The following is a 108452-nucleotide window of genomic DNA, read 5'->3' as shown; positions in this document are numbered from 1 at the left end:
AGAGCCGTGTCGCAATGCAACAGACTCTTGATAGGATCAAACTCCTCTTTTATGGCTACAGGAATGTGTGGAAGCCTCCTACCCTCATTACACAAATGACTTCTTAGCAGCCTTTTTTTTTTTAAGAAACTACTCACAATCGGTAACAAAATGGCATTTTATCCATCACTGAGGGGAATCTGAGACTGTCCTCAGCAACCATAAACCCACACGTATAGGGCAGGCTCTAATGCACATCTAAGCAATTGCAGGAACTCGCGCTCCCTGTGCTCCACACGCACTGCAGTCCTGCTCCTGCTTACAACCTTGCTTGCTAACCAGGCGTTTAATACTATTTATGCGTAGGGAGGAAATATATAATTCCTTTATTGGGATAAAAAATGGTACTAAAGAGCAGGTCAAGTTCCAAATCCAAAACCAGAGTAGGCTGTAACTGATGTTGTTCCCTTTCTTTTTCTCTCTCTCTCTTTTTTTTTTTTTTAACAGCTGTAGCTGTGCACAGATGGAAAAACATTTGGTCAGAAAGCAGCAAATTAGTGTTTTCAGGCTAGAATTCTGCTCCCACCGCTCCTCCATTCCACGCAGCTCAGAGCGCTTTATTTCTTCTTTGCATTGACATTTTTGCACACCCAGTTCATGCCGTCCTTCAGACAGAAAAAGGCAGTGTTAGTGCCGCACAGCGCAGCGCAATCCCCGCGCCCACGCGACGGCCGTGCCGCGGGCTCCGTGCTCTGCCCCCCGCCTGCCCCACACCGGCCATTTGAGCCCCAAAACTCCGTGTCACAAACAGGTGTTTTGCCGCTCAGTGGATGCTGTCACGGAGAGGTTGTTAAATCCTTCTCGCAGCCATAAAAAGCATCATTGTCCCGTCCCATCACAGGGCCTGGGTCCTTTGAGGAGGGATCACTTTGCTGTTCACTTATGCTCAGTTCCAGCTCCAGGTACCCTTGGGCGAGTCACCCTGTGTGAGCCTGTGCATGCAGGGAACCGCTGAGCAGAGAGCCAGCTCCCTGCTGGGAACGTGGCTCCGAGGCCCTGCTCTGCTGCAAGCTCCTGGGCGACCCTGGTCAAATCCCCCCTGCTCTGACCCACAAAACCCACCGCATAACTCAATCCGGACTGTGTTCCCTGGGCCTCGGGCAATCCCAGGAAATGGGCCCTCCAATGGGCCTGTTTCACAAGGTTCAGCGAGGGTAGATGTAGTCAGGTTTTAAGAGGCTGAGATACTCTTAGGGGTATTTCTGTAAAAACACGTGAGCAGCATCTCTGTCTCTGCAAGCAGTACGGTAACGGTAACACTTCCGCCGTGGATGAGCAAGCCACGAGTTTCCTGCTGGGATCCGGAATGGGAAATGTTCCTACGGAAGGGCACAGCAGCACTTTAGCTGCTCCCATCACTTGTCTCTTGTGCAACCCACAAATGGGTGCAGGATACGCGGTCTGCTCACATTTGTGTCCTGGCAAAGCCACTGCTCCAAATCCCTCACGTCTGCACGGACAGGGATGACGTCTGCACGGAGAGGGATGCTCGGGGCAGAGGGAAGGCAAGCAGGCTTTGCAAACAAGGGCAGCAACCCACAGTCACGCTCTTAAACTAGCCAGAAGTCACCCTGCAGCCCTGGAGGGCCGTTCCACGGCATCACACTTAGTGATCTTCCTGGGATTACTATTGCAGGACAGCGCAACCCCAGCACAGAGCAGAGACTCGGGGCCAGCCCTGCTCCCGGCCCTGGGAGCCGCGGCGCTGCCGCCCGGTGCTGCGTTCCCAGCCTACCAAGAGGCCACCAAGGAGGACAGGCGGCCTTGGCCCCTCGACGTCCCCGCGCTGCCGCGAGCGCCGCGGCCAGGGCTGGGGGCAGCCGGAGAGCTGGGGGAGGAGAGGGGAGGCCGCGAGCAGAGAGGGTCTCTCTTGAAAATACCAATTGGCCTCGATAACTGCGTTATGCGACACGTCTTATCTGAAGGGGAGCAGCAACTTCTAAAACCAGCCCTCGCTGCTGTGTTAAATAAAGAACAAGCAAGCCCAGCTTGCAGCAGGGTGCACAGGAGGCCCTCTGCTAATAACACCTCTAAATCTAACCTTGGGGAGGGCTCATGTCTCCACTTTCGTTTATTTATCTCCAAGGCAGAGATCAGCGTAAAACAAATTGTCTGAAATCCTCAGAGCAAATGGGAAAAGACGAGAGGTAGATTCATTTTAAGGCCCAGTAGCTTTGTGTCTTCCCCTTTCAATAACGCTGATAACCTAGGTGTAAAACATGCAGTGCCTTAAGCCATCGATAGCGTGGTTTAAAGCTTATCGCTTCTGAGAGAGGGGGAGCGGGCGATTCCCAGAGCGTGGGACATGGGGCTGGGAGAGGGGCCGAGGTTTGGGCTCCGTCACCTGCTTTAGAAATCGGCGTGATTGCTCGCAAAGAGTGGAAATAAATAAAGAACGGAAAACGCTCCCACAATGATTTCAGCTTCCCCTGCCTCGGAAGCAATAATCACATTTGCACACATCATGGCATACAAGGCAAGCAGCGCTCCTCATTCATTTTGAATGTAGGTTTATTTGCTGAACCAGAACAGCTGAGACAGCTTAAAGTAATAAATATCAGCTGACGCCCTCTGCTATTCAGCACAGTAATCCCAGAAACAATACATCACTGCAAAACAACAAACATGCATCCTATCTCCTGCATAATCTGACCACAACCTGAATTCGCAGTGATTAAAACTCTGCCTGCTGCCACGAGGGAGCCCAGGAAGGGGAGAGCCGGCCCATCGCAGCCCCAGCGCGGCGAGGGCCATAAAGGAGAGTTTATGATGAGATTTAGCACGGCTGCGAGCCTGGCTGCATCCAGCATATAATGAGGGCAAAAGAATGACATAGCTAAACGCAAGAGGAAAGGTGAACTCAAACAGGCTTGAAATACATAAGTAGGTCACCGAACTTTTAAAGCAGGAAGAGATTTTAGTGGCATGAGGTAATTGACAGGAAAATCATATTTAATTGTAAATATCCACCTCCCTGGCGATGATAAAGAGAAAAGGAACATTCCCAGCTGTGTGCTTGATGCATTAAAGAGGGATGTGTGAGACATCTTCCTCATTTACAGCCACATCCACAGCTTTCAGGGTGAGAGCACTTTGCAGAAGGGCAAATGCAAAGGAACGAAGCAAAGGAAACTGAAAGATAATGCCCAAAGTTTTTCCAGCTAAAATTTCACATGTGACAGAGGGCTGGCAAGACAGAAAAATCCAGGGAAGCTGCTCCAAGCAGAAAGAGCTGCTACAGGGGAGGCACAGGGGAAGGAGGAGAAATGATGCTTGAAGGAGCCAACTCCTCACGGAGCGGCTGTTGTCATCCTTTGTCCCTACACACTCTGCCCCTAGATCCGCATGTTTAAAAGATGGCTCTGTGCAGAAAGCACAATCCCTACAGGAACATTCGGATCTTGATGGATGTCCTTGTGCCTCTTTGTTGAGACACAGAGACATCGGCAGGTATTCCGCGGACGGAGATGGATGCAATATTAGTATTCCAGCCTCAAGTCAACCACGGGAAAACTAAGCCAGGGAAAAATTTCAGATCTTTCCGGCGCGGCATTCTCAGCTCCTTGAGGAGCAGCTGGGAAACTTTACTGTGCAAAGGGAGAGCGCCCCAGGGAAGGGCAATGCCCCTTGCAGAGCAAGGCTGCTCTGACGCCCTTTGCTGGGAAATCCTGCTGGAGATTAGGAGCTCCACTTGCTTCCTGCCTTATCAGCTCTGTGTCTATGGGAGCAAAGCACCCAGCTTCAAATGCCCCCAAACGAGTCCCTTCGGCCCCATAAAAAGCCTCTCCTTTCTGTCCCCTGCAAGCCAGGGATCAGGCAAGGCCACAAACTTGTGACCCCTGGTGCGACCTTAAGGACAGCAAAGCTTAATCCTTTCATGTAATCCTCTGTCTAACACAACAGATTGGGTCAGGCAAGTGCAAAATTCCCCAACTCAAGCATTTTTGGTGCATGTTATTTTAACTGTCACTCTTTTTTCCCTCTGCAAACCCAGGACTTTGCCTTCATTATCCTTCGTTTCTTTGCACATCCAGTCATCACACACACAGGCTTTTTCAGGCTCCTGCAAGTACACCATCCACTGCTTTTTTTTTTCCTGGGTGCAAATTTTTCTCATGTCCTCCGAGACCTGATGCTGCATTGCATCCTCCTTTCTCACCTGCTTAAAAATCACAAGATTTTGCCCTACAATTTGGAAACACAGTTACTTTTTCTCAGCAAGCGCTGGCTCTGCCTTCCTCAGGAGAGCTGCAGTCATCAAAATCGGTTTTAAATCACATTTACGGGTAGCCACAAAACCTTGTTAAAGTGTGGAAGATGCCCATCTAGCCCGCCCTGGTTAAACCACCTTTAAGACGAAACCAAGCCCTGGGGATAGAGCACACAAGATCGCTGGGGGACTGCTCTGAATCTTATGGAAATTTGGAATTGCAGCGTCAGCACAGCAAGGTCTCAGCCTCCAGTCTCAGTTGGGCTGAAACAGCCGAGGAGAGGAGGCTCAGCCCTTCCAAGAGTCCTTTGGGCCTGACTAGCCCTGGCATAAATTAGGGAAGTTTAGCAGCTACTCTCATTTCCACTGGCTTTTAGTGGCCTCCGGGGGATGGTTATGCGTGGGAGATGCTGGACACAATTCTCCGCGGCAGCGTCGCTCTGGAGGGCGATTCGTCGGGGCGGGCTGAGCTCCTGCTGCTACATCTGAGCCTCTTGCTTCAAACAAGCAGCGAGCTCCAGAGCACAGACCACAGAGACAGGTCCAAAGCCTTGAGTCATGTTTAATACATACCCCAGCCCCTAAAAATCACCTCCAGCAAGAGGATGGGCAGCAAAGCAGGGGAGTCCTGCCTGCTTTCATCCCACGCTGGCCAGCCAGGGCAGAGCACCAATAGCTTTTGCCTGCCCAAGTACTACAGCAGGCCATCGGGTCAGAAAATGTGATGCCAAGAGAGCCTATGTGGCAACCAAGAGTCGTTGTGAGGCAACAGCTCCCTTGTGTTTCTCCTTCTGTCACTGCCGGCGCTGGCAGTCGCCTCCCTGGTCTGCCACACCGCGCGCGAGGGTCTGCGCGTAGCTGCAGCTTTGCAAACTAGCTCACACGGACAAAACCAGAGCCAGGCAGACTGCCTGCTCCTACAGCCTGCAAGCACGGGGGTGTCGCCCCTCTCAGCAGCACCGGGAAGCCCGATGAACAAAACAAGAGCTGGCCACGGTTTCAGCTGGGAGGTGACAGAGTCTCCAGGAGGAGTATGTGGGATATGAGCCGGCTTCCAGAGGATGCAGAGGGTTTCCTGCTAACCCAGTCACCTCTCTCCGAGCCTGCCCAGGACTTTGCTGGGACCCTCCTCCAGAGCCCCAGCAGTTAATTTTAAAAGAGAAGATGATAATATGGATTCCCTCCTTAATTAACAGTTTTATTAAATAACCCATTTCAAATAATAGTTAAATTCTCTAAATTTATATCATTCTATTATCCATAATCTAATCTCATTAACCTTGAAATCCCCAGTCTTAACTACCCAATTCTATACACCATGGTACTAGCAGCTAAACTAATTAAATGACCTTCAAACTATTTCTCCTTCATTTATTGGCATTATTTATCTTTGCACATTGCTCTTCCTTGGAGCTATCGCAAAAATCTTCTCCTACAAACTCTGTTCTTGTATCTGCTCAGTTCTAGATATGTCACCACTTTTCCTTGCAAAATCCATCAGTGATATCTACAATTTCACTCTAGCTAATATATTCCATCAGCAGCAATGGTTAGCTTGCTTGCTCCTTGGCTTTCATTCTGAATACCTGATGCTTCCACATCTTCATTTATTTTTCTGTCACTCAGTGTCATTTCTCAAAAAAAGTTCTTAAATCAGTGAGCTGAGATTTAACTAAAGCACGAGCTCCCTTTCGGAGCCCTTGCTGTGCAGACAGGGTACCATGATCCTCAAAACCATCTTAATCTCACTCCTTGAACAAGTTCCCCTTTGATACCGCTAAACTGAGCGTGTTGACCTCTCCTCAGGTTCTTAGGGATGAGGACACCGTTTCTCCCTGTGCTGATCCAGTTGTGACTAAAATCCTCGATAGTGTTTAGTTTAAAAATTCAGCTCCCAAAATATTTTGTTCAATGCATTTTGAAACAAAGGGAGAGGTTTGACGTTGTTGCCATCTCACCTGACCATGCTGGAGTTATGAGAGAAGAGAAATGCTCATCTTTTTCTACAAGCTGCATAGAGTTTGGTGCTTCCCTGACCTTTCTGCAATAATCATTTATGGAATAAGCTGCAATATTTAGGGCAATGGGACTGGGGACAACAAAGAGGGGCATTATCTGGCCTGCCTCTACATTAATTCCTCTAGATTAGCATGATGAACACAATACATAGCCCTCCACAAACTTTAACAGTTTAGTTCTTGCCTTCTATTTTCTGAGAAATAAGTGCAGAAGTGGATTTCATTTTCCTGGTAGAACGTATTAGGCTATATATTTTACTCTTAAATATATACAGACACTGTTCATCAAGGAGCAGGCACAAAGAAGGAGCAAACAGCAAGGAAGAGGGGCAGGCCATTCTACAGAGCCTCTAGGTGAGCTTCAGAAGGAAGCTTTTTTCCAAAGCTCATCAACAGAAAGTGTCATTTTCTGTCATTTAATTCTTCCACATCCAACGTAGCTCCCTCAATTTCATCTGTTATTTTACTGCCCTTTCACAACTGGAGAGCTAATTTGGGCTAGTATAAAGCAGGGGAGGGCCTGCAGGAGGGAGAAGGTGACTTGAGCCTGCTTGCATCCATGTGACCTGTAATGTTGCATTCTTGATCTCAGTCACATTTCTCTGGGAGGATTTTGCACTTGAATATACGCAGCAATTGTGGAATGTATTTCCTTCTAACAGCACCACTTCAAAATAAAGAACACAGAGTGGAAGCCTCTCACGAAGTTGGTTGCAACACAGCTTAATTTGTATCTTAGCTAACTAAATAAAGGCCCCTTGAAGGACACCATCTGCTACGCGTAGGTCTAAATGTTAGGTTAATAATTTTAAAACACAAAAACTGCTCTACTGGTTCAGTCTCTGCAGGCCAGCATCCCTTTTCTAGATGCCAAAAGACTAAGTGCAAGAACCTGTATGAGAAAGGGCCCCTCTTTCTCTGTTCTCCCCCCGCCCAGTCCATGGCCCTGGTTATGCACTGCTCAAAAGCCTCCACATCTTGCCGGTTAGTGGTTTCCTGAGGATGTCTTCTTCCAAAATTTCCCTAATCCTTTTCTGAACCTATCGATACCCTTGGTCTCCACAACATCATGTGCCAAAGAAAGCCACAGTTTGACTACGCAGTTGGCAAAAAAGCTTTTTATATCTTTTAAAACCATTGCCTCATTATTTCATAAGGAACCCCCTTCCTCTACCAATGTGAAAAATAGCACATAGTCTATTTGCCTTTTTTGTACATTACTTTATAAACCCTGAAGATGCTCCCACTCTCTGTCCCCTCTCTTCCAAACTGCAAGTCTTATTCTATTTATCCTCCCTATGCACAGATGCCACTCAGTACTCATAATTGTTCTTGACAGAGGATCCAGAAATCTCTCCCATTTCTGAGTAGATAAGGACAACATTCTTCAGGATGAGGGTGGTTAAGCACTGAACAGGTTACCTAAAGAGGCTGCGGAATCTCCATCCTTGGAGATGGTTATAACTTGACTGGACAAGACCCTATATATTTCTAGCTAGCCTTGCCTTAAGCAAGATGCTAGATCAGAGATCTCCCAAGCACCCTTCAACCTAAATTATTGTTGGGGACCGTGATTCTACCTCTATTAGAATCTTTATAGATGAAAGCAGGGACAAAAAACAAATGTCATGTTCAAGGTGTGGGTCCTTGTGGAACCCACCACGTCTTTGTCTTGTGACAAAGTGTTTTCTGGAATGTTGATCATTCTCTTTCTAATAATTCTCCAACACTGATTTGCTTTTTTGGTCTCTGCTGAGCACTAAGCTTCTGTTCCCAATGATCTGCTCTCTGAATAACAGCAGCTAATTTTGAGTCCATCACTGTACGTGCATAGTTAGGGTTGTTCCTCATGTGCATTATTTTGCACTTGTCAACATTAAATTTCATCTGCCATTTTACTGCCCACTCAGTATCGCGAGCTGCTTCTGCGATTCTTCATACACAGCTTGAGATCTGACTGCGCTGAACAGCCCTGTGGCATCTGCAAACAAGGCTTTGGAGAATCTGCAGTGAGGATAAATGCCTTCACGATCCTATTTCTTTAAATATCAGTGAAGGGAGTTCTGACTGCTGGGACTGCAAGCGCTGCAAATATTTCATTAATTCAGGAAAGCCTAAACGTGAAATAAACAAACCTAGGGCCCATTTACATTACAAAGAGCTACTATACTGCAGGAGCCAGCTACAGCAAGGAGCACAAGACAGCTATTACTGCTCAGGGCAGGAACACAGCTCAGCCCCCTCTGCGGGTGTCTGCAGCCCCCAACGCGGCCGTCAGAAGCGGTCTCGTGCCACACGTGAGGATCTTGTGTTTCTCTGGGTCAGAAAAAATTGATCGGTTTCTCTCTGGCGCCTGAGCCGAGCAAAATGCCAAATGACATTAGTAGTGAAGGTAAATCAGATTTCTAAAGTGCACACTTGTAACAGTCAAAGGGGTTAATAGTAAAAGGCGATTTGTTTTGTGAAAATGATTAACCTGACAGCAGTCTCTTTAAAATAAATCAATGTCTTCATCTGGCCTGACCAAGGGATTCAGGGTGGGGAGGTGAATCTATGAGAGCTCTCCCAGGGAAGCAGCGATCCCGAGGCCCTGCAGCCCCCGTCCCCTCCGCAGGCGCCCCGCGTGCTCGGCCTCGCACCCTTCTGTGTGACGCCGCCGGCCACCCCACCGTGCGGCCCAGCAGCCACGGCTGCCCCGCAGAGCCTCTCCAGAGCCTCACCTGGACCCCCTCTCCTGAAAGCGCCGAGCAGGACTGGATCTGCCAGACTCTGTCACGGATTGTGTGTAGGTTCAGTCCCTCGGCAATCTCCGAAGCAGGGGCGGCCGTCAGCAAATCCTGCTTGTTAGCAAAGATGAGCACGGGGACTCCACTAAGCTTTTCTTCATCCAAAAGCTCAGCCAGCTCCTATATCATTTACAAGAGAGGCGAGGGGGGAGAAAAGGGAGAGATGGAAGGGAAGAAAACCTTCAACCACCAGTGGTTGTCTCTAATTAGAAATATATTTAGGGCAAGTGCTGGAAGACCGTTTCCAGTGAAACCTAGATCTTAGTATAAGAGAGCAAAAAAGTATACAATCATCTGTGCCCAAGGTTCAAAAGCAATTTCTTCCAATTACAGGTTACAAAAATCTTCATCTTAGTCTGAAATTAGCAGTTGCCTTAGAGGCTACAAGTCTGTGTTTTACCAGTCCCTGCTCCCTGGAGACCAAAATTGATGAAACAGCAAAAATGATGTAAATTGGCAGTATGAGGAACCTGTCTTAAGTTATCGCCTGACTGGCATTTGTACCCGAGCTGCCACTGACAACCAGACTCGGCATCTTTGCTAATAGCAAGTTTCAGGGTTTTGTTCTGAGTTTTATAAACAGCAATTTGAGCAGGAGAAGTTTTTTATTTCCCCCCACCAGAAATGGAATCCCTTCCACAAGAAAACATTGATGCTTTTGAAGGCACTGACTAACCAAAGACAAGCTAAATCAGTTTTCCTGGATGGATTTTGGCGCTCTCTGCACAGCACATGTTGGGTGGCATCTTAAGAAATGGGTTAGTTCATTCAAAAGTGGGTGACTCAGTCTTAATAGCTCAAATCTGACTCTGGAGTACATCAGCCATGGCTGTAATACTTCATATCCAGGATTGTGCAATGGCCTCATGTGAAACAAGCACACGGTCTCAAGTCACTTCCCTATGTGGACATATGGCAAACCCAGCAGAATTTGAACCTGTAGGGAGTGCTAGCATTGCGGACAGATGAGCAAATGAGATTTTTGTGGGCTCCTTGTTTAGGATTTCACGCTCTCTGTACTGTTCTAACATCTTTCTAGCACTGACTAAAAAACTTGTATTCAATGAATGCAGTCGGGGAGATGCTAAACTGCAGCGGAAATATGACTCCCTCCCCCCCAAAAGCAATGTTTGGTTTGGAAACCAGAATGAGAGAATGGAGTTATAAACAGAGTTGGCTGGGAATTTTTCAGCAAAATAGGTCTTTCATCTGACATGGCTGATTTACTGAAACCAAAACTGTTTGCGGAAATGTGAGGGGTCCAGGCTGACTCCGCCTGACTCAGGCGAGCTCTGCAAGCTTCTGCTTCCTCTCCAATGTATATTTAATTACTGATACAAAGTGAAACAGATCCGACAGGAGAGAGATTCCGGCCCCACACCCCAACAACAACCCACAGTCCTGCTGTTAGGCTGTTCCCACAAGGCTTGAGACAAAAGAGCAAGTGCCTCCTTCAAAAGAGGCAGGATAGAGGCCTTTAACCCAAGTCTCCCATTTCTGGGGGATAAATCTGCTGCTGGTTATTTTGGGACACTGTCACTTTCTGAATTTTACAACAGAAAAGTCAAAAGTCCTATTTTGGTTCTATCCTAAAATACAAAATGTTACAAAACATCAAGACTTTGCAAAATGGAAATCTTATTTTTCTGGCCAGTCCTAGTTACTTTTTTTTCCCAATTATATCCAAAAGACAATCAAGTCAATATGATTTCCATTCCAACTTTGTAAATAAGAAAATAGGATTCCTCGGGGTCTTGGTTTGGCAAAGTTTAAAGGACTCACAAAAGTTCTTGCTTTCTGTCTCAGGCCCCATCTGCTATTATTGTATAACTTTAATGAAAACCGTTCTATTTAAGTGAAATTAGGCTACCTATTTTCCTTGTTTCACATCTACCAAAATAATCTGCATTGATGTTGAAAAGCAAGTCTCTCTTGAAATGCAAATTTCCCTCATAAACAACAAAAGCATCTTCCTAACTTTTGTGTACAGGGGGCACTCAGAAGCACTCCCTTACTTCAAAGGAAGGTGGGCATAAGTAACTTACCTGACCCGTTTCTTCAAACCTCTTCCTATCTGCGCTGTCAATGACATAGATCTGAAAAGGAAATAGGGGAGAAGTTACCCTCCCCAGAAGACATTCTTCCATAGCATCATGTGCTTACATGGACAGAGCCTAATAACAAGGCTTTTGGGACAAAGACTAGGGTATTATTTATAGCAAATGTTGACAAAACTTCATGATATTCTGAAGAGAGAGGAACCGCTTCTTTGACAGGCAGAGAGACCGGCCAGAAAGTAGCTGGTGGCAGTACCAGGAAAGCTCTCACCACCTCCACAGCATCTGTCACTTGGAGAGCAGAAAGCCTGTCTTCACAGCTGACCAGTTTCCAGGCTGCAGCCAGCCTCTGCAAGGCAAAAGCCTCAGAGCCAAACGTTTGTCCCAGCAAACACGGTGTCCAGATGCTGCACTCATGTGCCTAGGCCATGCTGCCCTCTAGCAGGACACGTCACCTCCTGAGAAGCCACCAAGAAGCATGATGGCACTCAGGGGCCAGCAGAGGCAGGAATACACTGGAAACACTGACTCATCTCCACCAAGTGATCCTACCACTCCTTCCTGGACTGAGCGGTGAGGGAGGGGGGCTGGATCCAACCTGTAAAACTGTCTTTGGCTGCCAGCCTCTCCACCAGGACCTGGGAGGGGACAGGGAGCAGCTGGCTCACAAGGTGGTTCACAATGCAGAGCAGCATCGCCTGGGGCTGGGTACCACATGCCACGGCCCAGCAGAGAGTCCCAAACAGCCACCTCTTCCCTGGTACAGAGAAGGGAGGCCGGTGGCCTGCAGGGCCCCCTCGGGAGGAGGCTGCCACCCCCCTAAGCAGCACAGTATGTGCTAATGAACTGTAATGAACCCCCCTTGGGGCAAATGCAAATGAACCTTTCCAGCAGGGGCAGTTTTAGGTCTGCACAGGCTGAAAGGCTCCTGAAAGATCCCCCTAGATGTGTGATTAGTAATTCCAGCTGCCTCCCCTCCCCCAGCAGTGCTACTGCAGCTCAGAGCACACAGGCCTCAACCTACATGTGAAGATATGGGGAACCTCAAAACAAAACTCAGACACAAGTCATCTGAGGCCCTGTTTTCATTGCTGGGGTATGAGCAGGTTTTTAAAGAAGGAGGATGCTGGGGCAGTGGACAGGGGGACAGGACTGGTGACAAACCCTGAGCCTTTTGCTTCCAGTCCCTGCCATTCCCCATCAGCAGTGATTGAAGTTGCTGGCACGTCATCTGCATGCTCTCCAGTGGCTTACAGGGAGCAAGTGTCAGCCTGGTTTTCAGGGAATAGATGAGCACAGCACCCCGCCATCAAGATAAATGGCAGCCTTGCAGGCAGTCTCTGCAAAAGATTCCACACTTCCAAGATAATTTTGACCAAAGAGTAGGGGGAGGGAAGATCTCCAGCAGCAACATCTATTGAACTGTACGCACTCTCTTAATGAGCAGTGCTAGAGCTGTTTAAAATTGGACGAAACACGCACCATGAGGACCTGTATGGTTGTGACCCAGCATCCCTGTGGACCTCTTTGCTGATCTCCTGTGGTCTGTGGTCCCTCCTAGGTGCTCACTGATGGAGACTGAGCAGGGGGTAAGCAGCAGGGCTCGACACAGCTGCACGGGGATGTGTTAGTGGAGGATGTGCCTATGGGCACTGCGCGACACAGCCTCTCCCCGCCACGTCGCCTCAAACACGTGCACCTCTACCATCAGCTAGACCGTCCTCTCTGCCCTCCCTGAGCACCCACTCTGGGGTAGGAAGCACAGTCCAAAAGAAAGGAATAAGCCACAGAGCTGGCAGCTGCGCTCCAAGGTAAAACTGGACCAGCTACTGTCCTCTTGCCGGATGTCTCAGGGAAGCATTAGCATCGCACCAGCGCGATGGCCACGCGCTGCTTCTCGATGGCAAAGCAGCACCCCCGTATTCCAGTGCTCCTCCGACCAGAGCAGCTCCTGCAGGCAGTTGCAGGCAGCCCTGCTTTCTCCTGCACCACTTCGCTTCTCGCTAGGGAGCTACCTCACAAGACTAGATTTGGAGACAACAGTGCTCAGGGCAAAAGCCACAAAAACACTGCACAGAGAAGGTGAAGTATGCATGTAGTGCCTGCTTCCAAACCATAAAGCACTGTGCCAAATAGCTGCAGGTGCCTGTCTGAATATGCAATCAGCCAAATATCCACACCTTATTTGCCTGGGTTGAGCTTCCAAATATCACAGGTGTATGATGCAAGGCATGCCTCTCATTCAAAGGCACCTGCATGGATTTGAATTCGCAATCACTTCCTGCTTTTTAAAACCCTTTAGAGGGTCTTCTCTCCTCCCTGTGTAATCCAGTTTAGGAGCAGACAGAGCATGGGTGCTGGGAACCGTAGCATAACTTATCTCCATCTTCCCTCTATAGCCAGGCCCGCTCAAGAGCTGCTTCTAGCAACAGGGTTTGGCTGTTCTCTGGTTTAACAGCCATTGAGTATATGGTGCTGGAGGAAGAGAGCTTACAAAAGCAGTTTCCCAGAACTGGCTGCCTCATTGGAGCAACAGGCCAAAACAAAACCTGGAGTTGAGAGGGTTACGAGAGACTGGGGCTGGGTGAAGAAATATGAGGAATAAGTTGGTTCAGTTTACAGAGGCATGACCTGCTCCAGGCTTGTGAGACAGATAAATTACTGTCCACAACAGGGTGAGGACTGGCCACAGAAAGGGAGTCACCAGCACATACCTAATCCCATCATTTTAGCTGCTATCCCCATATTGAGGAGCATGAACATACCAGCCATGGCAAAGCACTGTGCTAACATGCAGACAGCTCCCATCTGAGGCTGGCTGCCATGTGGCCAGCAGAGAATGCAGGCCAGAGAGCTCAAGCCCATGTGCACACCAGTTGCTCCGTTACTGAATTCAGACCACTGCTTCCCCCAAACTGATTCCTCTTCCATCTGTTTTCTTATTCGTATGAAAAGAAAGGTTTTCTCTGTACATCATTTTAGCTGGGGCAGGATGAAGGCAGGGAACTGTCTTATCTCCTTCAGTTTTTAAATTCACCTTTATTTCTCCACCTCCACTGGGAACAGGTTGGTTGCTAAGCCTGCTAACGGAGTTCCTCAGATCGCTGTAGCTCATTGCCTTTGTCAGCAGAGTCTCCCAGTTACAGTTTCCTGATGCACAGTCTCTGCAGTCTCAGCATCTGATGTAGCAAAGATCCCTGAGCTGCTGCTTTGCGGTGTTGACTTTGATCTGCTTCCCTAGTGCCTCCCTATAACGCAGGGCTCAGACTCAACGGGGACAGCCTCCTCACGGCCATGCCATGCTCCCCTTGCTGACTGCCACAGAAGACCACGTCAGTCTGCTCTGCCAGGACAAAGAAAAATCCTCTCTCCCTTCTCCTCCTAGGAAGATCTCATCATTACTTTTTGCAAAATCCGCCAATTGGGTTTTTCCAATTGTGGTTTTCCTTAAGCATCAGATTCCAAATCAGAGGGCTTCGCACAGAAGACAGTTAAGGACTTCTTAGGCCTTCATTTTGAATAATGTTTTCTAAGCCTCCAGGTACAGTCTGGCTCTTCAGGACCTTGACATAAGCCTTAGAGCAAAGAGTCTTATTTCGAGCTGCACTGATCCTTCTGTGGAAATGCACAGAAGTTCCCAACACACAAGCAAGTCCATGCCTATGATAGAAGGGAAGGGCATCTCTGAGTGAGAGCTTCCCACTTTCCCATAGGGAGGCCCTGCAAACCTTGCTTGGAACAGCTTTTTCTCTGCTTCTGCTGGCAATATCGCCTGGGAGAGACTCCTGGAGCCCCTGTCTGCCTCCATCCTGGCACATGTGCTGCATGTTAGAAGTGCTCTTTGAAACTAGTCTGGGCAGCACTCAGAGGGTCCCAGGACTAACGTGCTCTGGCACGGAAATGTAGAGGTCCTGCACCATAACTATAATTGTAGCTAATTGTAAGGTAATTGCTGTTAAGATGTTAAAACACATTAAAGGAGAGTTCTGTGATTAAAAAACCAAGGGAAGAGACAAGGGGTCTCTCTGTCCCTCAGCCAGAAGCTTTTTTGACCTCAAGCATGACATTTAACTCTTTTGTGCCTCGGTCTCCCCAGCTATGAAAGAAAGGCACCATACTGACCTACCTCTATACATGAGGTTTAAATCACTAATGCCCTTGATAGGCCCTTAGAGTCTCCAGTGAAAGGAGCTACAGATGGGCAAACTACACGTTATTCACATTCTTACATTTGAAAGGGACTGAGAAGAGAGGGAAGGAACTGGCAGTAACCAGCACCATCATGTAAAAGTAAAAACAAACAACTGAATTTCTCCAAATATCACTCTATTTTTCTTACTGCACCCAACCAATCTTACAGTTTCACTCAGAATAACTCTGTTACAATGGCAATGGTGTTGCTGAGGGCTGGGACATTACATTACTTGTTCTTGAATTTCTGGCTGAGACCTTGGAAAGCCATTGCATGAACACAGCATTCAAACCCAGCCAATACTCACAAGAATATCAGTGTTTTCAAAATAGTTCCTCCAGTATGGCCTGATCTTCCTCTGTCCGCCTATGTCCCATACGTTCAGCTTGAAGCCTTGAGACTGTACACTTTTGATGTTAAAGCCCTAGAAAGAGCAAAAACAAAGGCACATAGAACATAAACCTGAATGGCTGGATCACATTCACAGGCAGATATTAACACTTTATATATCCCATGTCTGCAACGTGCAGCAAGATGGGCTGGGCAGCCAGAAAGATGGATCGGCTGTGGTAGAGGCGCTGGCAAAAGTGAGCACAGCCACCAACCCGTCAGTTTTTTGCCTGTGCCGTTGGGTCAAGGGTTGACACTGTCATGGCTAAAGAGACATACAGCGCAGTCAGTGACTTGGGAGGGCTCAGCAGGGTTGGTGCAGGAAGAGGTGGGAGAGCTGTAGACAAGGAGAAAGAAAAAGGGCGCTGTGAGAAGCAGGCTTGAGCTTGTGGAAGCCGCGTAGAGAGTCCCAGCTAACGTGAAGCCAGAGGTCTCGGCTTGATTTGACATAACACAACTAGTGCTGGGCTTAAAAGAGCACCAGCTGCCCATCTTAAGGGTCCATTTCACCAGCCAGAGCACCAAACGAAAGGCTGTTCAAGTAGAAAAGCAGCGTGTGGGGCAGGCTGGCAATGTGCTGCCACCCCAGCCAGGGGACAGGGGCTTGGGAGCTCTGCAAGGCAGCTCCAGCGCAGGGGCAGCATCTCCCACAGCTCTCTAGCAACCTCAGCTGGCGAATGCAGGCGCGCGGCTGCGGAGATAGGACGCAGCCTTCTCCCCAGCCCCTCCGAGCTGGCTGGGAGAAAGAGGGGACAGGGATGTGCCCGATGCTGCAGCATTCTCTGCACATGCCAAAGGGGAGCAGGTGTAACACCAGCCTGACTCAAAAGCCTCCTGCAGAACTCCGGGGCACACAGCCACATGCCCACTACCTGACAGATCTGGCCTGATGCTCTCCTACTCCTTCAGAGAGCTCCCTCTGCACAGACAACATCAAGACTTAATGGAGCACCAGTCTCCAATTCTCCCCACTTTACTGAAAATCTGTTCTGAACCGTTAGGGCTTCATGTAAATTTATAAGGCAAGAGGGACCACGACAGCTCCCTTGAGCAGGGCTTCCTCACCTGTGTTGGTGTGATGTGGCTGATGTCCTCAGATGCCAGCTGTTTCAGGAGTGTGGTCTTGCCAGCATTATCCAGTCCCAAGAGGAGGATTCTCACCTCCTGGTCTGGGGTGCTTTTCAGTTTACGCAGGATTGACAGTAAACCCTAAATCAGCCAGAGAGATCAGAGCTGTTACTTCCCCCTCTCTCTCCCCTACCACATGATGCCTTCCTTCCTTAGCACGGGTTCTGTAAGGTGGTTGCTCCCTAACAGGTTAGTTAGGAAACTAACCCGTTTCCTGGAGCCCCTCTTCCCATTTTCCTCTCCTACTTGCTCCCCCTAATTTTCCTTCATCCCAGGTAGTATCAACCAGGTCTCAGAAAGCACAAGTGCCACTTGCTGGGGCACATCCTGACTGTATCGCTCATGACGCAGCCATTCGACATTCCCTGGCCAGGAAGCCAGCGCCTAAGGATAGCAACTGTGTAGAAGCCACAACCTACTTCCTCGCAAGCTCTTCATTATCTTTATCAGTGGGAAAACCCCATTAATTTAATCTCCCTCCTAGTTAGCTGTAGGTTACTGTGTACCTGACATCAGTCCTTTTCACAGGAACTCCCTGATCATCTCAAACCCCATTTATCTGTCTAAAACACGCCGGACCCATGGGGCACGTGCAGCTCTGCTTCTCAGGATGCAGCATTAACTATCTCAGATCACCACACGTCCTCGCTAAGAAAAGCACAGTGGATTTCAGTCATTAACCAGGCTCAGCTCTCTGAGCTGACAGTATCACTCAGGACTAGGAAATAGAATATGCAGGTCAGCTCATTTACAACCATGCATGTTACAGCCACGCACCCAAGTCTTTGCCAATGCCACCACTCGGAGACCTGCACCTCTCTAAAATGGTTGGAAAACGTTCTGGATGCTGGCATATTGCCAAGAAATAAAAAGCACCCTGCTGCAATCTCAATCTTGCTGCCCAGCCCAGCTTGGCAAGATGAGGACACGGAGCAGGCAGCTTGGGTGTCCTTGAGCACATTGCTGTGCTGCTCTGCACCTTTCTCCCTTGCCTTGGGTATATGGTTTTTAGCATTTGTGTGGCATCTACCACAGTGGAGACTGGAGGTAGACAGAGAATCTGACAACTAACAACAGTCCAGGTAAATCCAGGGGCCTATGGTTTTTTTGAGCTCTCAAAATTTCATCTCAGCCTCTAAGGGATGAATCCAAAGACTATGAGTCCTGCAGGGCAATCAAAGAGTTTCTTTTCAGCCCACTAAGACTCAGAGCCAGCAAGAGAATTCAAATAACAAGACAAACCTGGGCCCTGGGGGCCCAGCTCTCAGGCTTTGCCTTATCCCATTTGCAAAATGGAGACAATTCACCCTGCAAGGGTGAATTAGTTAATGTCATGAAATGCTTTGTTGCTAAAAGCAACTACACACTTTAATTATTCCTTCGGGGAGCCAAGGACTATTTTAGCCATGAAGGTTGCTCCCAGTCCCCTCCAGATCACGGCAATCAGAACCTTGTCCTGAAGACAGAGAACTGCAGGATGCAGTACAAGCATCACAGCTGCAAAGGGCCCTCAGTTTGCAGCACAGCCCTCCCACCAGCTGGAGAATCCACCTCGGCCACTTGGAAAGCTGCTTCTGACTGTGATGGAGCTCTGCACGGCAGTAGGGTGGAGACTTTGGAAACCACACCATGCATCGTGACACCAAAGCTTTCCATAGGAAAAACAACAGAGATTCAAGCACAAGTTAGTTTGATCAACCCCTCTGAGCACTCCTGCTTTGGAAATAACTTATTGGTTATTCATTTAATTACTAGCACGGCTCAAAACATGTGCGTGACGTGTGTGAGGGAAATGGGGGAGAAGAGGAACTTATTTTAAAAAGGGATGGAAGGATGTTTGTAGAAAGTTATGATTGCAATTGTGACTGTGCTTTAGAAGCACCATTGAAAGCCAAGGTTCAGACAGTCACGGCTCACGCAGAGAACCACAACAGATTTGAAATCTTACCCTGCTGCTTGGGCTTTTGCCTTTATATTAGTTATGCCATAAACAGGCTGGGACAAAACCTGGAAAACCAGGCCCAGCTCAAGAGATGCTAATCAGGAATGGGCTCTGCGTGGCCGAAGATGTCCTGTCCACATGGCGCAGGCACAGTAAATCCCTAACTGCTCTTGGTGAAGAGCACAGGCCTGTGACATTTCCCGCTGAGGCCCGAGGGCCAGATGTTTGCAGCTGCCCTCGCCGATGGGCCCACAGTTGATGAATTTGAAGCACTGTGTTTGGTATAGCCAAATGCTGCAGCCCCTTGCCACCCAGCAGCTCCTTTCCCTGGCCACGGTGCTCGGCTCGCACCCAGCCCCAGAGACGGGTCGTACATCCACGGACCTGAGGGCACGGGAAAGGCACGGGGACAGAAATACACCTCATTTTGCCTATTTATATTAATGTCCTACTGCCCTTGATATCACTAAAAAACAAAACAAGTTTTTAACTACACAATTAACAAACATTTTCTTTTCACCTCCAGCGAAATTTACAGTTGTTTAGTTAGCCTGTAAATGCATGGATATAAATTCAGTAAGGAAAGACCCCACAGGAACTCTCTAGAATTCACATATTGTCTCTCCTTTCCAGAGAAAGGCTGCAAAATTTCCCAGTCCTGTATTCTTACGGGCCTCACCCAACAGCAACAAACGCCTTTCCCAAAACTACTGCCGACTTCAGAGAGCTCCAAATCAGGCCCTATTATTTTAGTTTATTGCTCAGAGTTAAAAAAAGAAGTTGTCGAAATGCTAATCCTATTCACAGCACCACTAGCTAAGAGCAGAGCAGCATATCCCAGAGCAGATCAGGATTAGGAGCCTTTGTATTTCAGACTCAACTCCAAAATACAGAGCGCAAGGAAACATATTATGAAGTTTTGCTTATCTACCACCGAGCGGTTCTCCAGAGTCGGAAAGAGGAATAGTTGTAAATGTTAATAGAGTTTCTCCCATTGAGATGGATGCTATTTCTGGGCTAGCATGACAGCCCACGAGAAAGCGATCAGCATCGCTCCATATTCTACTCAAGTGACACTGCTGCATGGCTGATCACAGGATTATCTGGGGAAGCCAATAGAAGGGAGGATATATTTAGAAATAAAAGTATTCTCTAAGGTATAAAGTAAGCTGATTTAAAAGGTAGAAGACAAGCAAGCCAACAGAGAGAAATGGACTTTATTTCAGTAACTGCCAGTATAGGTTATATGGCCTGTACACACAGCTTAAATCAAGAATCACACTGTTTGGGCTACTGTAATTGTTGCTATTCTGTAGATATCGCAATTTAAAACTTACACTCAGCATTCTCCCTCTAGTTAGTGGATATTTAAGAATAAGGAAAGCTATGCATAGATACATTGTTACGGTTTCTAAATTTTTTTTTTTGTGATGTTCTTAGGAACAGAGTAGCCAGGAAGATAGACCATATTTCCTGACAGCAAACTGGAAAAAGAATAACTCAGCTGAGTTTTGCTGCATGCCACCACCGTGTGGGATAAGCAGCCTTCACTGCACACCCGCAGACCGGGGTGCAAACCCAACACAAACTAGCTTGGGCTGACGAGAGTCAGGAAGCGACCTCTTGATGCTGATGGGAGATGCCCAATAGAGAAGCCACAAAAACAGAAAAAATCAGTGCAAAAAGAAAGCTCAAAACCCATGGAAGAGGAGGCCTTTGCAGCTGTCCAGCCAATGGGCACAGGTTGAGATGGAGGAGAGGGGATGCCCAGGTTGGAAGCCTGCCTGGCAGTGCCCATGGGTGCCCAGCATGAGGAGCAGGATAGTGGAGAGGAGGAGAGAGTTTGGTGGAGGAACCACCAAAATGACTCACGGGAGCCCATCTGGGCAGCATGTCATGTGCACAAAACTAGGCAGGCTGTGGCATCTGCAGACGCTGTTCAAATAAGGAGCAGCACCGCGTGGCAGCGCTGCTTCAGAGCAGGGCAGGGACATGGAGCAGTTCGAGACTGGGGACAGTCCAGCAGCAAGCATTCTTCGTCACCTCCGAGTGATGCAAACTGTATGTTTTAGATCATACTGGCTTATTTAAAAACCTCTTTGTCCTTGGCAGAAAGAGTTTTCTTTATGAGCACCACGAGGCAACAGACTGATGGGGTCAGCAATGAGAAAACTGCCTTTTCCAGACAGTGAGCGGGGATGTGCAAAAAAGGAAAAAAGCTTCCTGGCAATTACTAAGAAATCAGAGTGGGCATTAAAGTCAGAGATGCAGCTAAATGGGAAAAGCACTCAAACACATTGAGCATGAAAGAAAAGCCAACTGTCTTATTAACATCCTCAGAAAAACAGGGATGTGTGGTTTTATAAAAGTATATCATTGCTAGGTTCAAAATACCCATTGAATTATCAAAAGGCTTTCAGTTATAGCTGCATGCAGTAATCTTATTCTCTCTCAAAAAAATACACATACATAAAAATACAGTGACATTTATAGTACTAGCTAAGGGTTTTGTGGGTTTATTCAGCTTTAAATCCATGCTGTCTATGGGTCTTTTGAACTAGTTGATGCATGTAACTACATCCTGTACCACAGAAGCCGCTGAAAGGAAGATTCACTTTATAGGCCAAAGCAAAAATTGGTTTGGGACAAATAGAGCATTGAGATAATCTGTTTAAATATTGTATCAGATTGGCAATATAAGGCCGTAATGGAAAGAACAATTTCCCTTGCGCTGAGGGCTGGATACACTGGGCACGGATAAAGGAGAGCCTACAACCCACTGAGGAGCATGGCGGCTTCCTTTTAGGAAAGAAGTGAGGGTCTTCTCTTTGACTTCATTAGCCACAAAGCTCAGATAATGAATTTAGAATAAAACCACCTTCTGTCACCAGCCATTGCTTATCTAGTTGAGGTGGATACTTAGCTAGAATCAAATCAATTCACCGAGATGCAGCATAGCCACAAAGCTCAGCCTCTCAGCCTGCCACTGCAGCTGCATCTCCCCATCCGTCCACCCCTGCATGACTCCTGTCTTCACCCTCCGGCCCCAGCCCTGCCAGGTGCGTCCAGGGGAGAGGATGGCTCTGGCTGCGAATGGCTCGTGATGCCAGCCCCATCGCTGCCCCTGGCTCTAGCCTCAAACTGGCCCTTTTGTGCCTTTCCTTGGGAGAAACCTCACAGTATCTATCTGTAAAACCATCCCGGGATGCTCTGGCTCATTCCTCCTCCTCCACACCTGCAGGCCTGGATGGGTTAAGAAGCCAGCGGGCCAAGTTCAAACCTGCCCCAGACTCTCCTCACCCACATCACTCACTTATCGCTCACCTCAAGCAGCCCGCATTTCCATGGCACATCTCCTGTTTGCAGAGCACCTAGCACATTCTGGCTCAGGAATTTCTTTAATTAAGCAATGTGGTAGCTCATTTTTAAATACCGAGTTACTCCAGCACACAGAAGAAGACGTAGGTGATGGTTTCACAGTCATGCAGGAGTAGCTGAAGTGAGAAAGGACAAGTAACCTAATATGCAGCCCTCGGTGGCAGATAACATTTGGGACTATGTTCTCAGTCCTGCATACAATTCCAAGCACCAGGAGATGGAGGAGGGGAGTCCCTCCTGACAACTGCACTGATTAGCTGCTGCCCTGAAGAATGACGTTTGATTACCTTTATCTTCGGCTGCAGAACTGCAAATGTCACTAATGGTCATAAAATCACCCAGTCTTTCTCAAAATACAACCAAAGTAAATTAATCTATTGAGTACAGTTTATTCAATACTTCTTACTCTGGCAAAACTCCCAACAAAATCATTTGCTTGCTGCATGTCTCCACCATATGGCGTCATTCAATGCAGACTTTCTTTTCTACATTGAAATCTAACGTATAATGGAGGCAAGTCACCTATAGAGTTTTTCCAGCTCAAACCTACTGACACAGTTTTCTGCCAAAGAGTTCACACAGCACTTCTCTCGTATACTAACCAATACCAGCACAAACTCTCTACCATAATCAAAATCAAACTCCTCTGGTTTTAGCAGATTTCAAGGAGGTGCTGTGTCTTGCACAGAGAAGAGCTAATACCCAACACCAGACAGTGTCGACAGCCTTTGTCTCCCCTCTGGTGGTTTCAGAGCTTCCAAGTCTTGCCCAGTTGTTGGTACATGGCCTTAGCTGCGTGCAGTTTCTCATACCATCCTTGCAGCAACCACCAAAAGCAAACAAACAAGAGAGCCTCATGACATGTAACTGTCCTGGGAAACTAAAGCAGCAAAGCATTATTAGGGCTTTTGAAAGTGCTTTTAAATAGTGCCATTTTAAATACAGGCTTATTTCCAAACAATGAAAGACAAAGGGAACAAATTTGGGATACCAGGTACAAGAGAGAACAGATACATGCCATTTTCTTTAAAAGAAAAAGTGAGCTCAAGACCAGAAGATGGGATGCCTGGCCACACATTTAGATATGCTGGTATTTCACTCTCCCCACAAGATGTGCCTAATCTAGACACTCCATGACTTAGTTTCCTCATCTGTAAAAGGGGGTCAGGCTTTAGCAACCTGACTTCTGACACAACGATGTCATCTCTAACCCACGGTTTTAGAAAAACACAGAAGCTGCTTTGGCCCCGATATCTATTAATAACTGTCAAGCTAAGATTGTCATTACAGTGACAAGTAAGCCACAGCCTCTGCTTCATATAGCATTCCCAGAACTTTTGAAAGCTGCGTTTCCTTTCATGCAATTCAGTCTTGCTTCGTTCTTGCTGTGAGGCCACCACACATGCTGCTGAACAGAGCTCCACATTTCAGCACTTTCATGGCTCATCTTTCCCTCTGTGCTCCACCTCTGACCCTCCAGCAGCCCCGTGCCCCAGCTGCGAGGAAAGCTGCTCTGGGCTGCAGAACAAGGCACTTCCTTTCCGTGCTTGCTCACTTGGATGAGCACTGCAATAGTTTAAACTCATCATTAACCCTCCTATAGCCGGAGCCAGGCAAGCAGGCACAGAAGGGGGTTTAACCGCTTGTCGGTGCGATCACAACACACCAGAAACACAATCGTGGTCACCTACCCCAGCTCAGAGGACACACAACAAATTGTTAAGTCAGGCTGCCTCGATCATTTCTGATTGCGGAGTCAGAGCCCGAGGCTGCCATAGCTGCTTTGCATAATCGCTGGTGTTTCAGAGCTTCTACTGCTAAGGATGTATTCGGTTTTAGAGAAAATTGACCATCCTCAGAAGCAATACAGAGCTCTCCAGGTTTCTGGCCAGCATGGCCAGTCCATCTGGCACCCTGAAGCGCTTCCACCCTGTCTGAGAGGCTGCAATGCAAAAACAAACAACTCCCAGCAATGAAAAATAGTCTGAGGCATGAAAAATTATATCATATAACAGAGGCACCGGAAAACACCCAGTCTACTCTAAGCTCAGCGCTCTCAGACAGCAGCAGACAGATCCCAGCCTAGACCAGCTCACTGGAACATTACAAGGCAGAAGAGCAGACTTGGGCAGCAGCAGCTGCAGGCCAAATGTGTCCCACAAAGCAGGGCACTGCAGGAGGCTGCCCCATTTTTATAGCAGATGTCCATCCTGTGATGGCTCCAACATCTAGTGGGACATGCTCCATCATCACCCAATCTAAAATAAAGCAGAAGCCGCAGACTTCGTCTCAGCCTCTTGCTGTGGCCCAGCAGGCTGAAACAGGTGGGGAGGCAGCACCGAGCCAGTGAGGATGAGGAGCTGCTTCTGCCGCTCTCATTTATGCCTCCTCCCAAGCTGCCTACTAGCATCGATCAAGCCCATGTCCAGAGGGCTCTTAGATAAGACACAACCCCCATCTTGGGCTCAGCTCTTTCTTTCAGCTTGTGCCAGCCACACATGCTGCATCCTCAGCCTGTAGCTTGGCCTCCTACCACAGCGCTCTCCTCCTCACCCATCTGCTGATGCTCCCTGGCCTGACAGCTCCATCCCTTCCTGCCAATCCTGGTTGGACTCTGCCAGTATCTCACTTGTCCCAACCCCAGCTACTCCAACAACTACACTAAAGTTTCCACCACCCCATGCCATGATCCAACTTCACCCCAACTTTGGTTCCTCATGACTAGATCCTCTGCAGCAAACACCTCCTTCACTCCAGATGTTCCCTGGCTTCCTCTCTCCTCCTCAACACTCCTTATCTATGGGGCCTCTCTGTTTCTCTCATCAGTATCAAAACCCCACACAGAACCCTGCTGAGTGACCCAACACCCCAACAACATCCCAGACAGCCAACACTGAGTGGATTCCCCAACCCCTCGGCAGACGGAGCTGTCCATGCTCTCCAACTCCCAGGCCTCTTCCAGCACCTCAGCCCTCTGGGTCTCAGCCCTACAGCCCTGAACGGCTAGCCTTTCACATATGTTCTCTCTGCCTTGACGGAGCACCCACTGCAAGGCTGTTTCCCGGTGACTTGCCCCCCATTTGAACATGCTACTCCCAAACTTCCACCCCAGTCTTTCTCACCTTGTTCATCTAGAGCCCACACAGTCCAGCCTCAACCTAGAAAGGCTCCCTGCAGCACCACTGAGCCTCCCAGACCCTGCTTTCCTCACCCACTCTCCCTTGGGAGCCCCACAGACTCCTGCTCCCACCAGGACCCTAGTCAGGTTCTCCCTGCCCCAACACCCTCAGCTCACATCGGCCCACAGGGATCACAAGCCACAGATCCCACAGCCGGTGCCTCATCACTCTCGGCCCCTCGATCGGAGACTCCAGCCCCACGGCCTCGGGTCGGGGGCCCCGGGACCCAGGCCCTGCTCCCCTGGAACCCACGCAAGCCCGGGCAGGGAGCCCCGGCCGCAGCCCGGCCCGACCTCCCCCCGTGCCCGCAGTGGGGTCTGCCCGAGGCCGGAGCCGGGAGCTGGCAGGGATCGGGGATCAAGAACCGCGGATCGGGGATCAGAGACCCTCACGGCCCCGCTCACCATCCTCCGCGCGGCTCCGGGGTTACCATGGGCAACTGCGTCACGCACACGCCGCCGCCACGCACTACGTCAGCGCGCCCCGCACGCAGCGCGCCGAGGGCGGGCGGGGCCCCCTCGCGCGGCCACACCCACCGCGCGGCTCGGCGCATGCGCGCGGGAGCGCGCCCCGCCCCGCCCCGCCGGCCCTGCCCTGAGGCGGCGGGCGCGCCCGCTCGGCTCGCTCTGATTGGCTGGGGGCGGCCACGCGTCACTGCTGGGGGCGGTGGGTCCCACGTGGCCCGGGGAAGGCGCGCAGGGGACGGGGGGCGCCGCAGGTAGGAGCACGTGGGGCGCGCGGGGGCGGGGCCGGCGCGTGCCGTGCCGTGCCGTGCCGTGCCGTGCCGTGCCGTGCCGTGCCGTGCCGTGCCGTGCCGTGCAATGCAATGCAAAGCAATGCGGGGCATGCACTGGAGTGCCGCGCAGTGGGGGGTGTGCAATGCACTGTGCCGTGCAACGCAATCCGGGGTGTGTACTACGGGCGGGAATATGCAGTGCACTGTGCTATGCAATGCAATGGGAGGGCATGCGCTGCAGCGAGGAGTGTGCAATGCACTGCAGGGATGCAGGGGTGTGTTTGCTGCCTGGGGGTTGCAGTGTGGTGAGGTGCAACACAATGCAGCAATGGGGACATGTGCAGTTGGGGGGTGCAGTGCAGTGTAGTAAAGGATGGTGCTGTGGTAGGGGCTGCTGCAAGGGGCTGTGCAGTTAGTGCAGCGTGGTGCTAGAAGAGGTACGCAGTGCTGGGGGGGCCTACAGTGCAGTGCTACAGGGGATGTGTGCAGGTGGTAGGACATGCAGTGCAATGCAGTGCTGGGGGCGCGCTGGAGAGGCGTGCAGTGCAGTGCTGCTGGGGGCAGTGCGATGCCGGGCAACCATGCAGTGCAGGGATGCTGATGCAGTGCCACAGAGGGCTGCAGGAAGAGGGATGCAGCACCAGCGCTCACAGGGGATGCCTGGGGACACATTGCGAAAGGCGGCAGCAAATCCTCGGTGGCTCCGTTAAACATCAACCCGCCCATGGCACCCGCCCCGTTTAAGGCTCCTGCAGCTGCAGTGACGGTACACGGCAGCGGGGCCGCAGGGCTGGGAATGCTCTGAGAGCCTCCGACACTGCGGCGGGGGCTCCCTCCCATACCGGTACTGACGCCACTGCTGCAGCCTCCCCTGTGCAGACCCAGGAGAAAATGACACCCGCCTTTGACATCGATGCCCCACGCTGGGACCAGGGCACGTTCTTGGGGCGCCTGCGGCACTTCCTGGCCATCACCGACCCACGGCTGGTGCTGGTGCCCAATGCCGAACTGGAGCGGGCCAAGGCACTCGTGCAGGGCTGCAGGTGAGGGGGCAGCGTGGCGGGAGCCCCCCTGGCCCGGCCGGGCTCACCAAGGTGCCCCGGCTGCCCCGACCACATCCTCTGTGTTCACAGGGCTGGGCTGGTACCACCGGGGAGCAGCCAGGAGCAGCTGCACTACGCCAAGACGCTCTATGACTCGGCCTTCCACCCTGACAGCGGCGAAAGGATGAACGTGCTGGGCCGCATGTCCTTCCAGGTGCCCGGCGGCATGGCCCTCACTGGCTGCATGCTCCAGTTCTACCGGTGAGGCCGCCGCGTGGGTGTCCCTGGCCCCTGGTCCCAGTGGCTCCCGCTTCGCCCTTATCTCTCTGCCCAGCTTCACCCCTGCCCAAGGTCGTGTAACGATTAACCCAGCTGAACCCTGCACTGGCCCTGCTGCTCCCTCGAGGCTCGGGGCAAATGTGTCCCCGTGAACATCCCGTGTCTCCCCACTTTGCCCTCTTGCAGGGGCCATCCTAGGGTGTTCCCAAGGGATTCCCTCCTCATCCCAGCCCTGCGTGCTGGGCTGCTTTGCAGCAAGGTCTAGCCAGGTCTCCCGGCACTGATGGCTCACCCTGTTCCCAGTCCATCTTCCCCATCCCTGCATTCAGAGGATCCTTGGCACCTATAGGGTCCCTTGCCTTCCCCCCATGCCCCACAGCAGCCAGGACCCCTGGGCTCCTATCCTGGCTCTGCCACTATATTGCCACCCACCCTTGCGCAGATTGCTGGCTCCAGCAGCACCTCAGTTTCCCTTGGAAAACACGAGGGTAAAGGCGATTTTTTGGCCATCCCCTCCGGTGCTTTGGCTCTGGGTTTGGGCCACAGGCCCCTGACTCCCCTCAGAGGCCCTGCCAGCCCCTTCCCTCTGCAGGACAGTGCCTGCCGTGGTATTCTGGCAGTGGGTGAACCAGTCCTTCAACGCCATCGTCAACTACACCAACCGCAACGCCGCCTCCCCCATCTCGCTGAAGTGAGTATGGCACCAGCTCCTGGTGTCACCTGGGGCCAGAACTGTGTCCTTGGCCAGGTCCCTGCATGGCCAGGGCACTCCTGGGGTGCTGGGATGCTGCGCGGCCAAGCCACGGGCGGGCATTTAACTCCTTCCCTCCCTTGTGAACTGCTGCCTAGGCAAATCGCTGTGGCTTATGTCACTGCCACTGGCACGGCCCTGGCCACTGCCGTGGGGCTCAACCTCTACACAAAGGTACGCTGGGATGGGGAGGTGCTTGTCCACCAGCCCCGTGAGGCTCCCGGCACTGGGCTGAGCTGGAGATGTCGCTGGGGGAGGCACCATCCCCATGTCAGGGTCTCTTTGCAGCGAGCCCCTCCCTTGGTTGCCCGCTGGGTCCCCTTCGTGGCTGTGGCTGCTGCCAACTGCGTCAACATCCCGATCATGAGGCAGCAGTAAGTGTCCGTGCCCGACTGGGCGTCCCGCAAGGGACGTTAGTGATTCTGGGGTAAGAATAGCCATTCTTGGGGTTGGTCTGGAGGATTCTGAAGATCCTGGCAGCTTTGCTGGGCCACAGGAGAGGCCCAGCCTGATGTCCTGGCGCTGGAGGGGTACTGAAGGCACCTACAGGGTTTTGGGGACATTCCCGGCACCTCTGAGTGTTTGGCTGCCATTCCGGTGCCATGGAGAGCAACTGGGAGCCCTGCTCCTATGTGGGGGGAAGCTCCCAATTGCTGGAGCACCAACAAACCTTCTTCCCTCCCCATCCTGCAGCCCCAGTGTTTGGGGACTGGCTCCAGGGTCTCTGGTGGGTGTCTGCCCTGCGGGGACGGATGGACAGGCTCTGTTTGCAGCCATGCCCTGAAGATGGCAGCATTGCCTGGGCAAGGGACCACGGCATCCCAAGGCAATAGAGCCGGATCCCCTCCGTCCTGGCCACCTCTCCCTGTGGTGGCCCAAGGCAGCGTGGCAGCTGGGTCCTCTGAGGGTGCTGGGCAATATGGGGCCGAGGAGAAAGGGGCCACAGGCTCACAGCGCTCTGTCTCCATCCAGGGAGATCATCCATGGGATCACGGTGACAGATGGGGACGGCAACGAGCTCGGCTGCTCCAGGGTGAGTCCCCGCGGGATCGGGAGCTCTGGCGCGTCGCCAGGGTGGACACGGCACAAGCTCATGGCTGCTCTTGCTTTCAGAGGGCTGCGGCCAAGGGCATCACGCAGGTCGTGATCTCCAGGATCACCATGGCGGCACCGGGCATGAGTGAGTGCAGCCGGCCCCAGGCACGTGTGTCCTATCCTGGGAAGGGCTGGCCGGGGTGAGGTGGGACCTTCCACCTTGCCCTCACCTGCCTTGGTCCCCCCTCTGCACAGAAGAGGGGAGGTGACCACTGCATCCCTGGGGTCATTTGGTCTCATCCCACTAATGGAGTTGGCCAACACGCTCTCACCATCTTGCTGTTTCTGTCAGGGCCCCTGGCCCCAATGTGCATCTCCTGTGGAAGGTGGAGCATCCCCATAGCACTCAGGCCCCACGAGGTCACGTCTTGCTCTCTCTGGCCCCCTCATCCAGCATCCCTCAGCCCTTCCCAAGGCCCTTGGTGTGCCGCTGGGGAGCAAGCCGTGAGGGACAGGAGCATGGCCCAGTGATGGATGGCTGGGGAGGCCCGTACGGATCGACGGTAGCCCCTAGGAAGACCAGCCCCTGGGCACCACGGGCAGGGGCAGCAAGTCCTGCTGGGGTAGCTGTGCAGGCTGGTGCACAGGCCCTGACCCCTTCCCTCTGTGCCTAGTTATTCTGCCAATCATCATGGAGCGGCTGGAGAAGTTCCCCTTCATGAAGGTGAGTTTTTTCCTCCTGCCCCTTGGCGGCCAAGATGCCGAGGGTGAAACAGGAGGGTTTGCTGAGGCCAGGGCCTTCCCAGCTCTGTTTGCCTCCCCTCTGATTCATGTTGCCCTGAGGACTTGGCAGCGATGGACAAGGGGAGCCTGCAGCACTGGGTGTCTAGCTCAGCACTCACTCCCTGCCGTTCCCTTGCAGAGAATCCGGGTACTCCACGCGCCTTTGCAAATGCTGCTGAGCGGGGGCATGTGAGTATTTCACTGCTTGAAACCCTGCTGGTCCCCAGAGCAAGGCTCTGGCTCCAATGAAAAGAAACATCTTTCCAGGCAGGGGATTTGAAAGCTGCTTCCCTTCCCTCCCTGGGCTTTCTCCAGTCCTCAGGAGTGAGGGTGGGAGAGCATCTCTGGGGCCGAGACACGTGGCGGGCACTAACCCTGGGCTCTTCTCCCTCCTGCAGCCTCGTGTTCATGGTGCCGGCGGCCTGCGCCCTGTTCCCACAGCGATGGTACCTGTCCCCCCTGCTTTGTGCTCTGTGCAAAGTCGGGAGCCGCCTCCTCCCCTAGCCCTGGGAGAGGGAGAGTGGCCCGGCCAGCACGGAGGCCTGTGGTCAGGGAGGAGGATGTGGCGCGGGGGGTCTCAGTGTGTGTCCCTCTGCCCACAGTTCCCTGGCGCTGGCTGACCTGGAGCCGGAGCTGCGTGCCAGCATCGTGGCCGAGCGCGGGGACCAAGTGCCCTACGTCTACTTTAACAAGGGGCTGTGAATGGAGGCTGCCCTGGAGCCATCGTGCCCCTCCGGCCACTGCCAATCCAGCATGTCCCGGTCCCAGCGGGTCCCCCCCACTGCCAGGCTGGGGGGATCAGGTTGGGGCTGGCCTTGGGATCAGCTGTCCCTGCTCCCTCTTCTGGAGAGGCCCTGTCTGCCCCTGGCTCCGATCACCCCTCTCTCATTGCAGGATCTCTCCATTCTCCAGGGATGTGCAGGAAAGTCTCCAGCCACCGTGACCCCTGCAGGAGGCAGGACCCTGCCCAGGTCGTGGCTGACGTGTTGGCTCCTCCTAAGCATCCCTGCTGCAGGGCTGGCTGTGTCCTTGCATCCCTGTGTCCTGTTCTCCCCTGCCTCCTTCCTGGCCCTGCTGCCTCTCAAGCCCTCCCCGGCTGCAAGCACCAGGCCCTCCACCTCCCTGCTCGGAGCGCAGTCCTACTTCCCAGAGCAGGCATTCCTCCATCGCCTACGTCCACGACCAGGAACCAAACCACGACAGTGCCTCAAATCACCTCAGTGGCCTTTCTTCAAAAACTGCCTCTCTTCCTGGCAGGGGCAAAGGGACTGGTCCCTTCTGCAGGGTGGGCACGCTGATGTCCCGGGACCAATGCTTGGACCATTCCTCCTGTGCCATCATGTTCATATTTCATTCTCTATGCAATCACCACAATCCAGGAGATAAATACTTGATTGTTTTTAAGCCCTATTTTGTGTAAACTACCCCTTCTTCTGAGTGGCAGAGCCAGCCATCATGCCTTCTGTCCTGTGTCTCAGTGTCCCCAGGGTGGAACCAAGGACCTACAGCCATGAGGAAAGTGGGGTGTTAACTCAGGCTCTGAAGGGGCCACTCTGCAAGCCCTAGAGGGAAGGGATGAAAAATAAAATGCAGTGTTTTTAAAAATAAATTACTGGCTCTGTCTTTTTGTGCTCTTGGGGCTTCAGACCTTAGTGTGGCCGGCAGATGGGAGTCCTGCCTCCCTGGGAAGGGGACACTGTGCTTGACCAGACACAGCGGAGAGGCAGCCTGGGGACCGGGAAGAGCCCTGCAGCTCTGCAAGGGCATCAGCCAAAAACCCTTGGGCATCCTTGAGAGGCTCACTGTGCTGCAAATGGTCCTCCCGAGGGGACACAGGGACGTGACAGGGCTGTGCTTGATGTCCCACACTTGTCCCTCCTGCTGGGAGGGACTGTGTCCGATCCCAGGGAGCAGCAGCATCCCAGTGTGAGCTGGATGCCCTAGCAGAGGTGCAGTATCCGCAGCCAAAGCTGTTAACTGCTCCACATCCACAAAGCTGCAGCCAAACCCAAAATGTGCCCGTTGAAGGGCCAAGCTGCAGGTTTGACTCTGCCTGAGCGGCACCAGGCAGAGGACGATGTCCCAGAGTACAGGTAGCTACAGTTGCAAAACTGCACAAAAGCAATGGAATAATTAAAAGGTTAGGGACAAGTGGAAAAACAGGCTGAAATTTTTGTATCTGTTCCCTGGGTTTTATTAGATCTCTTGTTAGTGCACAATTAAAAAAAGAAACAGATAAGCCCCTGAAATGAAACACATCTCATTCCTCCTGGCAGTGGGAAGAGGCCACAGGAAGAGATCTCTGCTGCCTGCCTTCTTGCAGCTTCTTAATTCCATTTTGTCCTTCTCTGCAGCTGAAACCATACTGAGCACTTCCACTTGAGGACCTGCAGCAGCCCGGCCTGCGTTTGCGTCCGAGGTGCCTCTCATGTCCAGGAACGAAGCGATTTCCACAGCGCGATGCGCCCAGCTCTGTAAACCTGCTTGTGCCATGCACGCAGCCGTGCCCTTGTCGCTGGCCCCTTCCCAAGCCTGTCTGGAGCTCCGGCCCCTGCCCAGAGAGGCGCGTGCCAGAGATGCCAGGGCAGCACCCACCCGAAGCGAAGGCTGAGCGCATGGGGAAAAGCCTCCCTGCTGGCTTCTTGTCCTGGCAGGGATTTGCTCCACCAGAAAGGGAGGCTGCAGGGGCATGTTCAGGGCTCGGAAGAGAAAGCAGTGCCAGTTGCTACCTGGCAAAGGTTTTATAGCACTGACTTGGCTTAGAGAAGGCTGCAGTTCTCGTGTGCTCCCCCTTCTCCCAAGAGATAGCGTGGTGGGAGGCAACTGGAGACCATGTCCTGCGCCCAGGGTAGCTCTGTGTATCCTGGGGAGCGCTAGCAACCATCCTGGCAGCCGGCCCAGGCGACGGCCGTGCCCTGGCCTGTGTCAGACTGGATCAGGACTTCCTGGCTACATCGTGGACTGTCTCTGGACTCCCTCCTGCCTGGACTGGGCATCTGGAGACGTCGGATCCAGACCTCTCAGCTGGATGTCCCTCTCACAGCCAGCAGCCCAGGGCCACACAGCCAGCAGGGGCTGCGGGCTGAGCTCTGCCCCAGGGGCCAGGTACTGAAATGCCCGATACAAACACATGGCCTTGCTGGCGAACTGCAGCCCCTGGCCATGCAGGAGGGGCCCCGGAGCAAGCAGACTCTCTGCAGAGCTGTTGTCATCGCGTGCCCGTGACCGACTCCCATCTCATGCCCATGAACGACTCCTAGCTTTCTCCCTGGCCTTGCTGGAGGGATGTGGGTATAGCTCATCGCTCTTGGCCAAAGGCAGAGGGTTGTGCTGGGCCCGGGGGATCAGGGAGGTGACTGGCACCATGATTCTGTCCTCAGCCCAGCTCTGCTGTCACAACTCACCCTGCCAGCCCAGCGCTGCCTTCATTTCTCAGCACTGCAATGGGAAGGAAACCTCACTGCCAGGGATCAAAGCTGGACTCATCCCTGTTTCCAAAGGGCTGCAAGTGTTAATTACTCTTGAGTCACGGTTGATCTGGGCTCGTCCCAGGGTCCCATGAGTTTGCCTGCTTCTCCCTGCTGTGCCTTTAATTTCAGAGCTAGCTGGGAACAGGAATAAAGCTCCTTTAATAACTGCATGGCCGAAATGCAGTGCTCCAGCATGTTTACAGACCCCTTTAAAATAAAAATGAGACCAAAGACGTCTCCTTGGGCAGCAGCAGTGCCCAGAGAGGGGCTGTGAGAACCTGCGAGCCTGTGGGTCTCCTCTGATGAATCAGCAGCCCCAGTAAGTAGACCGAGTTCACCCCTCCTTCTCCAAACGCCGGTGGAGGTAGATTAACCTGGCTCCCTATGAGCAGCGTGCCTGCGTAATGGGTTAACTCCTGCAAGCCCGCGCTGCTGACACTGGGGCCAGCTGCTTCAGCACGGTGAGGCGTGTCTCAGGTATTGCCCTGGCTGAAAAATCCCAGTGCTGGGAGATAAGCTGCTAAGTTTTTTTCTGTTTTTGTTTTTCCTAACATGTTATCTGAGCATCTGATAAACCTCATGGAGCCAATCCCCTGTGGAGGCTGTCTGACATGCAAGGAGCGGCAGTGCAGCGAGCCGGTCCTACTGCCCGAGAAACATGAGACGTTTCCTCCGAGCCATGAATTAAACTCAAGTCTCCTGAACTTCCTCTCACTGCCCAGAGACAAGACCAGACGACGGACTGCCCGGGCTGGGACACGCTGTGCCAAGACCACCGAACTTCCCAGCTTCTCCCAGGATGCCCCCTGGAGCAGCCATGGCTCCCGTCACAGTTTCTCCCAGGGGCTGTTTTCCAGCAGCCCTCGCCCCTGCTGTCTCCTGTGACCACGTCCTGTGTCCTGTGCACAGGTTTGTGAGGATACAGGAATGTTAGCCAAGCACCCTACTTTGCAGGACAGAAGACATTTGCTGTTGCTCTTCTTGCTAAAAGCACCTCTTGGTGCCTGTCTGTAGCATTTTCTCCCCAAGAGAGAAGGCTGTGTGTTTGCTCAGTGTACAGGGAAAGCACTTTATTAAGGGTGAAACGAGGGTGAAAGTAGTTGGTGCAGCATTTTCTGAACCGGCCTTTTGACATAGACACAAATCCAAACTCCACCATAGCACAGCATTTCTTCCCATGGTTGAACGTACGGTCTCACTCTTCCAGGCCAAAAGAAGAGGAGAAAGCTGTGCATATATCTCCTGCATGGCTTGGGTGTGCAGCTGGGACCATGCTCAGGCCGTGCCAGTCCGTGCTGTTCTGTGACTGCACCAGCCTGGCTGATACTGAGCCTTGGCCACAACTGAAGCTCTCCCATTACATGAGCGCAGGGAGCCCCACGCTGGCCGGGCTGGGGGGACACAGTGTTTCCCCACCACATTGGGGAAGGCTTCATTCCGACCCACAGCCACTGAGATCCCCTCCATCCCCTCTATTCCAATGGGCTCCAGCTTGGCTCAGGAGAGCCGAGGAGAGTGACAGAAGAAGGACAAGGTCCCTGCGGCTGCCACGGCTGCCGCTTCCCCTCTCCCGGCAGTTCACAACAAGTCCTCATGTGGCAAGTCCTGGCACGGTACTGTGACAGGGATGTGCAGACTTTGGGTTCTGCTATCAGCAAGCCGAACACACGCTCCTGCTGTGGGGAATGACACACTTGCTTGGATTTTTATCCAAACAAGAGTGTGCTCAAGACCAGGGGTGAATCAGCAGCCAAAAACACCGAGTCTTTGGAGCCTTGCCTCGGCAGAGCATGCATAAAAACCCAAAGCAGCTCAAGTGTTGAAATTACACTGGGCAGCGTCTTGCATGGACACAGCACCCGAAGCAAACCCAAACCCATGTGCCCACAGGGACTTGCTGGCCCATGGCTTGCTCTGGAGTCACCAGAAGGACATGGCGGGTCTGGCACACCAGGGCCTTGCCGTGGGATGGAGGTTTCCCAGACCCAGATGGGGAGCCGGACCTGGGACACAAGGGCCAAGCAAGAGCCACGGCACATTGGGCACTTGGACACGCCGCCCCAAAAGACTCCGCCGCTCCCAGGCGGGGATGGCAGGGGCTGGACAGGACATCGGGCGCTCACACGGGTCGGAGGCTATTTGGGAACTCCAAGGTTTGGTTAGACCGGAGCTGCTCCCTGCTTGGGATGGCCGAGTAGCAGTAAGACATGCCTGGAGTGGGACAAGCCTGGAGGTGGCTTGTCCCAACCACTGTCCCATTTCCAGGTCTCCCTGCCCCGGGGGCACCCCGGCGCCTCCGCCATCACCCCCGCCCAGCCGCTTCCGCCACACACAAGATGGCAGCACCCCCTCCCCCAGCCTCCCAGCGCTCCACACTCAACATGGCAGCTCCCAGCGTGCAGCCCATGCTCCTCCCGGCGCTGCTCTGAGCGATAGCGAGGGGAGCCAATAGCAGTCCGGGAAGCGAGCGGCCCGCCCAATGGGCAGGCGGCGTGGGCGGGACGGGGCGCGGGGTGCCCCCTCGGCTGCCGTCCCGGGCCGCAGTCGGGCCGGGGAGGCGGGGAGCGGGGGGTGGGGGGGGATGGCGAGGAGGCTCCGCGCCGCCATGGCCCTGCTGCTCTTCCAGGCGCTGCCTGAGGGGCTGCCCGCCAGCGTGGAGCCCGCACAGGTAGGGGCTGCCCCGGGGGGTCCGCCCGGGGGGCGCCGGGGCGGGGGGCGGCGGCCTGTGTGGGGTGCGCAGGGCTGGAGGCCGGGCGGGGGCTGCCTGCGCCCGTGGCAGGGGCGTCGTGGGGCGGCCCTGCCTCTGGGGGCTGCAGGGGGCTGCCTGTGGGGTGTCTGTGCCATTGGGGCGACTGGGGGGCTGTTTGTGCTCAGTATGGGGAGTGCCTGAGCCGTCTGTGGGGTGGCAGGGCAGGTGTGGGGTGCCTGTGCCCGCTGCGTGGCTGTGGGGCTGGCTGTGGGGCGTCTGTGCCGTCTGGGAGATTGTGGGGCTGACCGGGGTGCCTGTACCCTCTGGAAGATTGCGGGGCTGGCTGTGGGGTGCCTGTACCCTCTGGAAGATTGCGGGGCTGGCAGCTTGGTAGTGGGTTTCTGCCCCTTGGAGGGTGTTTGGGGCTGGGGGCTGCCCATGCACCCTAGGGGGCTGTTTGTGGGGTTGGGGGCTGGGCACAAGGTGTCTGTGCCCGCTGAGAGGGTCTTGGGGGCAGGGGCTGCTTGTGCCTCCTGTGGCAGGGATGTTGTTTGGGTAGGGTCACACGGGGCTATGGCAGGGGCTGGTGCACGTGAGGAGCTGAGCAAGGGGTGCTCCTGTCTCTTGGGGCTGGGGGAGAGGCCTTTGAGAGGTACCCAGGGTTTCAGTGAGGCCGGAGGGGATGCAGAGACCCAGCATGGGTTCCCGTGCACTCTGGGGCCTGCTCTGGGCTGAGGGCAAAGGCGGCTGTTGCAGGACTTGGGTATTTCGTGCAAGGTGGCTACGGAGAAGGGAGTGATGGCTACAGAAAGGGCGCAGGATTTGAGAGCAGGCAGGTGTGTGGGGACCTGTGACCTTCGGGGCGGCAGCGGAGAGGAAGGCGGCTTGTGAAGGGCTGGCGCTGGCAGGGTTTAGGGTGGTTTAAAGACTGGTCACGGGACAGCCGGCCAAAGGATTTGTGTTGGTTGGGAAATGGGATCTGCCCGGTGTTGGGGCAGCCAGTCTTGCCTTTGGTGTGTGCTTGAGGTGCCCAGGCCCCAAGGGAGGTGAACTGGCTGTTCTGTGGTGTGACCTGTGGCGGGGAGGTCCATTGCAGGCTTCTGGGCTGGGGGAGGAAGCGGGAGTGAGTGTTTGTTGGGGTGAAGGAAACCAGCCCTGTCTCTGCAGGCTCTAACTACCCCTTTAGTGCCTTCTTCGTACCTGGAAAAGGTTGTAACAAGGTTAATTCTCTCTCCTTCACCTCTCCACTGCGTTCCTGGCCGTGCCGCCATGTGCACTGTTCATACCTCCAGCATTAGGTGTCCTGTATGTAGAAGCCCCTAGAGCGTTTCCTCTGTGCTCAGCATCACGCAGAGAGGACAGTACCAGGCCAAGTAACCTGGACACAAGCTGGAACTTTTTGCTCAAAGAGTCATGATACCTTTTTTGCCTTATGTAGAACATAAATCAAATACAACGATTTCTGAGACCATGCGGTGTAGCACATAGGAGCTAGAAATCATACGATTTTGCTGATGGTCTAAGCTACGGGTGCTGTGGGCTCTGTGGTGCTTAGCGTTACAGAGGTGCATGTTTGGAGTGTCTCTCTGGAAGAGATCCCTTGAAATACCTCCCAGTGCCTCTGGAGTGAAGAGAGATGGGAGATCTGGATGTGTCTGTGACTAGAATCACCCCAAATCACCTTGAATTGCACCTAGGTGAGGTATTTGTCATTGCTGCCCCAGGCAGCCAGCTGCAGGGATAGGGTCACACTCTGCTTTCCATGGTGTCCCAAATGGCTTTGACCGATGGAAGTGCTCATGTTGGCTCTGTTCATCTATATGTCTCAAGTCCGTGCCACTCTCTGGTTGTAGTGCTCAGGTGGCAGGATAATCTGTATAAAAGCTGTGAAATTCTTCAGCCTTGTACAAGCTAATAAAAATACTGCAGGTGCTTTGAGTACATAAAGATCCTCGTTGCCCCGTACAGCCTATTCCTTAGGCACCAAGCAGGCAGAGCAGACAAGAGGGAAGTAGCAAAAGAGCAAAGGAGAAGGAAGGAGGACATGCAGAGCGAGATCACGCATGGGATAGTTGTGTGTATGACTTGTGGATATCCTCCTCCGGGGTTGGGATATCCTCCTCAGTCAGTGTACCAGAAATACGCCTAAAAAAATAAACCTTGAGTGGTGCAATATGTGAGGGTGGGGAAGAAGAGCTTTGGTGGCAAGTGTTTTCTTTAGAGCACCTAGATATGGTTGCATCTTTTACTCATTTTCCTTTCATAGTTTATCTATATAAAGCTCAGGCTGCTTATTTTAGCTTTTAATGTAGACTGTCTGTCAAAAGGCTGGTATTATCTCGCTGCATACTACAGATTGACGGCTACGTGCTCACAAATGATAGTGGTAACGTGGGAGCTTGGAAACGAGCATGTAACAAAACTTTGTCTGTTCTTGCGTTGCTGTAGACTGTGATTCTGTCAGATCTGATGCCTCATGGAGAAGAGCAGCGATGGCGCAGGGCTGGGCTTGAAAGATCCCTGCAGCAGCCATCCCTACGTTCTTAGCTGGTCCCCGGCCGCGTTTGGTTGTGGTTCTCTCTAGACCCTCGCTGCCTCTCGTGGCTGCCGCCCGCGTCCGTCCGTGCTTCGCACGTGCGCTCTGCCCTGCTGCCGGCGCCGTTTGTAGGTCAGGGTCCGGCCTCACCTCTCGGAGCTGGCCCGTGGACCAGGTGGGCTAAGGCTGGGAGGTGCTGCAGGAAGTGCGGCCTCTAAATAATTCAGGAGGTGGAGCCGTGCCGCCGAGCCGCACTGAGCAAACATTCCCGAGAACACGCTGTACTCTGCAGGAAGGTCTCATTTCTCAGGTTAAAATAAGTCCAGGCTGCCTAGGAAAAGGCCTGGAAAGGCCTTTCTTTTAATTAAGATTTTTTTTTTTTTTTTTTTAGGGTGGAGAAGGAAGATAATTAGCTCAGCACCATCCCCAGTCCATGTTGCCTAACTATCTCCCTTACTGTTCTTTGCTATTTCTCTTGTAATCAGAGCACAAGGCTCTGTTAACAGGAAATGAAGCATTTGTCAACAATCTAAGGGCATAAATGTGATTATGTAAAAAAATAAAATCAGGATAAACACTGCAGAAGAAAGAAATCTAGCTATGCTCAGTTTTGACTGTAGTCGTGTGACCTTAACTATGCCCTCCTCCATCAGTTTGAGGGCAAGGGAAATGAGAAAATAAGAAATAAACATACTTAAAAATGAGCTTGATCAAATTTTTAACCACAAATTGCTGCGTAAATCATAATTCTACTATAGTATGCCTTTATATAGGGCAGAGTAAAGGTTGTTTGACTATGCTAACTGTCTGTCTTCTTCCCATGACATGTAGCTTAATTATCACATAATTCTCTTGGTGGTTGTTTTCTTTAAAAACAAGAAATTTAAGAGAATGTCAAGAACGCAACATGTTTGCAGAATCTGCGTTGCTCTTAATAAGGTGGTTTTAAGCCCAAATCCAATAGAAGCATGCTCTTCTCAAAAACTTATTTCATCCCAAATTAAAGACTTTGCCTGCAGTACGGGGGCCCGAGGGATGAGGAGGAATCCTCGCTGCAGGGAAGAGCCTGGCCTATAGCCAACAGCCCCGTGGGACAGTTTCTGGTCAAGGCTGCAGCCTAGCTCTGGCCATGGCACTAATTGCACTTATGAAGCTGCCACATAGGGTTGCTTCAACCAAGAGCTCGGGTGTATTTGGGCCTTTCAAGAACATCCTGGCCTGTCTGTGAACAGCAGCGCCTGAATTACCCGGTGTGAGAGGGAGTTATCTCCTCATCTGTAAGTTAAAAACAGTGCTTGTTTATTAAACCTTAGTTAGTCGGTTGTGACTCCAATCCCATGTTTCCTGGGTCCCTCCAGAGGAGAACTGCTTATGTAACTGTAAGTTATATTTTGTGTGCCATGATATCATTGTCTGTGGCTCTTGGTTTTTGGCTTGCTGATTCCTACAGTTTTGGCAGGAGGCAGCAGAGATCAAAGTACGCCCTGTGCTTGCTCAGGACAGGAACCTCTAAATAACTCTGCAGGTTGCATTAAGGACTCCTCTCGGGGACAGTTACGCCACCATGAAGTCTGGCAGCTCATCTGGATGGCACATTTCCCACTGATTAAAACTCTTGCATTTGGTGAGCTGCCTTCGCAATAACACACGGTGCTCTCGGGCTTTTGCTCTCATTGCTGCAGCTGTGCAGCACATGGAGCGCCTGCCCTGAAGTGTCAGCTGCGTCCTGGCTAGGAGCAGGACAGTTCTCTTCAGGTTGTAAAAGCAACTCTATAGCTGGGGGCCGCAAAAGCCTTTCTGAGATTTTTCCCCTTGCCCTTCAAATACTCACTGGCCAAAAGCCTGACGTTACCGCCTGAATAAACTCAGTCACTTCTGCGGTTTGTATCCCAGTGGAGTGGGGTGGAACTTGCCAAGCTCCGCGTGCCGGCAGGTTTGGATACGCTGGAGTTTTTCCACGCCGCCAGCCTCGTGGGGCAGCGCGGGGCGGCCTCACCTGGCTAGCGCAGCTTCCCTGGGCTGGCCCCGTGCCCCCGGGGGCTGCTGTGCTGGGGGGCAGCGCTTTCCCCACGGGCCCCTTTAGCAGGGCAGACACACGGATGTGGTCACTGTTTGGTCACATTTTGCCAACACACGGATATTTGGCCCTAGGTAAAATGCCCATATCAGCCCTTTGCTCTGATCCCTAGGAGTGATGCTCTCCTGAGCAGCTTCTGGTCATCGCTTTGGTTCTGCTGGTGACAGTGAGAACTGTGGCCTGTTAAACCAGTATGTTGAGGCTGACCCTTGTCCGTCTTTCTGTGGTATTTGAAAGGCCTTAATGTAGGTAATATGTTGTCTGTCTCTGTATTCTGAACGTACATGGACGTCCTCGTGGTAGTGAGCTCTCCCTCCAGTATAGCTTGTGCAGTGCCCTTTGGTTGTGGCCAGGCCTGTGCAAGTCTGTCCTTGCGGCGTGTTCTGGAGGGCTGCAGGGCTGCGTGTGGCCTTTTGTTCTGTCCTGAGCCGATACGCGTGTTTGGTACTGGGGTTTGCGATGTACCTCTAATCTGAGCTGCTCTGATAACTGTTTTACAGGGTACAAGGTAAGAATTTGCCCTTTATGGTCGGTTACATAAGAATCTTCTCCACTTAGTAATGCATTTAACTGGTGACTTTATGGCTGTACGTGCTCCTGTCTTGCATACATTTGTGTGGATTTCTAGCCATGAATACAGGCCAAATAGGTGAACCGCTCCTGCCGGGGTTGTGCTGCTGTCTCTGCAACGTGGAGGGAAGTACAGAGCACATCAGAGACATCTCAAAAGCAGTTTTTGAGTCTGAGAAGGTGACGGTCTCAGAGAGACCATTAATCACAGCCAGTGCTTGTTGCATGCTGCAGGACAACCCGATTACCAGGTTTTGATCTGGGCTTCTGCATCGTGAGAAAGAGAGCAACCAGTGGGAGAGCGCCCCAGAATGGGAGATGGGGAGGTGCCGAGGGGCTACAGATCTCCTGTGTGTGGATTACAAAGCCCATAGAGAACAAGCTTGGTTGTGAGATACCAACAACCGGTGCAGTGGCACTGGGGCTGCGTGCCTGTACCTCGATAAGGAGCATGTTGGTATGGCTGCATCTTTCAGGCATTTTTTTCCACGGTTTTGCAGATACTGTTTGCCTGTAAACGAGGGAACAAGGTGCTGCAGAGACCTGCTATTTGTCTGCTTGCACAAAGAGGAGCTGCATTTTTCTCTAATGACATGATTATCGGCGGGGTCGCTGCCCCTACTATTATTTTTAGATGACCCCTGTGGTCTCTGCAATGGCTTGTGAAACTGTCATAGAGCACTTGGCAAGGGAGGGCTTCCTGGGTGCAAAATGAGGTGACACATGCAGCTGACCAAACCGCTGGGTGCCATGTGGCCCAGGCCACCTGGCATGGTTCTGAGCAGCACCTGCAAAGAGGAAGAAGGGACTTTATCTGGGTGGAGACAACCCCTATTGTGCTGGTTTGCAGGCCTTCTACCAAGCCCTAACTTCATCTGTCACCACCTGAGCTGAGAGCAAGCCAGCAAGAGGGGGGGAAAAAAGGGTATTTATGTGCCCGTATTCTTTCAGTGATGGTGATGTGTGCAAATATGCACTGCTGTTTCCTGTCACTGAACTTCCTCCTCAGCTTTGTAAGAGAAATCTTCTGCTGCACGTTTAAGAGCAGTTTCGTGACTCCTCTTTCTTCGCAAGCACGTTAACATCAGCGCGTTGTACAGCAAACCCGATTATTGACACAGGCCGACGGCTTCCTGGGAAGTGACAGCCAGAGCATGCAAGAAATCAGCAGTGTGTTGGACGACAAAACTTCTTTGCCATTTAAGATAGTGTTGCCCTCTCACTGTTAGTGTTTGGCAGAGGTGGATGTGGGACTGTTCTTACAGGTCTTGCAAGCGGTGTGGTCTTGGGTATAGGGATATGGGAGAACAGCATCATCTCTCCGGGTAAGTTCATGAAGTGGTCCTGGCTCCTGAGTGTCAGTGTGTTGTTGGCCTTGGGTTGTTCTGGCACGGAGAAGAGTTCACAGGTGTCTTACCTAAGGGGCAAGCTGTAAGTTGGGTAAAATAAGAAGCATTTTTCAGATGTGTCCTCCTCCTGGTCATGGTTCTTCTCCCTTTCCCTTCACTTGTGCTCAGTGACAGAATGACCAGTTTCTCAGACTTGTCCTCATCCCATTCCAAGTCCTCTCCTCCATCTTGCTCACAGGTTTTGGTTGACATCTGATGTCCTGCAGCAGTTCATTGGATCTGAGCCCTTTCCTTTGCTCACGAGGGCTTAAGGCATAAGGAGTGAGTGGAATCCTTAGGGCTAGCAGAGGAAAGCATTTGCATGAAGAAATAAAAGATCCTCTGGTGATATAAAGAGAAAAAAAGACCTAAACCTTCTTTTTTTTCCCCTCTTATCTTCCTCATTACTATGAGGCAAAAGTTTGCTACTTTTATCAGAGATTTGTTTTTATTTCATCTCATGTTGTGGTCTGCATAAGATAGTGATAGAAATTCATGAGGCAACAAGGCAACTCAAGAGCAGAGGTCTTTTTAGGAGAAAGGATCTGTGAGGTATCGTGATCAAAGTATAAAACTAATTGTACCTTGTCTGTATTTCAGGCTAAGGGAGACCCTCAGGGCACTGATTTGCCAAAGTTGTGGAGTGGGACAGTGTGATTTTTTACCCAGGAAAGCAGTGAATTCTGTTAATGCCAAGAAGATTGTTTGCAGAGCTTGATGAGTTACTACTTTATGCAGTGTGTTTGTGTGTGTGTGTGTCCTGGTTAATAATTTTTGAATCTGATGGGCTACTTTGAACCAAATTTGACAAAGAGAGAGAGGTCTCAAAGATGTGTAAGATTTTGGCAATTCCTAGGATGGGATCCTAGGATGGAAAAAAACAAAAACCAAAAACAACGACAACAGAAATCCTCAGTGACTAAAAGGCTACAACTGGGAGCTTATTAAGCACTGTGAAATTTGTGAGACAGTCATTGACTTTCTTGATATATGTCCTAGCCTCTGTAAAAGCTTCTGTTGGCGCTCGCAGTCTCCTAGGCTGCAAAGTCAATCAACCTCGTGGAACAAATGGATAGGAGGTCAGCTTCATGGAGCTCCAGTGGTTACAGAACCGCTTTTATTTTTCTTTTTTTGTGTCCTGATGGCTGAAGAGCAAATTGAAGGGAAAAGGCTGATAAGCTGTAGAGACAGCTACGAAGAGTGTGTTTTGCCAGAAATCTCACCAGCATCTTGAGCTTTCCTTGCACTGAAGGTTCTGGGCATCTCCTGCTGGAAGCTGGGAGGAAAATCAGATGTTAATGGGTTGCCAGCCGGCATTGCAAGGACTTTTTAACGAGCTCAGCTGATTCATGCTTTTCTCTCCTGTCCTAGCACAGACAGTGTGGTGCAGACAGATATGATCAGAAGGTCAAGTACTGCTGTCCATAAGAGACCTTTTTTTTTTCCCTAATGTGGGACTGGAGCTTATAATCAAGACAGTTTGGGATAATGCTGTCATTCACACAGCAGTATAATTGTGACAGCCACGCCAGAAGCCTGACATTGAAAGAGTGCAAAATATGCAGAAATACTCATCCTTGCCAAGCTTTGTGCTCCTGATTGCCTGTAATAAGTTTTTATTTGCTAATACTGCGTCAGTAGTTGCACATTTAAAATTTCTCTCCCACATCCTCTTTAAATCTCAAGCGGTGGATGGTGGCCAAGAAGAAGCCACAGAAGCTGCAAGTCTCCTGCCTCCAGCAGGAGCCCAAGCTGCTCCATTGCATCAAGTGCTCCCTGGGACAGTAAGTGTACTGGTTATGGGCTAAAAAACAGTCCCGTGGAGCTGGCAGCAGGCTCTGAAAGCATCTTTTAATGAACACGCAGGTTGGGACTGACTGGTGCGGACTGCAAGGGTTAAGCGCTGGCTGAGGTCAGTCTCAGCCAGGACTTAAGGGAAGGCCTGGAAGTTGTGGTGGGCTTCATGCTGGTAATGGTGGTGAAGATGGGGTGAAACCTTGAAGAAACACAACATGTCTTCAAGGCCAGGATTTAGGCTGACATGCTTTCATTCTAAATATCAAATTTTGTAATCATATCCCCCAAATTACCAAAAATGTTCCTTCCCTCCGCTTCTTGGGGAAAGACCTTTATTCAGGTGCAGCCTGACAGGCCTTTCCTGTGTGCTTGGAAAGCATTTGATGCAGCTACCTGAATGTGAGTGAAGGTCACGACTCATGTCTGGGGCTCTTGTGTGATAAATTCCTGCTTTTGTTACGAGTTGTCTCCTGTGTTAGTTTGCAGACCGCTTTTCAAACAGTAAATGCTGAAGAGGAGGAGGAGGAGGTTTGAGTGTGTATTGTGTTGCCTTCAAATTACCTCATCATTTTGACTTCTGTCTTTTTTAAAAAAGCAAACTTCACAAACAGCTTTCATTGACTCTTCTGTCGTCTGTGATCTGAAGTTTAGATAAAACAGCCTTGCAGACACCTGTCACTGCTGGTTGTCTCCATTTACTGACACTTAGCACTTTGACTCAGACAAAGCCGATCTTAAATTGCAGCATCAAAAAAAAAACAACAACAAAAAACAAAACATGTAGCTCTTAATTCACCTATTTTTGTTTTAGTTGTTTTTTTTTTTCCCTTTGACTGTTCTGTTCCTTTCTCCTATTCATGTCATTAGGATTTTTTTGCACCTCATGTTTGCGGCTTGTTATTTTCTTGCTTGCTTTTGTGCTCTGTCCTTGTGACCCTGTCCTACCAGGGTCTTCCTGGAGTATGGACACACTAACTCACCACAGAGTGGTTAGGCTGTGGAACCAAAGGTCAGGAGATTTATTTTGCCTTGGCTCACCCAGTGCCCCATGGCCTGACCCCAGACTGCAAAGTCTGAGCGTCATCCTTGCATCAAATGCTGAATTCAAGTAACCAAAAAGTCTGGAATGGCTCAGCGCTTCCTATGGTGTTTTTTTTCCTTCCGAAAGCTGTAGGCTGCTTTCTCTGGATGCACTAACTGAACAAGAGATCCTTCTTTATTGTCAGCATGCAACATATTTATTGGGAAGTGCTGTGCCAGGAAAACTTTGGCTTATGGGACCAGACAAATCTGTTGTTGCCTTGGTTCACCTCTGCTGGCTCATAACAACAGGCTGATAGGAAGTGTAAGGCTTTGCTGAACTGCTGTGTGGACAAAGCCCAGAAAAGAACTCCTATATTCATGGTCTATTGCAGAGCAGATAAACTTCTGAGCACAGAAAGAGCAGCACTGTTGACTTCTTGTATATCTCATGCTATATAGTAGCATATATGCAAAATTCTTCTTGCTATGGTCTTCCTCCTAAAGATTTTAGAGGTAGGATCCAAGGGAATAAATACCTTCGAGTATGTCCTGATGAAACTCTCTTTGTTTATGTAAGCCATGAATTTTTTGGCTTTGGCTTGAGAACGTGATGATCTGCAGGGGAAGGGGAAAAGAGCCCTAGACAAGATGTTCGAAGTGCAGCTGTGAAATTGCACCCTTGCCTTAGGGTGATGTGAAGTCTGGGTGAACTGTCTGTGCTGACATAGTCATTACTATGCAGATAGTACAGACAAAGTTAACTTTACAAATCCTGAACCTGTGAGTTTTACTGACAATTTACAAGTTGGGGTAGATGCTTAATTTATCCGTGTTCTGGCTACAAGAGCTTTTTATTGCTTGCTCTCCTCGCGCACAGGCCCTGCATACCAACAGTTCTGCAGGCATGTCCCTTCAGGACAGGGTGCAAGGTAAAATCTGCTTATGTTTCCAGCTAATGTCTTTAATTAAAGAAATAGGCTTGAAAAATATTGTTCTTAGCATGGTCAATCCCCTAACATTTTCATTTACAGCTCTCAAGCTGCTTCTGTGTTTGTCAGCTTTCTCCCCACCTTGGCAGCAGGTGCTTTACGTGTTACAGACTGGTGACAACTCGAGAATGAGGTGTCATGAGGAGTATTCCGAGCCCTGAAGAGTAGTGGGAAGGTGGAAGATAGAAAAAGCAGAGCTTAAGGGAAGTCCAGTCCTCCTTTTGATATGCTAGTGCTTATTTCCAAGAACTATTCGATTCTGATCCTAGCTTATACCTTATGTCATTGAACAAGTACCTTCATTTTTGTTTGTTTGTTTTTGTTTTTTAATTTTAGATGGTGGATGTCCTCTGAGCTGTTTTCTTTGTATCAGAATACTGTAGTTGTGTGGTACCTTGTGTGTAATCATTATGTAATTTCTCTCTTCGATTGGAGGTCTAGACAAGCGTCTACACGTCCTCATTATTAATTGTTAACTGAGAGACTTCTGTTTTTCTTCTGTAAGGTTTCGGTCCAAAGGTTTTCAATGGCCAGGAGTACCCTGGTCAAACTGTATCTAATTATTGAGATAGTTTCATTATTCTTGGCTTCTGCTGTGTTTGAGTGGGGGCTATTCCCTTGGTCTGGAAAGTGCTACTGTCAATTATCAACGTGTGAAGACACAGGAGGGTCAAGCTTTAGGGGCACCTCATGAATTGCATGTGTTGTTTACTGCACAGAAATGAATGCTCAGAGTGAAAACTTCTTCTCAACTCTTGGTTAACCAGTCCTGTAGTGAAGTTAGAAAGTCAAATTTCTTGAGCAGAACGCAGAGGTGCAGACTTGGGGCTGAACCAGCAGGTTGAGTGAGCAGGGCTGTGAAATGAGAGCGAGCTCACGGAAATCCAAGCATAACATCTGAGAGGGGAGTGCAGAACTGGAACGGGCAGTGTAGACTGTTTTGTTAGCTGCATTTTAGCTGGAAAAAGCCTCAAATGTGTAGAACAAGGGAGTCTGTTTAGAATTCTAGACCTTCATACCACACGCCAAATCTTTGGATGGCGAGAACCACAAAGACCTACCTTTTATTTGTGTGTTTATGTGTGTATAGAGATAAAATGGTTTACACATAAATGCATATCTGCGTGGGGAGCCGGCGCGCAGAGCCGCGTGCCAGCAGCTCTGCCCGCAGCAGGACGGTGCTGCGCGGGGCAGGCAGAGTGGCTTCCAAGTGCCCTCGAGACGCAGACGTCAGCACCCAAGCCCGCCTTGCTTGCTTTGGCAGCGGGGAGCTGGGCTGCCCAGCAACCCAGCTGCTGGAAAGGCTCAGATGTCTCATTCGTTTCAGCGCTTCAGAGGATGAGATGCTTTTCGTAATACCCAACCTTCTGCAAAGGGTAAGACGCAGCTCTGATATGTCAGAAAAGGTTGTTTTACATTTGCACACTGGAAACATGTTGTCCATTTCCAAACAAGCCTGTCTTGCCTCTTTTGCTATTTCATGTTGTACCTTTCATCCAGGTGACGGGATGAACCAGGCAGTTTGACTTCCTAGGTCCTGAAGGCTTAACTGGTCTCAGGCTTGGGTGCTTGGGCTTTCAGGTAACCCTGCTGTCTTTCAGAAAAGAGACTGAGCAAATTGCTTCTGCCCAGGTGATGGGTGTTCATACTTGGGCTCATCACTTTCCTTAGTAGGAGAATTTGTGCTGTTTGTGTCAGTAACCCCTTGGATCCGTTTATTTAAATTACATAGTGGGTGTCCTGCAGAGGTGAGGCGTGAAGTGCCTCGCAAGGTTACGCTGCTACATGATGGTTAATAAAAGTTTCTGAAACCGAGCTTTAGGCTGCGAGTAGTTTCCCAAGCACAGTGCTCCGGTCGCCGTCTGCAGCGTGACGGACTCGCAGCTGATTGACCTTGTGTGGACTTGCGTGCATGGAAGGAGCAGAGGAAACGAGTGGTGTGAGCACTAATGTGCAAGTCACACACAGCAGGCTATTCTTCAGTGAGAATGCACCACAAGCCTCTTGCTGCAGGATTTTCATTCAAAAGGTCATTTCCGTGAGCTTCCGAGCAGCTGAATTTAATGTTCTTTTAAGCGAGGCAGGCCACACTGGAGAGCACATAATTAAAATAAATACAACTTTGTTCTCAGCTGAAAAATTCATCTGAAATAAATTTTTTCCAGCCCTTCCAAGAACTGCTTCTCGTAAGATAAATCAAAACAATTCTTGCTGATTTCACACTCATTCAGCAGGAATGTTAGTGGGTGTAGGGTGCTTCCACTTAAGTCACTCATCACAGTGCCTTCTGGGCTTTATCAACTTGTATATTCAATAGCTGGCTACGACTGGCACTTGCAAACTGGGTTTCTCACAAACCATTTAAAGCCAAGTTCCCTTTTTTTCCTACTTGGTTTGAATCTCGGTTACCACTTTGAGTGAAATTGTTCTTAGCAGCAAGCACAGAGGGTTCAGTTAGGCCCTCAGCTCGGCTGAACTTTAAACAAAGCTTTGATAGGTGCATCTGTTTTTAGGGATGTGCATGCATTTATACAAGCTCTTGTGGCTTTTCTGGTTGGTGCTGCTGCGTGGGCAAAGTAGATTTGTTTGCTTCTGCGCTCTGTTTTGCAACACTGGAAATACTAAAAAAGAAAGAAAGAAAAAAAAAAGTCTCTGCCTAAACACAAGACAGAAAAGCTTGCAGGATTTTTTTTTCCCCTCTGAACTTCTAAGCAAGTACTTAAGCAGAAAATCCCCTCTTCTGCTTTCATCTTTCAAAAGACTGAGCAGAGTGTGAAATGCTGCGACTTCCCTGATTCTTTCTCTTTTTTGATCAACATGGCAAAGGGGCCGCCCTGGCTGGTCACGGTGCTGCTGCTGAGACGCAGGGCGTTCCTTTGACTCTATGGACAAGTCTAGTGCCTCCAAGTTTTGGGGGAGCCATAGGGGGTCAGTGTGGAGTGTCCTTGCCCTTTCCCTGCAGACACACTAGATAGGCGATTCCCACCTTCTGCACGTGTAGGGCCACGACCTTGCGTTTGGGCACCTCCTGCTCTTCTCATTGCTGCAAGGTCACTGTTTTGCAGGGCTCTGCCGCGGAGGGCGCGAGGGAGGAAGGCTCGTGTGGCCATGGTAAGGGGAGGATACTGCAGCCATTGGAGTCTTCATGGATTTGGAGAGCCATGCGCTGCTCCGCTTGGCAGGAGGAACTCACAGCCTGTCTTGTTTTCTTTCTTCCTTCTCTTTTTAGTGAGGGACAGGACTTCCCTAAAGGAAAGGAGAGCTTGGTTTCGGACAGAGAGAAAGTGGAGGGAGCTCAGTGAAATCTGACCGCCTGGACTTCGTTAACAGGCAGTGACAGTCAAGGACCTGGGGGAAGAGGCAGAAACCCCTTTCTACTTCCATTCATGGCCTGTTTGCCAAGCTAGATATTCATCTCTGCAAGACCTGAGATCTCTTCAAGCTGCTGTGGATTTCCAGTGATGCTGGTGACTGATCAAAGGGACGTCTTTGTCATCAGACTATCGGCAAGTCCCTTATGGTCCCGTTCCACATTGATCAGGAGCAGATGGCATCAGCACTTAGATGATGACCGGCTGCCTCTCTCTCACGGTCTTCTTTCCTCCCCTTGCTAGTCGTCTTTGTTCCTCTCCCTACGTCCCTCTTCCTGCTGCAGGTCTTTGTGCTCACTGTATTTTATCTGCTGTGATGATCAGACGTTGAGTGTTCAGTGCTTGCTAATGGGGCTTCTCTGGCAGCAGGAGCACCAGGGAAGCTCATTTAAACAAAGCAGTGGTTTAGGATGTCTCGAGGCATCCTGACCCCGTGTGCAGACGTGGTTTATTTTTGAAAGGCTGTCTTGAACTATAGAGTTAGAAAATAGGTCCTAAAATGAAAACGCACATTCTACAAAATGTGAATTTAACATGGGTTGTGTAATTTGTAGTTTGTGTTAGGTCTGGGCTTTGGAAAATATGTGGCAGTGTTGTCCAGGAAGCAGCAGTGCAGCAAACATGGGGAACTCCTGAAAGTCACGTTACCTGCGTCCTCGTGGAGAATGGCCTCAGCAATCCTGCGTGCTGCGGTACTGCCATGTGCTTTATACAGGGCTAGTGAAGGAGGTCACTTGGGCACCTGCCAGATCTCTAGGTCACCTATATCAGCACAACGTCCTGCAGCAAGAAAAACACTGTGCTTCACAGAACACTGCCAGAGCCTCGTCCTCTGCCCCCGCACATGGTATGCGTGGGGCTACTCTGATCTACAAGGTGCCACTTGCTTTACTCCCTGTTGTGTTTTATGTAGTCAAGTTGCCTAAGCCCTTTTGCTGGTCTTCCATGGACTTGAAATTTGGGAGGCTGCAGTTGGGTGCTCTCTGGCACCTCTCATCCTTGCCAAGCCACAATCTGGTTATAGACTGTCCTGGATGTCGCAGTTCCTTGTCCCCATCTGCTAAAGGTTTTCTGTGAGAGATGCTAATGTTGCCCTCCTGTTTATCATCCCTGACAACAGTTGCTGTTGAACTGTTGCTCAAGCTTTGCAACGTGATCTCGGTACGACTGCTAACTCCTTCAGATCCGCGTTTTGCTTCAGAACTTCTAATTCCAGGCTCTGTGAGTCAGTTCAGTTGCGCAGCTCCGGGGTTGCTGCTGCAGGCTCCTCGTGCCGCCTTTGAAGCCGCTTGCTCACGCTCCCGCGCGAGCTCTGGCAGGCACGCTGAGCAGCAACACAGATCCTATCTCTCTCGAAAGCCGCCAAAGGGTTAATCAGGAGGGTGTTTACGAAACCAAGTTGCTTCCTAGGCCCTGGAAGGCTTTTACTGTGACCTGGGATGCTTTTGGAAGACTTACCAGCTGGCTGTTCTTGTAATTTACCTTGCATTTTTCTTTCCTTTCTTGAAACTGTATTAATACGAACTTTGATAGGTAACTCATGTCTGCAAGTTCCATATTGTGTGTTTCTCGGACACATAGTGGAGAACACGACTGTCTTGATGCAGACGACTTCAGATTTTTGGCTGCTATGTTTGGGGAATGAGCACAGGGCATCTAAACTATGCTTGCAGCTTAAAAGCAAATCTAACAAAAGGACCAAGACCCCCAGGCAGACAGGTGTTCGTACAGGTGCTTTTTTGGGGGAGCTGTTTTGTAGCAGAGCTTACAGTTGCAGTCGAGTTTACTTCCATGTGCAGTGAAAGGGACTGATGGCTATTCAAGGCAGAAATAGTTTTTTGCCAGGCAAGTTAAAGGCATTGCTGCTGGTCAGGAAATTTCTCTGTGTGGAGACTCTGGGATGAAACGCAGCACCTGCACATATGTTCTTGCTTCTCTTAAAATGTTAACCAGCCTCAACTCTCTGATGGAAATTAAGTGTGATTTTGGCTCTGTCTGCCTCTCTGGCAGATGTACCATTGTGAAATTTTTACAACCTAATAAAATATTGCAGGATGCTTCACTTCAAGAGAAAGCTTCATTGTTGCTTTCAGCTCATGCCACTTTGAAACCAGGTGAGAACTTGTGCTTGCCTCATCAGGGCTTACACCTACTTACCCTGGCACAGCACCAGGATATTGGTGCAAGGTCCATGGATTACAAAACATCTCAATCCTGGTAGGAGAGATGCCAGGCTCTGTATTTGGCATGGTGCAGTTGGATTCAAAATGTGTCTTGATTTTAGCAGCTTTCTGAAGTTTTTGGACTTGTATTTACCCAAGTCTTAGTAGCAAATTCTGAGTTTTGTGAGCTGTGACTTCTGCTACAAAACCGTGCGCTTGCAATGTAAGGATCCTCAAAAACCTCGTCGGAAACATCTGGTGACCACTCTTTTATATTTCGCTGCTTGCTAGAACTGCACAAATCGAGAATCTTCCATTTCAGAAGATTGCACTTGTCTAAGATATTCCCCCCAGGAAGTATCATCTTTTGGGATTTAAGTATTTGCTAATGCAAATCTCTATGATCAAAGGATTGGTAAAAGAACTATCAAATGTCACATCATTAGGTCGCCAGTTCAAATGCAGTCCAAAAGGGTAATGGATATTTTAAATTTCTGACAGCTTTCAACAAGATTTGCACTTTGTTGCTTTAGCTACAGTCAGAGCGTTTGCTATCAGAGAATTATGAATTCATGTGGAAAATAAAGCCTAGAAGCAGATTCTTCTGTAGGAAGAATGCCTGTTTGACTGCTTCAATATCTGGGTATGGTTGTTGGGCTATGCAGTGCTTTAGAAGAAGAAAAAGTAGCATCTCCTCCAAGGACTGTGAGATCTGCTACATGTGATGTAATGCAGAAGGGTGACCCTGCTGAGTGGAGAAACGCATGCATTGGTTTAGTCTTTTTGTGTGTGTGCACGTGCTTGTCTGTGACTTTTAAATTGCAGGAGCCTTTAGAGCAAATATAGGAAGAAATATGCTTTGAAAAGAGTGAGATTTTGATATCGCAAATGCAGGGAGAACATTTCAAATGGTAAAAGAAACACTTATGGATGAAATACTTCTAGAAACTCTTCCAGGTAACAGTTCTTCTGTGGAATGGTTTTGGTTAATTGCTGCTTTTATTTCTTGTTTCTCCCAGCCTTTGTCTCAAAATGTTTAAGGTGTCAGTTCTACATCTCCCCTCTGATTCCAGATTTGTAGTCAAGAAGCGTGGAGTTCAGTTTAGAGCAAAAGGTGTGCTTAAAGGTGTGATCGATCCCATTAGTTTAACTTGTTGGACTGCATATTCCCCACTCTGTAGAGATCTTGAAATTGTTGTGTTTGGATATAGAGGTCTTCACAGTTTTTTGCAGTGAAGGTCCTTGTTGGTTCATTATGCTGATGCTGGGAAATTCTTGCAATCTCTGAGGTATGTTGGGCGATAGGAAGTTTTGTGCATTTGGCTTGACCTCTCTTGGACTGGGATCTGCCTGCAGTCGCCTCTTCTTTCCCACTGTTTTCCTGGCTGTTTCCTGAACACTCTCTGGCTTGTTTCAGGGGCCACGCTGGCAGCTTATCAGGAATCAATAGCTGGAGTCCTTCAGGAAGGAAGCTGAAGATGCCGAAGTAGGAATTCGGGTGTCCTGAGTGTTAGAATCTGTTAGCAGAGACCTCAAGATGTGAAGAAGAGAGATGTTGAAGCCGGTACAGGTGTTCTCTTTCTCTGTGTTTCTGACTTGAAAAATTAGGAACAGAGCTGGCTTCCCAACCCCAAAAGTTGTTGCATAGTTTCCCATGCATCTAGGGCCATGGGGAAATCATTAGTGAGTTCTGTCTCTATTTTCAAGTACAAAAAATATTTGTGGGTATGGAGATAGAGAAGGTAAAAAAAAAGATATTTTACAGTACAAAAAGCATACTTCTTATAGATCCTGAGTTATCACTGTAGCATTTTGTGACTGGGATTTCAGTGTTATCTATCTTACAAATATATGTGCAAGGAATGGGAAGGGAGCTGTCAGTCTTTAGTTACATTCAGTTCTGATTTCCTGGCACTTCGGTAGAAAATTATGAGAATATTAATTTTTATTCCTGCTGCCACTTGCTGCTGCCACTTCCCTGGGTACCTCAGAGACTGTTGGTATTATATTTATTACTTCATATTTACAATATTCTATTACAATCAAATATGTCAGAAGCACCGAGCTGACCTTGGCCGCCTTTAATGCCGATTTGTTTTTACGAGGGCAGCATTAAGGTTCTGACTTAACAAAGGAATATTTCTAAACCACTTGCATCTGTATTTTAAGTCTCAAATTGTTATTTTGGCTTGTAGCTGTCATTTCAGCTAAAAACTCTGTGTGGCTGGAAACCTTCATAAATTACCATCCGTCCTTGTGTTGGAGACTAAAAGCGGAGAGTTACTGAAATGCAAAGGAAACCTAATTTCTTGAAAAACTGAGTCATGGCAAGATTGAGAAGCTGGAAGAAAATAATCTGGTATTTATTTACTGTAGTTAACAAAGAAATCCTCCCTGTTTAGATTGAGGTGTGCTTTTGGTCGTCCTACTATCCAGCAGGAGTGGAAAAGTATGTAATAATCTGAATGCACTCAATATTTGGTCCAGGACAGGGCTGAATTGCCACACTTTGATAATTCATCGGAGATTTGTCCCAAAAAAGTGGTTGTCATTAACAATTGTTAGTTTGCACAAATAGGATGGCTTTATCTGTATTATTTTTCCCTCATTATGAGGAAATTAAAATATATTAAGGTGTCCGATTATGAAACTTCTCATTTTATCTACCATAGATCTGAATTTTGTTTTAATGTATATATTTACCAACATTAATATACTAAACTGTCAGTAAAAATATGTAAAGTCTTCTAGTCATAGAAGTTTTGGTGTAACATGTGCATGACAGTCTGGCTTTGTGGAGCGAAGCTGCAAGCTGTTGCTAGCCCTGTTGCCCAAGAAGTATTTAGATATTAGTAAGATCTGGTGCTGGTCAAACAGAACGTGCACGTTTCAAGGTGTCCCAGTGTGGGTTTGTGTCAGGCTGCCAGGCTGGCTTTCCTGAGGTGCTCCGTGCAAGGAAGGACTTTTGGGGCTTGTGTTGATCAAGATAGCAGTGTGGGTGCACGCTCCTTATCCGAGGGGATGGGCCAGTGGGAATGAATGCCATGCTGCAGCGCAGACCTGAAAAGGTGTCTCCTGCTATCCTGGGAAGAATGTCTCTCATTTCCACTCTGGGGTGTAGTCTAACATGGCAATCTCAATGTTACATGTGGCAGGTGATGTTCTTTTCTCCCTTGTGGGACTGCATTTGTCCCTTGCCCTCTACCTCTTCCTCCAGCAGAGAGCTATAGGTGAGAGTGCTCCAGGCTTGCTTCCTCCTCCATCCAGAAAGGCTGCTCAGGTTTCCCTTCCAAGCTGTTCCTTGTAGATGGGACAGGATGGACCAGCCTTTGGAAAGCTGGAGGCCTTTGGGTCCCCTCCCTACACCTTCTGGAGGAGGCAAGTCAAGCAGGACCCACCAAGTACTGAACTTCCCCAGGAGCTGTTGCTGTGGTGGGGCGAAGGCAGCGGGGATGGCAGCGGGCCGGGCGATGCTCCCGCACGGCGTCTGCCTGTTGGAGCCACAGGAATGTGGGCGAGATGCTCTCCTCGCCCTCCTCCTCGCGCCTCTGGGGTGAGGCTCCTTGTTAGTTCAAAAAGTGAAGAGTATTTTCTATCCCAGAACACCCACAGAAGCAGGAAAGCTAAATATACTGCTCTTAAAGCCTCAGACAAGCTAATTTTGGTCTTCTCATTGTTCCCCACATCTTCTGTGCTGCTGCACTGACATCCCTCGCAAATTGAAGGCCAACCGTGGTTTGGTTTGGTTTTGTTTTTTCAGTCTTCCTTCCATCCACATTTTAACTTTTCTTATGAAGTTTATCTCTGATCAAAGGATATTAACAGATTCCTTATTTTTTTGGTTTTATAAATTTGGCTTAAAATATGCGCTTAGCAGAAACTTGGCAAACACTGTGTGCAAACATTTGGAATGGGATAGAGGAAATCACTTGGCTGTTAAAAAATTACATATGGGAAAGTCACATGGAGCTTTGTGCTTTATTTATAATTCTGCAAAGTCCTCTTCTAATTTGAAAAAGTAGAAAAGACTAAATAGCGGCTTCTGGAAAGCAAACGGCTAGATTTTTTCCATGAGTATTTTTAACATAAGCATGAACTTCACAGATTGTAATGTTCTTTCCTCCTTAAATGTGTATATACATTATATATTTAGCTTTCAGGATATATAGCATGGCTAAACTAACATTGCTATGAAAACCTTAAATTCAGCAGTTTCTTGCTTCTTAAAAATCTAATTGTGAGGTTATAGGAGATGTTTTGTTTTCATTTAGTATATACAGTAGTGAGCTTCCAGAAAGTTAACGGGATTTATGGTAAGTGTACCCAGTGGGAAACCGTATGCCTTTCACCTTTGTCTTCTAATAAAGGATAAAAATATTTCTTTTAAAATAGCTTTTCCAGAAGAAAACTAGTTTTAAACCTTATGGAATGTTTAAGAACTGAGGTGGGATTTTCAGCCTCGCCTGTACCCATGGACAGCTTCCCATTAGAAGTCCATGGAATAACATTATTATGAACAGTGCAAGCAGCAGAGGTCTGCCTGGATGGAAGGTTCTGGTGTTCTGCTGGAATTGCTGAATGTGGCAGATCTTTGGTAGAAAGGCACTTAATGTTGTACTTGGAGCCATTAGGCTACAGACACTCCACAAAATGTTTTACATCCTATATGTTACTATTTTCCTGGACATAAAAATTCCCTGGAAAGATTGGAGAATATGCGGCAGAGGATATTTTAAGTTCCTAAGATTTATCCACAATTTTATAGGTCACTAAAGCTCAACTGTCTCATAAAGAAATGATTACAAAATGAGTATTTGATGCAATTCTTAATGTGTATATGTCAGGGGAATATGCTGGGTAGTGTCCTCTTTTCTAGATTTCAGATTTTCATGTTTTTGCTGGCTGTTGGCCACTCTGAGATGTACATCACTATTTCGAACCATCTTTCTGATTTAAATTTGGTTATTACATGAACCTCAAGTGTTCAAGAATGCTTTTGGGTCATGAACTCTATTGGGGGGGGGGGGAAAACATGTCAAAAGTGTTACGTTCTTGACAGATTGTCTGAATCTGTGCTTTGAAGTAGAAAAAGGAGTCGTTTTACTGCTATTCCTCTAAGAAGCCCTCCTGAAAAGAACAAATCTTTGTCCTTCTTGAAGATGCCAGGATTTCCAAGAGCTCTCGTCTTCCACGTACCTTCCTGCCAAGGATGAATCTCTCTTGTGCAAAGGTACTGCTTGGTGCTAGGCATAATCCAGGCAAAACTGGGGCCGGGGGGGCTGCAGCGTTCTGCTCCTTGGGCTGGCATTAGCATTTTCTACCTTTTCTGTATTTCTGGTGTCTGTGGTGGCAGCAGGGCGCCTTGCTTGTGCAATCAGCCAGGCTGGGGCACAACTCTAAAATAAATCAAAGCCTCTCGGCCACCAGCTTGTCCTTCAGAAGCAAATTTTCTTTCTGAGTGTACTGTTACTTTGTGAAGTACCAGGATTTATAGACCGGCCAGGGTGGATCTGGCAGGTATCACTCAAGTGACAGCCACATGTCTGTGTACATCCAGATATCTTGCTGCTCATCTAGGTGAGAGAGAAAAGAAGCAGAGAGCCTGCATGGAAGCGTGGTGAGAGCTGCCATACCCAGGAAAAAGATTTGGAGGCGAGTTGTATTTTGTAGCCTACAAGAGCCCTGGAGCATCCTTCACTCCCAGGGAGTTGGGAAGGAGCTTTCTGTTAGTGCGCACGTGAGCTGTGTAGTGACTGTGTGTTGGAGAACTAAACCTGCTCCACATAGTTTCCAGGAATTTCAGCTTGGCAGGAACTCGGACTTCAGCAAATAATCCCACTGTGTGCTGACACCTTAAAGTGACAGCCTGACTTTATCATTTATGCTGAATTCCTTCCACAAATGGTGTATATATATATGTTTTAAGCAGTCTACCATTTTTCTTTCTCATACCAGATCTGCATTTTTTAAAGGATCTTGTAATTTTTTTTTGTATTATCATTTGTTGAGGGTTAGAATCACTTATTAAATTCAGTCTACCAAAACTAAAAGGACAGTAAAGGCTCTGCTGTTCATACAGTCCACCTTTCGGTGTAATAGCTGTATTGCAGCTAGCAAGGAACACTCAAAGGCATAAGAAGAGGCTCTGCAATGATGCCATTAGAGGTAAACAGTGAAAGACTGTGTTAATCCATAATTTAACAGTTTAACAGGGGAAGCGAAAAAGGAGTAACTCGGTAATAGAGACTGAAAGGGCCTGGTGTTGGCTTTTTTTCTTTTCTTTTTTTATTTTTTCCCTCCCTGTGCATCAGCGGAAAAAATAAGAGAACACTCAAACTCCTAGTCATAATTCAACACTGATTAAAATGAGTACTAAATATAAAGGGATCACAGTAAAGAAGAGAATAAGCAAAGAACAGTTAAAAAATTGTGAAGTCAATAGAGCCTGTTGAAATTTACCCTGGAGAACTTGGGGATGGAGGCAGAGCAGTTTCTGAATTTAGTAGTTTTCTTTGAGACTTGCAGAGAACACGCTGCTGCATAACCTCCTTTTTTTTGAAAGGAAGAGGGTAAAAATAAATTAAAAAGGACCTCTGTATTATACTCGGCTCAACCTCAGTCTCCAGTGAAGTACTGGAACAAATTTTTTAATTGTTCCAATTTATATTTATTCCAATTTATATGCATCTATGACATGAAAAGAAACAACTGTTGTGGCTTCATGGGGAAGAGCATCATGAAAAGATGCGACGTGGCCCGTGCAGTGGGTTGGCTCAGCCTGCCCTGTGCGAGGGAGCACGTCCCTTGCAGGATGTGGAGCAGGGATCCGCGTCTGGCTGACAGGGTGACTGTTGGAAAAGACCTTCTGTCTTCTCCACTGCTTTATAAGCTGTTCTGAGAAGTTTTCCAGTGATGAGTTGTCCTGCTTTTAATGGCAAATAACAAAAATTACTGCCTTATCTGCAACAGGGCCCCGAGTCAGCGTTAACAGCAGAGAACTTTCTTTTTCAGGAACACCGTGCACTGGAACAGCTTGCCTGCTGTGGCAGTGGGATCGCTGCTGAGCCCAGGCTTTTTAAGAATGAGCTAGACAAATGTTGATGCTTTAGGTACAGCAAGTCCTTTCCAGAGTAATTTGATTGACTGGGTGATTTCTCCAGCCTGGTGCCTCTGGGACTGTGGCTTTCATTTCTGAGCAGTCCTGACATCTCAAGCCCCTGTGAAGGAAGAAGTGCTGAAAGGAGCACACTTCAATAGGCAGGCTGTAATTAAATCCTGCTCACAAAAGTTGTTGTTCCTCCCCGAGTTCTTTATGTCCCTTTGGAGGCATTGTCACCTGGAAGGAGCCTCTTTCGCTGGTCTAATGATTTTTGCAAACTGAGAGTCTGATCTTTGCAATGAAATCCCTGGGGAATTTTGTCATTTGTTTTCAGCAAAGGAAGGCTGAACTTGGTTTTCTAAAGTAGATGTTCAGATTTGCTATTTCCCAAGTTACCCACTTCAGGGGAAAAATATTGTTTAAGAGCCTATGTTGTGTCAGAAGTGGATATTTCTAAAAATTGAAAGGACTTTCTTGCCTTAGAGTGAGTTTGTTTATTCAGTAGGCATCCACACATCTTTGAGTTTTCTGAGCACTGAGGATAAAAAATAAGTGGTTTATGACAGTGTTTTTGCAATATTTACTGTTTTACTAGATAATTAGCCACACTACCTTCCTGAAAAATGGAGAGATGTCTATCCAGTTTTGGTATGGTTTGGTGTTGTAGTGTCTGAAGAAACTTGAGCTCAATACCCATTTGCCTTAAGCTGATGCATCTCGACTATTTGGTTTATGCTATGGGAGAATCAGAAAGAAAAGAATGGTTGCAAAAATAAGAGGCTACCGGTATTTTGACCAAGAGTGAATGCATGTCCAAAAGCAAGACATTAAGGCAGGAAAATCCAAGCACAAAGCGCTCTTTCCCCAGCCTCCCCCGTGCTGCAGAGGAATGCAGGGAGCAGGTACGTCGGCATGGGTCACCTCGTCCTCCTTCCGCGCGAGCCGTGGGAGCGTTCCCTTTATCTGCCAGCAGAATAACGAGCACTAATGGAAATTACAGCAGTTGGGGTAAGATAATACCCATAAAGGCAGGCTATACTGATCAGTGTTTCGTCTTGAGATAAAGCTGAAATGAGTTTTTAATTGTTGGGCATTTAACTGCGCTAAACAAAGCATGCGTGTGCACGCAAGTGGAGCGTGTGTTACCTGCGTGCCCAAGGGAAAACCATGCTGATATCGTGAAGGCAGGAGAGCAAAGAGCTGAAGGCACCTGCCCTTGGAATGGCAGAACTGCCTGGCCTGCGAGTGCGTCGCCAAAACTGGCTGTGCTTCGAGGTGCCGCGAGCGCTTTTAATGCTTTTAATGCGAGGCGCAAAGGGCGCAATAGCAGCGACGCTCGCACGGCGCTTCCTCTTAGCCACCTCGAGCACCCTGGGTTAACTGCTGCTTGTCCAGGAGCTGCCTTGTGCACAGCCAATATTTGGGTAACTGGTGTCAGCACTGCTGGGCATACAGAGGGTGTTAGGATCCTGCTAATGCTGATGCTATAGCATCTCAAACAACTTTCTGCCTCTCTGTTGTAGAAAGGGGATCTGCAGGTGAGTGGAGGAGCTGGTAGTCGGAGGCACTGAAGCCTTGTGTGCTTGGATAGAACTGATTTCATTTGTGCCTGGAAAACTAGACCCGGGAGCTCTCAGCTTTAGGCAGTTGATGTTTTCTGAGGCCTTTCTTGCTCGAGGAGATGCCAAAAGCACTTTGTGTTGGTCAGCGGAGCAACAAGGAGCCTGGGCTTTGGGACTTGCCTCGTCTTCTCTGTGACGCTGGGAGCCAAAGCAGAACCAGTGTTGTAACAGAGCGCAGATTAGGCTTTAAGATCTTGACGTTTCTTGCTATTTCTTAGACATGAGTAAATTCAAGCTTGGATCTGCACTTAAACATGTTTGTCAGTCTCTCTTCCTCATTTTTAGCTGATAGTTTACTGTTTCAAAAAGAGCTGAGTTCATATTTCTCTCTTCCAAGTATTCAGATTGCTTCTGAACGTCACACTTACTCAAGTTTGAAAATATGAGTGCCTTTGCGAGGAGGCTTTCTGAAGTGGCTTTTCCCTGAAGACGCCTGCTTTAAAAAGTTTCTGGAAGTAGAACTTAAGATCCAATCACCCTCTTAGTGTTTTGTCTAGTGATTTAAAAGTGAGGTCTTTAATACTGTTGTGCTGTGGTCTTTCAAATGCTTGCGGTATTGAACTTTCTTAATAGTCAAACTTGTGGTTTCCTTTTGTTCTTCACTTTGGCTCTTTGAAGATGTATGCATAGATACCTTCATGCTGTTCATTTTGGGAAAGGAGATCCATCCTTTCTGTGCTTGTGCTGAGTGGAAAGACTTCCCTCACTATTTGTGCCAGGGCTTAACCACAACTCTGAGCCTCCACCTTCTTCTAGTGGTTTAATTTTCTGCTAGAAATCATGTAAAACCGTAGATACTGCCCAGCCCATCAGGTTGACAGGCTGTTAGCTTCTGGAATTCTGTATTCCAATCCAGAGTTTTTAGGAGGAAAAAGCAACTCAGTTGAAGTCATTTGTGGTTTGTGTGTCACAAAGCCACTCATCTTTGCAGCCCAGGAACCAGGTATTGCTGGGGATGGTGCCACAGCCCAGCCTGGAGCGCAGAGTCCAGGGCAGGAGTGGCAAGGAGCTCCATGCTGCACGTGCACCAGGCAGCTTTGCCTCAACAGAACCTGTAGGATCCTCCTTTGCGGTGCAGCCTTACCTTTCCCAGCACCCTGACGGGTACCCTGTTTTGATAATAACTGCTGATGCCTTTTTTTTCCCCAAGTTATTTCCCAGAAAATCTGATCCCTTCACAGAAGGGTATAGACTCTATAGAGCTGGGCTCTGCTGGAAACAGAAACTTATTTCTTAGAACTCGGTTGGAGAACGTCTTTCTTGTAAAGGCAGCTGAAGGAAACAGGACTTCGGGGTTTATTGGGGCTTTTAAAAATGCACGTAAAAAGAACCTACCCAAAAAGCAGAGAACAGACTAAAGATAAGGAGGGTCACGTGGCATTTCATCATCAGGATACACTCAGAGACAGAAGTCTGAAGCACAGGAGGGTCAGGGATCAGCCAAATTCCATCGCCTTGACCAAGCCTTCTGCTTCTGCTGTGGACGTGCTTCTGTCATAGTTGGGTACAGCAGTGGCAGGGCGGCATCCCAGATGATTGCTCCGAACACGAATCCCCCTCTTTGAGGACTTGTAAGTTCAAATGATGTCTGCTGGCATAATTGCCTATTGCCTCAGACGCTGATGAAAAATCCCCTTCCTAGGATCTCACAGGGTCATTTGGCACAATATTGCCCTCTGAAGTCTAAAAGCTATAGAGGAGCAAAGAAGAAAATAACCTTGAAATCAGTGCTTGTTACCCCAGTAGTTGTGCCGTTAGCTTTGGCAACTCCTATCTCAACAATAAAACCAGCTGCCATTTTGGCTCCAAGACAGGCAGACTTGGCATAAACCCCTCTGGCACTGAAAAACGGCTTCGTGGGAGCTGGCACCAACGCTGTGAAACAAGGGTAAGGCCCAAGGGAAATGCCGAGCAGACATGAGATGGTTGCTAAAAATAGCGTGTTGCTGTCATCGGCAGAGGAAACAAATGGCACTTCTAAGAGTAGGGCATCAAAGATCTTCATCAAGGTTGTGCTGGTGAGCAAACTAGCACTGGCAGCCTGGGGACAAGGCTGTCTACTATGATGATGTGACCAAGGGACACGCACATGCTGTATTTTTGGTACCTGCATGGTGCAAGCCTCTAAAATGAGAACAGACGCTTGCCATCTTGATCCCACGTTTAGGGGATCTTGTTACTGTTTACAGACTCTGCCTTCCTCGCTGTCTAGAGCAGGTTGTCTCCTCTTGAGCCATTACTGAAGGTCTTGTTTGCACACGCAGGCGTAGGGAAAATGGGAGTTGTAGTGCCAAAAAGCAAGGAGCCATCCTGGTGTCCCTGTGCCATCCCGGACGTGCCAGCCTTCCTGGAGACAGTCTCTTCAAATGTTGAACAGCTGATATCTCCCCTCCTCCCAGCAAGCTCTGCATAAGAGAGGAGGCTTTTCAGGGAATTTGTTATATCCACGTCAGTCTAAAACTGGTGCCTGACGTCAGTGCCCCAAACCTGGGGACACTAGTGAGAGAGAGCTGACTCTGTCCCCACTGAAGCAGTTTATATCAGCTCTGAACAGGACAATTTTCGCTTGTTAGTCACGGAGGAAGCAGGGGACTAAAGACTTTAAAGCTTTTTAGGACCTCCAGGCTTGCCAAGCTGGTCTGGATATTGAAACAGTGGTCATATAAGTCTTGCAAATAATCTTGCAAGGTCTCACATTACAACTGCATTGGCTTGGCCATAACTGTTGCTGCGAAGGAAAGTGTGCTGGACCTGTAGTTGTCATTTGTTGCTCCTTTTTAGAAAAAAAGCAGCAAGAAATGGTGTTACTGAGGGCTCAAAACTTAAAGCTACCCTTGGCAAAAACTATTCAGGGATCTCAGAGGCATTTGAATTTTGCATTGCTGGCACTCCCGTCAATTAAATGTCAGAGGTGGTAGGAGTGTCTGGAGCAGCTTGGCTATTGCCTGGTTTTGTTTTCCCCATCAGATGACTGTGGGAGAGGATTCCCATCGGATATCTCTTCCAGTTCCGCCCTTTTTCGGCTCCGCATCCTTTCTTGGGCATGTGGTGCATCCTTGCACTTGTCCTCTTGCTGCAATTGCTGCTGCAGTTGCTGTTCCAGATTAGATAAGGATCGAGCACGAACTGTTGCCATTTGGGCTCCCTGCAACCCCGTGCATGTTTTGAGGTGCACTGTCTGCTCCTCTGTGTGTAACCTCAGAGACACAGCGCACAGGCGACGGCAATGAGGTTCAAATGCACCGTCCCTATTAGCTTTTCAGTAAGCTACAGAAGTGTCTTGCAGATCTAAAGCACCAAGTTGACAGAAGCAGTAATAGACTGCAGAAAAGAGGTAGTTGCCCAAGAATAGACTCTCACCTTTGCAAGCCCTTGTGCTTCATTGCGTGCAAAAACTGACTGTTTGGACAGACGGGGTGCAGCACAGGCTCACATGTCTGTTCCAGTGTGAGCTGGAATTATTCTTTCTTTAACAGCAAAGTCACTTTAGCCTCACGAACCGTAAATACAAGTGACTTCGGTGTCGTTGCTTGCTTTGTAGTTGAACTGCACACAAATAGGAGACCTTCTTTGCCCCACTGCTGAAGAATGCAATGACGCTGGGTGTGAAGGGGGCTGCCTGCAGGGTTTGTTTGTACCACATATCCTGTAAGCACTAGGCAGGTGTAACTGTGCTGGGATACTGTCAAGTATCGCCTGTCTTATGTTCCTGTTTGTCCTCTGCAGCTCATTAATGATGTTCTCTGTGGACATTGCCAAAGCTATACGTTATATGAACCAGGGGCACCTGCTTCTTGTGTCGGAAAGTTGTCCTCCTCCCGCACTGGTGCGATGGAGCGGGTGCGCAGCCCTTCACCTCCCCGCAGCCAGCAACAAGCGGGCGACTTCACGGGCAGCCGAGAGGCGCCAGGCAGCAGAGCTCGCCTTGCACCAGGCATCTCCGACACCTCGTGCCGTCTCCACAGGCACACGGGCCCCTGTGGAATTCTTGCTTTCCAGGCAGGTGGAGTTTGGTTATTACTGGCCATGTTGCCTTATTTCAGGGGAATGGAGGTCTGCTTTTAATATGCCTTTCTATATGCTTGTCTTTCGCTTCTCCCTTTATTCCCGGAATCATATCCAGGATTGGGAATATAGTGACGTCAGCTCAGGCTTTTGCCCATGCAGTTTTGAATGTGTCTGACAAGTCTGTGTTATTACAGTTCCTGCACCAAGGATGCTCCTCTTACCAACATGAAGGTAGCAGAGCTGAACTGGGGTAAATGGAAGAGCCTTAGGTGCAATTGCTCCAGCCTGCATAGTTGCACTGTCATCTTTTTAGAAACATATTGTCGTTTAACTGAGGGGATATTACACATCACCCACATCTGCTCCAAATCTGCTTCTGCCTAGTGCTCTAAATATGGTGCTACTGAGATTACCCTTGTGCTCCAAGCTTGGCAGATAAAGACTGTGCAACTTCACTTTTATTTCAGTTATATTGTCATAACTGGATCTTCTAAATGTCAAGCTATATCTTTGTGGCTCATCGAATGGAGAGTGCATCTTGCACATTACTAAACCAGCTCACAAGCATCTTGTACCAAATAGTGAAGGTTGGCCCAAACAACTTTCTCCATCTACTTACACATTAATAACTGAGATAAAAGGGAAATGGCAAAAACTAGTTTGTTCCGTTCATTATATCTTGGATAGAGGCACAACAAATCCTAGAGAAATAAGTGGCTTTTACAGGTGCAAAGTTCCAGTTTTGCATAAAGGAAGGGAAATCCACGCTGAGCCTGCCTTAATGCTATTACTTTCCTTAAAATAATTATTCTTTCAAGTCTGAGTGTTTCCAAGCAGAGGGTAATAGAAAATCAGAAGGCTTTCAGAAACGGGCAGCAGACAGCTGGAGGCTTTGGGAAAGATCCTACATTGAGAGCATCATGAAGATACTATCTTGTAAAAGATATCAAACAGGTACACAGTAATGAACGGGTGAGGAGGTAGATGGGGACCTCTGTTCCCACTTGTTAATAATGTGAAGCCAGATTAGAAGGTGGTGAATTCACTACTCATGAAAGGATCTTTTTGTTCGCAGCCACTGTCTATGCGGCTCATTGCCATGGGATAGATCACTGGGGCTGGGACTTCTGAATTTGAAAAAGAGGAGGGAGGGAATGGTATAAATCAGAATATCCAGGCAATTGCAGAGATTAGGAGAACTGAAATGTTTTGAAAAGGCTGGCAAGTATGTTGATTTATAAGGTATGAGCTAGCTGCTCCAGCTGCTGAGGCTAGGGAGGAAAATTTTCTACCTCTGCAGAGGTAGTACCAGCAAGTACCCAGCAGCGTATTCCGCTTGGGCCACTGGCCGCTGTCACCAGCCGCTGCAGGAGAAGGGCGGCTGCTGCCTTCCTGGGGTCTGGTAACCCCCGCCTGCCAGCCATCCTCTCAGGATTGGTAATTTGGCACCTAAACTGGCATGCCTTGGCTTTCCTGAGGCCTTGGATACCCTTTGTGTGTTGATTAGATGTGGAATGAGGCTTTGCCTCCCAAGTGGGCCTTCCGGTCCCTCGGGCAGGTGGCATCTGGACCTGCTGCACGGGCCCAGCCCCGGCAGCCAGGACTGCGCTCGCGGCCACCAAAATGGACTACTTCAAAGGGCAGCGTAAGGCCATGGAGAGGTTCCTGAAACAGAAAGCTGCCCTCTTACGTCATTGCTGTTTATCTATGTAATTGGGAAAGCGAAGGGTGCGAGCTTGTTTCATCCAAAAGCTGGAAAATCCCGTTACCTTGCTCATGCTCCTTAACGCTGGCATTTTGTATCCTTCAGGAAATTACTTAGCGCCTGTTTTCTTGGCGGAAAAACACAGCCATGCTTGCTTTAAATCCACCATATAAACATGTCATTTAAAGCAGTTGAAAATAAGCTTGAAAGCGTCCCAACCCGCCGCGGTGTTAACTTGTGCTAAAGGGTGGTGCATGCGGGATGGATGAGAGCAGCTGCCCAGTAACCAGAAGCACCCAAAAAAAAAAAAAAAAAAAAAAAAAAAGGAGGTTGCTGAACTTCTAAAATAGAGGTATAAAAGGGAGTTAAATTTAGAGTCCCTTCTGCAGTGTCATCTCCTGTGCTGCCGTGGGACTTGCTGTCCTCCTTGCTCATGGGAGGACAAACACCAAATGCCAGCCGGCCCCTTCCAACATGATAAATGTGTTTATGGGGCTCGGCGGTCGCTGGCACGAAGGCGAGCTCAGGGGAAAGCCGTCCGCAGGGAGGGAGAGTGAAATGTCCCCTCGGCTCCCGCTTGAGCAGCTGATACTGTTGAGAGGGGGGGAATCGCCGCCGGTTCTCCGGTGGGACAGCTCTTAGCTGGGCAAGCAGCGCCGTGAGAGCTGCACCGAGAAACTGAAGGTGGTGATAGCAGAGTGGTGAGGGTCTGGGAGGGCTTTAATGCAGTCCCTGGGGTGTTTGGAGGCCCTGCTTTGCTGGGGCTCCTGCGAGCTGCACTGAGGCATTAAGTCTACTGCTGAGGCAAAAGCTTCTTCCTTCAGCGGCACCTAAGCCCCAGTGAGGCTCGCTGGCTGCTTGCCGTGTTTTTAGGGGGTTTCTCTGCGGGCAGCACCCGGTGCGGGCTCGCTGTGACGGGGTCCCGGGCAGGCAGCGCTGCTGAACGCACCTCCTCCTCCGCTCACAGCCAGAGCAGCCGCTGTCCTGAGGTCCCGGCTCGTGCGTTTGCTTTTTTGTTTGTTTTGCTGCTTTTTTTTTTTTCCCTTTTTTTTTTTTTTTTTTTTTTTCTTCAGAGCTGCCCGACCTGATGTCATTTCCCTCTTGCAAACAGCCCAGCTCGTCTGCGTCTGAGATATGTCACGGGGGGCGGTGGGAGGAGGAGGAGGAGGGGGAGCCAGCGAGCGCGGGCCGCGGCCCCGGCCCCTGTTTACTTTGCATTCCCAGCCGAGGAAGCCCTGGGTTAAATAGGATCGCGGCGCGCGCTGCCCGCAGCAGCCGAGGAAATGGTTCCCGTGGGGCTTTAAATGCCGCTGTTCCCAGGCGCTGGCGTGGACGATGAGCCTGCAGCATGCCTTTCCTGTTGGGTCTCAGACAGGTAACCGGCTTCGGCTCCTTCAGCTGCAGGATGCAACTTATTTCCTTCTTTTTAATAAGGAAATGACTTCTGGCTCTCGCAGACGAGCCGGTGTGCACAGCGCTTCCCCAGCAGCGGTGCCGGCTCGGGCAGCGCGATTGCTCAAGAGCTGCTTTTTCACTTGCAAGGAAGGAGCAGAACAGCTCGTCGGGAAAGGCTCCGCTCTCGGCTTGCTCCCGCTGTAGGATTAGCAGCGGGGCGGCTCCTTCTCTAGTTCTTCTGGAGAGTTTCTCCCTGGTTGGTTTTTAAGGGTGTTTTCCACAGCGCTTAATACAGGAACATGTTTACATTACTTGAAAGCCCGTGCCAAACTTCTGAACAGTTTTCTTGTGTGGACAATATTGTGAATGCTTATATATGTTTTAATATATCTGTAGCACTATCTCTAGCTCATCTTTTGCCAAGGTCGCCAAACAGAAAGCAGAAATATGCTGTGAGCCCAGGTTTGGCGACTTACTGAATGTTCTGGGCAGCTTCTGCTTGGGGGGAAAAAAAAAAAAAAAAAAACTTGAGATAATTTAGTAGCTGGTAATATAGAGAGGAATGAGAAACGGTAGCAAGCGCCCAGCTGCTGCCTGCCTGCCACAGGGTGCCAACTATTTGTTCTTGGGCTTCGGGGAGAGCAAACCCTTTTTTTGGTCTGGGAGGCATGTTGGGGGGAGTCTAACAGTAAACTCTTTCCAGGCCTGCTGGGATCTGTAATCCACAATAAATAGATATTACGTGATAGCAGAGCGCTGCAAAGGGTTTCTTGTTTGAATTAAAATTTCAAGCTGTATCTGAAGCGTGTTTTAAACCTCCTCCTTTGTGTGGCTTTGAAACAAAGGCAAAAGGGCTTGCAACACACTGCTGAGCAAACACTGCTGTCTCTTTTCCCTTATCAGCTTAGTTTTGGGTGAAATGCAGCTTCCCCCTTCACTCCCACCCTGCTGATTTGACAACAGTTTTACATAAGGAGCTACCTCTTGCACGATGACCTTCTGCAGCTGAATGCAATAGCTGTAGTGACAGCTCCCTTGTGAGCACGCAGGGTGGAGAGTCTTCCCTGAAAATCCAGGAGCCGACCCAAGGGAGGCAAGTCGGGCACAAAGAGCAGTTTTGGGGCACCCTCAGCGGGCTTAAAAGTTCCCATTTGGGCTACTATCATGGCAGTGTTTTTGTAGGGGGAATGTTTCTGGGTTTCAAAAGCCTTTTGGGATCAGAAGGTGCAAAACCGAAAGTCAGGTGAACTTCAGCTTTGTTTGCTCCAGCTGTGACCACTGGTCTGTCTCAGGGGTTAAGTGGTTTTTATTTTTCTTTCTTTTTTTCTTTTTTCTACTTCTTTTCCTCTGCTTGCAACTTTTTTAGCATGGACACAGGGGCAGATACAGGAAACAGAAAAAGATGTTGCCCCAAGACCAGCTGAGCAAAGCCCTTGGTTATTTTTATCACCTGCTGAGGCTAATGGTGGGAAAGAGCTGCTTGGGGAGGTGCTGGAGCATGGATTTTAATCATTTTTCATCCTAGGAAACCTAAATGTTTAGGACTGTGTCCTGTAATAGTCAAAAGTTTCTTTGCTCGCTTCCCAGAGGAGGGAATGATTGTTAGTGAGCAGCGCAACTTAATTAAAATAGTGGGAGGAACTTGGGAACATCTCATTGTGCACCTGCATCTGTGCTTACCCCTGGACTGCAAACTTTGGGGTGTCTGGGATGTCTTGTTTAATGTAATTATTCGTTTTGGCCGTTTCCAAAGGGAACAGTAGCGGAGCCCGGGATCAGGCTTTCCAAGGCCCGGAGCGCGGTGTTGCATCATGGCAGGTGGGCTACTGAATGCCCCATAACTTTTAAGCTTTTAAGCCGTTCTACATGCCTGGCTTGGTTGGTAGATGGTGGTTTCATGTCAGCATGTATGGCCAGCAGCATTTGATTCGCTGTGTTAAGGAGAAAGAAACAATGATCTTACAGTTCTTTACTATTATTTTTTTTCAGAAGTGCATGTTGCAAAGCGGATGATGCTTAGATGCCTAAAAGCCAGGTCAGCTCTCCGACGTCAGCGTGACGTGGGTGTGTTTTTAAAGCTCCCGTCGCAGGAAACGGGACTGGAGGATCCCGGCTTCCAGTTTTAAGTGAGCGTTTCCCCTTATGGCTGCAAGTGGAAGCTCGGACATGCGTGCGCAATTCCATGCGTGTACCCAAAAAGCCAGCAGTACAAAAAGGTTAACGCGGCGCATTTTGTTTTTTAAGTTTTCCTTTTAAGCTCTGGGGTTTTCAGCGTTGTCAGCTGGTCGGTGGCTCGCGAGGGCGCAGGCTCCGGGCTGCGGTTTCCTGGAAGCCGTCGCTGGTGCAGGGCCGGGCGGCAGCTCGGAAGCTTCTAGCAGGAGTAAACACACTCCCGTGCTGGAAACGGCCCTCCTCGGAGCCCGAGAGCGAAACGGGCAATAAACAGAAATGAAACCAGCTCTTACTAAAGCGTGTCAGCGTGGCCGTGATCTTTGAAAGGACAGCGTCCCTTTAGACATAGTGCGAGCGTTTCTCCGAGGTAAATGGCTGCAGTAAACCCATTTGTTCCTCGGATAAAGGCTGATACAACCTTGGAGGTTCAGCACCTTTTCAGGGTAAAGATGTATTTGCTGTGGTGGTTAACCTTGACGTTTTGAATACGATTCTGCTGCTGCTGACGTTAGCAAAGCGACAAACATTGTGGATTAGACTTCAACATTTGGAGATCTTTACTGTGCCCGGACCAGTTTGGAGGTGGAGTTCCTCCTATTTATTATACTTTAAGTAAGTATCTCGATGTTTGTGTGTAATGCAGGTTTCTCCTCCACGTTCAGGACACTAAACTTTGTGGAGGGTGTGCCCTGCCCTGACCTAATCTCTCTGCTGGCCTCAGCTGGCTGTCCGGAGCCTCGCAGGAATTTGTGCCTGTGCTGCTGGCAGATACAGATACCTGCGCTGCCCCGCGCAACTAAAGCCGCTTTCACCGCTGCCAAAGCTGCGTGGCTTTCTTCAGTTCACGTTACCAAAGGCACCTACCAAAAATGATTTTTTGTTTGTTTTTAACATTGCAAAGTTCTAACATTTTACCTCTTTTATGAGGTTGGGCATTGCAGTCTAGCACAGTCTTTGTCCACCAGTTGCTCAAGTGCCTTATCTGCACAGGGGCTCTCGTTGTCTTTCTGTCTTGCTCATCTTCTGCATGTGTTTGCCCTGTCAGGAGCTGTTGGGCAGGGCTGACAAGCTCTAGTGATAGCTCAGCATATGAACTTGGGTAAGAGCCAAGGGGTAAACCTAAATAGCAGGATTAAATACAGGTTTTTCTGCTTGTTGTTACCCGCATATATTTAAGATAAGGATAATCACTTCCATTCTCCTGCTTCTCTTTCTCTAGATAATTAAATAGTAGGTATGGTTCAAACTCTGTGAGCTGCTCAAAATACATAGTTTTTGTTTTGTCTTTCTGAAGGTTGTGTCATCTCCACTCCTTTGTTCTTTGCAATGACTAAGAAAAAATGTTTATCATTTAGGTTGTGATCATAGATAAGGGCAGGAGTTTGAAAGCATTTATAATATGGCATGAACTTGTGAAATAAAACCAGGTTTTGGCTGGTTGAGAAACAGGGGAAGGGCAGTCTTAAATTAGACTGGCAGCATAAAATATTTTTGGTCACTTGCTTAAATCTGCTCTGCTACATTGTCATGGGTGCGGCTAGGTGCCAAAAGCAAAGGGCTGCTGCCTGCAAGCAATGCAATTAGTAAATAAATCTGACCTAGTTATTTTATTTATTTAAATGAGTGCTTATTACCAAAGTCCACTATGAGAAGAGCTCTGAAGCTGGAAGATCAAGAGCGGTAGCCGGTTTGGGCCTCAGTCTTCTCAAAACCAGTAGCAATGTGGGAGATGGGAGGCCAGAAGTCTCCCTGCAGCCACGTCCCGCTGCCGGTGCCTGCATCCTACCCAGGTGAGCAGGAACAGGTAGCACGTCAGGCTGAGCAGCAGCAAGGCTCACGTAAATACAGGGCACTCTTATTAGGGTAACGGAGGCAGGAGTCCTGTGGTAACAGGAGATGCAGCAGAGGGCTAAAATGGTGATTAGATCTCGGTGGTATCGGCTGCTGCTGGGTTTAGTTACCTGGGCAGTGGCAGCTGAGGAGCCAGCGTGGTAGGTGATTTGCTGCCAGCCCCGCTCCTCGCAGTGCAGCCTTGCAGTTTCTTGCTTAAGTTGCACGGACTTATTTGCAGGCTGGAAAATGGCCACAGTGGTCTTGGGTTTGCTCAGCTTCACTATTCTCCTTTTTGACATTGTTACCAGATTAATTGTTTTTTTTTTCCTTTTATTTATTTATTTTAACTGGAAGCGTGTTTTGCAATCCTGTGATCCTTTTTACTGTAATAATACTTTCTTGTCAGTCAACTGTCATTTGCTTCCATTTCCTGTGTTGGATCTGGAATTCTAACACAGACTTAGGGGTATTAAACCCAACCATTTAATACTGGATTAGTTACAAAAGTAGCAATAATTTTGTGCCCCCTTTAATAAGGAGGTCTGATTCCACCCTTCCTTGCTATGAGCGGCACTTCAGGCACCCCACAGATCTGCCCGAGCTCCTCCTATCTTGGTCATGCCCCACATTTTGACCTTTAACATGTCACGTAGGCTTCCCGCAGAGATCCAATGCTAGACTGAAAGGTGGAGAAAAGAACTGGCTTTTATCCCTGACGCTGACGCTAGTGTCTGCTGTAGCTTCAGACGTGACAGCATATGGCACTGCCTTGACTTCTCCCTGTATCAACCTCACCGGATATTTTAAGGTTTATTTGTAAAGCACTTGACAGGGAAAGCGATACATTGGTCAAATGCCAATGTATCAACGGAGCTATAAGTTAAAAATCATTTTGTTTTTATACAAAGTTGTCTTAAGTCTGTCAATCACGAAAAGGAAAAACGAATCCAAATCATATCTGAACTACAGGGAGATTCTCCACTGCCATGAGGTCTTCCCAATTCCCCTGTTTTTCCAAGAAAAAGCTTTACCAAGTTCATCAAATCCTCTCTGTTAGACTGGGTGGGGAGAGAACGAGGAGAGCTGGGGTCAGGCTCCAAGGCTGTAGACGCTTCCCTTTGAAAATTCCCATAGTTTTGAGGCCTGTGACTGCAGTTTCCCAGATTTGGGCCAGCTCCAAGGATGATGCTGGCGAGGCAGCGACGCACCTACAGCCCAGGGCGCGTGCCGCTCGGCAGGGCAAGGCCAGCTCCGTGAAGCAAGCTGGAAATCTCTGGGGCTTGCAGGAGGGAGATAACGGGCGGCATGTTCAGGCTTCTGAGTTGCCCAACAGGAACATTCCGCGTTTTCGGAGGCGAACGTTCTTGGAGAACAGACCCGCGTAGACGCTGCTTAGTAATCCTGTCCGGAGGCGCCTGCAGTGAGCTGGCGGGGAGGGACGCGCTTGTCTGGACAACCAAAGAGCAGGACTGTCTTTCAGCGGGGAGGGAATGTCCTGTGTGGGAATGCCGTAGCCAGGCTGGAAGAAAGTGCTATGGGAAGAAACCCTCCTCCTTCCTTTCCCCCCTCTTTCTTAAGACTAGTTAAGGAAAACAATGAACCCCCTTTTTAGCAGTTCAATGAAATCTCCAAGCTATTAAGCACAATTAAAGACATAGTTATAGGTACTATTAGAAATGGAAACTAGGAGCACAGACAGGTAGTAAAATGTGAATCTTCCAGTTTTGCTTCTATGAGATTTTTTTTTCCCCATATTTCCAGGTTTCTTATGTACAAAACTGCTCTCTCAATGCTATGCCTTGTTCATACCTGCTGGTGTGGAAGAGGAGACTGTACTTTAAAAGTACTTGTGATAATATGTCCTGGAGACAATATTCAGAATATAGATAACTACTTCACTAATATCTCTTAAGTAGTTTTAATTTGCAGCATATAGCATGAAGAATGAATGGGAGAATTAAGTAAAAATAATGCAACGATGATGGTATGAAAGGTACCGACGGGGATTTAATTATCAAATCAAAGCTTAATCAAAGTGCTTGTCAGTACTTAAGTTCCTAACAAAACATGGCATGGGTTGTGTCATGGCCTGCAGTGAAGGCAGTACGTAGCCTCTCCCTTTGCTTGCACAACAGTGGAAGAAAATGTTCAACCAACCCTTCACAGAAATGGTTTTTGACTCAAGGGGGAAGAGGATAGGAGACTGAAGCACTTGATCCAAGGGAGACATCTGTAATATTGACCACAGCCTATTCTCCTACTGGAATCTTTGTTTATTAGACTTCTTCTTAAGACTTGGTGCCTTTACCTTTAACTTCCCCCATGCTGAGTTGAGTAACCCAACCTTGAAGGTAGCCAGGCCCAGAGCAGGGGGTTAGAGCACATGACCTGCTGGGAGCCTTTCCAAATTAAATTATTCTGTGAAACTGTTTGGAAACAAGTGTGACAGTTGTGGATCTGGCACAGGGGACGCAGTCTGGCAGCTCCCGCATTCCCAGAAACGTATCCGTGGCGGAGCTGGCAGAGCTGCACAGAGGCTCCAGGAGGAGCTGCCTGTCCCACCTGCTCCTGGTAGGGGCCACCCGGCCCCGAGGAGCTGCTGGTGGCTGCCTGCCCGGGGCTTGCAAACCCGGGGCTGCCTCGAGGTGCCGAGGAAGACGCTTTCCTCGGCCGGTATCTACAGTGGCTGCAAACACTAAGCTTAAAACAAGCCTTGAACGCAGCCAGTTCAACTCTTAAATAGGAAAGCAGGGTTCTTTTGAGGCTGGACAGGAACAGCCTGCAGCAAACCGACCTCTTTTGGGGATTTTCTCCCAACAGCCTGGGCCATCCCTTCCTAGGCGTGTTTGCCAGCCGGGCTGGCGAGAAGCAGCCCTGGGTATGGCCATATGGCACGGTGGGAAGGTCACCTTAAATCCAGCGAGTGTGGCAAGAGGGAGTCAGGAAGTTCAAGTTAATGGATGGTAGGGTGGAAGCCTCGGAAAATAAGACTGCTTCAAGGTGGTCTTAAGTGGGGGAAATTTAGTGATGTTGCTGTTAGAAGTTGCTGCTGCCAACAGACAGGAACGTGCCCCCGAGCACTGCTGCGTTTTGAAGGAGGCAACGTTGAATGGAGCAAAACTTTTAGAATGAGCGTAGGTTGGGTGGTCAAGGACAAACAGTGCCGTGATGCAAGGGAGTGCCTGGCATGGCACTGGGACTCTGTTCTTTCACCAGCTCCAGTGATTCATTTGCTTGTTCAACGGGCTGCATTGATCTTCATGTGTCACGACCGCAGACCTCAGCTGGGAACTTTCTGCCTTATGGATTATCAACAGGATTGCAGTTTTGCAACTGGATCTTAATTTCTCAATTCTGTTGATGTGAGAGCCAAAATCTAGCTTGTTCTTCAGTTGCATTAGTTCGGCAAGGCCAACAAAAGTGTGGAAAAGTGTAAATAACTAGTAAGAACAGATAAGAGTAGGTATGCGTGTCCTATTTCTAGTTCTTTTGCTGACTATAATTACTCTTTTTTTGAATGAATGTTGTGCCTGAAGCAGAAAACGCCGTGCTAGCTCAGCAGTCTCCACCAAAAGTCACTATCGGGCATCGTAATTCGAGCCAGAGAGCACCTTTTTACCCTGAAGATGTTGTGTCTGTTACTGAGGGATGGCATTTCAAGAGAATAATATAAAATGCCTGCTTGAGGCTCGTGCAGCGGAGCGGTTTGACTGGCTTGTCCAGCGAGACGCTCCTCCCGCGCTGGAAACGGAGCGGCAGCTCCTCTGCCTTGGTGCCATGGATGCTTCCCGGAGTATTTTGTGTTCAGGATGTCTTGGGAGGAGCTGAGCCCTCACCCTGCACAGTCAAAAACCCACTCCAAAGCCAGAGTGACTTCCTATGGGAGGGAAAAAAAAGTCAAAATGCTGGCCTTGCACAGATCCCAGGGTAGGAGTCTCCTTACGAAAAAGAGGGAGCTGGGCTTCACTTGCATCATTACCGCCTATTATAGTTTGTGTATTTACTGAAGTGGTGAAAGAACACTTGTTTAAAGAAGGGGGGGAAAAAGTGCAATAAAATACACAGGGATGTTGATAACCTGTGAGCCATGTTCGATATCAAGAACAATGGCAATTCCTTTCTTGGAAACTTGGCCTCTAAAGCTGCACTTGTTTTGGTTATGAAGTTTGAACAAATCCTGTTTTAAGGCTGCCTTACTCTATGCTTTTGTTTTGTCTTTGTAGTTTTTTTTTTCCTGCACGTAGTACAGGGCTCTCTCCATTGAAACCACTGTCCTGCATCGTTTGTTTGGTGAGGTGACCTGGGGAAAGGTCTGTAACTTAAAGCAGGCTTTATATTTTGCACCTGTAATAATTGCACAGAGGCAACAGGGACTGTGGCAGTGGTGCACTTGGTGTGAAATGTTAAAACAGGGCACCCAGCAAGTGTGGAGACTCACCCGGGAGGGTGTTATGGAAGGTGAAATGTTGCCTTCATTTAAGGTGGGGGGAGCAGACCCAGAGCCTGCAGCCTGGCTTTGCTGCTCTTCCCGTTTCTTTTTTGTTTTGTTTTAAAGGAGGTACTTATAAAGCCAATGCTTTCAATACATCTTTCAGTATAAATCCCCACACACATCTTTTCCTTATGAAAATTATGCAAAGATTTTGGACTTTGTTACAGGTTTATTTGCAACATCAATGTATTTTCTTGTGATCTTTTTTTTTTTTTTTTTTTTTTTTTTTTTTTGAGATCCTCTTCTGTTTTCTAACTTGCAGGTTGCTCCAACACCCATTAGAAGAGGTGTATACCCCAACCTATGAAAGTGTTTGTTTTCTTCTCCTATTTTGTACTTTTTGCCACCCATGTTTTCAGACTAGTCAAAGCAGGAGAACGCGGCTGCGTGTGAAGCAGCTCTGCGTTGAGGGGCACGGGGAGCTCCCAGCGTAGCTCCTTCCCATCCCTTGAGTGTCCTGAGGACTGCGAGGTGACAGAGCACAGCTGATTTGGCCCTGCGCCTAGAATACTTTCCTGTTCTAGGAAGAATTTCTTCAGGAATGCTGATCTTTTATAAAGTGCATGGCTAATGGTGAAGGAATCATTCTAGATTGGAATCTTGCAGGAACATACTGTAATTATCGTTTAGATCTAAATGAATCCAAGCAGCCCTTTCCCAAGTTGTTATGTTCTGTTTGTGAATGCATTTCCTCCACTTGGCATTCGGCCCCAGTAACGCAGCAATATTGTGTAAAACATGGGACAAACAACATCTCTTTAAGAGAATGCCTGGCTCCCAAAGCAGCGTAACTGTAATAGAAAAGGAGAGGGCTGGTAAGAAAGCAACTCTTCCTAGCTGCTAAAATGGTGCAACTCTTGAGTTTGGAGATGTGGGAGTTTCTTATGAATGGTCGTGGTTACTCTTTAGTGATCCCGAGCTATGTGTTAATCTCTTTGTGTATTTTCCCAGGACCGTAACTTGTGTTTTTCAAAATGCTTAAAGGTGCTTGGGCAAAAGGTACAATATATTTACAGAAGATGTTGACAAAACATTTTAAAAGTGTGTCTGTTTAATTTTAGGACAAGGAAACCTGCATGGGTGTCAACAATCAAAGTTACATATGTGAAACGGGCCACTGTTGTGGACAGTCCCAGTGTTGCAACTACTACTATGAACTCTGGTGTAAGTCCTTCCTTTCTGCATGGCTTCCTTTCCTACACTGCATGGCTCATACTCCAAGCCTGGCTTGTGTCCCGGGGGATATTGTGTTGAGCCCTTGTTACGCGTTGCCGTAGCATTTAACTGCAGCCCCAGCTGGCACTGACCTGATGTGACGAGGGACATAGGGCTCTTGGAACTGGCATCGCCTGCCCTTGCGGGGAGTGACGGACCTTCCTACCATGCACAGGACCAGAGGCTTGCTCCTTGGTTTGGGCAGTATTGCTGAGATAACTCAAAATAACTTTGTAGATGCGTGGGGAAAACGCTTGAAAAAAAGGTACCAACAAGGACAACTCTTGAGCTTGACACTCAACCAGCGAATTAATTAAATTACTTTCATCTTACTGTTTATTTGCAAGAACAACAGTTTACATGTGACTAATCTTTTTAAAGCTGCCCTCTCAAGCAAGGCGGGGAAGGACTGTTATTCCTTACAGGAAACACTCAACTTGGAGCCCAGATCCTTGAGTAAATTTTATTGTTTTGAGAGTAGCTGAGTACTGTGAGGAACATACAGTGCCTGTTTTAACCCTTGCTGACTTCTGGGCATTCCCCCATCACCTGGAATATAAAACTTTCCTTTTAGAGAGTGGTTAAGTGAATATACCTGCTAAGTCTTTTCAGAGGTCATCAGGCCAGTCAAAGCAGGTCAGCAAGACCCTGTCGAGGGTATAGAGGGGGGGAAAAGGGAAATAAGAAATGCTGCGTTTGGAAGGCAGGCTTCTAGAGCAGCGTCTGACCTGAAGGTGCCTGCCTGGCCCATGGAGGAACATAAGGGGTTTTGAATATTGATGTCCATAAGCTGTTGTACTGCTGTTATACTGCTAGGAACCATCTGAGGAGACATCCGTGCGCTTGGAATATGGTATTCTGCCCCATGTCACCAGTCTGTAATGGGGGGGGGGTTAATTCCTTGCTGCACGTGTGGCATCTTGTAGTTTTTACTGTTCTGCCTACTCAATCCCAGTGCTATGAGAGCAGTGTCCCTTCTCGAAGTAACGCGTAAATGGAAACGTATTGTACGTGCAGGAGGAGCGCGCTTAACCTGGGCCCAAGGGCAGGCTTCCTGCTTTAGTCTGGAAACCTGCTCTTACTTTTGCACATAACCAGTGAAGCTTGGGGGACGTGACTGCGAGTAGAGCAAGACTGGAACAGGCTTGAAGAGGCACCATGAGTCAGTGCAGTGCTTGGCTGCGTGGATCCTAACGGCAGGGTCTGAGCGTTGCTGGTGTTTCGTGGAGCTCTCCCAGCACCTTCGTTTTCAGGCATCTCCAGGCAGTTCAAGAAATGATTCAGGATGGGTAGGGTCGCTCCAGGGACCTCTGCATGCAGAAAGGCCTGAGCACGTGGCCTCCTTGGGCCGACTGGGTCGGATCGAGCAGTCAGCAGTGCTGGCCGAGCAGGTGGCTGGAGCCTGCTCAGATGTATGGGATTCGTGGATAAAAAGTAGGGAAGGTCAAATCCTGTTTTGGATTTGTGTGGGTGGGAATGTACAGGAAGAGGCCTGTATCCAAGGGCTTATATACTCTATGGCAAGCAGGAGCTAAATTCAGCAGCAGCGCCGAGTGCAGCTGCACACTGAAGCAGTTGCGTAGTTGCCATATTTCTCCCATATACATCTTGAAAGAGGCTTCACTGAAACACACATAAACAATGCGGGCAAAACAATAGCTCCCTGCTATTTTCCTGAAATGATTAAATTGTCTTTGTGTGATACAGGTTTTTATATTTGACAGTGTCTGGCTGCATCATAAAACTTTTTGGAAGGGAGGAAAAAAACCAAAGCAGAGTTTATTGCAGGGAAAGAGAATATTTCAGGCTTCTTTCTAGGGCAAGGACACAAGTCAGTTGGAGATCATGGAACAAATGTATTGATGGCACACGCTGATGAACGAGTCCTTGGGGAGAAGGGGTAACTCCGACATTCGCGTTCCTTCTGCATTGCAGAAAGCGCCTTGTACCATGCGGAGATGAGGAGGGCCAGGCAAACATGAGCTGAATTCTTCTGGGCTTTCTGCAGATTTGGGCAAATTCCCATCCCTGACTTAAAATCTGTTAAAATTTTCAGAGCTTTTTTGCCACACTAGGTGTTAGAAACTGGGATTCCTGGCCTTTTTTGGAAGGGATCAGGGAAACCTTTTAAATGAGAGGTCATATTCTGCAGCCTCACGGGACCACGGCCACAGCATTCATGTCTCATCCCAGGAATTGTTGGAGCTCTGGTATGAGCGTGTGGTGAAGCACACGTAACCCCTCAAGGTGAAGAGCAGTGATAGTTTATGCAAACAGGCTTCATAAAAGCAGCGAAGTGTTGGTGTGGCCAGCAAGAGCCTTACACGCTGGGGAATAGATTAGCTCTTCAAAAGTTAATAATAACTTTTGCTAATGAGCAGGGATGTTAGCAACACTTTTTAAGTATGGCTTCATGCTTGTTCTGCATTTTGATTTTAACCAGTGTTAAAATGTACTTGTACTAAAGCGGCTTTGGAGACGTCGCAGCTCCTCCTGACCTTTTCAGACCACCCATATTATTGTGTGCTTGGAAACAAGGCTTCTTGGTAGCCCTGCTGACTTAAATCCTTTATTTATTTAGCACTGCAGCTTAGTTGGGAGGAGCAGCCTTGGAAGTGGAAAGGAAAACTGGTCCGTCTTCCCTAGAGCTGCCTTTGAAACGCAGTCCTGTCCATGTGAGGATTTCCCATAAAAAGGATCTTGTTGCTGTTTAAGAGCTGGAGGGAAGATTCTTAAAAATGGCAAAATTTCTAGGCAGCAAGTGAAAGGTGTGCAGGAATCATACAGCAGTCCCTGAAGGTAGGGGAGAATAGGATGCAAAATCCAGGTATTATTTGCTAAGGGGTGGAGCGGAGGAATGGAGAATGTGACATGCCAAGCAGGTGGACAGCCTGTGTTTAAAATTAGATAACAGCTTGGTTCAGATTCCCCACCCATCTCTTACTGTGTTGTCAAATACAAATAAAAAAACACTGTGTTCTCAAATAATAGAACTATATGCAAGTTTAATAATATAGCTGTATAAAGGTCTAATTAATTCTTAGCTCAAGCTGGAGTTGGGTGTGGTAGTTCCATGGGAAAGCATGAAAAAATCCACTAGGAATAAAGCTGTCCTATTTTCTTGGAAAAGGGTTTTAAAAAGCAAAAGTGTGTGCATGGGGAGTAGGATTTGCTGTTGAATTTCCCCACAGGAGTTTGGGGGCAGGTTGAGCTGCTTGTACTTTTTGGACTAACAAGTTCTTTGGGCTCCCTGGAGAGCTCATGGTGCTCCAGGGGTCTCAGGAGAACAGCGGCAGCCACCAGATTTAGCTTAGTGACAGGTTTCGTTCAGGTCCATTAGGATGTGCTTGTGATTTGCTGGAGCTTTCTAATGTTGGATTTTATCCAGGCCTGACGGGTGTTTTATAGCTTAAATGCTCCAAAATATCACTCCTCAAAACAGAGGAGAGAGGTAATCGAGGAATGCAGCTATCGCGTTGTGCAGGTTAACGGCTGACGCTCCGGAGTTCTGGCTTTTGCCAAGTTTAAACCTAAAATGCGAGTTGGGAATCGAGTCCCCGTCTCCTATCATCCACCCTTGATTCCCTCATCCCTTGGGGGTGAGCGTGAAATGGACAATTCGTGAGGCTGTTAAAGCAGCGAGCAAGGAGGCAGCAAATGTGCGTGGGGGCTGGGAGGGCAGCGTTCCGCGCTTGGGGAGCGTGGCCGGAGCGGCCCTCGTGGTGCCTGGACGGTCCCAGCGGGTCGGGCAGCGCCGGTACCGCAGCCAGCGCGGAGTCGCCGATGAGCAGCTGCAGGACCCGCTTCGAGTTGTACCTCCATTGGCTTCATCTGGTAACTTGGGTTGCTTTTTTCCCCTCTTTACTCCATAGCAGTGGTGTTGAGCCCCTCTGTCTCTGAAAGCCAAAAAAGATCTCAAACATTTGGGTCTTAGGAGAAGGGATGTATAGGAAAGAAATGTTCTGTTTGCAGGCAGCACAGATGATGTTTTTGCTGATTTTGTGCATTTTGCTAATCTTCCTCACGCTTCCCTTGGAATCCCTAGGCGGCTCTTTTCCCCAAAAAGCTCGCTGCCAGGAAATCTTGGCAGGAACGCAGTTAGTTGCTAAAACTCTCCAGCAACTGCTGTAACACGTACGTGTTCCAGGTCAGCTTTGTAATGGAAATTCATTTCCAGGACTTTGCTGCAGTCTTCAAAGCTCCCAGTCAACACATTAGTCCTGTCTTTTCTTTCTTGCCCACTGTTATCTTGTCCTTCCGTACAACCATGTCCTTTTTCCAGGAGCTGTTTGCCCTGTTCCTTGTCTCTCTCGCAGCCTCCTACCTGGCTGGATTTGCTTTCTCCCGACTGCCTCGGATTCCACCTTGGGTTACTCTGTTAGCGCTCAGCTGGTGCCTTGGAGAGATGCTGCCACTGCATAGTCTAGCTGAAGAGGTATGGCAGGTGAAACAAGTGTCACAAATGTGCAGAAAATCATAAATAGGGCCAGAGGATAAATTATTTCCTTATTTTCTTTTACTTTTTGTAGCCTAATCTAGATGGCAGAATCATCTTGGTCTGTTTTTAATGTGGCTTAGTAAGATTCACAAATGCTAAAAGGAAGGCGAAGGCAGTTGCTCTTAGCCCCTATCTTAGTGTGCAGCTCCTGCCTCTTACCCAGGCTGGCCGCCTTCCACCTGCTGTGTGTTAAACATCAAGAAGAGGCAAGAGAGCTTATTTGTGCCATCCCATTGCCTTCCTTCCGTGCCTCCAACCCAGCTCCTCGCATAATATCCAGGTCTACCCACACAGACCGTCCTGCAGATTGTGTTCCCAGATGTCTTGGAGGCGGCTGCAGGCTGAATGTGGCCCTCCAGTCTGTGCTTGGCCAATGCTCAATGTGCATTTCACCAGCAGAGATACCTGGAGGGAGCAGACCTCTCCAGTTGGAGTTGACTGCATCACTCAGTTCTCTTGTGGAGCACAAGCAGTTGTTGTTAGAGGTGCCCAGGAGAGGCCTTAAAAACAGCATCTGCTCTTCTGCTGCCTCAAGCTGACTCTTGCTGCAAGATAAGCAAAGAATTTTTCAGAAACGAATCTTTTTTCCATCTTATCTCGGGGCAGTGTTTGTGCCGCCTGTCCTGACCGCTATCGTGGAAACTGGAAACCAGCTGCCATTGTGCCTGTCTCCTCCTGTCAGAGTCAGCAAGCCAGGAGCAGATGGGAAAGAGCTGGACATGTTGTCTTCAGCATTTTCTCACCATTTTACTCTACAAATATTTAGTAACCTTTTCTGCGGTGTAGTGGGGCTGGGGCTGCAGTTCCACCAACTCTTGAAGTGACACAAACTGACACTGCAAGTGGAGGTCCCAGTCTTCCTTCTTCCTGCTGTTCTGTTTCAGCTGGACTCAGCTCCCTAAAACCAGCCAAAAGCCTCGTGCCGGCACCAGGATGGAAGGAGGAGGCCACATGGGGCTGGAAGAGGCAAGGGCAGGAGAGGACCACGTCCTTTCACAACTTTTCTTTCCTCAGATGTTCTTTGGCCCGTGGCCTGAATCCTTTATATCTCTTTGTTGAGTAGTAGCATCGACCTGTGCAGGATCAGGGCTGAAATGGCAGGATTTGATGCAGTCTGTGCCGAAGGACACACTATAAAACCCAGACCATCCAGGCTGTGCTCCCAATTAAAGCTTCCTCCTGGTTTCCATGATAATGTTGGCCCTGGGAAAGACAGTTTTTCCTGGCTGTCACTCACTGCGATGCCACCATTTGGGAGATGGCTTTTTTAGTCAATGAAAATGTCCCACTTCTCCTTCTGTTTCGAACCAGCTCTTGTGAAGCCAAAGCTATTACCCAGATGCTTGTGAGCAGACACCAAAGCACTTTGCAGTATATCTTGGCTTGCTCCAAGGGGGCTTCCTGCCAGGAGAGCAGTGGCGTTTGCCCAAGTTTACCGTGAACTTGAGGGCAGATTTCTCTGTTCCTACCCTTGGAACGCTGCAGAAAACATGTTTTCCATTTGCACAGGATAAAAGGAGCTTCCCTCAATGGGGCTGCTGATGGCAACATCCCAGGCAGCAGACGTTGCACTTTGTCTTTCTCATCGTCAGGCAGAGGATTGCCCCCGCTCTGCTTTCCATGGGGACGTGTCCCATCCTAGGGACTGCTTTGGGGTTTTGGTTTATTCTGAAGTCTGCACAGAACTGTGGCCGGTGCTCCAGAAAGCAGTTCTTGAAGCTTAGGTTAGCCTGGCGTGTTCCTCCACGGCGGGTAGGAATGTCCGCAGCGAGCTCCTCTTCCCCAGGAAGCTGCAGACTTCCCAGCCTTCCCGTTGGCAGCCGCTGTGCGTGTGCGTGGGAGGAGGTGGCTCTCGCAGAGGACACTTCTCCTCCTGGGTCCCACAGTTTGGAGCTCGCGGGGGGGTTCCCGCTTACCCCGGAGCTGGCCTGGTGCCGGGCTGCAGGTTGGTGGGACTTCTTTGTGGGAAGCTTTGGATATTCCGCCAGGGAAGTCTCTTGGCAAAACTCAGCTCTTTGGCTGTGGCTGATCCCGTAAACACTCCTGGCTTGCATCATTATCAGCCCGTTGGCATCGCCAGTGGATTTGACATCAAATGTAGCAGTGTTTCGCAGAACTCGGCCTTTCCTTGGCCTGGGACATGGTTCAACTTGAGACTCTTCCATAACCCAAGAAAGAGCCTGGAATTGCCTGCAGCGCTGGCGGTCGCCGGTGTGTGTTTAACACCGTGGCCTGGCGGGATGCTTCCATCGGCGCTGTCCATCAGGGCTGTTTTTCCAAGGATCGTGGTTGCTGCTGCCCCTCGAGCTGCAGCCGGTTCTGGGTGGCGGGGTCAGCACCAGGCGGGCGGTGGGGGTTCCTGAGTCCAACACAATTCCAGACAGGCTCCGGGAGCCCTGTGCTTCCAGCCTTCGCTCCTGCTTCCCCGGGCCGGGGCGGTAGCGCAGCAAAGTGCAACAAAAGTGTCCGTATGGAAGGAGGTGCCTGCTGAGCAGCACTGGGAATGTTTTGGGCAACAGCAGAGGCAAATGGAAACCCGTTTTGGCTGGACTTTTCGAGACCCCTTTGTGCCAAACTCCTGCCGCCTTTGAGCGTCTGCTCCGTTTCCAGAGCTGGGAGCTGCCTTTGCTGTGAAGCAGGTGTTGGCTGGTGCCATCGCCGTGTTTGGCCTCTGCTTCCTCTGCAGCAGGCCGTGTTGTTTCTGGATGGATCTGAAATTCCCGTCCTTGCCCTCCTGCCAAGGAGCCGCTCCGTGCCCGGGCCCCCGCTTCCCGCCAGTGCCAAGCCGGGCAGGGCCAGGGGCGAGCGCCCGGCTCGGCCCTGGGCACCCCCCCTGCTCCCCGCTGCTTTTCGGGGGTGTTTCCAGCCGCTCTTGGCCCAGTGTCCACCTCCTTGTTCCGGATAACTGGCTGTGCTCTGTGCGCGCCAGGCTCCTCCGCGTCCCTGTCCCGCAGCCAGAGCTGCCGCCGTGGCCGGGTTTCCAGCTGGGCCGCGGTACCCGGCCTTCTGTGGTGGCCTCGGCACCCGGCGCTGCGGCCCCGGCCACCAGCCCCTTCCGTCCAGGCCGTGCGATGCGCGGGTGTCCCGTCCTGCAGCGTCCCGGGAGGTTCCTGTCCCTGCAGCGCAAACGTGGCGTTGTGTGATGAGGAGGGAGCAGATCCATCGAGCCAGGGAGAGAGGCCAAAGGCTGAGAGAGAGGCCGGGGGCTCCACACTGCCCCGTCTGTGACCGCCAGCAGCTCCTGGGGCGCCTGCTGAGTCGGGAGCCGGGCAATTCCTAGAAGCTCGAGCAGCAGTTAGGGAAAGCGGGTGGCAACGTGGCATTAGCGGGTTTTCCTTTTGGAATTCCCATGAAAAGCACCAGCTCTTGCCCGTTGGCATCGCCCCGTTGCATGAGGACGGAGGTGTTCCTGGCAGCGGGGCCGCCGCGCGAGCCAGCAAATTATAGTCTGTTTACCTAAAATGCCACCCGTGGTTTCAGTAGGATCCCGTGTTAATTTACGATCCCGAAGCGCTGCGCGTTGTTCCTGCCGCTGTGTACAGAGCTCCCGCGCACCGTCCGAGCAGCGGCTGCGCTGGCCGTGACCCTGCTCCGAGCTTGCGTGTCGTTTTGGGCTGCAAAGCGCTTGGGGAATCGCATTGCAGCGAGCAGGGAAGATTTATAAAGAAACGCTTTTTAGCTCTTCTGCATGCAGGCTTGGGTGGGAGCAGTTGTTCCCTGCAGAAGAATTCGGCCGCTGCAGCTGAGGTTGCTTAACGGTGGCAGATGTCCAGGGTGTCTTAACTACCTCGGTGCTGCTCGCTGCCCTTCCAACCGGGGCCTGTGGGAAAGGACATGATAAAATGTGTTAAAAAGCATCTGTTTTCCTAACTGTAGTTAAAAAACCCTGGAATAGCTGGGTGTAATTTTCCATTGTTTTTTAGTTCACGGATTGTTCTTTGGCAATAAGGAGTACCGAGATGAACTGCAGGCCGGGTCGGGTGCTGGGCTTTGAGAAGTTCCTTCTTGCTTCCACAGCTGGCAAGAGCTGAGGAGGCTTCTCCTAGCATGGAATAAAATCCATCGGTGGGAGCCTGCAGGGTGGGGGACAGTGACAGCAGCCGTGTGGCTTCGGCGGGAAGAACCGCTCAGATTGATCCCTGCGCTCCGTGGAAATAGTGTTTTCTAGGGACAAGGTGTTGGGAGGCAGGGAGGTGGTTTGGTAGCTTCTTGGCTCGGTTAGGAGGAGGTGGAGAGAGCACCACGAGCGCTTCCCCCTTCGCGTCCCTGCAGCCAAGATCACGCGCGTCCCCCTGCCCTGGAACCGCAGCCCGAGAGCTGCGGGGCGCCCGCCCGTAACGCAGGGAGCCGCAGCGCCGAGCGGGACGCGGAGCCAGCGCCGGCCTCGCTCGCTGAGGGCTCCGTAACCCGAGCGCACGGCAAATCCAGGCCCTGGGGAAGGGGGTTGCACAAGAGGCTGGAGCCGGCGCTCCGGCCGGGCCTGCCGAGGTGCACGGAGACTTGGGGTGACGGCGCGGGGAGGCGCGAGCGGCTGCTCGAGCGCTCGGAGGCGCCGCGGGGTGCCCGGCGCGCGGCGCTGCGCAGGGCTCGGCCACGCACGTCGGCTGCGCCGCGTCCCAGCCGGAGCGCGTTCCTCATTCCTGAAATTCCCAAACTCGTCACCTTCCCTCACCCAGCCCCTAGCCAAGAATCCAGCGCCGACTTGAGAGCTGTCACGCTATGGGAAAGCTGGACCTGGGGTTTTTACTAGGAGGGAAAAAGGCAGGTTTATATCACAGTGTAGAATGACCATGATGAAAATGGGCCTTAGTGCTGGGACGTGCTAGGAGTTTTTATTTTGTACCTTTGGAGTGGCAGAAGCCTGACCGAGAACACAGCTGTGTTGTGATCTCTGCTGAGGAATAGTTGCTAGGCCATACGTGTTTATAAAGGGGGAGCTGTCGTGATATTTTTATCTTTAAAACCCAAGTTTTCAAAAGATGGACGTTTTAAATGCATCTGAGTGCGTTAGAGGTATGGGCTGTAATTGCATGAGATAAAATCCTCGTCTGGGGTGAACACTGTGGCTCTTCAAAATACATCTCTGAAATGTTTCTTCTAACACACACGGGTGTGAGGAGAGACTGGAGGAGAAGGGGCGTCCTTTGGCATGTTGGAGGGATGGAAAAAAACAAGGAAGTGCCCTTTTAAATTCCCTTCCAAGGAGCATTGCAGCCGCTGGGACAGGGCGCAGAAACCCGCCAGGACCATGAACCAAGCACAAGTTGGGTTTGAAAATTGAAAATTTTGGCGGGGTGGGTGGAGTGGTTTAGTTTAATTTTGGATAATTTAAGACTTTGGCTAAAAAAAAAAAGTTTCAAAATATTTTTAAAACTTTTACATAAAAGGAGTTTGTTTTTGCTAACCCTAACAATGAAAGAATTGGGCTAGAAATTAGCAGTGCAGACAAAAGCAGAGCGTGGGGCTGGGGCCTCCTCCTCTTCTTCCTCTCTCTCCTCCAGGCTGAGGTCGGGCTGCCTTTTGTGTCCTGAGGGCTGTTTTCAACCCCAAGGGCTCTGGGAGTCGGGTTGAACGCGTGTTACTGTTCTCTTTGGGTTTTGGGGGGCTAGAAAATGCCATAACGATGGGATGGGATGGGAGATGCTGGGGGAGCTGACGTGTGCGTACAGCTTCCCGGCCCCACGTGGGCTCAGCAGGGCCGTGTCCCACGGGGGTGCCCAGCACAGTGTGCGGCTCCATCCCGGAGCGGCGCGGGGTTCGGAGCGGGACTTCCCATGGCCATCCCGGCGCGCGTGCAGGGTGTCCCGGGGGAGGCTGCAGCCCTGGCGCTGGACTAACGTGGCTCTTCCCGGCGTGTCCGCAGGGTTCTGGCTCGTGTGGGCCATCATCATCATCCTGAGCTGCTGCTGCGTGTGCCACCACCGGCGCACCAAGCACCGCCTGCAGGCCCAGCAGCGGCAGCATGAGATCAACCTCATCGCCTACCGCGAGGCCCACAACTACTCGGCCCTGCCCTTCTATTTCCGTACGTAGCCCGCGCGGCCGCTCCGGGAGCTGGGGCAGGCGCGAAACGGCGCGTGGCCTTGACGGGAGGCGGCGGTGGCGGTGGCTCTGCCCCTGCGGCTCACGGAGAGGAGAGGGGTGAATCCAGGTTTCTGGAAACACAGGGGCTTCCTGGGCTCCAGAACTGACCCACGGCAGCGCCAGCCTCTCACAGCATCGCTGCAGCCATTGCGTGGCCCACGTGTGCGATGCTTCCCTGGGAGCTTCCCTGAGCTGCTCCCAAAGCAGCTCCTCCAGGACTGGCCCTTTCTTCCTCAGCCCTGGAGACATGCAATCACACAGGGAAAACTGCCGTGCTATCTTTAAATACTTCTGTTACTTGCTGATTAAGTCTGTTTTGCCCATATAGAGTATTTTGCTGCCTCTTAAGGAATAAATAAAATCTTTCCTGAACTGAGGGGTTCCAACCGCAATAAGCCAAATTCTCCTGCCGCTGCTGCCAGTTTATTCTGACCACCCCAGAACGACTGGAGCCAGCACTAAAACCGCCACCAAAGAACCATGATCTTAGCTTTCCTGTAACCGCTCGTGTCTTTTTGTGTTCACACAAAGATGTGGGAGGTGGAATCTCTGCTCTTGGAAGCAGAAGCTCCCTGGAGCAGCCAGCGTTGGCGAGGGCTGGCAGGTTATCCCAGGGCTCCCAGCAGCTCCCTGCAGCCTCTCTCTCCTTGGGGTGTTTCGCAGGGCTGTGATGGGGCTCAGCAGATGCAGGGGATGCCCTAAGTGTAGCCCTGGGAGCCAAATCTTGTTGCCATTACGGGCTGGGTCTGTTCCCCCCTGCATTGACTTTTGCCTCACTACAACAAGAAATATCTTGTTCAGTGGGAACACTGTTCAGCAGGAAGGTGCTGGGGGTGGCAAGTGATATATTGACCCACACGAATGCCGCGGTTTCCTGCGATAAGCCGATCATGAAATAACTTCTCCTCCCTGCCTCCCGTTTTCGTATTTTTTAGGATTTTTGCCAAATTACTTGCTACCTCCCTACGAGGAAGTGGTGAACCGCCCGCCCACCCCTCCGCCACCCTACAGTGCCTTACACCAGCAGTGCGTCGCGGCCGGCAGCGCCGTCCCCGAGGCGCCGCGCGGGCTGCAGCCGCCCCCGAGCAGCCCGGCGGGCCCCGGCGGCAGCGGCGGCGCCGGCTCCGCGGGCCTCGGCGAGCCGCAGCCCTGCGCCGCGCGGGGCGAGCGAGCGGCGGCGGCCAAGATGCAGAGCGCCGAGCCCGGCGGCACGAGCGCCGGCGCCGAGCTGGAGGAGAGGGCTGCTCCCGAGAAGGACGCGCAGGGCAAGGAGGGACTGCTGAAGGGGTACAGCTCCGAGAGCCTGGAGCAGGGCGGCGCCATTCCCGACGCCAAGGACAAGACGCCGGGCCGGCAGCGCCGCTTCACGGGCGACTCGGGCATCGAGGTCTGCGTCTGCAACCGGGGCCACCACGACGACGACCTCAAGGAGCTGGACGGGCTCATCGACGACGCGCTGGATGGGCCCCTGGACTTCTGCGACAGCTGCAGCGGCCGCCCGCACGGGGACGAGGAGGAAGGGCTTTTTAGCGCCTCGGAGGAGCAGCACCGCGAACACAGCCACCACCACCTGCCCCGGCAGCCGGTGTGCGTACTCTTGAACACAATAAACGAGCAGGACTCTCCAAACTCTCGTACCAATAACTCCCCCAGCTAAGGTGGCAGAGCGCAAGGGAGAATCTGGGGAAAAGCAAGCAAATAAATAAAGGTGAAATAGAGGATTAAAACTTCAAGAGGAGGAAAAGGTGATACAACTTTACTTTTTTTTTTTTTTTTTGGCTTTCTTTCTTTCCTCCCCCTCCAATAGAAGTCGGGGACTGTCTATCCCCGAGGGCCTGGCTTGTGAGGGATGGGTTGCACTGGGTTTCGAGTTGGTTAATGGTGTCCCCGCAGCTGCACGAGGCGGGGACTGTTTCTCAATGAGACCCTCTGACAAACGCAACTTTCCCGATGGTGATCCTGGTGACGGTTAGTATCAGTTTGTTGGGTTTAGTTTTCCAAAACACTGCTTGGTCTCGCAATCAATAAAGCTCAGCAAATCTCACCCTGGGAGGATGCGAGAATCACCACAAGGCTCCGACCTCCGGGTGTCTTCCCAGAAGCAGGCGGCTTCTGACAGTGCCGGCAGGCAGTAGCCCAAGAGTTCTGGCTTGGTTTAGTGCTCTTGAGGCATTGCGGATTCCTTTCTACTTCAACTCTTGTTGTTGGTGTTGATGACATTAAATTTTTCCCAAAGCTGATGAATGACTGAACACATCAGCCCTGTAACCTCTGGTGCTTCAGTGTTTAAGACAGCAGGTAGGAAGTTTCCCACTTGAAGCTGGTAACTGAAGGACCAGTTTCTTCCAGAAGGAGCGTTAGTCCGTTACAAGCTGTTTGGAAAGAAGGTTTGTAAAAGTTTGCCTTTACTTGTAATTTTTCAAGACAAATGTATTCCTCCAATGCCTCCAAGAGCACAGTTAGAGGTAGATTCCAGGCAGCTGGGCTGCCTTCCAAGTACTGTGGTCTCCGAACGACCTTTTCCCGGTGTGCTGCAAAAGGGCTTGGCTTTATTTTTTTCCCTTATTTTTGCACCCCGAGAGCAGCACACTCGAGTTAAGATGACAAATAAAGAACAGGGCTCTCTTTGGCCAGCGTGCCTTCAAGCTTCAGCGATGCATGTTGAACAAATGGAGACGAGAGCTCCGTCCATTGCGAAGGGATGACTTTCCGTGTAGATGTGGAAGACCTGTGCAGTATTTTTTTTTCTCTTTTGATCCAAATGTTTGGTGCAGTTTAATGTTGACCACTTAGAGGAAATGAATGTCTGTTTTCTTTTTTTTTGTTTTCTTTTTTTTTTCTTTTTAATGGTGGCAACTGGCTACTGTATAATGTCTGTGAGCGTGTGTGTGTGACTGCAATCCATGCATGCGAGTCCTACTGGTAATATGAAAACCTGCTGTAAGACTGCAAGAAAATTTACTGTAGCTTTGCTTTAATAAACGGTAGAGATTTTGTTAGTAATAACCCGAAGGGGAAAAAAGAAAAAGGAAAAAAAAAAAAAAAAGGAAAAGCTGACACTCACATTCCCGGGAGTGCTCGCGCGGAAGGGAGCACGGTTCAGACGATGTGTCTTGTGCTCGGGTTTTCTCCCCTCTCCCTTTTATAATTATGGTCATCCAGATCATTACTGTCACAGGGGAAGAAAAAAAAAAAGAAAACTGAACTCGGACATACTCAGATTTGATTTGATTGAAAACCAAAATCAGTTTTAAATAAGTTGGAAACCAAAATATAACGCCTTTTCTGATAACTCGCCTGCGTGTGTCCTTTTGTGAGCCCTGGGCAGTTTCCTCGGGGCAGCCTGTGCTGGGGCTCCTCTTTGGCTTCACGGGGGTTTTGCAGCCCCGGCTGGACACGAGCGGCACAACAGGGAGCAAGGCGCCAATCTCGGGATTTGGGGGGTGCCAGTCTCGGGCTTGGGCCACGCACGTGTCTGGAGGGGGAACTCGGGCTGATACCAGCAGGGTGGCCTGAGGGCGCACGTGCCGCTCTGCCCTTCCCTCGCATCTGCGCCGAGGGCCAGGGCGCCCTTCGGAAGCCGCTTGATCCTGCGCGTTAGCTGCGCTCGAACACGCAGGGCTGCGGTTGGGCTGCGGGAGGCCTCGTCCTCGGGGGATACGTGCGGTGGTGGCAGGAGCGCCCGGGCTCCCCCGCCTGCCCCCAGGGGCAGGACCCGTCTCCCCATAGCACAGCCCCACTGCGAAGCCACAGGAGGGGAGCTGGGGAACTCATTTTCTTGTTTTCTGCCCTGAGAATTCCCAGCTGCTGTGTTGAGAAGAGAACTGAAGAGCTTCAGTGCCGCCCTGGACGTTCCGCACGTTTCGTCGCTCAGTTCCTCACACGGCCGAGGGGCCGAGCGGGCGCGCGTCCCCGCGGAGCAGGGGGGTTGCTGCTCTGCCCTGGGGCTGCCTCGCGGGGACCAGCGTGAGGCCCCTGCCAGACCCCCTTGTTGCTGCTCCTGCCTTGGCGGCCAAGGGCCTTGCGCAGTTCCCGCAGACACTGAGGTACCGCTGGCAGCCAAGTTCCGTGAGTTGATGTTTCCAGGTGTAAAATGCCAGGCCCGAGCTGTGCTGGGACTGTTTTCCCACTCCGTGAGGTTTTTCGGGTTTTTCGAAACCATAAAGAGACAAAAGGAGCCCAAACTGCGTCCCGAGTTTCTGCTGCGCTCCTCGTGCTCGCAGTGGGAAGCTGAGGGGCAGAGCGGAGCCCCGCCGGCTGCAGGGAAGGAGCAGCGGGACCGGGATGGGGCTGCTGCCCTGCGCGTCCTCCCGGGCAGCCCTGCTCTGCGTCCGCGCGGGGAAAACCGGGGCAGGCAGAAGGCTCCCAAAGTCTCCTGGCGCTCGTCCTGTGCCCTGCACACGCTGTGTCCCTGCACGTTTGTGCGTTTATTGCTGTTGTGATTATTTTCCCTTTTGTTTCCTGCACGCAGGAAGAGCCTGGCCGGGTGAGGGAGCTGCTGCGGGGCCGGGGGCGTTTGTGGACCAGACTTTGCCGCTCCGCTTGTTTTCGCTCACAGAGCAACTGTGTTCGCGCTTACCCCTGGTGCTGGGCCCGGCACGCAGGAACCCGCAGGTGTTTCCAGCGAGGACCCGGCCCCTGGCGCGAAGCAGCCCCGTGCCCCTGACCCGTGTTACACGTTGGCTCCTCCGAGCTTTGGACCCCCGTAAAGTGTCCTGAACGCGGGGTTGCCCTGGGGGACTCCCTGGGCAAGTGTGCTCAGCAGCACGTGCAAGCAGCACGTGTGTAAAACAGCCGGCAGTGGAGCAGAAAGTTGGGGTGAGCAGATTTTTCTTCTGTTTTTCTGTCGGCTTTCCTGCCTGCTAGGGAGAGATAACGCACAGGGGAACGAGGAAGGGGAGGGGAGTGTGGAGGTTGTGCCGGGCTGGAGAGGTTTCCTGCAGTGCCGGGGTTGCACCATGGGCAGCGGCGCGTGGAGGAGCTGGGTTGTCCCTCCCAGCTCCAGCTGCTTTGCCTCGGGGGCTCGGAGCTGCAGCTGTGTCACTATTTAGTTAAACATTAAAAGCCCAGTAATAGAGAACCAGAAACCTAATCGCAGGTGCCCTCCACGGCAGCGCGTTTTATGGCAGAAGCGAACGCGGCCTTCCGTGTTGCCGCAAGGACGTGTGGTGCGGGGGGCACCCGGCCCCGGGCTGGGGGTTTGGGACCGCTGGTGGCTTCTCGCTGTCCCCAAGCGATGGGTTTGGCTGCTCTCTGCCTCGCTGGGCGCCTGCGCTGCCCGCTGGGGATCAGCCTGGGGCCAGGCTCCACCAGCACGAGCGGAGCGCGGAAAAGAGCCCGTGTCCCACCTGGCCTGCGTCCCGTGCCTGCCGGTGTGTGTGTGCGTGCTTACAAGTACATACATGTGTACATACATGTGTGCATGTGTAAGTGTGCCCCCGCATCCAGCCATGTGTGTGCACATGTGGGCCTATTTCTGTGGGCAGGCAAAAAACGGGAGAGGAAACCGGTCAGGAACTGAAACGGCAGCAACTTTTAAGCTTTTTCCTACTCCCTCATCCCCTGCAAGGAGCTGGCAGTGAGCGGGTCCCACCTGGGGGGCCGGCACAGCCTGGGCTCTCCGTGCAGCCGGGTGTCCCCCTGGGCAGCTCCTGCCTCAGGTTTGCTCTCCCAGCAGTGGGGAAGGCCGGGGACACCCGTGACCCAGCCTTGGTTCCAGCCTCTGAGCAAAGCATGGGGCTGCATCACGGGGGCTGCCTTTCCCCTCCGCTCCCCACACGGGAGGGTCCTGCCACCTGCCATCCCTGCAGGGGCCTGTTCACGTTGGTGGCCCCGCGGAGGGGCAGCCCGGGGCACCGGCCTCTCTGCGCAGCCCTGCACCCGCAGGAGGTGTCGGAGCTACCGGCTGCCTGAGGTTCCTGCCCACCACTCCCTGCCCCAAAAACCAGGAGAGCCAAGGGCTTGAAAAGGCTTTATGGGGACCCCCCGCGCCCAGGGGACCGGCCGCAGCCCGGGGCCCCATGGGCGCCCTCGCTCCGGCCGTCCTGCCCCACTCCAGGACTCCAGGGCTCGTCGCTGTCACGGGGCCGCCCGCCAGGCCTCCCGCAGCCGGGCCCGCACGCGGAACCGCTGCACCTGCAGCACGACGCCGAACTTGCCCTCCAGCGAGGGCAGCGGCTGGCCCTGCGGGCACTCCAGCGTGAACCTCTGCAGCACCCACGCCAGGAAGAGGAAGAGCTCCATCTTGGCCAGGACTTCGCCCAGGCACACGCGGATGCCGGCCCCGAAGGGCAGGTAGCTGGGCGAGGGCGAATGGATGTGCTGGCCCTGCTCGTCCAGGAAGCGGCCTGCGCCAGGGGAGGCACCGCTGCAGTTAGCGGGATCCGCTCCCTGCACCCGAGACCTGCCCGAACTCACCGCACGCGTCCCTCCCACCAGCTGCGAGAGCGGCCGCTCGGGAGCAGCAGCAGCACCGATCCCCAGCCGGGAGGGATCCCACCTCCCCACACTGGCTGTTTCCTCTCCTGCTCTTTCCCCCTCACCACGCACTGGGGTTGAACTCCTCGGGCTTGTCCCACTCCTTCTCGTCGTGGTGCACAGACCAGAGGTTGATGATGACCCTGGCGCCCTTGGGGATGGAGTATTCCCCGATGCTGCGGAACAAAGATGGAGCGAGAGGGTCAGTCCCTGGCACGGTCCCTGCCCGCATCCTGGCTGTGCCCCACACACGTGGTCTCACCTGGTGTCTGCAAGGGACACGTGCGGGATGAGCAGGGGGGACACGGGCCGGATGCGCAGCACCTCGCTGATGGTGGCCTCCAGGTAGGGCAGCAGCGCGCGGTCGCTGAGGTGGGGGTGACGGGCCAAGCCGATCTTCTGGTCCATCTCCTCCTGGATCTTCCTCTGCACCTGAAAGGGGGACAAGGGGAAGGGCTTAGTCCTGGAGAAGGGGTTCCCACATGCATGGGGCCTCCCCATGGCAGTGGTGTCTGTCTGGAACCGCCAGCACAGCCCCGGTGGGAATCTGGGCAGAAACAAAGACTCACGCTTTGATCCTGCTTGCTGCCAAAGCCTGGCCTCTGCACACCCCAAAACCCTCCCGATGCCCCCAGGCTGTCCCATGGGCTGGGCACAGGACCTACCTCAGGGTAGTGAAGCAAGTAGAGCACAGCCCACTTGAGCACGGTGGTGGTGGTCTCCACGCCGGCCCCGAAGATGTCCCCCACCGTCATGAGCAGGTGGTCGTCCGTCAGTGAGAGCCCCAGCGCCGGGGCACTGCCACGCTCAGCGCTCAGCCTCACTTGCAGGAGCGCGTCCATGAGGTCCCTCACGGTGTCACCGCAGAAGGCTTCCTGCCAGGGGCCGCACGTGAGCCGTGCTGTGCAGGGCATGTGCCCCATGGCCAGCACCCCAGCGTCACCCCATCCCAGTCCCACCACCACCTTGTGTTCAGCAAACTTCTGCTGGAGCAGCTGGTCCCTGACCTTGAGGCACCTCTTCAACAAGGCCAAGTCCTTGTTAGGGAAGATCTGGGCGGAGAAAAACATGGTCACACAAAGGTCTCCAGCTCAGCCAGGTGTCCGCAGGCACATGGACACCTCTTTGCACACACCATAATATTGTCTTTGTGGAACACCTGTGCAAGGACCCCTCTAACCCTGAGGGCTCAGGTAGCCGCATCTGTGAGACACATCCCACCCTGCTGGGTGAGTCCTCCGCACTCACCTGCAGCCAGGGGAAGATGTCCACCAAGCTCTCCTTGGCCACGGTGTCCACGATGCCCTGGCTGTACTCCAGCATGGCCTCGAACTCGGGGTCCCCGCGCTGGTACGAGGAGTTGAAGCACAGCGAGCAGACCACGTTGGTGACAGCCCGCGTGAGCTCCGGGGCCACGTCCAGGGCCGTGTCCTGCGCAGCGCTGAGCGTCTCGCACAGGGATGCAGCCTCGCGGCAGACTGCAGGGCAGGCGAGGGAGAGATGTGGGAACTGAGGGGCCCAAAGCATCACCAAGGAGCAAGAGGGGGTAGTTTGGGGTTCCCGGGGCAGTTGGGACTGGGGCTGCCTGGCCTCGTGCTGACACAGGCGATGGAGCTCGTGTCCCTCTGGCAGAGCTCGGTGCGGGGAGCAGCCCGGGCGCCCCTGCTCACCTCCAGCCGGGGCTGAGCTCACAGGGATGCAAAGGGGCCGAAGGGACAAGGCCCAGTGTCCCTGGGCTGGGAAGGAGCGGAGAGGACAAGAGAGCGGCAAGGGCTTTATGTGAGGCACAACGCTCCCTCCTGGCTGCAGCCGGGAGCCCGGGAATTCGTGTTTCCCAGCTGTTAGTGAACAGCTCCGCGCATGTTCCCAAGGCAGTGGGGACATGCACGGGGCACAGATGTGTGGCCACGCTCGTTGCCAGGCTTGGCCTAACCCCGGGCCTCAGTTTCCCCAGGTGTCAGTGAGCGAGGCCAAAGCTCTGGTCACATGGAGAAGAGCGCGAGAGGCCACGTGTCAGGGAAACACTCGGGAGGGGAGAGAGCAGCAGAGCCCCGGGCCAGGCAAACTGCAGGGCGCCGAGGGGCTTGGGCTGAGTCTCGGGCCAGGGGCACAGAGAGGCTGATTGAGCTGTCACAGTAGCGCCCTGGACCCTCTTCCCCATCCCAGATCAGCCACCCCTTGCTTCCCCGAGGCCTGGGCAGAAAGCAAAGCTTCAGCTACGGCCACGTGCAGGAGGGAGACGCGAGAAGGACGGAGTCCCCGCAAGCCCCTGCTCGGGTGAGGGAGTCCCCAGGGAGCACAAAACGGCCCCCTCCCCGCACCCGCACGCGGGCCGCGGCGGCGCTGGTGCCGTCGCGTGGTGCCGGGGCCACGGGCAGGCTGCGGAGGCGCTTACTGATCTTCTCGAGGGCGAGCGAGCCCTCGCCGAACATGGAGAGCGCCGCGTGCACCAGCTTGCGCTGGAACTTCCACAGGGGCCCGTAGCTGGCGAAGGCGATGTCCTTGCCCCCCCGCGACAGCAGGTCCGTGGTCACCTGCGCACACACAAGGGCAGGGTCTCTACATGAGACGGGGCGAGGAGGGTGGCTTGGCGCTGCTGCCCCCCTCCCTGGGGCCGCCTGGGGCAGTGGTTGTTTTGGGAGGCTTCGCCCAGTGCCCAGTGCTCTGGGCAGCAGTGCCATGCAGGATCAGCGCCGGGCCGAGACGGGGTCTGCGGGTGTGGGTGACCAGCCGTGGCATTTAGGGAGCAACGGGAGTCTGTTCCTCGCGCCCTGCTGGTACAAAGACCCATGGAGAGCTCACAGAATGGCAGCAGGACTGGGGTTGGAAGGGGCTGCTGGAGATCATCTAGTCCAACCGCCCTGCTGCAGCAGAGACACTCAGAGCACGTGGCACAGGGTGGCATCCAGGCGGGTTTAGAAGATCTGCAGAGGAGACTCCGCAACCTCTCTGGCAAAAGACCAGAGCAAGGACCCCACATCCCCTGCTTGCCAAGATGCAGCCCAGCCCGGGAGGATCAGGCACCCTTGGGACGAAGGATGTGTGGGGCTGGGTCCCCATGGTGCTCCCCCCTTCATGGCGCTGCTCCGGAGGAGGACGGGGAAAGGAGACCAGCTGCTGCCGGGAGCCGGGTCCTTCCCCAGGCCTTGCCAGGGCTGGGGCACCCGGGCCAGGGGGTATCCCGCTGCCCTGCGTGTCCAACTCACGGTGCGGGGCCGCCCGGCGAAGGCCTTGCCCTTCCTCAGCAGCACCTCCTTGGCGTGGCGGTAGCTGTTGACCACGACGACGTAGTGGGAGCCCATCCAGAGGGCGTAGAGGCTGCCGTAGCGGCGCTGCAGGCGCCACAGGTGCAGGTGGAGCTGCGGCTGCCCGGCCAGCTGCAGGAGGCTGCCCAGCAGCGGCAGGGCAGGCAGGCTCCGCGGCAGCCTGCGGCCCCCCGCGCGCCGCCGCAGCAGCCTCCGCGCCGACAGCAGCGCCAGCGCCAGCAGCAGGGCGCCCAGCAGCAGCATGGCGGGCGGCTGCACGGGCACGGGGGCCCGCGGGGCCTTTATAGCCCCCGCCGCTGCCTCCCCTTGACCCGCGGCGTCTTATCTGTCGTGGGAAGGAAGCTGCACGCTGGGAACGCTGCCAGCCCCAGCAGCTGCCAGCCCCGGCACGGGGGCTCGGAGACCTCGCGTTGTGGGATGCCGGATCCCCAAGGCGTCCCGGGCAGCTCCTCGTGGCACAGGGACGGGAGTGGAGGGGGATGTGGGTGGCCGAGTCCTGGTGTCTGCCCTGAGCACGGTGGCCGTGACTGGGCTTGGGCAGAGCGTGGGGGCCTCCATCCCGGCGCTGGAAGAGGCCTGGGGCACTGGGCAGCACTGGGGGCACTGGGCAGGTCTGGGAGATGCTGAGGGTGCTGGGGAGCGCCTGGCAGGTCTGGGGAGCACTGGGCTGTTCTGGAAGATGCTGGGGAGCACCTGGCAGGTCTAGGGGGCACGGGGCTGGTCTAGAAGATGCTGGAGAGCACCTGGCAGGTCTAGGGGGCACGGAGCACATCTGGAGAGCACTGAGAGGCACTGGGGAGCACTGGTGGCAAGGAGGAGCATGGGGCACAGCTGAGGCCACTGGGCAGATCTGGGGGCACTGGGCCAGCCTGGGAGGAAGTGGACAGGCCTGGAAGCACCTGGCAGCATGGGTCATGTGCAGGGGCACTGGAGTCCTGGACATGTCTGATGGCACCGGCCCGGCTGGGGCAGCGGGCACTGCAGAGCAGCTCTGGGGACACTGGACAGGTTTGGGGAGCACTGGGGGACAGTGGGAGGCGCTGGAGAGGCCGGGGGGGCACGCGGCAGCCCTGCGCGTGTCCGGAGGGCCCGGGGGCTGCTCTGCTCTGGAGGCGCTGGGGGCTCTGGACAAGGGGTCCAAGCAGGTGGCATCGCGGGGCTCCTGCGCTTTCCGACCTCGCTTGAGCCCAGGCGCTCGCCGTAGCACCGCCCCGCAGCGCCGAGGCGGGGCTCGGCCAAGATGGCGGCGGCGTCAGCGGCAGGGGGTGCGTCGGACGCGCAGGCCCGTTTCGGCCACTCGGTGAAGGGGCTCCTGACCGAGAAGGTGACGAGCTGCGGCACCGACGTGATCGCCCTCACCAAGCAGGTGCTCAAGGGCTCTCGGAGCGCCGAGGTGAGCGGGGCGGCCGGCCCCGGGAGCGGCGGGGACTACAGGGCCCAGGCTCCACCGCGCGGCCGGCGGCGTGGTGCACGCCGGGAGCGGTGGTCTGTGGCCGTGTGCGGGGGCGCAGGGCACGCTGGGAGGTGTAGGCGGCGTGAGGCACGCTGGGAGGTGTAGTCCAGGCGCGGCGGGACCCCGAGGCGGGCCGGGACGTCTTATCCGGCGATATCAGAGGTGACAGTGCGGGGCTGGGGAAGCGCTGCGGCCTCCCCGGCTCTCCGCACGCATCTGCCGTGCGTCTGCTCAGCAGCCACATCGCGAGGTCCCAGCCTTTCATTTCTGTTCGTGTCTCCTGCAGCTCCTGGGCCAGGCTGCCCGAAACATGGTGATGCAGGAGGACGCCATCCTGCACTCGGAAGATGTAAGTGACCGTCTGCCTGAGCAGCAGCTCCTGCTGGGAGGGTGGTGGGGACTGGGACGTGGATGTGTGAGCAGAGCCCTGGAACGAAACATGTGGATGCAGGTAGAAGGGCTGGAAGCCAGAATAATTCAGTGATTCTTCAAACACGTCTCTGGCCTTCCTGCAGCACAGGTCAGCCATAAGCTGGGCCTTGGTCTTAACAGAAAGCAAGAAGGGGTGTAGGCTGAGGAAAACCCTGCTCTTGTGCTCCTCGCTGGCAAGGAAGAAGTGAGCATGGCACCCATGGCGGCTGCTGCTGCTGGTGCTTCTGTGGCTCTGCAGCGATACCGTGATGAGCGTGGCAGAGGAGCTCCCGGGGCAGAGGGTTGCTTTTCTTTTTTTTTTCCCCAAGAGTTATGTGTCAGTCTGCTGAGATTGTGGCAGGGAACTGTTACTACAGAGCACTTTGGGACTGCCAGGAAAGCAAAAGCTCTGGAAGCTTCCATTACTTTCAGACCTCTTGCCCGGCCGTTTGCCGGCTGAGATTGCTTGTAAGAGACATTCTTTCTTTGTCTTGTTCTCCACAGAGTTTAAGAAAAATGGCCATAATAACCACGCATCTACAATACCAGTAAGTAGGGGTGTAATGTGCTCTGTGGGGTGCTGAGCTGGTTCCTTCACCCCATTTCCCCCTTCTTTAAGACCCTTTATAGTGGAGACTTTGCACAGAGCCCACTGAGACTGATCCCTTTTGAACAGCTCCTCGAAACTGGGCACAACCTGGAGCTGGGATCCTTCAGCCCTCCTAATTCCTCTGTGGAAGTTGGAGCAGTTTCTGGCAGTGAGCTGAGATTTCTGCCTCCTCTTTGCTGTGCACCAGCTGTCCCGTGAGAGTGTGTGATGCCCCAGGGCTAAGAGGGAGAAGCTGGTGCTGTGCACTCTGGAGTTAATGCAATAATACCAGAGTTTTTCCCTTTGTAAGCCCTTACCTCTTTTTGATCAACAAAGCATGAACCCTAAGATGATTTTTTTTAATACTCCTTTCTTTCCTTTTCTTATTTAGGCAGGAAGCAATTCAGAAAAAGTGAGTACCCAGCTGAGGGACTGCATGGAAAAACTGGGAGCTAGTGTGTAGCTCATGGGAAAGGGAAGAGTGGTGGAGTGGCATGGAGGATAATGCAGCTAAAGGGGTTTTGCAGTTGTGTTTGAAGTTGCTGGCACAGCAGGATAGTCCTTTGAAGAGATGAGAGCCTGGGTGAAGCAATGATTTATACTCAAACTTCTTTTTGTTTCATTAATGTGATAGAGCCTGTGTGCTTGATAGGTGATGAGAGTGCGTAGAGCAGAGCTGTCTGCTTATGGGCGTGCAGAGTAAGGTTTGCCTTGTGCTTGTGGGGATATGGAGGTTGGCTGTGGGACCCCAGGGTTTCCCTTTTCTGTTGTGCCAGTTTTCAGGTGCAGGCAGCACAGTGCAGGTCTGGGGAGCAAATCTCACTGTGAATCTCTTCTTTGGTCCCCAGTGTCGAGCAATCATCAAACCTACAGGACCAGCTGAGTCACTTGCTGAAATGAAGCGTAGCTGAAGTCACGAGGACGCCTTGACGGGAGCCTCGCGCAGCCATCAGTCCTTTCCCCTCCCGAGCCTCCGGCTGGCTGGGGCTGGGTATCAGCTGGGATAAACACGGAGTGTCTGTTCCCGAGTGCGCGGTCCCTCTCGTGTTCCCGTCCACGCCTGCACCTCTAGAACGCATGCCTGCTCGCTGCATCTCATCGGGACGAACGCAGCACAAACTTTCCTTCCCCCAGCAGCTCCTGTGCTCGTCACTTTCTGTGTCTAGCGTAAAGTGCTCGGCCTCCGCCAGCACTGCAGGCATCCGAGTTGTTTGGCTAACACATGGCCAGCATGTGTCTGACCTGGCCGGCCAGCCCAGCATCCAGCACGTGGTGCCCCGTCTGTCCAAGGTCTGACGTCTTTTGTGGCCATGAGAGGACGGTTTTTCTTCCTGTCCCTAACCTCTGCTCAGTTTGGAACCATCTCCTATGAGATGATGGAGGGCTGGTTGTGAGTACAGGAGCAGGAATCATAAAGACAATTTTTTTGGACACATTCGTTTCCCCCTGTCTGTCTCCTCACAAGAAATGCAGAAAATAGAGCTGTGGGTTTTGTATACAGGTGCCTGCAGTTGGATGCTGCTGCTTTGGCACGGAGGGGATCAGTGCAGTTTTATTTAGAGCTTGCGCTGATCGACATGCCCTAAATGCTCTGGTGGGCGAGAGGTGCTTCAGTGCAGGCTGGGGTGCCAGTCCCAAGGCGGATTCTTAAAAGCAGGAATCTGGGCACGCACGCTCTGTCCAGCTGGTTTTATTTGATAAGCATCCTGTTCTGAGGTTATCTTACTTTCAACAAAGCCAGAGTTTGGAACGTCCTCCCCTTGCCAGCCCATCTGCGCTGCCTTTGGCCTTCAACTGCATTCTTATTCCTGCGTTGCTGCTCCAGCTCTCAATTAAACAGCCTTGGATGTGTTACATGTTTGTATGGGATTGGGAAGGTATCCAAAGGCACAGCTGGGAAGTGGGTAGTTGGGGGAAAGAAAGCAAAAAGAGAGAAAAAAAAAAGGGCAAAAACCCCTGCAAGCCTGTATGTTCTGTATGTTCCCTTCTGAACTGTTGTGTGTATGGGGATTAGTGGCTGGGCTCCTGTTCACTTCCCAGAGAGCAGTATTGGGCCCAGGCTATAAATACTGTGTCTGGTTTTTGTAAGTCACTTATCTGGAGCACTTGCAGCGCACTGGAAGCACTTCATTGCCTGAGTGTGCTTTTCATCAGCTGATAGGACGAGGCAGATGGATAGCGGAGATCAGCCCGCCACATTCCTGTTGTGGATCTGCAGCAAAGTGCTGCAGGATTCCAGTTCCCGCGAGGCAGAGCTGTTTCCCGGGCTGGTTCTGCCGTCCTCTCCACGGCTGCTCGTAGGGGCCTCACCCTGCGGCAGCCTCTTCTCCTTTTAGCCCAGGCTAATCTGGGGAGCCCAGCGCTGCTGCTGCTTCTCTGCTCTCGCGTGGACACAGCAGAGGAGGGTGTAAAAAGCTAAAACAATTTGCTTTACTGCAACAAAAGGCTTGTGTTTCTATTCACTTTCTTCTTTTTTAAGCCCCTAACCCTTTTCTCTCCTGCGTGTGGTTGTGTTGTGGCAGAGAGCAGGGTCTGTACCCTGTGCATGGCGGCGCCGGTGGCTGTGGGCCCGGGCTGGGGCCTGGCTGGGCCGGACTCGGTGCCGGAAGCTGGTGCCGGGGGACATGGGATGCCGGGGCGGAGCGAGGCCCGGCTGGGGCAGAGTCCAGTCCATTCCCGAGGCAGAGGCAGTAAGGGGGTCCCCAGCACCCACACGGGGGCTGTTCCTGGTGTGCCCCTCTGGGGCTTGGGAGCCCCTCGGGTGGGATCTGCCTCATGGGAAAGCAGTGTGCGGTTTGGGAGGGCTCAGCTCGCGCTGCCCTGCGGAGCTGGGTTCAAGAGGCTCATTTTGGGGGAGCATCAGGCTCCCGCAGGGACTGGGGTTGTGAGTCCCGCTTGAGTGCAAGTTTGGGGTGTCCTTGGGGCTTGCCAAGGGGAAGAGCTCACAAGCTGTGTTCCTCTTGTTGGGGGGTCAGGGCCTTGGGGATGGCCCTGGCGCGGTGCCCGTCACTGCGGCATCAGGTGCCAGCCCCGCATCCCCGGTGCTCTCCTCGCAGTGGCGGCCCCGGCCGGGGAGCAGATCCACCGAGCAGTGCAGGTGAGGGCCGCGACGGGGCGGGAGGGACGAGCTCAGCACCTCCGGGTGCCCGCTTGCCAGCCCAGCTTGCTGCTGCGTGCAGAGGAGAGGGGACGCGGTCAGCTGTACCTGGGTGGCACCTGCGTGTGAAGGAGAGGGGACACGGTCAGCTGTACCCAGGTGGCACCTGCCCTCCCTGCCTCAGGATTACTATGGCAAAGAGCTGCGGAGCTCGGAGGACCTGAAGACCATGGCTTGCGTCACGCCAGCCCAGCCATTGCCCTGGGCAGCCAGGGAAGCGCTGGAGCGAGTGCATGAAGAGGTGGCGGCCAGGTGGGCACCGGGGACACCCCGCTGGGAGCGCAGGTGCCCAGGACACGGCGCCAGCCTCGTGCCCGTCCCCCAGGTACTACGGCTGCGGGCTGGTCCTGCCCGAGTGTCTGGCGTCCTGCTGCGTGCTGGACCTGGGCAGCGGCAGCGGCAGAGACTGCTACGTGCTCAGCCAGCTCGTGGGGGAGAAGGGCCACGTCACCGGCATAGACATGACCGAGGAGCAGGTATGGCCCGGGCGTCCCTGCTCAGAGGCGCCTGAGGGGGCTGACCTGGCCCTCGGCTCCCGTTCAGCTCCCTTCGCCACCACAGGTGGAGGTGGCGAAGAAGCACCTTGCCTACCACATGGACAAGTTTGGCTACCGAGTGCCCAACGTGGACTTTATCTGGGGCTTCGTGGAGAAGCTGGAGGACGCCGGGCTGGCCAACGAGAGCTACGATGTTGTCGTGTAGGTACCACGTGGGGACATGTGCCAGGGCTGTGGGCAGGGACCCGCACCTGCGTCACCCAGGCTGCTTGCATGTTTGAAACTGTGTTTTGCTTCTCCTGGTGTCCAAACAAGTGTCTGCATCCTCTCCCCAGCTCCAACTGTGTGATCAACCTCGCGCCGGACAAGAGAGCTGTCCTGAGGGAGGCCTACCAAGTGCTGAAGGTACTTGCACCCCAGCCTGCCCCTTTCTCGGTCCGTTTCAACCCCAGTTGCCATCGCTCAATGGGATGGTACCTCCTTTGCTCCCTCACAGCCTGGGGGAGAGATGCACCTCAGCGATGTCTATGTGAGCGGGCACCTGAGCGAGGCCGCACGGGCACACCGGGTGCTGTGGGGTGCGTAGGCGCTCCGAGGAGGCGGCCGCCGCCGGGCGGCCGGTCCTGCCGGTGTGGGTGCGAGCCTGCGGGCGCTGTGCCGTGCCAGGGGAGTGCCTGGCGGGAGCGCTGCGCTGGACGGAGCTGTGCAGCATCGCGAGCGAGCTGGGCTTCAGCGCCCCGCGCCTGCTCTCCGCCAGCCCCATCGCCGTCCGCCACCCGGAGCTGCGGAGTGTCACCGGTGGGCACCGCGTGGGGAGCCGACCGCCCACCCGCGACCTGCACGCTGCCATCACCGCTCACCGGCTCTCCCCGCCAGGCAACTGCCGCTTCGTCTCGGCCACGTGCCGCCTCTTCAAGGTGCCGCGGGGCAGCCAGGCTGGGCCGGGCCAGGTGACCTACAGCGGTGGCATCGCGGGGCACGAGCAGGAGCTGGTCTTCGACGTCAACTTCACCTTCAAGGGAGGCGCGCGGGGCCACGAGGCCGGGCTGGGCAGGATGCTGGCGGCATCCCGCGCGGTGTCAGGGGATGAGCCGTGGTGGAGGGCGCTGGGGGCGGTTGGTGTGGGAGCAGAGGGACCACAAAACCCAAGGGAGCAGTCCCTTTGGGGTGAAAATGGGAAGGGGACCTCTGTGGGGACACACGGAGGGGCTGGAGCCAGCTGCTCTGCCAGCTGTGGGGTTTTGAGGGGGGTTGGAGGGTTCCTGGTCAAGCTGCGCCCCTGCTTTCACCCCCCTTGGTGATGGCTGGGGTTCTTGGGGCTGCAGGGCCCTGTCACTGTCCCTCTGCTCCCAGGCAGGAAAGAGGGTGGACGTGGATGCTGACACGGCCACTATCCTGCGGAGCTCCAGGTTTGCGCAGCACTTCTCCATCCAAGACGGCAGGGCAGACGCGGGTGCTGCGCCGCCAGGCTGCTGCCCCAGGAGGATGAAGGTTGGTATCCTGCACCTCCATGGATTGTTTGGAGGCTGGGGCACACATGGGCTTGGCATGGGGACACTTGTGCCCGGGGCTGAGCAGGATCCCGCAGAGCAGGGTGCGCGGTGGAGGGCATCTAAGAGCTGGCGTGAGCAGGGCTCCCAGTGCCTCGAGGCACTCTTATCTGCTGGAGACCTCTCTGCTCCTCCTCATGGATGTCCCTTCTGGCTGCTGCTGGGCAGGCGGGGGCCGTGGCATGGCAGTTTTGGGGAGGTGAAGGAGATGAATCCCCACAGCTGCACGTCCCTGAAACGCAACCTTGTGCTTGGGGTGGGAGGGATGTTCTCAGTCCTGGTCCAAGCAGGAGGCATTTCTCAGATAAAAGCAGAGCGAAGGTCCTGGAGGAGCTCTTGGCATCCTCCTCACAGCAGCGAAAAGCAGCTGGAACGATGCCCCCACACTGCAAGCAGGGACTGCCCTTGCATTAGCTACAGCAGGGTTGGCTGGGGCTGCCCTTGGCTGCAGCAAGGGAAGATGCTGCGGGGAAACGCTGCTCTCCTGCTTCCTGGCCACATCCTGCCTTGGGTTGTTCTCTGCCCCCAGGAGAGGATCTGCGATCCCTTCGAGCTGCTGGAGCAGCGGGCTGCCCCGGGACCTGCCTGCCGCCCTACCAGCGCCTGCGGCGCTCGCGGGTGCTGCTGAGCGGCCAAGCGCAGCCAGCGAGTCCAGGGCTTGCAGCACCTGCGGCACGTGGCTTTCGCTGGAGGGCAAATAAATGGCTGAGCTCGGACCTCGCTGCATCACTCAAGGTCTGGCAGATTGCACACAGGTTTGGCTGTAGCCATGTGCAGTTATTTAGTCCAAAGAGCAGCGATGTTTGCAGAAGGCAGCTTGGAGAAGCAGACGTGTGAGGAGCTGTGCAGGGACTACCCTGTGGCATGGACACATTGGGCTGGGCCCGGCTGCAGCTCGAGGGCTTTGGGAACCCACAGCCGGGAAGCAAACACTTCGGAGAAGCAAAGAGCCATAGCGTCAGGTAGCCACAAGCAACAAGACGCTCCCTCCTCGTTTCCATCTTGCTGCGCTTGCCCCCCACATGCAGGGAGCCCTGAGCATCCGCAGGGCAAAGTCTGTGCAATTAGCACACCTCTGTGTGATTAGCACCTCATTTCTGAGGCTGCAAATGAGCCTCTCGCCATGGCTGTGGGAGAGGAGGGCCAAGGGAGCTCAGCCAGGCCTGCTTTTCCATGGAGAACTTGAAGGAGATCATGAGGCCCACCGGGCTGTTGCTGTGATTTGCACAGGAGATACCCGAGTTAGCGCTGGTGGCAGCTAGGCCTGGCTGAGCTCGACATGCCCCGGCGTGGGCCCTGTCTCCGTTGCGTTTTCTAAAGCTGCCAGAGAGTAGCCCCACTCCACGAGGTGGGATTTTCTCCTTCTTTCCTTGTGCAGAGCTGCCGCACTTTATAGTTTCCTCCAGACTCCACCTAGTGGAAAAGCCCTGAGTAGATTTTTGCAGGGAAGGCTGGAGCGGCAGCTGGCCAGGTCTGGAGGAGGCTGAGGAGCACAGGGTGTCGAGGCTGCCACCGGAGGAGGCTTGAGCTCCTGCCGGCCCCACCGGGAGGCTCGTGAGGTGTGAGGCGAGTGGGATGGGAATAGCGGGCTGCACAGAGGCTCTCAGTGCAGGAGGTGCTGCTCAATACCCTGTATCCAGCTGCTGAGCAGCAAGTGTGGCGTGCTGAGGGGTGCCGGGAGCACCACAGGCACCAAGGGCCTTTCAGGCATGGTTCCTGTGTGAGGAAACTGTGTGAGGAGCAGCGGTCAAGGAGAAAGACCAGGTGAAGTCCTCTCTGGTGAAGGAGAAGGTGAGGAGGTGACACTTCCCAACCCTGGAGACCTGACTGTGGAGGCCAGCAGGTCTGCAGTGCAGGTGAAGACAACTGGCAATGTTGCCTGAGCCCTCGGGTTAGCAGATGAGATTAGAAACAGGGATTTGGAGATCCCTTCAGATTGTGGGTGGTGGGGCTGCATGGGGCCATCTCATGGTCGAGGTCTCACTGCACCATCCCGGCAGCTGCTTCCCCAGCCCGCTCTCCATCCCACTGTGATGGTGTTTCCACCCTCCTTGCACAGTAATTTTCCACACCTTGCTCTGGGATTGACCAAAATCTCCCTCTCTGCTGCTTAAACAGCATCTTGCATCCCCCATCTCACTGTGTGAGCACACAAAGACTTGTGCTAGGAGGATTCTTTTGCAGACGATGATAAAAATTTGCAAGATGACGGGGATAGGGAAGCCTGCGGTGCAGAAACATTTGGCAGCACCCTCTGAATGATGGGTCATTCAGAGGCGCCTCCAGGTTAAAATACTGAAGCCAGTAAAGATGGCACCGTGGTGTCCGATAAACCCATCACACTGACCTCCCTACGAGCACCAGCAGCGAGGCACGATGCTCGCTCGGCGCCGTCCCCATGGGCCTCCTCCTCCTACAAGAGTTAATCGCTGACCTAAAAATTAGCGGTTGCCTTGGTGCTGGGGATCATGATCTGATTATGTTGGCTTTGTATAAACGGCTTATGGTGCCAATCAGCGATACGTAGAGGGAAACCTCTGCGGGGCCCAGCTCCCCCAGCCTGCACGCTGCTCCCTGCCCAAGCGCATGGGAGCAGAAGCCGAAATTTGGAAGTGTTGGCAAGGACAGGGCTGTCCGAGGACTTCCTGTGTTGTATCCTTGTATCCCCAAAACACGTGGCCTGGTGAGTTTGTAACAAGTTAAAAAAAAAAAAAAAGGCCATCAAGGAAGATGCTAAAGAAGCAGCACAAAGCAAAACAAAATCCATTTAGAGCATCATGACACAAGAAAAGATAGTGAGTTAAAGATTCCGATTCAAAAAGAAACATAGGCAACTGCCAAGGATGCTCTGAAGCAGCTTGTCTGATGGGTTCCCGGCAGCTCTACAGGGATAGGAAATTCCGACAGTGGC

General features: G+C 51.8%; 6 protein-coding genes across 7 annotated transcripts; 4 read left to right on the top strand and 2 right to left on the bottom strand.

Moving 5' to 3' along the window:
* Nucleotides 1-286: 286 nt before the first annotated feature.
* Nucleotides 287-25830, bottom strand: ARL3 (ARF like GTPase 3). Its single transcript, XM_010228301.2, has 6 exons — nucleotides 25724-25830; nucleotides 16758-16901; nucleotides 15610-15726; nucleotides 11099-11149; nucleotides 8988-9173; nucleotides 287-644 (listed from the first exon to the last, which is right to left on the bottom strand). The coding sequence occupies exons 1-6, from the start codon at nucleotides 25724-25726 to the stop codon at nucleotides 597-599; spliced, it is 549 nt and encodes a 182-aa protein (XP_010226603.1). The 5' UTR covers nucleotides 25727-25830; the 3' UTR covers nucleotides 287-596.
* Nucleotides 25831-26946: 1116 nt separating this feature from the next.
* On the top strand, nucleotides 26947-30649 carry SFXN2 (sideroflexin 2). The gene is made up of 11 exons (XM_010228305.2): nucleotides 26947-27098; nucleotides 27189-27359; nucleotides 27970-28068; nucleotides 28227-28302; nucleotides 28417-28502; nucleotides 29101-29161; nucleotides 29242-29308; nucleotides 29838-29887; nucleotides 30086-30135; nucleotides 30345-30392; nucleotides 30549-30649. Exons 1-11 carry the CDS (start codon nucleotides 26947-26949, stop codon nucleotides 30646-30648), a joined length of 960 nt encoding a protein of 319 aa, XP_010226607.2. The 3' UTR covers nucleotide 30649.
* A 5324-nt stretch (nucleotides 30650-35973) lies between these two features.
* WBP1L (WW domain binding protein 1 like) lies at nucleotides 35974-91433 on the top strand. 2 transcript variants are annotated; one of them, XM_088528669.1, is made up of 4 exons: nucleotides 35974-36084; nucleotides 77406-77508; nucleotides 87921-88082; nucleotides 89077-91433. In XM_088528669.1, the coding sequence occupies exons 1-4, from the start codon at nucleotides 35998-36000 to the stop codon at nucleotides 89796-89798; spliced, it is 1074 nt and encodes a 357-aa protein (XP_088384795.1). In that variant the 5' UTR covers nucleotides 35974-35997; the 3' UTR covers nucleotides 89799-91433. The 2 variants fall into 2 exon arrangements, with proteins under 2 accessions (XP_088384795.1, XP_088384796.1); XM_088528670.1 differs by lacking the exon at nucleotides 35974-36084 and adding an exon at nucleotides 67661-67827.
* Nucleotides 91434-94219: 2786 nt separating this feature from the next.
* CYP17A1 (cytochrome P450 family 17 subfamily A member 1) lies at nucleotides 94220-98127 on the bottom strand. Its single transcript, XM_010211972.2, has 8 exons — nucleotides 97825-98127; nucleotides 97014-97152; nucleotides 95867-96096; nucleotides 95584-95670; nucleotides 95284-95493; nucleotides 94881-95050; nucleotides 94691-94794; nucleotides 94220-94488 (listed from the first exon to the last, which is right to left on the bottom strand). The coding sequence occupies exons 1-8, from the start codon at nucleotides 98125-98127 to the stop codon at nucleotides 94220-94222; spliced, it is 1512 nt and encodes a 503-aa protein (XP_010210274.2).
* Nucleotides 98128-99101: 974 nt separating this feature from the next.
* On the top strand, nucleotides 99102-101309 carry BORCS7 (BLOC-1 related complex subunit 7). Its single transcript, XM_088528876.1, has 5 exons — nucleotides 99102-99277; nucleotides 99624-99686; nucleotides 100253-100296; nucleotides 100729-100749; nucleotides 101186-101309. Exons 1-5 carry the CDS (start codon nucleotides 99125-99127, stop codon nucleotides 101235-101237), a joined length of 333 nt encoding a protein of 110 aa, XP_088385002.1. The 5' UTR covers nucleotides 99102-99124; the 3' UTR covers nucleotides 101238-101309.
* Nucleotides 101310-102970: 1661 nt separating this feature from the next.
* Nucleotides 102971-106169, top strand: AS3MT (arsenite methyltransferase). Its single transcript, XM_088528875.1, has 11 exons — nucleotides 102971-103027; nucleotides 103394-103434; nucleotides 103619-103746; nucleotides 103820-103970; nucleotides 104056-104192; nucleotides 104327-104396; nucleotides 104488-104569; nucleotides 104658-104789; nucleotides 104868-105014; nucleotides 105349-105482; nucleotides 106071-106169. Coding segments are annotated over exons 1-11 (1122 nt in total). The 5' UTR covers nucleotides 102971-103026.
* Nucleotides 106170-108452: the final 2283 nt, after the last annotated feature.

This window comes from Tinamus guttatus, unplaced genomic scaffold (assembly GCF_059628265.1).
Source record: "Tinamus guttatus ecotype Peru unplaced genomic scaffold, ASM5962826v1 Tinamus_guttatus_pri_ptg000314l, whole genome shotgun sequence".
Classification (NCBI taxonomy): domain Eukaryota; kingdom Metazoa; phylum Chordata; class Aves; order Tinamiformes; family Tinamidae; genus Tinamus; species Tinamus guttatus.
Note: the sequence above shows the minus strand (reverse complement) of the source record. Positions and strands in the feature narration are given on the sequence as shown.

Coding starts and splice junctions, on each gene's coding strand:
- WBP1L (XM_088528669.1), top strand. CDS start 35,998: ATGGCGAGGAGGCTCCGCGCCGCCATGGCCCTGCTGCTCTTCCAGGCG. Junction 36,085..77,405: donor CCAGCGTGGAGCCCGCACAG/GTAGGGGCTGCC, acceptor GTTTAATTTTAG/GACAAGGAAACCTGCATGGG. Junction 77,509..87,920: donor CTACTACTATGAACTCTGGT/GTAAGTCCTTCC, acceptor GCGTGTCCGCAG/GGTTCTGGCTCGTGTGGGCC.
- AS3MT (XM_088528875.1), top strand. Junction 104,397..104,487: donor AGGCCTACCAAGTGCTGAAG/GTACTTGCACCC, acceptor GCTCCCTCACAG/CCTGGGGGAGAGATGCACCT. Junction 104,570..104,657: donor GGCACACCGGGTGCTGTGGG/GTGCGTAGGCGC, acceptor GTGCCGTGCCAG/GGGAGTGCCTGGCGGGAGCG.
- SFXN2 (XM_010228305.2), top strand. CDS start 26,947: ATGACACCCGCCTTTGACATCGATGCCCCACGCTGGGACCAGGGCACG. Junction 27,360..27,969: donor TGCATGCTCCAGTTCTACCG/GTGAGGCCGCCG, acceptor TTCCCTCTGCAG/GACAGTGCCTGCCGTGGTAT. Junction 28,069..28,226: donor GCCTCCCCCATCTCGCTGAA/GTGAGTATGGCA, acceptor ACTGCTGCCTAG/GCAAATCGCTGTGGCTTATG.
- ARL3 (XM_010228301.2), bottom strand. Junction 9,174..11,098: donor GGTTTGAAGAAACGGGTCAG/GTAAGTTACTTA, acceptor TAAATGATATAG/GAGCTGGCTGAGCTTTTGGA. Junction 645..8,987: donor TTTCAGGAGAGGGGGTCCAG/GTGAGGCTCTGG, acceptor TTCTGTCTGAAG/GACGGCATGAACTGGGTGTG.
- CYP17A1 (XM_010211972.2), bottom strand. CDS start 98,127: ATGCTGCTGCTGGGCGCCCTGCTGCTGGCGCTGGCGCTGCTGTCGGCG. Junction 95,494..95,583: donor AGAAGTTTGCTGAACACAAG/GTGGTGGTGGGA, acceptor GGCCCCTGGCAG/GAAGCCTTCTGCGGTGACAC. Junction 95,051..95,283: donor ACTTGCTTCACTACCCTGAG/GTAGGTCCTGTG, acceptor TCCCCCTTTCAG/GTGCAGAGGAAGATCCAGGA.
- BORCS7 (XM_088528876.1), top strand. CDS start 99,125: ATGGCGGCGGCGTCAGCGGCAGGGGGTGCGTCGGACGCGCAGGCCCGT. Junction 99,278..99,623: donor AGGGCTCTCGGAGCGCCGAG/GTGAGCGGGGCG, acceptor TGTCTCCTGCAG/CTCCTGGGCCAGGCTGCCCG. Junction 100,750..101,185: donor CAGGAAGCAATTCAGAAAAA/GTGAGTACCCAG, acceptor TTTGGTCCCCAG/TGTCGAGCAATCATCAAACC.